The sequence below is a fragment of the Myiozetetes cayanensis genome, unplaced genomic scaffold (assembly GCF_022539395.1).
Source record: "Myiozetetes cayanensis isolate MyiCay16 unplaced genomic scaffold, myiCay2020 scf7, whole genome shotgun sequence".
Taxonomy (NCBI): Eukaryota; Metazoa; Chordata; class Aves; order Passeriformes; family Tyrannidae; genus Myiozetetes; species Myiozetetes cayanensis.
The window spans coordinates 47448153-47576546 of NW_026087964.1; the positions used below are offsets into that span (position 1 = coordinate 47448153).

General features: G+C 42.0%; 1 protein-coding gene across 2 annotated transcripts; it reads left to right on the forward strand.

Moving 5' to 3' along the window:
• Positions 1-39526: 39526 nt before the first annotated feature.
• EMCN (endomucin) lies at positions 39527-93831 on the forward strand. 2 transcript variants are annotated; one of them, XM_050338618.1, is made up of 12 exons: positions 39529-39714; positions 56412-56471; positions 59024-59131; positions 59543-59656; positions 66665-66787; positions 73858-73890; positions 76577-76645; positions 78005-78100; positions 79828-79852; positions 80583-80644; positions 90853-90915; positions 92170-93831. In XM_050338618.1, the coding sequence occupies exons 1-11, from the start codon at positions 39654-39656 to the stop codon at positions 90909-90911; spliced, it is 810 nt and encodes a 269-aa protein (XP_050194575.1). In that variant the 5' UTR covers positions 39529-39653; the 3' UTR covers positions 90912-90915; positions 92170-93831. The 2 variants fall into 2 exon arrangements, with proteins under 2 accessions (XP_050194576.1, XP_050194575.1); XM_050338619.1 differs by lacking the exons at positions 90853-90915; positions 92170-93831 and adding an exon at positions 81531-82008 and having other exon boundaries at positions 39527-39714.
• Positions 93832-128394: the final 34563 nt, after the last annotated feature.

Here is a 128394-nt window from a genome sequence, read left to right on the forward strand (position 1 = left end):
GCAAACGCCACCTCCTAATGATATTTTTCCTCTCCGTGGGCAGAAAGTGAATGAGTGGTTGCATAATTTTTTTCCTAGGAAATAGTGACCCAAACCAATTTACGGAGCTTGTGACACATGAAACTCCACTTACGACTCCTCCTGTTGAATCTGCCTGTGTTTTTGTTGCCAAGGTCAGTGTTTGGGTTGACTGAGCAAGCGTTGCTGTGCTGGTCAAGGTGCATTTGCCCTTTCCTGGCCAAGTTAAGCCGTGTTTCACTGCCCTCTCCTGGAGTGAGAGGCTACCTGCTCTGCTGTCTTTTAGGCCTTTTTGTTACCCCAGCACTAGCAAAAATGTGTTTAGTACTGGGGACACAGGGAGAGGGCTGCTGCTTTTTCAGACCTGAGGCTGTGACTCCTCTTGCTGTGAGGCTCTGCGTGAGACAGATGGAGAAGAGATGGGAAGTATTGCTGAAAAAGTAGATCCAGTGCTTCAACTTCTGAGATATTGTTTGCTTTAATTGGATGTGTGTTTCTCTCTCACCTACATTTTTGGGAGTTGCTTTCTTGTGAAGAGGCTGGTAAAAGTGTGACCCATCCCAGGTGACAAGCAGTTCCCATGGGGAGATTCAGGAATAACTGCTGAAGGTGTTTTGCTTGAGGATTAGGATACAGAAGTAGACAGGAGCTAAGAAAAACATCTGACTTGCTATGGTAAGAAGCAGCACATCTTTGGTCATTTTTAGAAAGTAAATTGGCAAACCCCTGAGCAGAGTCCTGTTCTGCTGCCTACTGCCAGCAGCCATGTCCTAACCTGTAGTCTTGCCTCCCTCCCTTTCATTTGCCTGGATGAATCTGTGGAAACTGTACCCCTAAGCTGTGGGGACACAGAATTCCAGCCCCCCCCCCCCAACCCTGCCGCCTGCTCCCAGTTTCAAAACCTCAGTCAAAACCTCAGGCTTTGTATCCAAGGTTTGTAAATGCTGCAAGAATTATTTCCTCGGTCCTGAAATGAATGCAGACCTTTCTGAACGAAACTTTAAACTCCCAGCCTTTCTCTTGTTCAGCTTCAGCTGGCTTGATGAGCGTATATCTGGTTTGGGTTTAGCTTTGTTATGGATATCCTGAAAAGCAAAATTCGTAGTAATCTCTTGCTTTTGACAGCTCCCCTGCCCTTTTATTCAATACATAGAGCTACAAAAATACTTAACCTTTTAAATGTCTGTAAAATACATAGCTGTTTATAAAAGGCTGTAGAGAACATCAAAAACAGAGCAGGAAACGACGACTGGGATATTTTGCATTTCTTCATCCTACCGTTCCAAAGTGACTGGATCTCAGTATGTTTCTGTACCAGGAGGTGGCACTGACAATTGCAGGGATCTGCAGCAGACCTAAGCAGAAAACTGGCTGGTAAAACATCTCAGTTGATATGAAGTATGACTACTGTTGTGTAAATCTTCAAAAGGGTCTGCATCTCTATTTTGGCTGTATTTAGCTGCCTCAAGAAGAATGGGAGACAGCCTTTCTCTAGCCAAAATTCTCAGTTCAGTCTCAAAACAGAAGTACAGGAGTTTTATGGGTTATCATAGGATGTGTAAAAATGAGCAGCTGCTACAAGGAGAGTATCAGTAGTGTGGTTCCCTAATGCATTTATAGTATTTCAGATCATCATCAAACTGTTATCTAGTCATACATAAGCCTCCCAAAATATTCCTGAGAATGTTCTGGTGCTCCTGAGGGAGGCAGAATTAATATTGGCATCGGGTTTGGACTAAAAACTCTTTTGTGATTGTTGAAGAACTAGAAGAGCCTAAATGCCTTCAGGCAGTGCAATGTGTGACTGCTAGATGCCTGGGACAGAGTAATGCATTGCATCTTGGGGGGAATGAAGAGATATCAGAGTAAGGAATCCTATTCAAGGTATTTCTCAGAGTTTGGTCTATGGATGGTGGTACTCTATAAGATATCAGGAGGTATCCTGCTTAAAAATTGCAAAATTACTTTGAAACTTTAATATGTGTGAGCAAGGAAAGGAGCAAAATTGCAGAATTAAAGTAAGAAGTGAACAATCATATCAGCCTGCCTGAGTTTTGGTTCTGATGGAAAATATTACAGTAACACTGCACAGGGTAGTCCTTGGGAAAAACAAATGTTTGCTCATTTGCTTGTTTGTTTGTTTTTAATATCTAGTATCACTCTTGCTTCCCGAGTGTCCTCTCAGGACTGTGAGGAAGGACAGCATTCCTGCCTCTCCTGAAGATGAGACTTTCAATCCCCAGGTCTTTCAGAGAGCAGAGAGGGATACAATCTTGTCTTGAAAAATTTGAAGGGGGTTTGTGGTATCTCTTGCTTGAAGGCATTTTGCATATACTAGAAGTGTGTCATTCAAATCTCCTGTCAGCCTAAGAAATTTTAAAGCCACGTTTGTGATCTCCAAATAGTTTTGTCACTGCAAAGCTGTAAGCATAAAAAAGGTATGTAAGCATAAAAAAGCTCATTCTAGAGCTTGCCTGTTTAGTCTCCTAAGCCCAACGGGGGCATAAACACAAGGTACTGAAGTACAACAGCTGTGCACATGCCCAGATGTGGACCCCTCCCTGCACAAAACCTGCTTCCAGTTCTTGGCTCAGCTCAGGCAGAGTTAGCTGGGCATCTCAAGCACAGTTCTCTTTTGGCTTACCCTTGAGGAGTAAGGTGTAGCAGGAAAACTAAATAAATTGGGGTCTGTTGGAGGCCTCAATACTTTTAGACAGTTGATGTGACTGGTTTGGTGAGGTATAAAGCCCAGTCCCTCTCATTAGAGACAGCCTATCCAAACTTCCTCAGGCAGGGAAGCAAGCAGACTCTGTTTTCCTATTTTAGTTCTATGTGTGAGTATGAAGGAGCCAATAAAACTAAAAGAAAAAAAGATTGATTTAATTTATCTAGTGGTGGTTGTCTCTGATTGTATCACCAGCTCCTCTCAAAACAGTTACCATAGTAATGGAAAATATCAGTAAGCATTTAGATTTTTAGGAACAACAAATGCACAATTTAGTCCAAGGAATATCCAAGAAAGAAGTGATTAGGAGGAGATCATACTGGATTACTTCTCTGGTTGGTATTTCCCTGTGCATATCAGGACACAACCACAGGCCCTATTCATTTGCAAACCTATTCTTTACTCTTATATCTACATCTCCCAAGATCAATACGGATTGTTTATTGAATAAATTTGCTTTCTTCTTTAACTAGGCTTTGACAAACTCAAAAGAAAATGTCTTGCCTAACAGTCAGCACAGTTCACTTTTTATGTTGTGGGAATCAACCTGCCATTTATTTAATGTCATCTTTTTTTTTCCTCACGTTTAATCAATATTAATTGATCTCTAGTGTTCTTAGTTCAACTTAATGAAGTATTGCATGTTTGAAACAACCATTTAGCTGATGAAGTAGATATGATAATTACTTTGTTGTGTTTTTTTTTCTGTTGTTACCTAATTAATGTGGGGGTTTTTTTCTAATTTCAGCTTTCCTTTGGAATACAAATTCAAGGGATTTGAGACAGGGAGAATGATTCCATTACTGTGATGTTGAACAAAATATTAAAAAACTGCTAAAATCTGTGCCAGAGCATTAGTAGCAGCATTTGAAGTGAGCTTATTTTATGTTCTCTCTGGTCTTTTATTTTTTTTTTTTTTTGGTGAGTATTAAAGAATTTAGGTCGAGCTACAGTAAAAGGCGAATAGAGCCTATGAGCAATTTTAAGACCCTGATTGCTTTGTGAGTTTCAGGTACTTGAATGAGCTTTGTGTGCAGTGTTGCCTGCAGTCATGGATAATTCACAGACTGGTCATTATCTTAAATATTTTGGGGTTTGGGTTTTTTTTTTTGGTTCAGCTTGGGTGGTTTGTGGTTTTTGTTTGGTTTTTTGTTTGTTTGTTTTTGTGGTGTTTTTTGGTTGGTTGGGTTTTGTTGTGGTTTATTTATTTATTTATTTGATTTGGTTTGGGTTTTTTGTTTGGTTTTTTGGTTTTTTTGGTTGTTATTTTTGTTGTTGGGGGGGCAGGTTGGTTTTGGGGGGTTTTTTGGTTTTGGTTTTGTTTTTTACTTTGAAACTCAGAAAAGCATTTATTCACCCTCTCAATTTTTCTTAGACACTTGATGTGTCATTAAGTCCCCGTTTAAGAATTCAAATAAATGTTTCAAGGGTTGTGTGCGCACAGGAAAGGGTCTGCAGCAAGGCCTGTGAGCAGCTCTGAAAACGCCTGCAAAGGTTTTCCTTGCTCCAAGCTGTGCAAAATACTTGAGCCAAGGAAAAGAGGAGAAGGCTGACATATGGATTAAGAATTGTTGAGTGCTGAGTGGTTTTGAGACTGAATATCTGGCAGCAAATAAGGTGAACCGAAGTGTAGCTTATCTGTTTGGCTGGATTTCCAGGGCTAACAGGTCCCTTGTCCAGGAAGTAGACAGATTCCTGAGGGAAGAGTGAGGCTGAAAAAATATTTTTCACTAAGGATACTTTCACAGGTGCTCTTCCCTTTTGATAATTATTCCTAAGCAGCTTTTTTCTTCGGCTGTGTGCAAGGCTCAGCTGTGCCTGACTGCCAGAAATTTGCACTTGAAGGGCCATGTTTTGGTGAAATATCAGGGCAGGGGGCTTCTCAAAAGCCTTGAGAATGGTCTGTAGCTGTCTGGATTTTTTTATCCAACACTACTCACCAGAAGTTAATTCTATTTCACCTACAGGATTTTGTTCAAGATTATTTTATCCAGAACATTTAAGTTATTGACAAATTGTAATGACTAAGAACAAAACACTGATGGAAAGCCTGGAAAAGAGAAAGCTCTGGGATGACCTTATTGTGGCCTTTCAGGAACTAAGTGGGGCCTACAGGAAAGCTGGAGATGGACTTTTTACAAAGGCATGTAGTGATAGGACAAGGAGAAATGGCTTCAAATTGAGAGGCTAGGCTTAGATTAGATATTAGGAAGAAATTCTTTACTGTAAGGGTGGTGAGGCACTGGAAGACGTTGCCCAGAGAACATGTGGATGCCCCATTCCTGGAAGTGTTCAAGACCAGGTTGGATGGGGCTTCAGCCTGGTCTAGTGGAAGGTGTCCATGCCCATGGTAGGGGGTTGGAACCAGATGGTCTTTAAGGTCCCTTCCAACCCAAACCATTCTATGGTTCTATGAAAGAGGAAATCTTTCCTCCAGCTGGTTTTATTTGAAACATCTGATGTTACTTCTGCATAAGTGGAACTCCTCAATGAAGAAACATTTCTTAAAGAAAAATAAGTGTCACATGGTGTGAGAAGGAACTTGCACTTGGCATCCATGTGAAAAGGAGGACATAGATGCAAAATACTGGTCTCTGTAAATTCTTTAGTTTCCTGGGGGTGGAATGAAAGACAAAGAGAAATTCAGTTAAAGAGGGCTTAAGAGACTCCAAAGTACTTGTAGGAATGTTTTCAACCATCTTATGGTGTTCAGTCGTGATGCTCTGATATGTAATTTCTGTATGTAAAAAATACCTCTCCTGGGAATGATAATTTGATTTCTATAGCTTATTTCACAAGGGTTGAGCAGGTTTGTTATATAACCAATCCAGCCACAGCAGGTCAGCTTGATATTTCAGCTTAAAAGGCCTCAAGACCAGTGAAGGTATGAGGAGAAACATCCCTGCCATCTTGCTCTTCATCCAAAACTCGATTTCATAAACATGAATGACTCTTTGGAGAATTAACACTTGCTGTTAAATATATATAGAGAAGGGAGACCTTTAAAATTCAATGTTCACATCTTTGTGCGCATTCTTTTCCCAGGATTAAGATCTTTTGGCCTTGGGTGCAGGAAGCTTCCCCTGTCACCTTATGAGCAAGGCTGAAGTCCACATAAATGCAAATTTGCCCCAGAAATTAAATAGAAAATAAAAATATGCAAGTGGCAAGATCTTGATTCAGGATAGGATCCAGATACCTGCAACCAGGACATGCCTGAAATTCCTTTGCTTTGCTCCAAGACACTCTCTGGGTTTTATGGACTGGACCCAGGGAAACTTGAAAGGCATTGTTCTGAAAGGCTGCTGGCTTTTCCTACAGTTCATTGCAGATCTTGTTAGGAAATGAAGGAGAGGAAACTGGGCAACCGCACTGCTCAGCCGCGAGGAAACACACAATGCGTGTGATGAAGCCAGCAGCTGCAGGACAATGGGAACAGGCTGGGGCTATTTTTGTTAGATGTGAACAATCAAGTGAACGTGTGAGACCTTATCATGTTCCCTCCTTGCCTTCTCCCCCCTTTCTTCAACACTGGAAATTTTCCCGAAGAGAAACAGCTTTCCTTTTCTCTTAGCAAAGTTGATTACCATAATAATTTTCTCTTTCATCTCAGAGCAGGTTTCTTTTTGGAAGTCTTTGATGGCTTCCTCTGGGCGCAGTTATTGTCTTGCTGTGGCTGAGTGAGTTGCAGCTGGGTCATACTCGGCACTGTGAAACATGGAACAGCATTTATCAGGATTTACAAGTGAGTAAGGGTCCCCTCACCTCTCGCTTGCTGAATGTGGAGGCTGGAAGCATTTGTTCCAGAGTCATCCTCAGGGCAGAAATCTGAATTTGAACAGGGCATAGATTTCACAGATGGAAAATAAACAGCAAGTGCTTCCATCCTATCAGATGTAATGAGAAGAAATACATAATTAAGATGGTAATCAGTGCTCCAATAGCTGAATTCCCTGTTATCTTTATGACTCTTTTCTCAGAACAGTCCTTTTAAATGTCACAGCAATATTAGCTCCAGCTTACAAATGGAAAAATGGGGGGGACATAAACACATGATTCATGGTGTTAAGTGAAGAAGGAAAGAAAAAACATATTTTGTGCTGTCTCTAAACAGAATTACATTCTTATTTTATGTTCAGATATAAGTATATAACCCTCCCAATATGGTTCTGTCTAATTGATATAATTTCAATGCTTTATGTACCAATATCAGACATAGTACCCTATATTCCCATAATTCATAAATAAGAAAGGAATATTAATTTGTAAATGAGCTTTTCCAACATCTTGTGATATTTCAAGTATGCAGTGAAGCAGCACTTCAGGTTTGCTATTAGTTTATTTTAATCTTCAGTTCTTCAATGTGTAAGTCTTTCTCCTGTTATTAAGCTGCCTATTGGTCACATAAGATCAATATTTTTTGAATTTCTATCCATTATCTTAGTGAGATCTGGCTAGAACTTTGTAAGACAGTTCTTGCTACTACTTTAATTTCATTATAATATTATGTTTACATTAGTAATAGTTCAATCAAAATTGGATGTGTTTATAACACCACAGTTTAGATTAACAGCTTCTGTCTACTTTACTATGAGGAAACCACTAAACTGACTGTAATTCCTAATTAATATAGGTGTAATTCTTAGAATTTAAATAGGTTTTAAAGTCTTGCCCATGCTGCTAAAGGTGATATGGCTGTCCTGTAATTTGTCATCCAGCTGCTGCAGAATCCACTTCCAAACAGTCAATTGTTTCTTTCTAATTCCAGTTACCAAACCCAGCAAGATTTAATTACAAGCTCTTTTTTTTTTTTTTTTCATTTCCTACTGCCTTTTCTTCACCTAGACTTGGTTTAATGAGCAGTGACGTTATGTCGTGAAAGCAAATCTCAAAACATCTAATGACTCAATCCATCATCATAACACATGCATGCCTCCTGCAGAGGAGATGATGCTGAGGGACAGAGCTGGTAGGGAGCTGTCTTCCTTTAATCTCTGAGGATCATAAACTTTCTCTTAACATCCCATTTGGGTGTTAACTTGGGGTGATAACAACTCCTTACTGCACTGTCCAAATATGCTTCTCTGTTGCAGATTTCAGTCTACCAGTTCACCATCATTTTTCTCAAAATCAAACTAGATTTTTTTGGGAAAAGCTGCATCTCAAACTCAGCTCAGCACTTAAAATGAAGATCACAGATTTCTCTGAGTGGTGAAGCTGACATAAATGGATAATCATTTTTTGTCAGTGCTTTGGCTGTGTTTCAGTTGAGGACCCAAGTGTGTTTTTGAGCATGCCTCAGGTACACACTGCTCCCATAGCAGAGGGCATCAATCCCTACTCAATACCTCCCTCTTTCCCCTCTTGTGGGAAGAAAACGCACCTGCACAGTCCCAGGAAATTTTTTGGGGATAGGTCACTCATCTAAAGTACCAGGCACTTTCCGGGCATGCCACAAGACTTGTCCACTGCTCAGCTCAAACGTGCCCCAAAGAGATTCGATTAACCTTTCTCCCTCTCATTAAGCCTCCCTGTTGTCTTCACAACCATCACATGAGAGCGAGTTTTGGAGTTGCACACTTGAGAGCAAAACTTCTGATCAGGCATAATATGGCATACTGATGTAGACCAGCACTTTGTAGGCTAGGCAAAAGCTCTCACTGAAAATAGATGCTGAAGTCCTATTAATTTAATTTCTGTAGCTGCTCAGCTCCGTAGTGATAGAAGCTTTAAAGAAGGTGTTATCTCAGACCCTACCAGAGATATTTTCTTTCTGGATGTAGCTTCCATTGGACCAAACTGCTACAGATTAAGGAATAAGACAAGTAACCCCTGTCTAAGTGTTATATCACTATGCTTATTTACTTGCCTTTTTATCCCCTGACTCTTTCTGAACAGAATACACTCAGATTCAGAGAAGCCTTTCAACAGTTTACATATTTCCATAACTTGGCTTCCCAGGTTTCCTAGCAAAAAAAAAGAGCTTCAAAACCTCTTCTCTGAAACAGCTGGAACTAAACTAGTTTCTTGCCCCTGTGACCCTTCCCTGGAAAGACCATTGCCCTCTGAGTTTGGCTCTGAATTGCACAGTGAAGTGCTCAGAAACTGGAGCCATGTTTTGTCAGTGCTTCTGAGTACTGAAGAGATCTATCATCGAGGAAAGATGACAGCTTTCTTTTCAAATCAACTCAGAGGGAAAAAAAATAAACAAGAGGAAAGGGAAAGAAAAACTCTCAGCTCACACAACACAAAGCTTATTTTTGATGTTGTTGGAGACAGACAGTATTTTTAATCTATTTCTCACAAGTGAGTGTGAGTTCAGTGAACCTGGGATCCCTTTCCACTGTCTCAGAGGTAGTGAATCAAAAACAGATTGCCAGCAAATCTTGAATATACTGGTCTCTCCATCTTATTGGAGTAGGCAAGGTTGATGGGCCCCCAGCTACCTGACTAACTGACCTTGAACCTGCTTTGGGAGCTCCAGTGTGAGCACATGGGGCCCTTGAAAAGCAACCACCTCTCTCTGCTGCTCACTGCTTTCTTAGGCACTGACTGCGTGGGTGTAAATGGTGCTTAAGCTGGGCTGAAAGGATCCTGTCCCATCTTCTAAGCAGCTTTTCTGTATCTAATGATGGAAAAAAATCTTTCCCACTTCCAGTCCCTGTGACTGAGACTATAAATGTGAGTCCTTTTCCCAGTGAAGAAGCTTGACAGGTTAGCAATGGCAGGTTGTTAATACTTATGATGACTTCAAGTACAATATCAGATTTGTTGCCTGGCTTGGAGTTTGTCTAGACAAGTTGTTCTATTAGATAACAGATGGTTTGGAAACTGTTTGTGGTGACAGGGCTGAGTAGAATCTGAATTCTCTGTTCCCAGATCAAAAAGGAGTGGGGTAGGGAAAGAAGAGAGCAAAACTCCCACGTTTCCCATTCAGATTGAAAAAATGCATATATATATATATATATATATATATATATATATGCGTGTGTATATTACTGAAGGAAGTGAGGTTCAGTGTGCAGATCATGGATCCTTAAGCAACTCTGATCAATCATAGGATGAATTTCCTTAGCACACTCTTACTGCCAATATTGGGAAAGTGAATTTATGATCTTTGAGTGTTCTTCACTTTGAGTTGTTCTTCACGCTTCTTCTTCACCCTTCTCTGCCCTTCTCTGTCCACCTTCCACCCCTCTCTGCCCCTCTGTCTCTGCCCATTTCTGCCCCTCTCCTTTGCCCTTCCTTCTCTGCCTGGCTCTTCCTGTCTCCACCCTTCTCCTCATTTGCCTTTTTTCTCCTTCCATCGTCTCTCCCATCCCCCCCTCTCTGCCCACCCATCTCTGTCTTTCTTCAGCCTTTTCTGACCTTCTACTTTGCTCTTCTACTTCACCCTTGTTTTTTGCCCTTCTTCTCCGCCCATATTCTCCATTGTTTTCTGCCCTTATCTACCCTTCTCTCTGCCCATTTCTCTCTGCCTATCCTTGTCCTTCTCCTGTCTTCTCTGACCTTCTCTTTTTCCCTGCTCCTTTACCCTTCTTCCTCTTTTACCTCTGCCTATCTTCTCTGCTGCTGTCCCCTGTCCTCTCTCTGACCTTCTCTGACCTCCTGTTCTTTTCTCTGCACATCTGCACTCCTCTGCCTTTCTTTTCTGCCATTCTTCTCTTACTTTCTTTTTCACCTTTCTTTGTCCGTTTCTTGCCCTTCTTTGGTCTTCTCTGCCATAGTGGATCTGTTCTGATCTGTTCTGCCTTTTTTTGACATCCTCTGACATTCCCTGCCCTTCATTGTTCCCTTTCTGACCCTTTTGGCCCCTTGGTCCCTGCCCAGCCATCTCTATACACCAATCTCAGCCTTTTTCTGCCCTTGTCTGTCCTTCTTCACCTTCTTCAACCCCTCTGCCCTGCTCTCACCTGTGTTACAAAACTGTAACTATAGGCCAGACACTCAACTCCCTTTCCCTTCTTTTCTGCACATCTTCTCTGCTGTTCTCTGCCTTTCTCTTCCCCTCTTCACCTCTTTTTTCCCCCTTTTCACCTGCCTGTGGTATCAGGATACCTGGAGTTAGCACTGTTAATTTATTTAGTGCTATTCCCCAGGATGAGTAAATGCATTTTTTTCTGTACGCTTGAAGCTAATGCTTGATGATAGCTGCACATCTCCATAGAAACCAGGACAGGTTCTTCTGTAAGTCAAAGGTTAATTTATAATTGTTTTTAAAATCATCTGACTCAGGTACATCAGCTTAGACAAGATTTGTTCACAACTTTATTCCTTACCGAATAATCTATCATTCTATTCTAGCTCTTCCAAAAATACATTAACACAGCCCCTGCTTGCTTAAGGCAGATTCTCCATAAGGTGTTATACAAGATAACTGTCTGTTTTGGAGTGTTTGTAGCTATGTTTGTAAATGACAGAGTTACTGACAGCACAAGCTCTCTGTGGGATGGCTGTGGACCAGAGCACAGATGACTCACTGTGTATGATGTTGTTTCACACCAAAGTGTTTGCTCTGTATACTGAACATGTGTGCCAGTCAATAGCAAAAAGTTCGAGAGCAAACACAGCTTAGATGGAAATAAATTCACAGTGACTGAAATCATTATGCCCAAGTCAAATGACCAAGTCAAATGCCTTTTCAAAGGAAAATTTTTACTTGGGTGGTCTTTGAGTCCTCCACCAATGTTTGAGAGTCAGGCAGTGTGAACAGAGGGTCTTGGCATTTCCTTGAAGCAAAAGCCTTTTCATTCCAGAGATGGGGTGACGTGACTTTGGGTCTCAGATTTCCCCCATGAAGCAGCAATACCCAATAATCAGGTTCTGTTTTTCCCTCGGAAGCACAGACTTTTGCCAAACCTGTTTTTCTCCCCCACCTGTCTCCGCAACTGTCTTTCCAGAGTTCAGCAGAGATACAAATAGCTGGTTTTGCATTGGGACCTATTTATTTGCCTGGTTGCCAATTAACCCTCCCCTACGCCCCTTGTGCATCTATAAGGCATAATTAAAAACCAAGTCCTTTTGATTTGATGGTGCTGTTAATATCCTCCTAGGACCAGTGGCTGGCTGGCTCAGTGGTGTGGAGGTGTCCCCTCAGCTGCCTCCTCTCTCCCCAGAATCTCTGAGAACCGCACAGCATTACCTCAATCCCTCAGGGATGCCCGACTGTACCTCTGGGCCACATCTTCTTTCGGTAAAAAACACCTCTACGATGTATGTTGGAAGATTTCCAGTCTGAGGGACATTATAAACATATAAAGGCAATTGCACTGTCTCTTCTGTGAATGTGTAGTAAAGGGACACAAATAATGCTCTTATCTGGCTGGCAAATAAATTACTTTTATGCTAGTGTGGGAGATTAAACTGTACAATTTACTTTCACAATCGGGTTTCTCATGGTGTATGGGTATGAGCCCACAAAGACCTCAGTAGCTTTTACTGGGCTTTGAATTTTGTCCGTAAGAACCTGTTGTAGGTGACAGACTGGTTCAGAGAGTGCTGTCCCATAGGGACCACTGAGGGGAATCACCCTTAATTAGTGGAATTTTCTGTGTGTGGTAATGTGCGCAGGGAGCTAAGGAGCAAAGGAAATCCTCTAACTCATTCCACCGAAGATCTCTGGCAATGTCCCTTCTGCAAAGCCTATTTCCATATGCTAGACCTGTTCTTGAAGCCTGTGTGTTTCTGGAGCCAAGTAGCCAATGAAGACAAGACATTCATATTCTTGAGGAGTATCCCAGGACATAGCTGACCTTTGTCAGCTGCATGGCTCCAAATGTGGCGAGGACAAGACAGACAGGGAGTTCCCATTTCCTTATGCCACAGACAAGCCACAAGGCTGCAGAACCATCCCTTTCTTTTCCGTGCTTGCAGGGGCTGAGCTGCAGCACTGGCAGTTTCACCCCAGGCGAGCCACCTCCTGGGAGCAGCCTGAGGAACAAATTCAACCTTGAAAAACAGCCAGCGGGATGTCATGCAGATCAAAGGGGTATTGCAGAGCTCAACTGCAAGAGATCCCTTAGAGACTTTTTAAAGCATTTTAGCCTACCCTTTACTTCCTTAAAATGGAACACAGGTTCCCTCTGGAAGAAAAATAAAAGCAGAGATTGCTACATGCCTTGAAAAACATGAGCACCTGAGCATTGCCATCTTCTGTACCCCTGTCTGCTCAGTGACCGTGTTGCTTACGACAGGCTTATTATTGCTGTTGTAGCTTTAGAAAAATTGCACTACAAATCTCTGAGGCTGGAAAAACTGTGTTCAGATGATATTTAAACATTTTAGGTGTCATCACAAAAATTTTAAATGTGGTGGACGTATCCAGTGTCCCACGAGGTGTGGGTAATGAGTGGGAAAGAATCTTCTCAAATGCAAGAGGTAGAGCAGTTATTTCAGTATTTCATGCACCTTGGTCAATTTATTTTTAATGAGATGAAGAGTGGTTTTTTGGTTTTTTTCTTTAGCTTTCTTCCCTTCCCCCACCTCCCTGTTTCCATTCTCTAGTATCAGTCCATCAGTGGACATAAACTCTGTAAGAGCATGAAAGTATCTGCATGTCAGTGCAGGTTTCCAAAAGCATACAAGCTACAGTGAGCCATCCTATTTTGCAGTTGAATTCCATGTCTCTGATGGATTTCCCCACACTGTTGCTAGGAGATGAAGGTAATGCCTAACAAAGGATATATTGACAAAAAATTTTCCAGAACAAATCTATCTTGTTATGGTAAATAGAGCCTCACATAAAATGGATATTACAGGATTTATTTCCCTAGTGGTGGCACTGGCAAAATTGCATATATCAAGTTAAGGTGAAATTTTCCTGTCACAAACGTGGTTTTGTTGTGTTTTGTTGACATAAGGACTTTTAGTGTGTTTAATGCTGAAAGCACTGTTGCCTTGCAGTGTGTTTTGTTGCTAGGCTAATAGGATGAACACATTCTACATCAGCGTTTTTTTCCCTCTCCCCTTCTCTGCTAATTCCTTTCAGGACGAAATGTGGCTTATTATAGTGGTTTCCCTTTTTCCAGGACTTTTCTGGGAAACACGGATTCCTTCTTTTAAAGCAGGGAAGAAGTGTGTATGACTTGGGACATGTTGAGATTTGGCATAGAGGCAGCCAAACTCTATGGAAAAGCAGATCAGCCTCTTGCTTTATAGCCCTAGGCACATCTACAGTAAAACAAAACAAAACACAAAGTTAAATGGAAATATAATAAAGAGAGGAACTTCAGGAATTCTCATGGAAAGATTAAAGTTCTAGAGAATGACACGTTTTCTCCCTTTTTTGTGGTGACATAATGAACACACAACAAACAGTTGTAACAGCAAAACCCAACATGGCTTAAGTCACACAAGATAAAAATCTTTGCTGGAGAATAAGTCTAGTTCTGGTGTGGCAATTATAGTCACTCATCCACTGCCATCCCAGCAGTTCCTATGCCACTGTAGAAGTCTCTGGCTCTAAACACATGTAAGAGTTTACATCCAGAAAGATGTGAAGGCTTAAAATGAGATTACCTCTTACCTTTCAGGGTAGGAAAGGAGTCACGGAGAAACACAGTCCCCTTTATTTTCCTACATACATCGTTGCACAGAGGGAACAGGCAATTTGAACTTCTTTGAGTTAAAGCTACTGTGTCCCTTACTCCATAACTGTGCAAATATTGGACTGGTTTCCTCTCACGTGTGAATCTGCTCACCCAGGCGGGCCATCTGCACAGACCAGTGGCAGATGTGGTCCCTTCTTTCTCTATTCACAAATGGATGGTGTGGAAGGGAATTAAAGCAGAAATTGTCACTTCTTATCATCTCACTCCTTGGCTGGTCCCCTCTTGGGATGTATGTTTACCTTCTGGCTTTCAGGGCACAGTGAAGGTGAGCCCACCAGTTGGGCAGAAAAATGCAGGTGGAGAAGGATGTGACGCATCAAGCCTGGAATCAATCGACTGCCATCACAGCCATTCCCTGTTTTGTGGGGAGGAAGGCAAGTGCTAGTTTTGTGGTGTCAGTGTGAATGCCTTTGAGAAGCACTCTTTCCACCACAGTTCTGAATGTCTGTGTCAACTTTTGCAGCACAAACAAAAGTTGCCAGAAGTCAGAAATCTGCATTTAATTTATCTACACACTTGCATGGAGTTTTAACTAGAATGAATGTATTGAGATGTTATCTCTACGTGTTTCGATGGGTGGGATAGAGGGGACAACTGGGAGGGACTTTGCTGCTTCTTACTGCTACTGCACTTATCCGGTTTTCTGCTGTAATATCCTGTTTTTAGATGCTTACAGTTTAGCCAAGCATTAACCATTTAGGATGAGACTGACCATACTGGGATGGCACAGAACTGCACCTGCAAAATATAAGTAAAAAAAAAAAAAAAAAAAATTTTTTTTTTTTTTTAAAGATCAAAGACAAGCTGTGGGCGGGATGGGGGGTGAGGGGGTGGAATATTTTATTCTATATTAAAAGATCACAGCAATTTCTTCACTTTGAGATTTGGCATGGTGGTAGCTGTTAGGTCATAAAGCTGTTTGCTGAACATATGGCAAACCAAGCACGTTTAGCCAAAATAAAAAAAAATAGCGACAATAAGCCCTTAAAGCACAAGCAGAGCACACTTGTATTCAGGAGGGACTTGGTTCTCATGACTGCACTGCTTAAGGATTTGCTCCTGCCAGATGTGTCCTGAGGGTTTCCCTCAGCTTGCAGCTCTGCAGGGTGTGGATCCCCTCCCCACAGACCTGTTCACTGAGCCTTGAGCGCAGGGTAGTAGGCACCTCTTGGTTATATGCAGAGGTACAGCTAGAGAGTGGGTAATAGAGCAGAGCTGGGAGCTCTGGCAACCTCCACTGGAGCTAAAATAAAACTCTGGGCTCTGCTAAGTAGGGATGTCTTCTCTGGGATGACATAATGCAAACAAAGCGTAGCACCACAGCCAGTACATTACACCGGGCAACCTGGAGTGGGAGGTTTGGGAAACAATCTGTCTGAAGGGGAAAGATGGAGAAAAGATACCAAAGGAGATTTTGCAAGAGAGGGAATTTACTGGGTACATCTGAAGGCAGAATGTGAAAAACAGGTCTGAGGAGGGCCAACAAGTTGTGTAGTAGAAGAGGCACAGGTGCAGTGAGTACCAGGACACAGTGAAGTAACAACATCAAGAAATTAAATGAACAAGAAAAGAAAGCTGGAGAAGAGAGAGTTTTTCCTCCTTCTTTTACATTTATGCCAAGTGCTCATATTCATTATCCAGCTCAGTGTAGTTCATATCCAAGGGTCATTTATGGGGGTGATTAAAAATCAGAGTAAAGTTTTCCTTAGCCCTTTCCATGGGCTCTGCAATCTTTGTGAAACTGGTGACTTCTTTTTGGAAACATCGATAAGGAAGTGGTTGTAAAGCTCCCATTTTCTACTGCCTGTCGTAGAACAGCAATTTGCAGCTGCTTCTGAAAGCCATATTCACACCGCTGCTCAGCTTCAGAGAGCTCCCAGTGTTGTGAAGGGCAGCGTTCTCCACAACTTTTGAGTGTCAGCCAAAAGTTGAACATGGACTTTCAAAGCACTCGAGTCTCTGTTAGTTTAAATGGAGCTTAGAGCATTGTGTGCAATGGCTACAAAAGTGTTGTGAAAATGTTGGTGGCCAGAGTGCATTCACAATGGAAAATTTTTGCTGACCAAAGAATTCGTCTGAAAGATGCTCGCATATAGCAGTGACTGCATCACTGTCATTTTTCAGGTATTTACTGAACTTCAACAAATTGTTTTCAGCAGGCTTGAATCAGCATTCAGTAAGCTAGATAAAATGTGACTGAACTCTGTGGACCCCTAACTGTGAGTTAAATATATTTTTTGTTCCATTGAGTGTTTTTCTGAACAAATGCTTCAGCATGCTCCCTGTAGAATAGGGACTGCCATTGCCTACATATTTAGTTAGCTAACACATTAGCAAATTAAATCTTTTCACAGAAGACGCAAATAGGAGAAAATCCTACCTATATGTAAAATTCTATTTCTTCTGTGATCCTGCCCTTACCAGGAGCAACCATAATTTCTTTCCTATCCATCTAAACTCTGTATCTTTCGATACTTGAATATAATATTCATCTGCCTTGAGTGGCTCCTGACTTTGTGAAGAACAGATGGCCTGTGATAGCAGTGGGCTGCTGCACTGAGTGTCTCAAAGCTCACTACAGTGTGATTTTAACTGCTTTAGTTTCTCCTACATTCCTAACACTGCTCTTCCAACATCTTAGTTTATTAAGAGTGCCTTGGACTTGTCTCTTCTTCTATTTCCCTCCCTCCTCAGCTCACCCATAAGTGTTATTAATTCAAATCTGTTTCAGATACCTGTGTTAACTGAAACCAGGTTATAGGGCTCTTTACAGAAATGGTTGGAGCTGACTTCAGGTCTCCACTTTGCTCTCAAAGAGTTGGTATTAAGAAGTTTTCTGTGATTTGTTCAGGTATGTAGACATAAAAGAAGATTCCTTACATTGTATAAGATGGGAAAGCTCTGCAAACATAAACCATAGTTTATGGTTATCTGTAAACAATGAAATAGCAGCTCATTTCCTGATTCAAGTATGAGCACATACACACTGTATGATAGTCTTCATACAAGAGATACTGAACACTTAAAAAGCATTACAATGTCCCACAAAGATTTTTTGGGAAAAAAATATCTCCTCTATTAAGGTAACTTTGTTTTCCCTAACCAGACAGTATGAGTTAGTTGCATTGAAAGAAAAATCCTTTCAAGTGTTCCCACTTCACTGTGATGTAGGGGTTCTTTCAAAGAAAAATTTATTTATGAGGAAGTAATTAGTTCTTAATTCTTCATCACAGAATTGCTTCAAACCAGCCTGTCCTGTTTTTCAAAGCACACACACTATAAAATTCTTTATGTTCCTTTCAAAAGAAATACTGGTTAAGTCACTAAAAAAGTTACTTTATTGTTTTCTCTTTTGCATTCTGAATTTCTTAGAAACTGCAATTGCATAATCTTTATTTAATGTAAGAAGTAATTTCTAATAGCAGGAACAAAATAAAGATCATCCAAGAGAAGGATGCAAAGTTAACCAGGTAGATGGAATGGGTGTCAAATATAGTTTCAGAATTTTTTTGATAAATAAGAAAAATATTCAAAACCTTAGCAAAGTGTCTTGAATTCTTAATGGGACATGACTGTGATAACAGTGTTGTGGTCTCATCCCAAAAGAGACATTGCAATTAATTACAAATTCACCCAGATTGCAATATTTATTATTATTATTATTAGACTGTATTAGTCTTCTTATCCTTCTTATTAATATGAAAGTATGATCTTTCTTTTAGTGTCATGATGACGTGGTTTTCCTTCCACACAACCGCTGTTTAACTCATGAAATATACAGGATAAATTCATGTCTGGGTACAAGTGTGGCATGCAGAGCTATCTAGCTGCAGTGCTTTTAATTAGACTACAGCTATTTTGCGTATCAGATATATCTGTTTGAATTTCAGCGGGAGGTGATGTAATTTAGATACAAAGACTGTAAAGACATATGGAGCCCTTTGTGTGTAAAGATACCGCTTCAAATGTAAACCACTGCTCTTTGATAGGAAGCATGCAAGGTTTGATCAACAAAGGGGTCTGGGGAACACCAGCAGCTTTCAGTGGAGATCAAGCCACTTGGATCCTCACTGAGGGGAAGCATCTCCTCTTCTTTCCTCCCCAGGACCCTCCTCAGGTGGCCATGTTCAGGTTCCTCAGATCTGTGAGCAGACAGGCAGAAGGACCTAAGGGAGGACTGAGTAATTTTAAATTAATTTTCTACCTTCGTTCCTCTCTTAACTTCACACACATTCATTGCTGTAATAGAAAGAAAACTGGCTTTCTAGCACACTTCCAAGTTCAGTCCTGGACAATGTCACATACTGGGCTCGTGCACAAAACTCCTGCTGCTGCAGCTGTGTGGCAATCACTTGCTGTTTACAAAAGCATTAACCATGAGAAGTTTTTATTTCTCATTTGCTATTTCCTTGCCAGGTTTTCAAGTGCAGAGGCAAAAGATAAGGAGAATACACTGGTTTTAATCCTGCAAAAAACTCAGAGGAGGAAGACACATCCATGATTCCAGGTGCAAACTTCAGTAGAGCAACACAAAAGGAGAACATTTTTTCTTTCATTTTCTGTAATTTTTCCAAATAGTTTAATTAGTTCAGGTGGTTTAATTAACAATTACACTGCTTGGGTCTGTTCTGAAAATATTTGGGTGAATCAAGCCTTCCCCTTCCTTTTGCATCAAACTGATAATATAAGGATACCTCGTTTAGCAAGAGGGGACTGATCAATCTAAGCAGTAGACTAACAGAAAATGAAGCCTGAAATCAGAGTTTGGTCCCCACAGCTAGCTGCTGCCTTTGGCTCCCCGCACATTGCAAGGGAGAAGGTCACGTGTACCGTAAAAACCATAGAGGTTTCTCAGGTATTGGCAAGGAATGTGGTTGGGGTTTTTTTGTTTGTTTGTTTGTTTTTTTATTTTTTTTTATGCTACTGTCACTTCAGCAAAAAGGCTGAAGTTGGGCTCAGGGCCCAGTGCCTGCTGCCCACCGGTGGCGAGCTGAGGCAGCCTGGCTGTAATGCTGGCTGAATGCTGGTGCCACCTGCTGAGGGCCGGGGAAGTGGCAGGGATCTTCCCTGAGAGCTGCTGTGAGGAACCAACAGCAGCACCCTCCTCTTTGACTGTCATTGTGTTTTACTGCCCAAGGCGGGGAGCACCCCCATCTTTCCTCCCCTTCCCTCCCCTGGCAGCGGGAGGAGCAGCCCCAGACTCGGGCTCCAGGGGTGGCTGGATGGACAGCGAGACCTGGGCACGCCTGGTTATTCCCAGCTCCCACCGCTGTCAAGGAACACTTCAGCCTCGTGGGTGTCTATTAACAAGAGTCACTTCCGATAATACGGTTTCGATAATACGGTTTTGTTTCACGAGGAGAGGCTGAAGGCACTGGCTGGTTGAATGCCAGCAAATCCCGGGGCTGTGAAACCTTGAGCTCCCCTCAGGGCAGCAGCCTTGTACCCTCCTGCCCCAGAGCCCTCTTCACTCAGCAGCTCCTGCCCCCTGGGTTAAAGTCACCCACTCCAGGCAGCAAGAACAGAGGCCTCAGAGATAGAAAGTCCTGAAGAATTAACTGAAAACTGGTGTCTGGGGAGAGGACGGAGCCCCCCAAGTTGTGTCCCTCATAAGGGAAATAGACACTGCTGCCCCGTGCTCTTTGCATTCTCCGTTGCCTGGTGAGCATGTGCGTGTTGAAGCTGGGCTGAGGAGGGGTGCCCAGGCAGAAGGCAGTGCTGGTAAGAGGGGTCAGGCATGCTGGGGGCACGTGGGGAGGGGTAGGAATAGGGAAAATGGAAGCGTTGCAAGAGTGGGAAAAGGGAAAGAGAGGAGTTACCCAAACCATTGGAAGACCAGGCTTTGCTAACACATCTGCTGAGACCTACAGGACCCTCCCCTCTTGCTTGCCTAAATGGAGCATGGCTAAATTCCTGCTGTTGCAAAGATGGGTTATTACTGAAGCTCCTTTCCTCTCGACCTCTGTTTGTCTCCTCATTGAAAGTTTACTGGTATATCCAGATATACTGATTTTTGTTTGTTCTTAGGAATTATTTTTATCATCCAGACAATCTGGGATGTATCAGGAAGGCAGGCAATGGCACTGCTTTTACTTTGACGACAGTTGTCATGATGGGTGGCGACAGCACAGTTTCCATCCACTGTGTAGATAGGTTAGTTATTTGAATGTGACATGACCTTCAGATTAGGTAATCATGGTCTGTTGTTTTTATCAGGTCTGACAAGAAAAAATATTACTTCCTTGAAAACCAAATTAGAATGCATGATTTTTCCCAAGGAAACAGCACACTTTTTGGGTGTATTAGAGAGATGTTTTAGTGAACAAAATCCCTCTTCTCTTATGTATAAAAATGAAGTAGAGTAAAATATGGCCTTGACATTTCTTAATGATGCTGTGCACATGTGATGCTGTACAAGACAATGGTTCCTGGGATCCTGGAGCTTTAGATAATGTAGACACAGGCTTGTACTTCATTTGCTTTTTAATCCACTGGGCAATATTATACAAGGAAAATATTTATTCCACAAAATAACCAAAGACCTGCCTTTATTCAGGGATTATTCTGATTCATTCATATGCAAAGAAAATATTCCAATAGTTGCTGTCAGTGTTTACAGGACAACAGTCTGCAGTTTACTTGAGTTGTGTGCCTAAACCTTCTCTCTTTTGTATTGAACATTTTGGTACAGAATTTGTTGAAAAATAAGAGCTTAGCCAGTTCATCTGAACACTGAAGACCCTTGCACACTGGGTTCAAGCTGTGGCAGGGTTTTCTTTGGGGAGTATATGTTAGCTGCTGCCAAATATTATATTTACATCAGGAAGCGAGCTTTCCGCCACTGGAAACATGTACTGCCAAGTACAGCATTCCTAAGTAAATATGGAAGCAGAGATCATTGTTTGTGGTCCACCTATTCACCCATCCAACAGCAAAAGGATCCGATATCTGAAAGCAAAAGGGAGTTTCAAAAGTAGACAAGACCACTTTTCTCCTCGTTTGACTTAGATCCTGATTAGAGTCCTCGTGAAGTCAATGGGCAGAGATGCTACCCCTGTGTGGCAGGGACCCATTCCAGAAACTTCATTCGTCATTTGGAAGTGCAAGGCAATTTAGGAACCATCTCTGGGTGATGGACCTGAATAAGAGGCAATTTTCAGCATCATCCTAACTCTGATTCCACCAATTTGAGGCAAGCCATGGCTGGCCACCTGAAAATTCCCACTGCTATATTTTTTGTGATAACTGGTCTGAATTTTTGTGAAAGGTGAACTGTGATAAAATGACTTGCAACTTTTGAATACATATATGTGTGTATGCAGTATACTACATGATTAACATAAAATTAATATACATTTGATATAACTCGTCTCTTAAAATGAACACTACCTGAAACAAACTAATGCTTAACTTATTTAGCGCTTGGCTTAGTTCTTGCTCCGGAAGAAACTCCCACTAGGTTTGCCTGAGTAAAGAATGAGAAAGGAAAAAAAAAAAGGTTGTGGAGGGTAACATACCTCTAGTTAAACAAATAACAGATTCTCTGGACATATGTCTTATCTGAGACTATGTGTTCTAGATTTATTCAGGCTTTGGTCTGCCCACCTCAGTTGCTTTCAACACTTCCATTTAAATATAGGAGGAGGTTAGGATAAAGAAATCTATTATTTGTATGCAGAATAGTTGTTACACCCATGTGGATGCTGTGGGAGGCATTCACTTTATTGGTTCAAATGGACCTGATCCTGGCTATAATAACCACAGAGCCTTAGCATCTGGTGAAGAGAAAGAGGCTTTTTTTAGATTCAGATGATTTCTTATTGCAGTTCTGGTCCATGAGGGCAGTAGGCATTAGGCATGGTGCAGGGTAATGTCAGAACCTCTCTGGCTACTACCACCCAGGTCTACAAGAAGGAAACTGGGTTACTGCCAGATTTGCTTGCTTTTCCTACTGTGATATGCACCCAGCACAGCCCAAGCAGTCTAAAAGATCTAGGACGTTATTTCAGTTTCTATCAGTCCACTACAATTGCTATCTAACGTCATTTGTTTATCTGAGGAGATAGAGCATTGTGGCTGCTATGTTGTTTATATCTTATTTGGGGATGTTGCAGACTGTCTTTAAACAAAAAGCTTTGAGGTTGTGGGGTTTTTTTAAAGTCTTTGTGCAAAATAATCTGATGTACATTTATACCTTGCGCTTACCCCTGTTGCTCTTGCAACCATGTATTCATTTACATTTCTGTAAAAAGTGTTTTTCATCCTATGCTTATTTAACGTTTTTAAATGGCAATGTTTCTATTATATATTTAATACACATGTATGCATGAATATATGAAGCTATTAAAGCCCTTCTCCTTCGGGGGCTGTTGCAGACTGCATTTCAATAGACATTTAATACATTTTAAAGGTCCAATTAACCAGCTTTAACAGTCCTGGAACTCCACAACGCACTTGTGCCATGCTTTCTATACAAAGATTTGTGAGGGTAGTTATTACTGCATTGTATGGCTTTTTAAGTGTAGCTGAATGCAGTGGGAGCCAGGGAGGCTGCGTTTTGATCATTACATTTTAGTAGTTCCTGGGTTTTTTTTTTTTTTTTTTTTTTTTTGGTGGAACTCACATATGTGCAGTCTCTTCTACTATACATCATGTACCACTGTAGTTTGAGCTTTGGCTTAACATGTTTAAATCTCCAATCTGTGCTTAATGACAGGATGAGGAATGATGTTTTTCTGTCTCTCCTAGGAGGAAAGCATATCAAAAGTATTACCACATACAAAGGTATGTGGTGGCAGCATGCTTACTATAGACACTATCTTAGAAATTACTTGAGATAATTATTAACTATGATTTATACTCATATGACCAGAAAGAAAGAAAATAAATTAGTGCTGGCCATTACACAGCCCTGAGCTAGTAATATATAGACAACAGATCCTATCAGTTCTTTGGGGATTGCCAATTATCCAGCTTGGACAATACTAATACTGTTAGTATTTGGAACACAGTTCTGTTAGGAAATTCCTTCAGGACAGCTTCGGCATCTCTAATTTTGGAATGGAATTGTTGCAAGAAGAAAAGAAAAGTGAATGAAAAAGAATGAAGCTTAACCACCATTTAAACTAAAAAACTGCTTTTGAAACTGAAAAAAAATTACAGTATTTTATACTTAAACATTCATTTAATTTAAAATGTATTAACATACCCATTAACACAATGATGATGCATGTCCTCTGTACGTGTGTTATAACATCCTGAACCACTTGCAGTGAGGGAAGTCATTTGGATTTGAAAATGAGTAAGAACTAAAGTGTGACTCAGGACTTGCTGTTGTAGTAATAGAAAGTGTAGCTACTGGTTCCTTAACAAGTTTTTGGAGGGTGGTATCAAGCAGCCAACTTATTTAAGTGAGGAACTTCTCACTATGTTTAGAAGAACAAGTAGATAACTTTTTCCTCTTTACTGAATGCCGATCTGATGGAATTGGAACAGACAGAAATTCTACTACGTAATTTTATTCATGTCAGTCTGAAATAAGAATAGAGCAATGCTTTCCTTCCCAGAAGAGAGGAGCTGCAAAATGCAAAGACATATGCAGTTATAGTGTCCCCTTCAACAATATAGCTACTCTTAACTTTCACAGTCAAAAAAAAAAAAAAAATCTTGTACATATCTCAGCTACTTATTTGGTGGAAAATATGGGAAAATAATGCTTGACAATTATGTGTGATCTGTAATCCACAGAATTACAGAGGACCAGAGACAACACTTGCCTATCCTGGCTTAGCAGGTTCTATCCTACTCACAACATCACTCCTGAGATCTCTGTTTACAGAACATTATACCAAATATTTTTTTTCATTCACCATCTGGTTGCTCTGTCTAAAGAACCTTGAAGAGCATTTTATCAGTTTTGTTTTAAAGCTTTGGAAGGAAAAGCAGAGTGAATTCCTGAGAGCCTGCAGAAATTCAAGGCTAAAGAGCAGAGGAGCCATGGAAGAAATCTCAGAGTTATGAACCTGTGTCTCATTCAGCTTTCAGAGATCTCACTGGAAATGATTTTACTGATTTTGCTGGGAGCTGAGCCAAGTCCTTTTACAAGATAGGGTGGCATTATGACACTGCAAACTGGGTGATAAGACTCTGAAATTGAATATACAGAACTTTGGATATAGGGAAAAGTCTGGACAAGAACAGATGATGAAATCCTGTTTAAGAGAGGGAAAACAGAACAGGGCAGTTGAATCATTCTGGCAATGCAAATAAAGGATGTAGGAATCTAAGGGCATATCTAGCTTCCATTAAACTCCATAGCTTTGTAGTCATGGCTCTTAATAAAGCATGTGTTGCAGCCATTAGAGGCCAGGTTTTGTCCTTTTCCACATTACTGATAAAAGTCCAATTGACTTTAGATAGTGGGGAGTTATGTCACTGATTTTGTAACACATAAAATATGTTTCATTTATTTGTTTTGTGTAAAAGCTGCTGTAAGAGAAGAGTCAAAATGTACAAGGAAGAACGAGTTGGAACAGCAATTCAGCGAAACTGTGGAGCTGCTTTTAGCATTAATATGTTAAAACTTCCTTTTGAAATTGTCTCACCGATCTTACATGGATTGTTTGAAGATAAAAATAAGACCAAGGGTGGCCTTTTCAACAGGAATTTCCTTCTCAGGTCAATTGGATTTCCACACTGGCAGGTCAGGGAAATGCTTTATAGAGAGAGCAAAATCTAAATCAAAGCCCACTTAAAATCCCTAGTCCAGTGGAAGTCCTTACCCCATGTCAGCTTCTTCAGAAAAAAAACTTAAAGAAGGTCACAGTTTCTATAAATTTTCTATGGCTGACTGCTGTGATACATCTAATTACTGATACTAGTCTGACCAGTAATAAAAGCACACTGCTAGTTAGACCTTAGTATACAAAAAGCTTGATAAAAATTATTCCAGCCCCCTTGTGAGGTTCTTGATCTTGTTTGTTAAAATCATCCTGTAAATAATCAAGGAATTCAGAAGACACAGGTCAAAACACAATTCAATTCCATGCACACAGCTAGATTATCAGGCAACCATTCAGCTGGGACATGAGGGTCCATGGTCATGAAATATGTGAGCACAACCTTGTCTGATGATGATTTGGTTTTGTTTCGTTTTTTTTTTTTTAAGCAAGCATTGGTGTTGGAGACTACAGATGGAGAAATCAGTTTATTGCAGGACCTTTGCATTCCAGTTTGGAGTGGGATTTTTTAAAAGAAGAGATCAAGACTCAAGCTGCTTGGAAGATGAACTTGTATGTAGTAACACTCTAAGAAGTGTGTCTGATCTCACTGAAATAGTCAGGTCTCAGTGGGAGGGTTTTACTCAGTTTGTCTAAACTAGTGCAGCTAAGAGATGCCTTGGAGAAATCCTGTATGTCAGCTCAGGGAAGAAACCACCTTCACATTTATTTGAAATTGCTCTCCCACGGAAGGAGGGTAAGGAGCTGGTGAGTCTTTCTTGCAGTGGACATTACTTATTGCAACACTACACATTACCGTGCAGACTTGTCCAGTAAAACAGTAGCTGGGGATGGAAGGAAGGAAATCAATGAATCACCAAGAATCTGTGCACAGCCCTTCCTGCTTTCTTTTGAGAGGTTTCGTTAAGCCTCTGACTAATGAAAGAGCTGAAAACACAGAAGGTCCTGGTAATTACTGTGGGGCTCTGCTTGAAGCAAATCATAGGTGGGGTGTTTTCATAATTGTAATAATGTTTGCTTTTATAGCTTCCTTTGCTGCAATATTGAACCACTCTTCAATCTCAACCAAATCACACACGTTAGTGAAAAACAAGCTCAATTCTTCATTTCAGTTACTACAGGTATCTTCCACTAAGTCAATCTTATCATTTTACTAACTTCATTTTACCAGCAAGGATGGTGAAAATAAAGCCAGGATTTAGCCATCCCTGAATTAGTGATCTGAGTCTTGCATACCTGGCAATGCTCCAAGGGGAAATTCCAAGGGGAAGCCCTTGAAAATTCATCTGCAAAGTTTCTTAATGTTGTACTTGGGCACAGGTGTGCACTAAAATCTGTGGAGCAACTCTATGAGTGAGCTCTTGAAAATACATTTTCAACAGTGCACTGCAATTGTTCACTTAATATTATCTTCCACTGTCATGTCATTTTAGAATGGTTTGGGTTGGAAGTGATCTCAAAGATCATCCAGCTCCAACACCCACCTCCCCCTAGGAAGGGACGTCTTCCACTAGACCGGGTAGCTCAAAGACCTATCCTTGAGTTCCTTCCACGGCTGTGGCATCCACAGGTTTTCTGGGCAACCTGTTCCAGTGTCTCACCACCTTCTCTGTAAAGAACTTCCTCCTAATATCAAATCTAAACCTATCCTCTTTCAGTTTAAACCATCTCCCCTTGTCCTATCAATCCTCATCTTGTTTTTCACCCTGCTGCAGTGAATTTCAGAGGATAAGCAGTTCTAGAAGATAAACCCAAAGCCATTCGACAAAGTTGTAGATCCACTCTCCTGTAAAAATGTTTTCTCCTTTTATTTAAGGAATATTTAAGGTTTTAAGCTCACATGAGTTGCCTTTTTGAGCTTTGTTTTCTCGATCTTGTCCAGTAGAAATATTTGCTACTTTGCTCTACTCACTGATTAAGGTGGCTACAGTCTTAAGAGAGCTTCTTCTTTATGCTGTTTTTAGTGCCCCTTTGGATTAATTCCCTACCTCTATATGACCAGTCAATGCTATTATCCTATAGTCTATGTTGCAGTCCTGCAGAGTATGACTTTCACAGATTCATTTAGACATACAAGTCTTACACTAAGTTCAATTAAGGAACTCAGAAAGATTTTTACTCTTTGTAAAATTATTCAAATGTAGTCACTAAAAAAAAAAACCAAAACAGACAGAAAATACATAGTATGTGCACTCTGAGGACTTCAGAGACAAAACCTGCCCTGGTCTGTAAGGAATGAATTAAGGCAAATCAGTGCAAGGTGTTCTGAAAATAACTGAAAAGGATGTAAAAGGGCTGTACTAATTAAAATTAAAGTCAGCTTCTAAAACGGGTTAGTGAAATGTTTACAGCTTTTGTGTATAGGGGAGTCTTGAGAAAATAAGAGAGTAATTACATTTTTATTTGAAAAGAGGATTTCTAGGAACAGAGTAACACATTTGGTTTTGATTTGTGCTTCTGGTTTGGCTTTGGCTTCTGCTTAAGATTTGGCCTAGATTTTGGTTTCAAGCATAGCTATACCCTGGAGTCATGCTTTTTGTGTTCTGGAGGGTCTTGACAAGGAAAACAGAACCCCTTTAAAGGTAGCCAATTAAAATAGCTTAATTTTATTTTTATCTTCTAATTCCTTGCAGGACATCCTGTTACCGCTTACAGAGCAGAGACAAATCCACTTCTTCAGCAGGAAAAGGCAGGTAGTTTCAGCTGCTGGAGTGTATGAGGTCCCTGGGACCTCAGGGGTCCCTTGACTTGCAAAAGGTGGGAATGATGCCACTGCATGGGCTGGAAGCTCCATGAGAGCCTGTGTAGCCCTGCTGGAGGCTTGGCAGACAGAGAGGCAATGAGTGGCTTTTGCACGGATAATGAAAGGAGAGGAAGGAAGGAACTGTGGCAAATGCAGCAAGACCCGAGACCACCTCACAAGAAGTCGGAAGGAGGAAAGGAAGCAAGGCTGGCACTGGAGTTGTTCTGGTGCTCAGTGCTCTTCCATGGGCCCTGCCATCCTTCCTCTCTTCCACGCACAGAATATTATGGCAATGGTGAAACGAGGTGGTATCTAAAGTGGAACTAGAAAATGAGAGCCCTTCTGATTTTGTGTTTGACCTGGAAGTAAAACTCTAATAGTAACTGAAAATCCTGGTGCTCTTATTTTAGAAGCCTAAATTAGGCTCCTAAACCTCACATTTAGGTGCCTAAAGAGGCTACTTTCCCACAACCTGCTGGACAATTACCAGTAGCAAAGATCAAGCTACTAATCTTGGTGGCTAAAAAGGATTTAGGAGCCTAACATTAGACACCCACTTTTGGAGCATGCTAACGTTGAGTTTTAGCCCATTCCTGAGTTATGTATTTTTATTTTTGTCAAGTTTTTTCTTCCTCTTAATGTCTTGTGTTAATAGATAGTGCTTGCAATATATTTGCCCTAACCCATCCAAAAGCCCATCATCAAACATTACGGGAGCTCAGACACACTGACCAAAGGCTGCCAGCAGTTCTCCCTGCTTTTGCAGACCAAGGAAATGTATTTGGCAAAAAGTGATAACTGCAGTAAACTGAAGGAGGATGTTAACAATAAGATAGCCACAGCTTTTCAACATCTGAAATAATTTTCTATAGAAACTTGAGGAGGAATATCAGCCAGCTACAGAAGTGTGAGCACTATCTTCATTTTTCTCTCCTGGCAAATTATTTTTATAATCTCCAGGAGAATAATTTGGCTAGTGAGACCTTAGTTTTATAGGCCTGCCAGGTAGTCATATGGTCAGAACCCACTCCAGCTGAGTGTGTACTGCATTGCCTGTTGTATAAGCAAGGAAAAACCTTACTTGTTTTCAGTGCAGGTACAAAGGGGAGAAGTGAAGTTAGACTGTATGAAGATTTGACATGGGGGGGCAAAAACCACACAGAAATAATGCTTGTTACATGTCAAAAGCAGGTCAAAATTGTTGAAAACTGGGAAACAAAATGCTAAAAGTCTCACAAAAGTGAAAGCAAGACAAAAAGAAGTGTTCAGCCAAGCTTTTAGCTCCATGTTGTCGTGGGAGGTGCAGAAACCAGGGAGAATTGGACACGTTAGATTGCTTTGCTTTCTCTGTTCATTACCATGACAAGTCGATATGCAAAGGGGTACTCTTTTGTCACTGTAGCAGTTGGACACTCAGGTACCCGCAGGTCACATCAGTAAGGTTGTGTCTGGTTGTAAGCAACTGCTGATTCCTGTATAAGGAAGAGATGAGCTGCACAAGGGCAGCATCCGTTGCTTTGTTGACGATATAGATCACATCTATCTTACCTTTCAAACTGAATGTGATGTGTGTTTTTTGTTCCATGCTCAGCTACTTAGTCTATACTCGCTTGTTTTCATGCACAGTGAATGTCACAGGCCAATGGTTCATCGAGTTCACAGCTAACTCAATCCTAGATCTGGTGTGGTAGACAATTCTTGTTGTTACAGACAATTCTTGTTGGTATAGACAATTCTTGTTGTTCTAGAAAATTCCTGTTGTTGTTGTTGTTGGTATTGTTTCTAACTTGGCAGATTCCATTCTGTCACGTAAACTGGGCTAATGCCCAATGGAAATAAAGAGTGCCCCTATTCCATTATCACACTCTGAATGAGGCCAGCATACTGATACATATGGGAAAGCAATATGAGACTGGGGTAGGAGGCAGGAGATTTGCAGGCTATAGAAATACAGGACTGCTATTCACATGCCACCATTCCTTCTCCAGAGCCTGTTTCTATGAACACTTGAATGTATAACTTTTTACCTTAAGATGTCCAGATGAATTTAATAGAAATAATGATTATGCACTCAAAGTATAGATTTGTTAACCTGTCATCAAAATAAATAGTGAATAGGTATGAACAGAATTTTCCAAAGTAATCAGACCTAGTTCTGCTCACTGAAACTGGTGAAAGGTTAGTTCTGGGTTTTTTCATTGACTTCACTGGGAGCACAGTTAGACCAGTCTGGAAGGATTTGAAGAATCTGCCCAGTAACTTTGTCTAGAGAGCAGATCTGGCCTGGTTCAAGTGAAGCTCTGGTCTGTCTGAACACCATAAAATATTATTTTCAGTTAAATTTCTTAAGAAATATAGCTATTCGCTCTCCCAAACCTGAGTTGGAAGGATATATAATGCCAACTCTGAAGATGATTAAATATTAAGAAAATTATTAAACAGATCTTTCAACAAAATGTAGGAAAACTCGCTAAATTGTAAGCTTGATAAAATAGTATTTCATCAGCTCTACTGTTTGAAATATTTTTTGAAAAAAAGCCATTTTAGAAGAGGGAATAAAATAAAAATATGGCCCGAATGAAGCATATTTCTAATGCAATTGCAAATGTTTTCAGCAATCTAGCCTGGATGAAGACACCTCCCAGTCATTGTTATTCCTGAAGGATTTTGTGACTCTTCCTGTTGTTTTGCGACGGGTGGCTCAGTGACTCACTCTGGGGCCTCCCAGCTAAACAACAGGATCCCAGGGCAATGAAAGTATTTCTAATGCCAATTGCTATGAAGAGATTGAAGTGCAGAAGCTCTCCTTCCCCTCCCCACTCAAAAAAAAAAAAAAAAAAAAAAAAGGAAAGAGAAAGAGAAAAAAAAGGCGAGGAGTGATTTCTGTAGAGAAGTATTCAATCAAAGTTGAGAGACCACAGAGGAGGGGCTGGCTGGTCAGGCATTGCTCCTCTTGCTCATTGGTGTTCTGCTGGAGCAGCACTAATGTCTAGATATTAATTCCTGAAACACGTGTGCTTTCCAATGCTTTTTACTTTCAAGTACTGAGCTGATCCAGTCTTAGTAGTAAGGAGATCCAAGTATCAGGTGAGGTAGTGATTTCCAGCAGGTATAAGCGATGCTGAAACAGTCTCTTCTTGTAAGAATCTGTCACAATGAAAATAGTCATACCAATTAAACAAAATAAAAATATTAGGCTTCCTTAGGGACTACTGAACAAAGGGCAAAGCTTTACATTCCTCCTAATGTGGATGAAGCCATTCTGCAAAACTGAGCTTTCTGCAAGTACAGTAATACCCCTGCAAAGGAGGAGTTTTGTGCTGTCATTACATGTACTTCAGTAAATGTGATGAAACAGCATGTCATGTCACAGGTTTTGGCTATTTCTACCCGTCTTTTGTTAACACATGGGTCTGATAGGTCATGCATGAGGAACTGACACCTAAGGTAGCCCTGGGTAGACTTTACATTCTATCTTGTTACTCTGACGGACTAACCCCCAGACTCCCCAGCTGTGTTCTGCACACACAGGCTGAAAATGGGTCTCCGTATCTGTGGGTGATGACAGAAGTTAGATAAGTGGTGGATTAATAAATTATAAATTGTACATTTTCCAGACAGGAATTCTACCTCAAGACTCTGAGGGTAGCAAGGGCTCTATAAAACTAAGGGTCAGATCTCTGCCTCAAACCATGGTGCATTGTCTCTGAAAGATATTTAACCTGTTTTCACATGCTCCCAGTGATGGCAGTACTCACTGTCTTCAGCCAAACCATTCAGGCAGTAGAAAGTCAGATGAAAACAATATGCCGTAGTTTTATTGAGTGCTTACTTCCTTCATTAGCACGATTAGAGTACTCAGCCTGAAATGGTAGTTGTGTGCATACCATTGTCCCAGCCTTGACGTTGTTCCTTCTTCATCGGCCCATCCCTCAAGAAACAAAAATAACTCATCTGTAGAAGCAATTGATGTCCACCTGCTATTCCCTGCACTGAACAAAAATGAAAGCTAAGTATTACCTTCAGTGGCTGAAGTGCTGAACTTCTGGGTGTAACTTCTGTTGGTTTACCAGAGCTCACTGGGGTTTTGCTTTTCAGATGAGCCATGGGGGTTAACAGTCTCCTAACCTGATCCAACTGTAAAGAAAACTAAGTTATCTTAACTTGTTGGAGCATAATATGTAGGATCTATGTAATTCTGTTGTTCATGGAGAGATGTAGGAGAGAAGCAATTTTTTAAAACTATTCTTTGCTTAGCCGTTTTCTCATGGTACCCCAAACTTGTTTGCCTAGGTCTTCACTACAGATCAGCACATTTTAATGTTAAATTGAGATAAAGTGGTGTTCCTGCTAACATCCCAGAGCATAGTTTTATAACTGCAAATATGTGACAGCGATTATCAGAAAGTTAATTTTTAAAAGTGATTGGCATAGTATGTAGTGGTTTGTTAGCAGCTACCAGCAGTTTTCAGTGCTACTGAACAGTACTAAGTGCAGTATGTGGCAGCACAGAATGCTGGTAGTCTGTTTCTATCTGTTGTTTGGTGCGAGCATTTTCCCTTAAAAAAGTTTTAGTCTTATCCTGGCTGTCTGGAACAAAAGTTTAGGTGAGTGTAAGCAGAGATGAATGTGAATCAGTGTGTTCCTGATGACAAACTGCCCAGCAATATAACAGATTACCAAAAGCACGTATGTGGGATTTTTTTGTGCGTTTTCCAGCTATCTGTGGACGATCTGTAATACCTGCTTTTAGCAGGTGCCCAAAATGCTTTTAATTTCAGCTGGCTACTTACTGCCTAACTATTACATGCTGTGGAAAGCACTTATTCCCATCTGGATTGCTGAATAAATAGGAAAGTAGAGAAACGGAGAGAACAGGAAAATGTTTATGGTATCTGTGAAGGGGCAGATATGCAGGCTTCTAGGACGCTGGAATGCTGGGGGTATATTTTGGCACAGGGGTTTTACCTACTTTTCTTGGCGACGTTGTTTCCTTATCAGACCAGACATGCATTGTATTTTGCATGTGTCAAAAAGTGCTTGCCAGCAGGACTCATTCTGATAACGACAACAGGAAGTCTGAAATACACCAAAGGAATGAAGGTTTGGGAAGCCAGACACCAAGGAGCAGCTCTAACAGCTAATCTGGATAAGGAGGTTAAGCCACAAAGAGTTCAAGCCTATCGATGCTGGAAGTTGGATTGGAGGACATAGCTACAAACAAACAAAAAAAGCTACAAGGAAAAATGCCAAGCAGAGAAGAGCTGTCTTAAGTTTGAGGCGGCTCTGTTCAACAAAATGTCTCCTAGATGTTGTCTTGGAACATAACTTCAGATGCATAATATCTGGATTTTGACTTCTTCTTATGAGTTCCAGAAGCTGTTCATTATGAATCGTCTCCTTACCTCACTTTCTTGATGGAATAAGAGATGCAGGAAATGAGTGTGCTGGCCCAGCAGTTCCTGCATACTCTCTATCTGCCCAACATTAAATTCTGCACAGCTGCCAAATCTCCTGTAACTCTCCCTTTTTCCAGCCCCATGTCCTGCCGCTCAGAAGCTCCCAGGGTCTTCTGAGAAGTAGCCCAAGCCCTCCAAATCTCACAACAGTGACAAACAGAAACAAAACTGAGCAAACTTTTTTTTGTGACTCCTGCAATGAGTGGGTGAAAACAGGTTTATAACAGATGTTGGGATACTAGCATAGCCATAGTGTTGGCTGCTGGGAAAGCTGCAATACTTGTATTTAAGTACAATAGGCTCCTTATAATCAGATATTCTATAATGTTCTAAGATGTTTCTGGCACTAGTGGTCTGAAAACAAAGCTGACATTGTTAAAAACTATAGCTTAGACAGACCAATGCACAGACTATCCCCTCATAAGACTGACGAGAAATCTGATACATTTTTACATTGCTTGTGCAGAGAAAACCAAATGGAAAAGAGAAACCACAGAAACTCAGCTCAGCAGCTTAATGTCCAATAACATCTTGCACAGGAAAAATGACAAGTACAATTGGAACAGAAAGCATATCTTCCTTTTCGGTTCTGAGGTCCACTGCAGTCTCACATTGCTGCCTATTTTTTAACCAGGCCCAAGCAGAATGAGCTCATTGCAGTTTACCACAATAAAGACAAGATATATGTCTGGATAGATAGCAGTTGGATTTATTCAGCCTTTTGGAAAATTAAGGCATGGTTCAAACACATACTTCTGTTTTGTTTCTTCTGAGACAGCCAACCGTATAATCTTTCCATGCACTTCAAATAACATGAGAAACTGAGACTGACTCACTGTTTCCTATTTCATTAGTTCAGGGCAGGATGCAGATCCTATAAACATATTCCGTGTGAGTCTTTACATGACATGAAGTTCCTTTCTCTAGGTTTGCAAACCCACTTTTTTTTTTTTTTTTTTTTAGTATCCCTGGAATAACTGTTTATGGTCTCTCTCTTCCAGCTCTTCTGACTGCCCATACATAAGCACGAAATATGGCTTGGGACAGCAGTACTTGTGCTTCCATAACTTTCTTCTCTCAGTTACTGTAGTTAACCTTCTCTCAGACTAACAGGATCAAAATATCTATACATCAGTAGCTCACCAAAACAGAAGGAATGAACCTAGAGCGGTGCTCTTAGAAGGACCTTGGCTGTTAAGTAGCACATTGCCACTCCAAGCGAGGAGCTCACAAAGTCAAGGGAGAACTACATGGTGACCATCAACAAAAACAGCTTTTCAAGTACGTGAGTAACTGAGTAACTCCTGAATCCAGTGAACCAAGTCACAAGGTATAGGGGAAATTGGTCCCTTCCATTAAAACATGTTGTCTACTAGATTAGGATATAATGACCGAGCACAGAAATGAGACTGTCTTTATTGATACCCAAGACTCATGAAATGGTGAAATAAACTGGGGCTCGGGATGGAAGTACAGTTTTTGTAACAGGAACATGAAGCACGTAAGTGCAGAGCCCTCCTTCCCTCTCGTGTTTTGATTGCAGCAGCAATGGGAGTGTACAGTGGGAAAGAGATGGACAGAGGTAGCTAAGGAGTGTAAGGCTGCTGCACCCTTTCAGCACTGATGTGTGCCTTCTGAATACCTCAAACATACAACAATCCTTTGAAATCTGGCACTCTAGTTGAGTGGCAACTACATTACTATGAATATGGTCCACTTGTATCAATTGCAAGTGAATAAACAATTGAGCCAGATCCTTCAAACATGTTTTCAGTCCCTGTAGTATATCAGTAAAATTCCAGGTATGTAAGAATAGGGAAAACATGCTCTGCAGTAATGGACATTGCTACAGTCTGTTAATAATGCAAACAAACAATCCTCTGATAGCCAGAGATGCAGTAATTCTATTGGCCTTGAAAATATCTTTTGGAAGAAAAAAAAAACCCAAACAAAAACCCCAGACTAAATGTGTTTCAGTCTTTAGTGCCTACATAAAGGCATCTAGGCACTTAGAGATTCAGTGGAATTTTTCACATTAGTAGCTGGCTCTGAATCAAATCAATGAGATTTAAGCAGTTCCATCCTTCAAAGTAAGGGTCCCTGTCTTGGGTTTTTTAAGCAATTAAATACATTTATGGGCCCGATCTTTCATATTTTTAATATTATTTCATGCAGAGGAATTTGGACGCTGACATTTCTAGTCCATGAGATGTTCCAATGCTTCCATAAAAAATTCAGAACAAAATATCTATATTTTTATATGTCCCACAGCATGAATTTTTAGAGTAACTTCTACACATACCTATCAAGTAGTTTCCTACTGCTAAATTCAAGTTCTTTGGAGTTCTACTTTATATTAAAATTTTAACATATGTAATGGAGTAAAACCCAAGTACTTTAAAAAACAATTTTAAAAAGAATATAAAGCATAATTAAACAATGTATTTCTGCACTGTTAGAACTGCATTTTTCAATGCAAATTTACCCTGTTTATGGAAGTATAGCTAAATGTACAGGTAAGTCACATTTATTTCTGATAAAATACTGCCTTAAAGGTCCTTGCTGAAGTACAGATGGAGAAAAACAATAGTTTGAGACAGCTTGCTCTTTTTCTATCATTCTGCAGTAAGAGTTAAAATCAATGGAAAGGATAGCAAGCATCAGTAGGAAAGGCTGGAAAATTTAGTCAATGTGTTTGTTTCTTCACTTTAGTAAAAAACCAAAGACTCGTTACTTTTTCAATATTTTTATTTTTGCTTTTGTAAAGACTTTGACAAATTGAACTCTTCACACCCATATTGGAAATTGTCAGCAGCCCACAGCAAGGGTAGCATAGCTGTCCATGTTATTACCTGTTTTATGCAGTGTGCTTCAAGAATATTGAACAATATGTAGAATTTTTACATTTTCTAAATCTGATGGGGATTATTTGAACCTCCTAGGAAAACTGTGCATAAAAAGGCAATGTTTTGCTCCAAGCAACGTGAACCAAGAAAGAACATACAAATATAAATACAGCCTGAGACCAATAAAGCTGTAGCTGCAAATCCACCATGGCAGCAAATGGTTTCCCTTTAATAATGAAATACCACACTGCCAAAAACAGATATATAACTCAAGCTATCCCAACCCTACAAAATAGTGGTGTTTTAAAACAGAGAGTCCTTTCATTCTCTGGTGTGCTCTTTTCTTCTGCAACTAGGAGAGCTAAATTCGTACTTGAAAAAAATATGAAAACTCAGACTGCCACACAGTCACTTGTTCAGGGGCTTGAAGTGAAACTCCAGATATTCCAACACTGCTAGCAATACCATAGCTGGCAGCAGTACCGATGACCAAATTTCTCTTTATAAAACAAAGCACACGTTGGCACTGAAGCTGAGTTTCTTGGTTTGAGGAAAGAAAGAAAAACATTTATTCAATAAGGGAAAACTTATTTGCCAGTAGGGAGGAAAAGAGAAGGTTTCTGTTCAGTGAGCAGATAGAGAAATAATCTTTTGCTGCAAAGACCTCTGCAAGTTTAAATGATTTCTTTGTAAAGCAAAAAACCTGTTTTCATTGACAAGAGTTCTGAAAATGTCTTCTATAGCTCAGCTAATCCAAGTCAGAAGCTACAACTACAACTCAGCTTTAGCCAGAGCTTTTCTTTTAGTGAGTTATTTGAGCTGTTCCTCTGCTATTCCTATTATTTCTTACCGTGCATGCTGCTGCTGCTATCCAAGTTTGATCCAGCCAAAGTTAGTTTCCTTTGGAGCTAATGTTATTGAGTATCTCAGAGGGATGTACTTCTTCTAATGCTTCAGGGAGGCAGTAAACTGCCTTAGAACTCTCTGTCCCTTTCTCTTTCTTTCCCTCTCAACCCCTTGCATGAGGTTGGGGAGCCTTTTCCACACTTGTACCTACAATATGGGTAGCTGCTGCAGGGCTGCAACGCTCTGTGCCCTTTCTGCCTTCAATGAGTTGCAGGTAACCACCACAGTCACCATCTTCAGCAGCTGCAACAGTAGGCTGAGGACTCCTTGGGATGCTGCTACTCAGATGAGCGGCACTGAACCAAGTCAGTACTCTCTTAAGCATTCAGATAGTTTATCTGGGTCTCAGAACCCAAAGTAGGGATCCTGTCCTCATGCCTTCATGAGTTGTCAGAGCCTTCATTTCAGACAAGATAATATTCCTTCTTCAGAATTAACATTTCAGGTTATGGTTTGGCAATGAAAAGTTACCCTCTTATCACATCAGGAATCTGGGATGAATTCAGTCTCTGTGTTCAAATTTGTGTTTTTTTATTGAAGGCTTTCTGCTACAGTAGTTATTGCTTTTCTAGCCCATTCTAGCTTCAGGTCCTATGGCAGCACAAAACTAGCATAAAAACAGAGCACTGGCACTAACTCCCTGCCATATGCTCCAATCAACTTGACAAAGGTGTCACTGTGTGGCCCACCACTTTCTCAGTGAAGTTTGTATTACCGTGTGTTCTTTTTCAATAATGGTGAAAATACAGCCTTCCTAAGGAGAACTTACATGTTTGCATCTCTCATGGATGTAAATACATAAGCTTGTCCAAATGAAGTGCCAGCAATTCATTGTCTACCATCAGATTTCTGCTGAGCACCAACCTCTATCACCTGCAACAGGCAAAGGATGTGTCATAGTCTTAAGACATAGCAACGTGATTTCTTTAAACAAAAGTTGTGTGGGTCTATTTTCCCAATTAACAAGGGAGAGGACAAGAGAAAGTGGTCTCAAGCTGCTCCAGGGGAGGTTCAGGTTGGATATGAGGAAAAATTTCCTCACAGAGAGGGTTGTAAAGCACTGGAATGGACTTCCCAAGGAAGTGGTTGATTCTCCATCCCTGGAGGTATTTAGATGTGTAGATGTGGCATTTAGGGACATGGTTTAGTGGTGGACTAGGCAGTGTTAAGTTAGTGGTTGGACTTAGTGATCTTCTTAAAGGTATTTTCCAATCTAAACAATTATGATTCCACACATGGTGCTGAGCTGCTACCATTTTCCTCATCTCACAAATAAAACTGCACTGTGGTTGGAAGCACTGTGGCTTAGCTCATGGGAGTTCCTGCATGTGAAGCCATTCCAAAACTTCCCCCTGTAGTGAGAAACAGTCATGAGGGAAAAAAAAATAAATCTTTATTACTGAAATAAGTAGAGTTGACTATTTAATGAGTCAGGCTGTTTGTCAATTTTTCCACCAGTTTTTCCTGTGAGATGACAAAGAGGGAGAAGAGCGAATATACTGCACTGCACTCTCATTGTGGTTGAAGTTTTGTGATTAAATGCCATTAGCTGCCTCGAATTGTTAAGGCACAGAGCACAAGAGCAGTACAAGAACATGCTTTGATAGCCTTTATCTCTAGAACTCTGCTCAGATTTCTTCCACAGAAATCGGAGAAAGGCTGTGAGAAGGAGGGATACCAAAGTTTCCCAGGTCAGTGGGTCCTGAGCAGGAGAGAACAATTCTGTGGTGGCTGATTAGACAGCCCAGGGAAGAGGCTTGCTCTGGGGACTGTATTCCCATCCCATGGCCCAACAAGTACCTATACAGAAGAATAAAAAAACCTTTCCATAGTTTCAGCTTTTCACATTTTTTAAAAAATAGAAAAATTAAAAGGACCATTAAAAGGACCCATTTCCATTTAAAGAAAAAAACCCACACCCCAGCTCTAACTCCGAGAAGCCCAGAGCCTCTCCCTGCTGGGGCACCTTGCTGGAGTCATTTCCTTGCCCTATTCTGGTGGCCCCTTGCATCCTGCTGGTTTCAGGATGGCAGCTCTCTCAGGGAGACATTCTCTCTCTACCTTTAGCAGCTATGATTTTCACCAAGGCCACTTTACACAACCCAAAAACAAGCCAGATGAGGGTTCTTGTTGCTCGTTTTGCTCCTCTGTTCCTCTCTGTTATTCCTCACTACCTGGGCTCCCTCACTTCTCATAAATGTCCTCTTTAAAAGTTTAACAAACTACAGTGTGAAGGCTGGTGATGTATAGCATATTTGAAGAAAAGATTTGCCTCTGTTCAGAAACCTTCCTGACCTCGTGACCGAAGAAGAACAAAATAACGTATTAACAAAAACACAGTTCACTGCCAAAGAAAAGGAGTTCCTGTAAGAACTGAAACAATAAATCTCCTCTGCACTGAACTCCCAGAGGGAGTATGTTGTGTTTCCTCCTGTTCTTTATCAAAGTCCCCAAAATAAGCAGGAATGGGCAGTGACTAGGCACGGTCTCTACACACCTTTTTCCATGGAGTAATTAAGGCCTGCCCCAGAGTGAGAGAGCACTCCCTGCCCAGCTGTGTAAGGGAGAGCTGACAGCATTACCACCACTACCACCACTACCACTAAGCATGAAGCTCCTGGGGATTGCCTTCTTCTTCTTAGCTGTACTCTGTGTTTGCACTGTGGGAGGTAAGTTCTTTGGCTTTCTTGGATAGACATCTGTGGGGTGCTTTGTGAGCAAAAGCTTAGCTGTCAGTAGCTGGATGCTTTTTTTTCCCACCACAGTGATTGAAATACTGTGAGTTGGAGGAGAAGAAGGTACTAACTGGTAGCTGAGTTGTATGTGTTCTATCCAAAAACTTTCCTGCTGCTGTATTTTTGTGACAGCTTTCTTTTTAGGTATCATGAAGCTCCTAAATCTAAGAGGAGCTAAAAGCAGAGATATATTTACAAAAGTTTTCAGTTGTGTTTTTCTTCTAAGAAGTAAAGCATCTTTTGTAGAGATGGCTTTGGGGGGGTTGGTGTGAAATTGGAATGTCTGAAAGATCTTGCAAATACTGCTCTTACAAATCAGATATATCTTGATGCATTTCCCTGGCACTATGCCAGCAATAAGTTTGGCCAAGAGTATCTCTCAGTGATTATTTTAGTTTTGCCCCCAAAGATATAGGGGCTTACAACATTTATCAAGTGTCAAACAGTGAGGGATGGAAGCCTAGGGGTTATATTAGTTACTAGGTGCAGTAATCTTTAAACATGATTCTCAAATGCACAGATTTAATCAAATTTTTTGATGTTCACGTGGTCGCTAATCTGATGTTTTCATTATTCTTCCCCTTGAAAGATCATGCTTTTAAAGTGAAATTTACTAGTAGCCCTGAAAAGATGAGAGAAACTGCAACAAAGGCCAGAATCTATCATCACCTTTGTCAAAAGATACATTTGAAGTAAAATCTGCCTTTTGTCTGTACTTTCCTTTGCTGGCCCTCTGGGCCAAAGCTTCCACAAATGCCTACAGATTGTCTTCAAGGGATCTATGAATCAGAACTTTAAAAATAGGTAATAAATAGACATCTATCTATTAGATAGGTATCTAATAGAAAATAGATAATAGATTAACTGACCTATACAAAGTTAATCAGTTTTTGCTCAGATTATGTGTTAAAATCTAGTCTTTTGTCATGTATCTTATGCTGTTGCTTGGGCTCATTGCTGTTAGGAAAGCAAATCAATAAAAGAGATTAAAATAAGCTTGTGTCATAGAAAGAGCTGTTTTTAAAACTATGTTAAGTAGGTACAAGCCCTGAAAGTCTATGTTGAAGTACTATTTATTCTCTGTCTGCTACTCCTAGTAAAAATAGCCTTCCTGTCATTGTTGAAGCTTTAATTTCACAATTTCTGAAAAGCGAAGTGGAGTTGCATCAAAAGAGCATATTTAACACAACAGTCCATAAAGCTTACCAGAAAGCAACATGCAAAGGTGGGAGGAATTCTGTCAGTTTTATACAATCCTTTCTTTAAAAAGGATTTTCCCTCCTCTGCATGATATGAATGTGGCAGAACTGATGACAGTGAATAAGCAAATTTTATATATTATACACTCGTTCTGAACAATTTTGTTTCTGTAAAGTATTTTTTAAATGCTTTATTACAAGGTAGATATGGTAGTGAAATTCTGTTGGTAAATTCACAATAGAAAATTAAGAACATTTGTGGAAAAATTTGGAATATGTCTCTATCTACCTTGGGAAAGTAAAGGTGCATAATCTGGTCAAGCTTCCTTCAGGCTACCCCATGCATCAACCTGTTAAGACAGAAGTGATTTTATTGTCTGTAGTATGAGGCTGGACCAAGTCTTTGGATTTCCACTTTTTGTGATCCCCAAAGTGTCCTGGGCTGTAATGGCAGGATCTTATAAACTGAAGAGGTGAACTGATGGTAAGGAGGCTAACACCAATCTCCCTTGTGCTCAGTCTCCCTTTTTTGAACACTGGAGACAGTAGCAAGACTTTTCTCCAGTTGCTTAGAAACACCTTTAGTGTCTTAAAATTATGCTCAGTAAAATTTAGAGAAGGTCAAATCACACCCTGGTGTTTTAATATTCACTCCTCCAGGTTTTGGGGTATTTTGCCTTCAAAGCTTACAAAGACAAGTACTCTTTTTTCATGTAATACACACAAGTTGCCTGTCTTTGTATCTTTTGTGTATCATACACAAGTGGACAAGGATGTTTCCACTGTGGTTAGTAAAGAACGCACCAAGTCTCCTGTGGGGCTTTCAAATTTCATGCTTTGTCTTCAGCCTGTGTGCTGGCAGGGCCTTTCTTTGCAATTTTCTAATTTGTCTTGGGATCTTGCATCCTCAAAAGCCCCTAATGCTTTGGTGAGATCGTGTCAGCACATTACTAGGGGCTCGGTTATGTTCAAATGTGGAGGTTGGTAGCCTCTTGACGACTTATCCCTCCTCTCAAGGCTTTTCTCAACCCTTTGCAAGTTGAATGGCATGCTTAAAACAGGAGTTCCTTCGTGCTCATCTCAAGGTGTTCAGTCCTCCTGCATATTGCTCTTTATTCTTATCTGTTCCAGAACAACTCAAATAGAAATGCTTTCTGCATTGATTCATAGCATTTCCAGCTTTAAACAGACTGCACTGGAATGTGTCAAAAAATACATTGTCAAATCACAGTAATCAAACATAAATGCTCAAGTCTGCATTGAGATGTAATTACTCTTGAAGTGTGTAAAGGTGCAGTTTGTTCTTCTAAAAGATGAGGGCAGAGGACTTGGCATGTGCTTATAATGTAAGTGTGCTTAGAGGTAACATCTTCCCATGCCTTGGTCTTGTAATATAGCATGACTGTGGCAACACAGCACAGCAGATACCCTCCACAAAGTGCTTGTAGCACATCACAGCATCCTTCTCACTCAGGCACCCAGACTGGTTTCTTGCAGAACTGATAGCAGAAAAGAGTGGGTTGTGCTCCCCTTATCATCAGTCTGGATGCCTTCAGGTTATGTACTCAAATGTAGGAGCTGGAATGGACTGTCTCGTGTTGAAGACATGCAGTAGGTGGGTTTATTAGTGTCTGATTAGTGACCCCTGTTGACAGCTAGCAGTAACTTTATCCAACTGCTCTGTCAAAATTGATGGCACTACAGAAAAACAGGGATGTTTTTCATTTTGGAAAGGTATGAGCAAGTCTTGGCATTGAGACCCTGGTCCAAATGCCCCTGGAAGTAATTTGGACCTATTCCATTACACTGTGGATCAGCCCTAAGTTATATGTTTTCCAGTCCCCTTCCCCATTAAGGGGATGCTGTGGAGCATCCTAACCCTACAATGCAGCTGATTAATCCTGACTCCCAGGCTGACAGCTTGAGAAAAGTTCCACTAAACCAGGGCTCCTGTAGTGCAGCTGCCTGAACTCTGCTCTTATTGGTGTAAACTAGAGGAGATGGATAGTCTTTTCCTTTCCCATCTTCTGTGCTCACAAGCCTTCAAGTTAATTTTAAAAATTAAATACTAGCTAAACTATTTTGAGCAGTTAGAGGTTTTGAGCATAGTCTTCCCTCAGTCTGGGTTATTATTGATGTCGGTTCTCTGGAAGACCAGCAAGGCACAGACTGTCAGAGCTGAATCATTGTCTCATCTCTGAAAATCTGAGATATGTGAATAGGGTTTGCATAAGGCTTTCTTACACCTTTAATTTGCTTGAGCCCAAACTTTGAATGTCTTGAGAATTTTCCTGTTGTGGGGAAAAAAAAAGGGTGTTGGTGTTTTCACTGTTCCTAGCATTTTGCAAAACTAGCTTTGTCAAAGATCAAATTATACTGCTGGAGAATATCATAACCTTTAATAGAATATTGAATTTTTATCCCTGTACACATTTGTTTTGTTCTTTTTTTGTTTCCCCTGCTCCCACATTCCTTTCATTCATTAGATCTTTTGCATATGGGGCCAATTTTTGCCTAATGGATTTTAGAGGTGTATTTATTACTGGACAGAACAAAATTGCTTGTTCTAGCCCCTAACCTGAAGACAAGTTTAATGCATTTACTGAGGATAGAAGCAGATGGCTTGATACCTGCTTGATTGTGATTTACAGCCAAAATAAATGGAAACCAAAAATGAAGGGCAAGTTGCCTGCAGCATTCAGCTCCAAATCTGAGAATACATAATGCCATGCCCAACAAATCATTGTCTCCTCTGAAAATTTACCAGAATGTTTTCTTTTTTATTTAGCTGTGTCTTTTTATCTGTATTTAAATCTAGATTTCTTATTAATATTTATTCCATTACAATTTATGTAAAAAAAGATTGTCTGAGGCTTGGTTTTGTTTGGTTTTGTGGGGTGTTTTTTCTAAATAGGTAAAGTACTTTGAATTGGGCTCAAATTATTTATACATCTGAGTCCTACGTAAAAAAACTGAAAAAGTACAAGTTAAAAGGAATCTCCAAGAAACTCTTAACCTAGGGAAGGGGACACTTTGAACTGGTACTATTCTGATAGTCAGACTAACTTAGAAGTCTAAAGACCGTAAAATTGCATGGAAGGCTATCCTTATTACTTGTGGCCCTCGTGAAGTGGGGGCAGAGGGGGTGTTTTTTGTTTGTGTTTTTTTGCCACAATAACTCAAGAAAGACCCTTTAATGTTTTGAGGTTTTTTTTTCAAAAAACAGAAAGACTATGCTGGATTTGTGTGTAGTAGCTATTATTTCCAAATACAAGGCAAGAATTACAGACTTGGCTCCCTGGGAAGACAAACATCTACTTTTGTGTTCAGCTAGTCCTCTAAAAATAGGTTTCCCAGATGTAAATGGAAGGGTCAAACCCCTGACTTGCACTGTGGCCTTACCTTGGAAGTCACCATCACTGTTCCAGCAGCTGACATACAGGCAGTGATGCACTGGCATTCCTCTTGTGAAAACTGGCCCTGGGATGCCATAACAGCAGCATGCTGTACCAGCCAGACCTACCTGCACTAAGAAAAGTGGTTTGGCACAATTTGATATGATGCTGTCTCTACTCTGTGCCTTCTGAGCCTACCTCCCCATGTGAGAAAACTGTGCTGATTATCACTTGGTGATAATTATTTTGGAACAAAATTCAGCAACCGTGATCTGCTGGGGTATTGCAGAAGGAGGGTAGGAAGCCCTCTGCTGCCATCCTTGCACGTCCTAGAGGCTGGTCTGGAGGGGTCCATATTAATTCAGAAAGATTTTTTTTTCTCAGCAGTCAGGGAAGACAACATCTCCTTTCAAACCAGACTACCTGGCTAATGCTCCAAAGGTTATCTTTCAAACTAGTAACAGGGCAAGGATTTTCTGACTGCTGTTGTGTGGAAAGCGGATGCTTGACTGACTTTGGTACAGGTGCAAATTCTGCCCTATTTGTCAATATACTGTTTTTACAGCAAGTTTTAATCTTTTTTTTTTTTTTTTTTTAAATGGCACTAACATGCTCCTGAGTGTGTGTTAGCTACATGTTGTAGATAGCAATGCATCTCAGGTTTCTGAAACCACAAAGCAAGTGGCACGTAGTTTTGCATCATATTTATCTGCTGGAAGCTTTCTGCCTTGCCTTATCACTCTAAAGAAATGGTGTGTTTTGCTGGGATGGGAGCACTATACCAACCTTGCTGTCTGAAGATTTCTACAAGATAAGTAATTGTTCTAAAAAGCACATTCAGTTTGTCTTAATGGTGTGATTTCTCAGTGTGGTACTTGCTTTGAGGAGCATCAGTGCAATCAAAACTTTAGGGTTATATTATTTAAATCCATGATTATATTAATGAGATGTTTATGCTTCCTGCAGATTTCTTCTTTCATAACCTTTAGGAGGAGATTAATGTCATTTTGGGACTTGACAGATTTGGCTGTTGAGGCAACTAGTGATATGAATGGCAAAAGCTTTGGTCTGAGGAAAGCTGCACCAGGAGATTTACAAACCTCCCTGGTCAATGATTTTTATTCTTTTTCTCTATAAAATACTTATTTGTCGAGATGTGTTTTCATTGCACATTAATTACTTGAAGTGATCAGAACCCCATATATTGCTTTGGGGTTTATTAGTTTCCCTACTTTTTCTCATGCTCAACATTAAGTCTAGGCTTTTATTTGAAATACAGTGTTGATAACCTTCTAAATGTTAGTGCATGGGGTGTTATCTGTTCCTGTGTGAGGAATAGATATCCAGACAGATGAATTACTCCTCCTAATCTCAGCATGGGTTATATATCACAGCAATATAGATGATGTAAATATCAGTGTTTGCAAACTCATTCAAAGGTTGTGGAAGCAAAAATATCACCAAATATTGTAAGGTGAAATGGCAAAAATAGGTGAGGATTACTCTCAAGAAATGTGAAATTCAGATATTCCCCCCTCAAATTCCCAAACTCTTGTCCAATAGAGAAAGGCAACTTTGGACATGATACATGGCTGATGCTTCCGAGGCCATTCAAAGTCTCCAAAAGCCAACATCTGGGCTTTTTCTTTTCCTGGGAATTATAGACTCTCTGAAACTCCTGCAGTGTTGTCAAACCTCATTTGCCCTTGACTCCTAGAGATGGTCATAAAGGCAGAAATCTGTGGCAAGATGAAATGTTTGGGGCCAGTGTGCAATTTCATTGTAGTTGCTCATTTCTGCGCAGGACTGTTAAACTCTCTTTTTGGAAACTACTGAATTCTTTGAATTATGGAGCTTTCTGGACATCCTATGGAATCTTACTCTGTTTTGATGCAAAACACATAGTTCTTAGAAATTGTAGCTACACCAAAATCTGGCTGATCACAAAAGCTCTTTCAGCAGAGCAACTTTTGGTTCTCTTTAGGAAAGTTTCTTATAAGAGTAGTGCATTAATACATTTGCAGTGATTCAGAAGACAGCAAATGTATTTAACAAACTATTGGATTTGCAGCAACTCACTAGTTTCCAACATGTAACAAAAGGAAGAACTTACTAGAGATCTATGCCAAATAACCCAATACCCGGGATATGCTAACGACGGAAAGGGAAGGACACAACACACATATTAGAGGAAAAAACCTTCCCAGTGCAGAACTGGTTTTTGGTTCTCTGCACATTTTATCCTGTCTAGTTCAAATGGCTTCAGACGATTCCATTATTTTTCCCTTTTACATGTCATGTCCCTGTGCTAATGGAGTCATGGGGCTGGTATGTCTTAATGCTCTTGAATTTAGGTGAACTGGTACACAATTCATCTTACTGGCTTAGACACACTGTCTTGTACTGCACTGTCTGCTTCCTCCCTAATTGCTTTCACCTTCCATTTCCAAGAGCTGGCAGAAAATGCTGTTTTCCAGATGCAAAATGGGAAATGGGAATTGATCATTTCTGGGAGAAGAGGCTGAAGAAGAGTGGAAGAGTTTGTGCAGGAATGGAACAGCTTATTCACAAAAGTTGTAATTTTCGTGGGGAATAAAATTACTCTAAATGCCAATAGAAGTACACGGGATGTCTGTAACTGCTCGCCCACAGGAGATTAATAGCTCCCAGCTCACCATGACTTCCCAGTGCATTGACTGGGGCCCGGGATATTGACAAGCCCAAGCATCCTGAATGTGGGCCGCTCTCTGCTCCACTAGGAAGCTGGTTATCAGCGTGGGAGCTGACAGGGCTACTGCAGCGGTTCCCACTGCTCTTTGACAGGTCCTCAGTGCTGACAGTCTGTTTCAAGTGTTTTCCTAGCAAAAACTTTGGATTTTTAATAGGAATAAAGCATGTGGGAAAAGAGTTTCAGTTTTGCATCTGATCTTAGCAGTTGTGAATTGGTAGAAATTCAAAATAACAGGAGTTCCAATCAGCTGGACAAGATGCTCACAGACAAGGAGGTCTTCATCAGCTACGTGTGCCAATTAGAGGGACGAGATATTTTCAAAGTATACCCTTCATCCTTGCATATAAAGTAACTCCAGTGAGATTGTACTCTACTCAAAGCTTGCAAAGCCCATTTGGGGCCTTCCCTTTGGGATAGTCTGTACCATTTAACCTTTGCTCTCGGCAGTGTGGAAAAGATGAAGAGAGTCTCAATGGACCATTGAGCATGGAATTACATTAATTATAGAAGCAATTTGCAGTGTTTCCACAGAGTTTTCTGACAGGAACTGGGTTTTGATGCTCCAGAGGCTTTCAGAGCTTTGTCAGGAACAGAGTGGCATGGGCGGGTGTGGCTCAAACGGGTGTCTAGGCTGATCCCGGATGTTCTAAAAATAAATACATCATAGCAGGCACTGCAGTGACCCTTTCCTGAATTGTACAATTAGTCATGTTGCTGGGGATGCATTTGGATCACAAACATAAAGCAGAAGAACTAGGACTTTACTAACTGCTGCAGCACATTGCAAAGGAGAGCTGCTGATTGACCTGGACTCAGCTTCCTCTCTGGCTGTTTCATATCTGCCCTACCCAAACACACTCTTTCCTGGGAAACAAAAATAGGCTTCCAAATAGCATGGTAAGGAAAAAGCATTGTAAGCATTACCCAGAGAAGGACATAGTTTTCTTTCCACCTTCTGGGTGGAGGTGACTTACACCAACACTCTCATTCCTTCCTGTTTCAGCGGAAGGGGTTCTCCTTTATTTCTTTTTCTTGTTCTATTTAGCAGTGCACAATATTTAAAAAGCTTTCTGTATAACATTGCACCCATTAAAGACATTTTCCAAATTTATTTAGCATGACTAACACAAGGAGGGGGTGGCAGTTCGTTTTTCATACTATAAAATAGCCCTTATAAACTCCTACCTTTTATCTTACACATGGGCAAACAAATATATCAGCATCAAAAGGTGACAATCTGGTGGCTTGAATAGCTTTAAAGGGTTTAATTAAAAGCTATTAAATAGGTTTTAACAGGTTTAAATAAAGAGAAATGCAGAGCTTGGAGCCTTCATTCAAGGCAAGCTGGAGTGCTGATGAGCATGCTGAGCACATTTATTGTTTTATGGAGTGCATGCAATGTACTCATCCCTCTGTAGTACACAGTAATAAAGATATCCACCAGGCTTCACGTAGGAGCAGAAGGCGCAGTGAGAAAGCTTGTGATTAAAAGCTTTTGAGAGGGAGTTTGCATTTCTTCTGAGGCAATAAAAAACCCCATCAAGCTGGCTAGTTTAGTGCCCAGATTTCTATGTCCACACATGCAGAGAGGCAAAGTTGCTTGGGGTGTTTCAAATACTCAATAACATGGGGGCACTCATCCAACCTTTCCCATTAATGTTTTGATGAGGGGAGCCCTCAACAACCCACGTTAGCTGAGGTTGGTCCTTGGCAGCTGCTCTGTCAGTGTTTCTCTGTGCAGTGGGTCCCAAGGCGGGAGCTGTTTGCTGGGTGCTTTGAGCAGGCTTTTTGGAAACAGAGCCATTTGCCTGGGGAATCAGTAATTCCCAGCAGCTCCCTGCTAATGCCTGGTGTTGTGTCATGCCACACACTTGGGTGGGCACCGAGACAGTGCTGGCACCAAAGCTGCATTCCCTGCCTTCTCCCTGTTCCCTGCTGGAGAAATTGTGACAGCTACCTCTTTTTCTTCCTGTTCTTGCTGCTGGCTGCCTCCAGCCCACCCACTTTATGTTTCCTCTGCAGAACCTGAGTCCCACATTGCCCCAGTCACTGCTGCCTGTTCCCATGCCATGCAGGAGGAGCCTGCCCCTCCTTTTCCAGCTATGGGGCTTTGCATTTATGCTCTCACTTCCCTAATGCCTGTCTCTGTCACCTGTTTTCAGGTGCTTTTGCCTTCTGCAGGGAGAATGTTGTGCCTTTCTGACTCAGGAGCTTCTCCTTACTGCCTTTGTGTTTTCCCCCTGTGCTCCTGCCTATAAGTTTTTCCACTCTTTTATAGCACTGTCTCTGTCATGTGACACCAATCTGCAAACCAGAACCAGCAGCTACAGGGAAGAAGTATAAAGCTGAACTTAAATGTAAGACCTCCATATGTAGGATTTGTATAGTGTGGTTTTGGTTTGTTGCTGAAGAGAGACATGACTGAAAGGAAGGTAACAGCTTGGCAAACGGGAGGTGGTTTCCCACCTCCCTAGGCAGCGGGAACCACAGGCTTCCAGCTGGCTGGCATAGGCAGCAAAGAATGCGGCCTTTCTCCCTGCCTTATCGTTTTGTGCCTGTAGTATCTGACTGCATCTCACAGGGGTTCACCTTAAACGCGATCGGTGTAACTTTGCCCTTCCAGTTGCCACTGTAAGACATTCAATCCTGAGGTGGAAAATGGCTTACGTCAAGGGAGGCTGCCTTAAGAGCATTTGCAGCAGTGCAAAACCATTGTGAGGCCAGGCTGGAAAAACACTTTGCAATTCTGACTTTTGGTGATAGTGAAGTGGCAGTGATCCAGCAGGGGACTGTTACTAGGGACACAGCTTTCCTTTCACCGAGTGCTGTCACAGCGTGAATAGCTGTGTGCAGGCCCTGTTACAAACACATCTGAATGTATGTGTGAGGCATGCCATGCTTTGTGTATTGCTTTAGCATACTAAAGAAACATGAAGACATCAAGGTTGTATTTTTCTCTGAGTTTACTTCAAATTCATGAAGTTTGCAAGTGGCTCTGTTTAATTTAACATCCTTTATGACACAGTTACCAGCTTCAACCATGCACGGGATTACATCAGGACCTTGATTCCCATTTAAAATCTAGTTGATACGACAATAGAGGAAAGATTTAAAGTTAGAGTCCTCAAGGATGAAATACTAGAAACAGTATTACTTCCAGAAAAATTAATTCTTTCAGAACAAAATATCTGCTGGTCTGGAGATTTGTTTGGTTTTTTTATTTCTGGAGTGTTTCATTTATAGATTTTGTATTTGTGATCTTAGAGGTTTTGAATAGGAAGAAAGGAATTGATGGTTTCAACCAATACTGTTAAAATTGCACTTAAACCTCTTCTAACAGTACATGTTGAATGACAGGTTTTGTGACTGAAAGCATCTATGCTTCCTGTGAGACTTTTTTTTGCACTGCCTGCTGGTTTTCTAAATAATTCGCATAGTATTGGTTTATCATTTTTGGTTTGTCAACCAGTGACTAACCTGTCACCCTGGGGAGGCTGATCCAGATGACCCGGTGTGGTCCCTTCCAACCTTTCCCATTCTATGATTCTGTGAGTAACCTCTACTCTGCACTTACAGCCATGTATCTTAAGTGTGACGATGTATCCAGGAGAGCTGTGAACCGACAAGCCAACACACTGTTTATGGTAGCACAACACTGCAGTGTGGATGCCACAGACGTGCAGGGAATCTGGTAGATCCTTGGAGAACTGTCCAGCACCATGTTGTTACAAACCAGCAATAACCATTGGTGGCAGCTACTTTAAACCATCTTTACATGTGTCTTGGCAGCATATTAAATCCCTGAAGCTGTGCAGGAAGCTGAGCCTGGGTTTCCCGAAGACTGTAGCACTTTGCCTTCTCTCCTTAGGCTGGAAGTGCAACCTGGGCCTCCACAAAACATCACTCAAGAGAAAAGGCCAAGGGCACCTGAATGCTAAACCTCACCAGGGAGAAGGCCCATGCAGAGGTCCTAGTTCTACATCAGGATTTAAACCTTAAGTTTGATCCCTAAATTAATGTATCCAGGTGCACTTGAGTTCTGCTTGAAGGGCCTGTGTAGTATTTGAGCAGTGCCTAAGATTTGGTTTTTCTGTCAACACAGGGGAACAGTGTTCAGTGACTGGCAGATGGGAGATCATCTAGGCAATTTTTTTTTTTTCCTTTGGAGAATGTAGTAACTTTTACACAAAAATGCATTACAAAAGAAAAAGGAAATTTATCTCAAGGTTTTGGGTAAAAGGTCATGCACTGGGAAAGAAAGAATGAGTACTGAAAACAGAAATAAGAGAAGTGTAAGAACTACACTGGGCCTGGGGGAAGATCAGATAGGAGAATGAAGAGATGAAGCAGCAATAAATGAAAATGAAAGAGAAAACCTGGTAGACAACAGAGCTCCAAGGTAAGAGTAAACAGGTTGTGCACATTGTCAGGCAGCAGCTGTTTCTTGGGAACTCTGAGCGCATTAGTACCAGATTTTCTTACAAGGGCAGCTATAACTTCTTCCACAAAGGGTAAAATATTCTGTGAACTGTACAGTCTTTACACAGGTACTGCTGGAGCAGCTGTTACAGGAGGCTCTATCATGGGCATGGGGGCTGACAGAATTATCATTTGCTGGAAAGAGATAACTATTTATTTCTGATGGCATGGTAAGACAGAAAGCAAAAACACAACTTTGACCTCTCCATGACTTGTATGTCGTTGCAAAGGCCCAGGGTCACACAACCAACCATAACATAACATCCTGGAAGGGAGTAGGTTTAAATTAGATATAAGGAAGAAAATCTTTACAGTGAGGCTGGTGAGGCACTGGAACAGGTTGCCCAGAGAAGATGTGGATGCCCCATCCCTGGAAATGTTCAAGGCCTGGATGGATGGAGCTCTGAGCAAACTATTGTAGTGGAAGGTGTCTATGCAAACAGCAGGGAAGTTGGAACTGGGTGGTCTTTAAGGTCCCTTCCAACACAAACCATTCTATGACTCTCTGATAATATGCAGTAAACAAACATGATATAACAACACTAATTATAAATTCTGCTTTATAGCCTTGAGGGAGTGAATTAACATGTACAGGTTCCTTCAGGACGCCCCTTTGGTGATTGTTCCTAGCTACAACCTATTGGGCAGTGGTCTGATTTTGAGTGGGAATATATTGCATCCTCATCAGGAAAATGGTTAAAATACCAGTTTTCAGCTGTTACACCAACAGCTTGACACATGCACCAGAAAACCTACAGAGTTTACAGTTCAAATTTTCTTTTTTCATTGCCTCTCATTTCATAACTTTATTCATTTGTCTTTGCTGCAGCCCCTCACCTGCTGACTGCTGCTGTTGTGCCTTCCATTAATCTTTCTGTCTCTAAGCTAAACAAATGCAATTTTTGCAATCCTTCCTGAGCAATTATTTTTCTTGGGGCTCCTGATGCTTTTTATGGTTCTCCAATAACTCTCCACCTCCAGGAATCCACACCCTTCTCAACACCCTTCTAAAGCTGGACCAAGTACTTCATCTGAACGGAGGGATTTTAATGATATGGTTTTGTCTACCTAGTGCGAGGTCAAGTGCAAAAATGACAAACAGGACATTTCACTTGCTAATTCTGTAATGATAGTGAGTTTTCCATAAAAATAATTTCTTTTCAAAATCAGATATTGATGCCAAACCAGACGGCACTTAATTTCAGTAATTCATGTAGTGAATATAGTCAATATCTACTTTGAACAATCTATTAATCTTTAAAAATGTTTTTGCTTTGGCGTTCAATTTTGTGTTATCTGTTTCATGTGGTGTTTTAAACTCTGTGGTTTGTGCCCTGTAGTATCCTGTAAGACATAAACAGAACTGCTGATGTAATATCATGCAGTCATTTCTTCTTTTTTTTTTTCTGCCTTGATTATAGCAATAACAGGCACCTAATTAACACAAGGTCAGAACCCACTTATCTTAGTCTTCCCAGTGTAAAGGCAAAAATAATGAGAGAGAGAGAGGTAAGGAATTATGAGAACTCCAAGCTCAGACCTTGGAGGCTGAAGCCTGCATCAAAAGCTGCAGTTTGAGGACAACTGTGGCTGTTGGTCGGCCCTGTCCAAATTCAAAGACGCCTTCTGAATTTAAAAGAAGATAGTAAGTTCAGTGTCTCAGTTTGTCCATTTAGAAATCTTAAGACCAGATACAAATGATTGTACTGTTGCTTTCATTTTAGAACAAATATACCATTTAAATCCAAGCCAGAAAAGACAATAAAGAGAAATTCTGTGAACCTGGGGTAGGGGGGAACCAATAACAAAAAACAACAAAACCTCAACAATTACTCTCTTTTCAGTTTTGTCTTGTGTCCATGTGTCAAATGTTCTTTGATCTCTTCTTAGTTCCTTCTCGCTTTTCTCTGCCACCCTGACTGTCTTACTGTCTCTAGACCTTTCAGCCCTTCACCTCTCATCTTCCTGTCCTGTTGACTTTCTCCCAGTTCTGATTTCTTCCTGCCTTGGTATCTGCTCTAAGACATGTTTTTTTCCTTTGTCAGTCTTAGCACTACCACCATCATCCCTTTATTCAGCCCAGTGTGGTATGTGAGCACCTTTTAGCTCCTTGCATGTTCTCCAGACATCACAGGTCACCTATGCTCTTTCAGCTGGGTTTATTACCAGAGAGCACAGCAAATGGCAGCAGTTTCTGTGTGGGAGAAATTGCTGCATAGATTTTGGCTGCTCCCACATCAGAGTATACGAAAGGACTCTCGTCTGCAAAGGGATCACTGCATCTAAATTTACTGAAAAACATGCAATTGTAGCTTTACTTAGTTGTCCATCACCTGAGGCTGCAGGCAACCTGACATGAGCAGAAAAGTGAAGTTTTCTATCTCCCTCTTTGTCTAACAACAGTCTCTAATGGGTGAAAATTATTTTCTCAATCATTTTTGATCTCTCACTTTTATCCCCCACAGGATTCTCCTTAGTCACAACTTAACATTGCAAATAAGAGCATAATAAGCCATCAGTTCTATCATTTCTTTTAATCAACCAGTTCCCCCCCCACCCCAATCCTGTCTTTTGCATGTTGCTTTCAACTTCTTTTTAAAGTATATTTAATTATTCACCTTTTTAAGAAAACAATTAATTCATAAAACTCTACTTTATTATACTCTGTTAATTGAATTTACCTTATTTTATATCTAACCTGTGATAAAATCAGCAAATAGTGAGTCATAACAAAACTGTACCTCAAATTCCCTTTTTTTTTTTTTGAGTTTTGAGGAAAGCTTGGCCTATCAACATGGTTATTAAATGGAACATCTTTAAAGGATGAATAATCTAAGTATTTCAATGGGCTTCCCAGAAAGTCATGCTGAGTTAGGGGAAGAGTTTTGAGAAAATGAGTTCAGGAATGAGCTAATTGGCCAGCTAGCGCGTTTAGCTGGTGTTACAGACATGATAGCTACTGAGAGATGTTAAAACAAAACCATATGAAATGTAGGCACTGTTGAAAAAACATTCTGTTCTAGTGCTGTGGCCTTGTGGTGTGGGGGATTAGAGGAGCTCTGTCAGCAGCACATAATGAGAACGAAGAGATGGAAAAATGCTCGCTGCTTAGGGAAACAAGATTGCCTTTAGGTCTCTTTGGATAAAATTTGTTTTCCAAGTATTTCAAGTGTGGGTTATGAAGCATTATTCTGACTGAGGAACTAAATGGCAGGAAGATTTATATTTTAAATGGAGTGTGCACGAGACTGTGCATAGTCAGTGTATCCATGTGTTCTGGGGAGTAGAGCTGGGACAGCAGCAGGCCCATAGGAGACTCATTTAATTTTCTGTAGGATATGTCCACAACAAGCTGGCCCAGCATGTGCTATGATGAGGCATTATGAAGGCAGCAGCATCCCTAGAAAAGATACTCAGGGAATTGGGGCTCCCTGGGAAGGGACTGAGACCACTTAGAAACACGCAGGTGCCAAGAGGGCTGATAATACACTGCTGGAAGAGGCACTGTAAGGGCCCATCTGATTAGACCTTAATATATTCCTGCAAAGCCCCTGAGACTGTATTATGTTGGGGTTTTTTTCCAGGTTAGATCTGTGACTCTGGCAGGCCTCAGGTGGTGCTCGTGAAATGTTAATCGGAGCGCAGCACACTGAGCAAAGGGAACAAAACTGACTGTTCTGCCCTGTAGACCAAAAAAAGAGAGAATGCCAGCAGATATTACCATGAATGGAGTCACACAAGAATAGTGACATGCTGTCCTGACTCAGTTTTGCGATGTCTGTATTACAGGATGCTAATGCAGCATGACAGGATGTCACGCTTCAAACGTGAAAGCACTAGGGGATTAGCCTGTGCCATTTCCCTCTCCCATTCAGTTACAGAGTTGATCTAGGCCTCCCCAAACGTACCCAACTTGTCTCACAGCAGTGTAAAATGGTTGAGAAATGCCACTCTTTCTGAGTCAATGTAGGTTTTTTCTACCCCCTTCATCACCCCCTAACTTCTTGTACCAGAAAAATATGGACAAACCAGGAATAAGACTGAAAATCTTGTTTGAAGCCAACAACCTTTCAATAGAGTCAGAAAATACAGAAATTACTTCACTTTTTGTTTATTGGGGTTTCTTTTTTGGGTGGTTTGTTTGTTTTGTAATATTGAAGACCCACCTACTAACTTGACCTAGAATTTTTAAGACTGGTGTAATTTACTGCAGTAAAATCCCTATAGCTGCAGCCACTGCCTTCAGGGCAGTGGGGAAAGGCAGTCATTACTCAACCTGGTACTTCTCAAGCTGTATTTTATGAATTCTCCTTTTCCTCTCACATATAGGGACCAAGGTGATGTTGGAAACGCTTCCTGAACTGCTTATACTAGCCAGGGAGCTAGTACAGTTTTATTATTTCAAGGCAGGAGAATGGATGCTTACTCCTTTGGACAGTTATTTTAGTTAATCCTCCACCCTGAAAACTCAGAGCAGATGTGATTGTACTCAAGGAGAGGAGGAGATAGTGAAAAACCTTTAATAGCTCCATTTTTCCCCTCAAACTAGTCTTGGAGACACCTGTTGGAAAACAATGTGCAGTCCAAGGTGGGAGGAAGTAGAAGATGCTCCACATTACAGAAGTGAGGGCAAAATGAAGAGATTTAGGATATAGATTGAAAAGATTTTTGGCAGAGTTATATGATACGGTTGCTTCTGCTAATGGGGCTTCTGAACTTGATTTTTTCCAGGAAGGTTCTTGCTGCTCTCTGCTAATATGACTATGTAGTGCTAAATAGAACTGGAAGGTGACAGAAGTAATATGATTCTTTCTGTGCTTATTTCAGAGGATGGCATTACAACCCCTACTGTCAGTACAACCGTTTCTGCATCAGGATCAAAATCCGGTAAGAGTTCCAATTCCCTCTTATCTGGTGTTCTGAAGCCCCTGTTGTCTTTTTAGCTTTCAACTTTTCCAACTTTGGGGAAAAATCAGGTGAATTATTTCATGTAGGGTGATTATGAAACTCTGCTGCAAAGAAAGGATTGAACTATCTTAGTATGGAGACAGTTGGTTTGAGCAGGTTTCATTTTTTGTTTCGGGTGAAAAAGGTGAAATTCTGTGAGTTTCTATATGCTCAAGAGTGGTTCAAGTGAGATTGGATATTAACAAATTACCGAAGACTGACAGTTCAAGAAATTGTCAGATTGAGAATAATTTGGGAAACAGCATCAGTTCAGATATTTGGCAGTAGGGTAGCTGATTTGATGGGTGTAGAATGACGAAAGAGGAAGATGGACTTTGATAGTAAAGAAATAACCAATAAATGCCAATGTTGGGCCTCAACTGATAGAAGTGATTACATGTGCATGAACCTGTTATCTGCAGAAATGCTGCTGATAACATCTTTTAACTATTGATGTCAAGATTCACGTTTCAAAAGCTCTATTCTCTCTCTCCTTTTTTTGTGATTGATTTAACTAGATCAAACTTCAAGTCCTAAAACTATGCAGACCTAACAGAGAAAATACCTGCTTCAGATGGTAAAAATCTGGGATTCTGGTTTACATCTTTAACTGACACATTCAGTTCTCTTTATTGTGCAGCTTTGTTATGGAAAGTTATGAAAAATCAATATTGGTCATGTTTCATTCATGTGAGCTAAATATCAACTCCTCTGCTAGTCTGAATATTGAAGACTGTTGCTTTTAATGAGTGATGCATGTGAGAGAAGAAAACATGAATGTAGTATTCTAATTTTTGATAGCTAGAGACACTAATGAGTCTACTGTGGAGCTGAAAGCACTGAGGTTATGAAGGATACACTTTATGTGCAAGTAATGCAGGTGAATAAGATACAGCCAGGTGAATAAAGTTATGTTTATTACATAAAGTTATGTTTATTACAGCAGAATAATTAATCCTTTTCAAATTGTGTTGCAGTTCTTTGATGTTTCAGATACTGTGATGCTTATGTCTGTTTAAAAGACATTTCATAAAGGCCAAACACCTCACAGTGAATGAACCCTTTGAATGTTTCACTGAAATTTCTCTTGCAGCTTTTTGTCACAGAAAGGGAAGCAGCATTGTTACTTATGTCCATGAGAAAAGCATCAGAAACCCACTATAAGATTAAAGCAGTTAGTGAGTGTGGAGCAAGGAGGTCCATTCTGCTTATTCTAGGTGAAAAGCCGGAAAACTGAGGGGAGAGAAAGAGAGTATAAGATTGTAATTTAAAAGTTTGGGTGTGAACATTGCATTTAGACATATTTAAGTCCTGTGAGAGAAAATTACATGACATGTCATGATTTATTCCTATTCTTTCGTGTATCCCATCCATTAAAAGTGCTAAAGGACATAGTAGGTAGGTAGCAGTAGTAGTTGTAGGTATTTAAATGAGCCCCTGTAGCTGACAGTAGCACTTTCTGTTTGCATTAGATTACAGAATTGAAAACTGGGCTCTCAAAATTATTACTTATGGAGTTTTTTTTAGTCCAGAAACCCTGGCAGTAATTTAGCCAGTCCATTCCCTTGAGCAAGTGCCTGGGGCACATGGGACCTGCAGTATCCACGTACAGCAAGACACACTTATTTAAACCTTGCTATTGCCTTAGTGATGTTTGGGCAACTCTGTCCCCATATTTCCATGGCAGCAGCTGCTGGGAAGGGATCCCTGCTGCCTGCAGGATCCCTTTCCCCACCCCTTAGCCTCCAGGTCTCACTCCTCTGGAGGAGGGAACTAGGAGTCATCGTACAAGGGCACCAAGTTCACCCCAGGGAGTATCACTTACTAGTGAATACTATTCATATACCATGCACAATCTTCTAAGCTTTGCTGCACTCCAAAGAAGAGGGCCTGCTGGGTGCCCTTTTTTTCCCCAGAAATCTGGGTGCAGAGGAAGAGGGTCTGGGAAAGCAGGCCAATGAAGAAGATTCAAATGTGGCTCAAGGTGGACAAGCAAGGGGAAATTGCACAAAAACTAGTAGAGTCTCTTCCCCTTTGGCTCTTTACCTGGGATCTATAAACTGTGTTCACTTGTGTCACTCACAATTTTTTATGGAGATTTTACATCCCTCGTCCTATTAAACAGGTATGCACCAAAGTGCTGGTCATAGGTGTAGTCCAGCACAGTGAAATCATCCATCTACACCAGGCTCCTTACCCCTCACCTCTTCCCTTGGAAGTCATGCCAAGCACCTCTCCTTCAGGAGCTAGCTGAAAGATACAGCTGCTAACTTTCAGTAGGCAACTTGCAGATTGTTCACAGGCCAAATCTCCCCTCTGAAACCAGCCATATGCCCTTTGAATCCTCTTCAAAAATGGGTAAGAAAGTTCTGTAAGGGCAAGACTTAAAACAGAAATTCACTGCCTTGGTGAGAGAATGCAGCAGGAGATATGTGATGTTTATTTATGCATGATAAAATAGATCAATAAAGATGTGAATGCCTTTCTTGCAGTAACAGAATCTATGAAGGCATCAACTTCACAAGTAACACCTTCGCAAACATCAGCGCCAACAACAACAACTGCAATTGGAGCTGCAATTGAATCCATCACAAACAGTAGTAAGTGAAAATTGCTCTCAGTTAATTGTTCATGCTGTTCTGGTGGGCATTCAGGAAATTAGGCAGCAGTGCCTCTTGGTTTGGGAATTCATTTTACAGGTAGTGAACCCTTTGCTGAAACCTTACAGGAGTGTGCAGGAGCTTCCACCCCAGCAGGCTCGAGGCAGCTCCAGTCTAGGCCTTCTAATTTTACTATCGCTTGTCTTCAGTGGGATGACCCACCAATAGGACAGGTAGTGGCTTCCTCTGCAGTGAAGGGAGTCCTATCCCTGTTGATCTTCAATTTAAATTAAATATTCTTTTGCTAATTTAAAATTAGACTTCGAGCAGGGAAATAGGCGTGTTTCGTGTGTGTGCATATGTGTGTATATAAAACTAAAGGAAATAAATTGAATGTCTTTCCTCTGTTAGCATCCATGTCTTCTTTGCCTAATGCTACACAAGGTATAACACAAGGTACAACAACGCAAGCAGTGGTAAAAGTGACAACTACAGCAACAGATGAAAGTTTCAGCACAACAAATGGTAAGTGATAATTTCACTGAGCCATTTCTGATTTGTTCTATGCTGCATTTCTATAAAACAGTGTGGAGAACTAAAGGAGGTAAAAAAGATTGTAGTTTGGGGTTTGAATTTGGTGGTTTAGGGAAGCAGAGTTATTAATCCTACCATATTACATATCTTTAATGAATCTTCTCCTAGAATCTTACACAAAGAATATGGTACCTTAAATTTACAGTGTAGATGATCTGAAGCCATTGCACAGGATTTTAATCTCCCTGTAACCGGGACAGATGTATTTGAAAAGGTCTTATTTTTCTTTCTTCTTGGTTTGTTTTTCTATGAGTATTTAACAAAAAATAAATTCTTCTGTACGATCAGAATGGTATCAGAATAGCCACCCCTTTTTTGTATGTGTTTATATATGTTACAATACTACAGTTAATTATGTTCCATATTATTATGAGTCACCGTACTGAAAGCAGAGAGGTGGTACTAATTACTCTGCATCAATCGTAGGAAACAGTTTTGTTTGCAATAGATCTTCAGAATAATGTGTGTGTTGGCTGGAACATCAGATTGGATTTTAGAAAAATAAAATAAAATTAAATAAAAACTGAAACCCATTATCCAGCAAGTAGTTGGATTCATTTAAACAAGTATAGTAACATCCAAAATGAGCTTGATACACTTAAGATGAAATTAAGTCTCCCTTTTTTATCCATGAACTGCACTCTAAATGTTTGCGTCAGTCTTTTGATGCACCATAGCTTTGAAATACTCGGGTTTTATATTTAATTTACTAAAAAAATTAAAAAAAAATACTCCAAATATTTACCTCGGTACACCAGTGCTCTCAGAACTGACGTTTACAGCATACTGAACTGTGACTAATGATTACAATGTGACTTCTCTTCCCTTGGCTTACTTGCCTAGAAAGGGACTCCTGTGTAGCAACCTGCATGCTTTCTTTGTGCAAATTTTCCTTTAAAGCCACCCCTCGTAGACCCAAGCCTGCTAAGCTACCTGGAGAGCTATTCCCCTTCCACTTAGTGGTTTCATCTTCTACTAATGCAGGTTTCCTGCTGTGCTTTGTGTAAGGAGCAGTCTGATCATCAGCCCAAAATCTTTTGGTTTTTGTCTTGGCTTTTAAATGCCAGTGTCAGTGAGTCACAGAATACATACAGCCTGGCCAACGCACAAGGTGCTGAAAGTGATACCAAAAGGCCACAAAGAATCTTTTAAGACTTGCATTTGTGACACTGCAGGCCTGTCAGAAGCCCGAGGCGTGGCGCATTGCATTATGGATAGGATTCCTGGTCTTTTCAGTTTGGCAGAAATTCCTGGCTTGTGGGTACCGGAGCAGCACAACCACCTGGAACTAAACCTTGGTGACAGGTAGAGCTCCCGGCAGGGGAAGGGAAGCTAATGAGGAAAGGCATGCCTGCCAGTGCAGCTTAGCTCCAGCCGCTGCTCTGCACTGAAAAACTGGTGCTGGGTGTACAATGGTGCTGGAGGTATGATGGGCTCCAAGCAAGAGGCTTTCACCAATGTGCTTCCTTTCCATTCTTCTTGTATTCTTTTCCCACCCACTAGAGTTCAGTCCCTAGTTGCTTGCACTGTGATTTGTTTTTAAAACTCCTCATTTAAGCTAAAACAAAACAAAACAAAACAAAACAAAAACAAAACTTGTGATAAAAAAATGGTTGATAAATTAACCTAAAAGTAGGGCTTACCTGCCTCTCAGTTGCCTTTGTGTAAAGGAAAACTGGGACAGTGTGTCCAGGACATTGGGAACTGCCCTGCATTAAAGAACTTTGTATTTTCTTTTAATGCTAAAGTAGTGTTTGGAAATATGTGTATGTGAAAACCAATTTTAGTGGTTTTTTAAGATAAAATTCTGGTCTACTCTTCAAGAAGGTCATAACCTTGGCTTCAGCACAAAGGAGTGGATGGGGTACTGGTATTGGTTTTGGGACAGGGCATAGCACAGGGGCTGTGCAGATGTGTGGCCAGCCTTGCAGAAAACCTATAGAGCCCCCAGCCACTGTGTGGCTGCTGGCTACAGGCATCTCTCTGTTTCCTGCCCACACATTGGCACAGCGAGGTGCCCCTGGCTTCACTGTGTCCTCCCAGCCCCTGCCAGCACCCCCAGCAGCAGCACAGGGAGGAGGGAGTTGAGCTCCCTCAAACAAGCACAGGCACAGCAAGATTTCTGCTCTCAAAATGGACAGGAGATGAAAGTTGGCTACTCTGTCTTCTTTTTTTCCACTGTCACTCACTTCTCCCCCTTTATTGCACTGGCTGTATGAGACTGAGCCAGAAATTGGTGGTGCCTTTATGGCACTTCAGAATTTACTTTACTACACCTGATTTTTAATAAAAAGCAGGCACCTCTGTTGTTTTGTAATAAAAGTCATCACTTTCTCTGCTTCAATCCCTGCTAAAAGCTTCAACAAATGATTGCATTCACACAGCAAAGATGTGACAGGGCTTCCTGTCTCTGCTGCAATTTCTGTGGCTGCTGTCACCTTTTATTATAGATTCAGGAAAAGTCCCCAGTGCTCCATACACTGTGAAATCATGCAAAAGTCTTTCTCTTTTTTTTTTCAGTGTTCTTTTCCTCTGCAGGCTGTAAGTACAGTCTCTCCTTCTTAGCCCTCCTGTCAGGTTTATTATAATGGAAACCATCATTAGATTGGTCTCCTTAGCCTTTTTATTTATCAGTATAAGGTGTCAAATCCAAGATTTCACATTTCGTCAGAGTGACCTCACTTGTGCAGTTCAGGCCCAAAACCAAGAATTTATGTGGTGTCATGCCACAGAAAATTGCATCTGCAATCAGGATTTCATATCCTGGGACACTTGAAGTTATCAAAGGGAATACAAAATGAAATACAACAGAAGTTTCTCTTCTTCCCCTCTTGGATATGGAGCAAGCATCTTATGCAAGGTCAGTGCTCAAGTTATTAAGTTGCAAGTTAAGAGTGGATTTTTGACTGTTGTGTTTCCGAGTTATGTCATGCCACTCTCTTGGATGATGATACGTCATGGTGCAATTAGATAACAAATATTTAGAAGTGAGGAAAGGAAAGAGCGGAGGAGATCCTTTTTCTCTCCTCATCAAACTACCGGTAATTTAAATGGAGGCTTTACTTCAGTAACACTACCAGAAGAAGTTTATACTAGCATGTATTGCTCAATTTTCCTCAGGTTGTTACCACATGCTAAAGGTAAACACTGAGTATAGTTGGCTGCTGAGATATGTTAGGCAGAAAGAAGTTTTAAAATGTGTGTTTTTAAATACTTGTGGTTTTTGCTTACCAGAAAATGTAAAGCTGCAGACAGCAGATGCAATCAACTATGGGTGTAAACATTAAAACTGAGATCTGCTTCGTTACCTCCCTAGCCAATTTTCATTCTTCTGAATGGGCAAAAATGTAATTGGGTTTGCTACAATTAGATTTTTCAAAACTTCATGAATGTATTCATTACTTCAAATGGCTTTTCAGTCTACTGATTGCAGGACAAGGCCTGTGTGTGTTAATGCTAAAAATATGAGCTCGAGGCAGAAGCTTTAGTCTTCCATCTAACAAAGCCCTCGTGATGACATTTTAACATGGTTTGGGTGGTGTTCCTTTTACCCTGTAAGTGTTTCCTTGATTCATTTATTGGTCATGTAACATTTTAACACACCTACAGATGTCTATATTCTTTGCAGTGCACAGAGTATTTGTAGCTTACTTCAAGCATATTACAATGTCAAAGCTGGTTAGGTAACAGCTTACTGTAAAGAAAATTTAAAGTACAAAGTAAAATGCCAAAATATGTGTGGATTTTATGTAGATTAAGTGGAAAATCATGCTAAGATCAAGCAAGGGTATGTGTTGAATTTCAGCTGGTTAAAGAAAATGAAGGGTTTTCAGAGCACAAAGAGTAAGGAAGTATCTGAATCTCAAACAGCAGCTTTGTAGAGTGGCTTCAGGTTCCCTGTTGTTGATTATCCCTTTGCCAAATACATGTTAACACACTGTCATTTATTTTATCAAAATATCAGCAGGGAGAGCTGCATCACCACCAGAGAGATCTGCTGCTGCAGCAATCATCCTCATTTGGACAGCTATTTTACAGTCTTTACCGCTTTACCATTTTTATTCATAATCAGCTGTTGACAACAAACCCATTAACCCATGAGGCGGGCGCTTTCGCAGCAGCAGCTGCAGCAGCAGCAGCAGCCGCCCTTCTGCGCTGTGCTGCTTCTCCGCGAGCCCAGGCCTCCCCCTGGCAGCAGGCAGGAATCTTTGCTGCAGCTGGCTGAGCTGAAGCGTGATGAATTACTGCAGCGATGTGTCAGTGGGGATGACAGAACTGAGTCACCGCGCGCCCGCACAGAGTCCCCCGCCTGTTCCCGCACGGAGCACGGCCACCGCAGTGAGGGCCTGCGCCGTCTCCCGCAGCTGAGATCAAATTAAACCTTGCATAGATATGAGTTCCAGGATTTACCAAAAAGGCAGATTTCTAGCAGGCGTACTGTGCTGTCAGTGCTGTTGCTGCGTGCATGAGCGGTGGCTGGATATGGATGCTTCTGTTCCCACAGGCTTTTGGTGCAGAAGCTGTCTGATCTGCTAAATGTGTTGGTGGCAGAGCCTAGGCTGTGTATTAGGCGTAGGGCTTGGATGCTGCTTAAAAGCTACTTCAAAGCCACAAGTCAGCAGAGAATTGGGTTGCTAGGATTTCATCTTACACTGGTGCAGTGGAATTAAGGGAACATTACCCACCAGATTGCATTTTTCATCTTGGGAAAGTGAAAACTGGCACACGGATTTTTGCACTGTAGCACGCATACTTCACCCCTTGACACCACAAGCACTGAACCTGTCCTGCACTCTGATGAAATAGATGCAACAAGCTTCATGCCAAGCCCTAGGTAAAGGTGTGAGTCATACTTGGTGCTACCTGAGTCACTGGAAGAATCTCATCCAGGATGGATTAAAATAAAATAAAATAAAAAATAAAATCCCTCCCCTCCCGATCCCCTGCCAAGGCTTAAACCACGACATCAACGCACAGCCCATGTTCCTGAGAACAATCTGTTCTTGCAGCTCCCAAACATAAGAGGAGCACCCCGGGGCTGGGCTGCTGCCAGGACTGATAGGATGTGATCCCCATGGGAAAACAGCCCTCTATGGGGTTACAGGGCAAATGGGTGCCTCCCTCCTCATCTCTCCCACACCCCTGATTGTTTTGCTTTGTTGTTCACAAAACATATTTATGTTTGAATGTTTCTGCACATGAAGGCTTACTGTTGTTCTCACTTACTTTTCATTCTCCCATGCAAGCTTTTACTAACTTATGACAAGGGAGCCACAAGATGGTTGCTCTTACTGTTACAAGCCTGTGCATCTTAAAGGGAGAGGGAGGTACTTCAGGTTTTTTTGCTTTTCTATGAAATTGATCTCAGATTAAAATTCAACATATAAAATTTGAGTTTGAAACAGCCGCAGAAGAATTTTAAGTGAAAAAATATGCTCTTAAAGATTCATTCAAGGCTTCTATGACAAGAATGCAGGAATTATTAAACTTTTCAAATCCTTGCATTTTACTACAGTAAAAAATGATTTAGAGGGTCTTTTTACACTCATCTCTACTGCAGGTCAGGCTTGCATATTGTGGGGCTACAATTCTGAGGTTTCTGAAAGGAGCTGACATGAAGTTATGCTTCTTGTTACAAGCATCCCAATGAAAGTTTTAGGCTTAAGCTTGTTTTACCTAATTTCCAGGCTTCAACCTTGAAAGATACCACCCCTGGCTGCCTATCTGCTCTCAGTTTCCAAAGTTATATGAATCCCCTGACTCCAGCACCTTCAGCTCACTCATTCTTAGCCCATTGATTTTTGAAGCTTGCCTTTCCAAAGTATTGCACTTAATAAGCAAGAGGGGAAGGGAAGGGCCAAGTGGAAGATGTGTAGTGGTCAAACAGGGAGCTTGTTAGAGGTTTTTTTCCCCAAACAAAGGGTTCTTTGATGGCCCAAACTGATAATCAGAGTTTCTGAATAAAGTGTGTGATGAAGCATTCCTCAAGATTTACACATTGCGTGTGTGTGATGTTACTCTCTGACTAAAATACATCTAAAAGTCATTTTAATTCCAGTGTTTGAAATTCATGTGAAGGGGCACTGAAAACAGCTTACAGCTCAGTCGCATCTCTGATTTATATCAGAAAGGAAGTATAAGGTTACTCTTGGGCACCTCTATGTTTTATTCAGTAGGCACTGTCTTGCTTGTTGTTATGCTGAGGTTGGAGCGTAGACGTAGGAATTATCAGCAGTGCAGGAACAGCTTAAATTATTTCTGGTAGTCATTTGGCGACCTTCAGTTCTGTGGGATCAGGCAGTGCCCTGCACCACTGTCTTGGACTCACTTTAGGCTGCAAATCTTCTGGTACAGATGGTCTTGTTCTTCTATTGATTGAGTGAGAGCAGAAATAACACACTTGAATTTTTCGTACATTAATTTTCAGGGGTATATTATTTCCTAGACCTTAACAGCACAGAATTAAATAAGTAACTCTGTACTTAATTACAATCCCTAAAACTTTATACAGTATCTCATTATGTGACAGTTGTGGCTGAAGCTTGAGTTATTTATTTATTTATTTATTTATTTATCTATTTTCAAATTAAGAACAAACAGATAAGAACAAAAGGGCAATAAGTTGAGCTTCTGTCTTCTGCTCACGTTGCTCTTGGTGCAAGACTGTCTAGCTATTCTGGGCTTCCAAGTCAGAACTCTGAGATGTCTTCTGGCACAGATGTGAGGCTGTTTCTGTTGCTAGGATGTGCTTTAAAGATGCCTCAACTATGCCAGTAGTAGTGATTCCATAGGGACGGTTCATTGCTTGACAAGCAGTTACCAGAAGCTGTAGTGCTTTCTGACCTAAAGTATTTTCTATGATGGTAGGAGCATTTGTCTGAGGGATGATCCAGGGTCTAAGACAAATGTATCTTACCTGAACATCTGTGTTATTTCTAGCGACACAAGCAAGTGCAACAGAGTTGCCACAAAATGGGAGTTCGGATGCTTCATCTACCAAGGGAACATCTTTTTCTTCTACAGTCTCTCCAGAAACAAACACTTCTGCTTCTGGAACCTCAGGTAATTCTTGAAAAGGTACACTCTCTTCTCCTATACAAATGATGCAAATAATTCTGAATCTTCATTTGATGTTCATTGTTCTGGAACGAGGACCACATCTCCTTATTCATGCAGGGTACACTGTGTCCATTCCATCTAACCATGAAGTTGTGTTGAGTGATGGGTGAACTTCAAAACATTCAGTTGAGATACTCAGTGTCATTACAGGAGGATATAAATTACAAGTGATGGTATCTTTAGTAATAGTAACATAAGTAAGATAGTATATATGCTATATGTGGTCATTGTGTAACACTGACTGTCAGAGGAGGTCATCAGGATAAATTCTCTGCAAAACAGAGAAGGCAAAAGAGAAAACATAATTTTTTACAATTGTTAATAAATCTGGAGAGCAAGTTAATGCATATTACCAATTAAGTGATGTTTTTCAATGTAAAACATGGTCACAAGCAAAGTCAATAATATATTAATTCCCAAATCCAGTCTAGTTTTATCGTGGTTTTGGGTGTGTTTTGGTACATGCACCCACTAAGAAACACTGTGGTGAATGCAGATGCCAGGTCATATGAGTGATCATTTATTATGCTTCTAGCTGGCTTAACTTTCCTATGTTTTGAAAAACCACTTATTCAGGTTTTCTTAAGGTTTCTTGAGCCTTCATTCAGTACTTACTCTCAGCTACTTGTATGTAAATCCAAGAAGGACACTGTCATTGTTTGCATATCATTATTATTATTAATGTTTAACGTCCCCCAAGGGATACAAAACCCCTTTTACAGCCTCTGGATTGTGTTTGTGGGAGATAAGCATGCATGTGTACTGTGATTTTTCCTCATAAAGGATAGGTTTGGATATAAAAGTGGAGCAATATCATATGCTCAGTGTACACTGAAATCTTCAGAAGTATGCAAAAAGATATTATAATAAGTATTTTAAGGAAGTTGGGAATTTTTCATTTTTAACCCAAGGCCACTGATTTAGAGAGGATCCTTTGCAATTATTTCAATAAGCCCATTGCCCATAATGCAGATACTGTGACTTGTAGTTACTTTCCTATCCTGTTAGGTTTTGTGTCTTTTAGCAGATATTTGCATGTTATAGAAACCTCACTGTTGTTATACTGCAACAAAACAGTAAATTATAACTGTTTTAGTTCAACTGTCTCTCACACAGGTAAATTCTCCAGGTTAAAATTAAATGTTAATACATATGTGGCTATGAATCATGTGTATTGAATTATCTAATACATTGTTTGTGCAATTACATTTTACATGTAAAATTTGTCAAGAAAGTTTTACAAACTTCCTTGGGTCTGTTTGTTAAAGTCATCATCTTACGCAGCTCACTTTGCTGTAAAACCAATAAACCTTCTTGAGCTCAGGGACTACCCAAGATGCCAGAACTATAATTGCCTGGCTGAGACAGAAGGTACCTATCTATCCAAGGGGAGTCAGCCTAAGTGCTCGGCATAGCCAGTATTCTGAGTGCCCATAAAACTGCCATTTGGAAATCACTTCCTCCCACACCAGGATTTACACACACTGTCACCTTTCCTGTCTCCTCACAGCACCAGCTCCTTGCTTCTTTCTTGCAGCTTATATATCCAAGAAATCCCCTTACTCACCCTGAAGTGTTACGTAGCTTATCCCTAATGGTTACACCTTAGAACCATCCTTGCTGCCTTATTCTCTGTATACATTAAAGACTTTAAGAAGAAATGTTTTCATCCCTCTTAAACAGATTTCTTCTCCTATGTGCAATTGCTCAGGGCCAAGGGAAGCCACGTGCTGCACCCTAGTGACTTTAAAGCAATGCAAGTGTGAAGCCAGTTGTTTTGTTCTCTGCTGAGACTAGAAGAAATGTTGACTCTCTCACTGCCATCAGATTACTTATTCCTAGGTCTTTGAAATTTTGCATTCAGGGACTTATATAGGGGCTGGATGCCTTCTGCTCACCAGAGCAGAGGCTGGTATGTGCAAAGGTGCTGGGGCTGCAGCCCATAGGGGTTAGCACAGCTTGCAAGCCGAAGGTACCCGAGCCATAGCTTCTGCGAGGGAGCTCAGGGGAAGACAAATTAATGTGAAATTTTTCCACAACAGAATGTTTCTATTTGGTATGATCAGCCAAAATAATTCAGCTGACTAAATATATTTAGTTTTGAGACCATTTTCCATTTTTAAAAGAAATGCCATTTTGGTGAAAATTTCCTTTCTTGATGCAGAAAAAGAAGAAAGCTCATTTTGCAGAGAAATTTCCAATCAGCCATATCAAAAGATCAGGGTGTGGGAGGAGTGCTACAGAGAGCTGGAGAGCGCCTGAAATGAGTGGGGGAGCCTAGGGAAGAACTTGGAGAAACATCAGAGAACAGTATTGCTGTACTAAAGAATCTTGAAACCAGCAGCCACAGAAAAGGGGTTGTGTAGTGTTCACCCAGGCTAGAGAAGGCAATAAGGACTGTTTTTAGCAAAGAGAGCAACCTGCATGTGTGCCATTGACACATAGACTTCTCCAAATTTGGCAGTCATATATAATATACCTCCTACTCATTCTCCACTTCCACGGAGGATTGCTTGCTAATATTTAATTTTCTCCTTTTGTTTAATTAATGAAAAATTGGAGATTTAATGGATCAGTCAGAGTCTAAATACACCTGAGAAACTGCAAGTATTGTGGCTTTTCATTCTGTGATCTAAACAACAAAAAAAATCCATAAAGCAGTATGATCTTAAGTTCACCCAGCAGGGTGGCAAAATTAAATGATCTATTATAATAAACTGTCAGATGAATCAACCTGCTACATCTACTGATATCTTTATTGCACTCCTCCAATTATAAATCCTACTCACTTGATTCACAGGAGGCATCTCCCTAAGAAAAATTTTTATGAGTAAGACTAGGAGGGTTGACTCTTTCTGTACACAAACTGTGTAGGAACTCAGGATAGTGATATTAGGTAAAAATTACCCACCATATCTTCAGCTCTCTCTCTCAAAGAGAGAGCCACAAAAATAGAAGTTCCTGGGAGATGGAAAACATAGAAAATCCTCAGTTAACACTATTACAAATCCATAGTATGGTCAGGGTAAAAAGGGTTTTGTCAAGTTTTTAATTTTGCTTTGATTTATATTGTGGTATCCCCTCTGAGTAATCAACCAAATTTATTCATTTGTTTTGCCAGTGAACACTGTTGCATGTGGCTGCACTCCAAAAAACAGAACTAGCACACTGCAGGGTATCCAGGCTGCTTAGGTAGCAGTTGTTAGAGAGCAGAGTGGGGAGAATCTAGTTATTGGTCTCTTTCTCCATCTGTCAAGCTTCTCACCAGCACTCAACTGACTCAGGCAGGTAATTTCAAATCAAACCATGGTCATGCGCCAAATTTTTTATTCTTATCCTCCTTACTGCACAACGAGGAACCCAGCACAGCCAGTGTTGCACACCTCACTTTTCATGATGAATCTGGAAATCTTCCCAGATTATTTATGCAGAGCATCTAACTTGGAGTCCCAAAGGACAGGGTAAGCCCTGGACAGGGAGCTAGAGCAACTACAGTAACTATGTTAGCAAGTGAAATGCTGCTTTTCCTCCTGTCCTTCTCTTTCTGTAGAACAGCAGCATGTGAGCCCTCACCTAAAAGGGCACTGGGCAGTTATTTAAAAAATGCAAACTGGAAGCACTTGTTTAATCACTCCGATAAGCACAACTTTGTTTGTGTGGCAGGACTGAGCAATCTCTGAACAGAGGGTGAACTGGCACCTTGCTTGCATAGTGGAGACTGGGAGACAGAAAGGCATGAGATTTTTGCTATTTAATATTTCATGATCTAGTGGAACTGGGTGAGATACCTTCAGGAAGGATGCTTGTAGTTGTACTGTGTGTAGATGTGTGGAGTTGTTAAAAAATAACAGAAGCTCAGGAAAGGAGGGCAGGGGGCTGCTGTCATGTTTCCTGCCTGCGGTAATTTCTGCCATCTGGTTTTATTGAAGTGGCAAGGTCTGGCCAGGACAGCAAAGTGGTTTTCGCTTGTGGCAGTGGGTATATTGTCTCTCAACCCTTCCTAAATGCAGAGTCTAATGTCACCTGCATTCACCTTTGACAAACAGTTAAGTCTTTGAGGTGAACTTGGATATCAGTCTTGGGCTTGACATGCTGTTTCTATGTATTTATTTTTTTTAATTTGAGCCAAGACATTTCCCCTTGTTTCTAAGAGTGAAGTTAAGGGGAAATGATGTTCTAGTCTTGGGGGTCTTTCATAGGAAAGCTCCACAGACTTGGGAAAGGTTTGAAGTTTCGTAGAGAAGTGACCTACTTGTAAGACTTTACAAGGTCTTCTGCCCTCCTCTAAGAATATGCACACACAAAGCCTTACAATTTGCTTGTTTGACCACTGCTATGTGATCACATGGTATTTTTTTTCCATGGAATCCTGACTCCTTATAGGCTGGAGGAAAGGCAGTATTCTGGTAACAAGCAATCATATCATATCTAGGATATTTCCTTAATGCCAGGTATGCGTCCTGCTGCGTTCTGTACTGGGTGTTTTTCCAAACCTCCTTTGACATATGATTTATTAACTTCCTGAAAGCTTTTCCTTGGTCTTGTTGGTAATGTATAAACACTGCCTAATGAATCAGCACAGAGATCCTCTCTGAGCAAGGTGACATTGCTTTTGGCAGATGGATTGTCGAGATAACGAAAAGCTTAGGAAAAAATGTATCCTCTGCATTCTAGGAAGCCAGGGTGAGGTAACTGTATATCTTCAGGATACTTAGCATTACAAATATTTAGTAAGTTCAAGAAGAGCTCTTACTGCTGACTTTTAGGTACTTGGCTTTTCCACCAAAACATGCTTTTCATGAATGTTTGTGATTAAAATGCAGTTAAAGTTCTGTCACATAAATCATTAGCAAAAGAGTTATTTTCACCTCAGTAGCTGAAGTGATCCATGTTTTTAATTGGGCGTAGAGAGGAGGAAAAACAAGAGCAGCATTCTGGTTTTCAAAGAGTACGTTCACAGCAGTAGAATAATGCGTGTCACAGCTCTGGTGGTAGGAGGTGTCTTTGTGCAAATCATCAGTCCATGAACAGAAAGCGCAGCAAGGGCGTAAGAGTAGATTTGTACTTCCTAGAGACCCTGGTTTGGAGAAGGAGCACTGCAACCCAGGGCACTCAGGGGAGAGGCTTAATGCCTGTCCAGAGTCACAGCTGCCTTCATGATGCTCCCTCCCTCTGTGGTCCCCCAGCCTGGCACAGCTGGGACATGGAGGACATGCTGGTGGGTCACGTCCTTCCATGGAGCTCTCAGGAGAGGATCAGATGCACCCTATTCCCCACAGATGCACTGGCAGCAGTGAACTCTGAACAGATCCAACAAGGGGACCTTTAAAGTGTTCTCTAGCCTAGGGAAAGGTGACCAAATGCTATGATTTGGTGCTGGTCCACAGTGGCTAAACATGAGCCAGCAGTGTGCCCAGGTGGCCAAACAGACCAGTGGCATCCTGGCTTGTGTCAAAAACAGTGTGGCCAGTAGGACCAGGGAAGTGACTGTTGCTCTGCACTCGTCAGTGGTGAGGCCACTCCTTGAATTCTGTGTGCAGTTTTGTGCCTCTCGCCACAGAAAAGACATTGACGTGCTGGAGCGTGTCCAGAGAAAGGCAACTAAGCTGGTGAAGGATCTGTAGAGTAAGGCATACGAGGAGGGGCTGAGGGACCTGGTGTTGTTAAGCCTGGAGAAAAGGAGGATCAGGAGAGACCTTTTTGCTCTCTACAACTACCTGAAAGGAGGTTGCAGCCAGGTGGGGATCAGTCTCTTCTCCCAGGCAACCGGAGACAGGACAAGAGGGCATAGCCTGAGGCTGTGCCAGGGGAGGTTCAGGTTGGACATCAGGAAGAATTTCTTCATAGAAAGGTTTGTCAAGCGTTGGAATGGGCTGCCCAGGGAGGTGGTGCAGTCACCATCCCTGAAGGTGTCCGAGAAACGACTAGGCATGGCACTTAGTGCTGTGGTCTAGATGACCACAGTGGAGGTCGGTCAAAGGTTGGACTCAATGACCTTGGAGGTCTTTTCCAGCCTAAATGATTCTGTCATTTATAGCTCAAAATAAATAATGAGTGGCTGCTGAGGATGTATAGTGCCTGAGATATTTTTTCCCCTGATAGCCCCAGTTATCCAGTGTGAAATGTCTCACCAGGTGGGCAGAGTGCAGTCGCTTCTCGCTGGTAAAACACAGTCTGTCTTGTAGAAGCAGATAAAAGTTTTGCTGCTAGTTTACACAGGTGAACATTCTCAAAGACACAGATGAGTCAGGTGCTCACCTCCCTTTGACTTGAAGAGATTTAATGCGATGTAATAAAAATCACTAATGGGAGTGATGGTTGTTTGTGGCTGGCCTACAAATGTGAGGCATTCACAGCCACCCTTAATTTCCAAGCTTGCTACAGTCTAGACACACAAAAGCAGCAGCATGCTAACAAAAAGCTAACAGAAAATGAGCATTGTGCACCAAAAACTTGTGAAGTGGCTGGAGTGGGCCAGTGAGCATTGTGCCCAGTGCTCTGCAAGGTCAATTTCTTCCTCGTTACCAATGCCTCTTACTCCTGCTGCTCGGCAGTCTGCTAGCCAAAAGCACCAAGATAATAAATGAAAATTTGTTTTTAAAGGGTTTTGTGACACTTGAAGACGTGTCTCAATTAGGCATTTGAATTTCTTTTATTAAAACACTCTTTTGTCAGTTAAATGCCAGCTATTCACTCACAGGCACTTATTTGGCTTTGGCAGGAGGATTTTTTTTAGGAATGTATCAATTAATTCAGGATTTTCTTCTCTTGAGCAGAAAAACAACCTAGCATAGGCTGGGCTTTTGATTCTGCTCCCATCTATGAGAGATGTTTGCAGATCTAACAGCTCTGATTTTCTGGGCTTAGGAAAAGTGTTAGAATGTCCATTCTGGGGCAGCATTTGTTGTGGGGTTATTGAGCATGTTGCTATAGAGTCTGCTAGTTTGCATGATGTGAAGACTTGGGACATCTAAAACAGATACTAACAACCTATTCCTTCTGTTTTATTGCAGGCCTTCCCGTGAGCTCTCCAACAGAATCAACAAGTAAGAGCGAAAGAAGAGTTTGCTCAATGCACACTGATGAAAATGCCGGTGTGGATTGGGAGAGGAACAGCCTGAGGAAAGGAAATGTTCAGGGAACAAGTAGGCTCTAGGGGAAGAATGAACCTGAAGCATAGTACAGAGAAGCAGAAGATTGGTCTTCAACCTGTAGCACTGAGTAACTTTGCTGTGATTTCAGCAATGTATTGTGTTGGATTAGCAGATGCTGGAAAGAAAACAGGGTGGGAGCACAAAAAAAAAAAATCAGAGCTGGTGTATTGTGTGATGCAAGGGGAAGCTGATATAAATAGAGTGTTTACCAAGGGGCTTGTTCTTGTCAGTGGCTCTTGTTCCTCGTCCTGTAGTTAGAAGCGGCTGGTCCCAGAGTAAGGCAAGTTTCCTGTGCTAATGAACCTGTATTGTCTTATTTTCCTTTCTCCATGCTTATCAGGAAACAGTCTCTTCTGTACTGATCCCTGCAGTTCTTGCTGCTGCTGCTGCTGCCAGCAAAATCTTGTCCCTCCTGTAACCATGATGGATGTACTTCTCCAATTACTTGTTATTCTGATCCCAGATCATTCCATAACTGGAAAATACCTTCCAGATCAGGGAAAGTAGACAGGATGGGCTAGCTTGTGAGAATCTAATAAAAGACGTGGAGAAATGAGATAAAGGTTTTAGTTCATTAATCTATTTCATTCAGTAATGTTTCTTTTTAGCTGTTGTATTACTTATTGATGACCGCAAGTAGTTAAAATGCCAAGCTATGGATTTTTCCTTCCTGCATTACTCGCACCTTGGTCAATTGACAGATAACCAGGAAAATAGCCAGTGGCTTTCAATCCTCAGTTGTTCTCCTGAGGAGATGCACAAATCTCCTGCACAAATGCAGGGATAAACATTCACGTTTTTCAGTGTAATTTATTGCTGTTGACATTTTCAGTCAGTATCCAGGGTAACTCATTGCTGTGATAATTGCCTGCTTGCCCTGTATATCATGTAGTATACCAGATAAGATAGCAAAAAGGACAGTAGGATTTCCACGGGAAATCTAAAGCAGTCACATGGAATTAAGAATTCATAGGAATTATTTTAGTCACTTGATGGTGGCTCAGTTTCCATCCTTACATTATCACCCCTCAGCAGACAGGCACCATGGGAAAGAGAACTTCTGCTTTAAAGAAACAGAGATAAAGGTCTTGGACAGTGATTGTTTCCTACACTATAGCATCAAAATGTCTCAGCTATGGCTGTATTATTTAGGCACTACACAAACAATTAGTAAGTGATGGTGGTTTCTGTCTATGGGCAGACAAATGAAGGGGAGAGAATGGGGGGGAAGGGAATCCACAAAAAACATTTTTTAATAGTGGGCTTGAATTTAAAATCAGTGCAGCAAGGAAAAGAGAGTCCTACATGGCTGGGACAAACAAACCTTGTTTGTTATTGTAATTCTGCAGACTAGAGTTACAATTACTGCCTGTACAAAAGCTTCTGTAAAAATGGGGACATATCTTTTAAAGAAAGTAAAACAAAATTGTATTCTAGACCTTAAAATGGCTGTGGGAAATTGGTTTTAATGACTCAATTAATTTCATAGCTTCCACCCAACAATTTGAGCCCTCTTCTGTTCTTTGGGAGAGGAACTGTGCATCCCTACAGGTGCAGATTGTGAGTAGGTACCTGAGCAATGGATCAGAGCCTCCAACAAAACCTCAGTGGCTGATACAATGTTCTCACTGCTTAGGTATGGAGCTATAGTCTCTGCTAGGAACACTTCTTAACAGACCACCTTCCCCAGATGCCTTTGTCTGAGAGCCATTTCTGATATTTAAACAGGCAATGGAAATGTTCAGCTGGTCATTTTCTTCAGTGGCAGGGAGCATGTCTACTCAAGCCTCTGTCCAATATGGAATACAATCCCATGTGCTATACAAGTAACTATGGAAACACAAATGTTTGCATATTCTATTTTCTCTCTGGAAGTTCAATGATTGTTTTTTCATAGACTTTATGCAACGGGGTAATGAATATTTTGGGTTGTTGATACCTGACTCAAATTCAGATTAACTCCTGAAGGTAGAAATGCATTCCTTTAAACCCAGACCTAAAAAATGTCCCAGAGGCTCACAGCAGTCATTGCTCTGTCCAGATGTGGCAGAGAGAACATGCACATCCGTCTATAATAATTCTCAAGAAACTTGCTATCTACTGATATTGCACCTCTTTAGACTTCTTCATCTACTATTAGCAATTTTTTTTTTTTTAATTTTTTAATTAGCAGTGAGTGAAATATTTTGGTCTTTCTTCTTTTGGAGACAGGTTTAATTTTCACTCTTTCTTGTTTCTTCCTTGTCAAGAGTTCTCTTCTAATATTGAACAGTACCATAAGCTCGTAAAAGTGAAAAAGCTTGTAGCTCATAACCTGTAAGTGGACCAGCAGATGATCCTAGTAAAGACTGCAACCATGTGAAGTGTGTGTTTCTTCTAGGCCACACTAGGTTAACTTTTCCACCCCACTTGCCAAGTTATCCGAGAAGAGAGTTATTGAGAAGAAATATAGATGTGAAGCAGCAAGTGGCTCCAGAACTGGGGACACAAAAGTTCTTTTGGGAGGATAATTTTTCAGAGCGAGTTGTTTGGGACTTCTGGCAATACATGAAAGGCAATATTTCTTTTGCACATCTAGCTTCTGGCAGTCGTGGAAGCAGTCCTGGAGAAGAAAACAAAGGGACGGGGAGTGATATCCACTATTCTAGTAAGTATTCCTACTTTATTGTTCAGCTTTTGAGTTTTCAGTTGATCAGTTTTGCTTTCAGTGAGTGATTTAAGTAGCAGACAAATGTAACTGGCATTTTTATTTCCAGCCTTACCTGATTTAGGGCCTATTACAAACCATTGGTATGAATGTATTATATTAATACACTTTTCATATTGTCATGGTAGAGAAGGTCTACAAGGCAGTCTTCTGCAGACTCTTTAGGCACTTGATATTTTCATGATGCATGTTACTTAATATTTTATTTTAATATTACGCATTTCTGGGGCAAGGGTGTGGCTGCAGACCTGCTATTTCCTACCCTGAGGTACTGGCTTAGGAGAACACGTTTGATATTTGCCCACTGTAAACTTTTCTCTGCGTTCTTTCTCTAGTTCCACAGATTCACACACACAACCCCCCCTATATTAATATTAAATACTAATTGCATCTGGAGACATGGAAGATGCCATTTTTAAACCTCAGGCAGCATGACGGCTGATGCTGTGGAAGGCTGTGGATTGCAGCCTCCCCCCAGCAGAGGGCTTAGGCCAGCAGGTGGGAGAGCACCTGCTAAATTTGAATGTGCCTGGTCTCTGCCAGAAAAAAAAGATAAATGGGGAGAAGCTGGGCTTATATATTTCCCCGGGAAAGCTTCTCTTCATTACATAATTCTTCTGTTTTTGCTTCTTGGCTGGGAAACACCTGTCAGGAAATGGCAGATGGTGGGAAATAATAAAAGGAAAGAAATGTCCTCATTTTAAAAGGAGATCTTGCGTTTTCTATCCCTGGTTGTAAGTGCTGTGGGGAATGTTACTGGATTACGTAACTCCTTGGTGTCTTTCTGGGTGTACAGTGTTGAAAGCAAAATAATTGCTTCTGTTGCTGAATTTCAGACAATTCTTGTTTTCAAAAAAAACAAAAAATAAATTGCTCATATGAAAAATTTATTTCTGACACACGACTGTCTCACAAAACGTTTGGGGGCCATCAGCAGTGAGGGTGAATCATGAATATTTTGATCAAGATTATGGTAGTCCCAGTGGAGCAGGTACTGGAACTTCACTCTCCTACTGGAAAATGGGTGAAACCAGTTCCACAGGGCAACACAAGTGTCAGGGAAGAAGTAAGGATAGGAGAAGGTGCCTAAATCCTTCCTCCACAAAGCTGCCGAGCCTGAGGCTCGACGGTTGCTGGAAAGATAACAGGAGCAGCAGGCTACCTTGCTCCTGAGAAATTGGTAAAGTTTGGTGAAGTGGAGATGGAGATGCCTCTCACCTTTGTGTGTGCAAGTGCCTGTACACAGAGGCAATGCAAGCCAGCGGCAGCAGCCAAAAATATGTTCTCCCTCCTTTGCAGGTATTATCTTGCCAATTGTCATCACCCTGATAGTCATTACCCTCTCTGTCTTCTCACTGGTGGCTTTGTACAAAATGTGCCAGAAGAAAACTCCAGGTATTTGTTTTGCTTTCTCTGGATGGGGGTGGGGGGAGGAGAGGAGGGGAGCAATCAATGTGGTTTTTATTGTTAAAAGATCTCTTTTAGATTACCTTAACCATATCTGTTGAGGTACTCTGGTGGGAAAGCTTCTTATATTTTGAAGTGTTTTGCCTAAAGTGGAAAACTAACACTTCATTTTCAAAATCAGTAGAAGGAACAGAGTGAACAAAAATATCTCTGATTTTTAGAGAATATTTATAATGCTGCAAAGCTTTTTGTTCACATTTTTGCAGCTACCAAGAACTAGCAAACACCTGTGCTAAGACAATCAGTCAATCAGGTAGAAATAGGCAGTGAAAACCAAGTCTGAAGATATTGTGTAATAAAATCGTTATATTTATTTTATCTCTGTTCTAGATACAGGCAAAGAAATATCAGTGGTTTCTTTAGAGATATACCTGATACACACAGAGACACAGATAGGCACACACATTATGCATGACTAAAATTTTCCAGTTACAGCATAATGTACATGGGAACAAAATCCCTGAGCAAGCAGTATGTTCAGAAGCAGTCATTTTGACAGAGCAGCTAAAGTCAGTATCTGCTTCACTTCTATTCATTAAATACTTTAGATAATAGGGTATAGTTCCACCAAGTTCCATTTGCCAAATATTTCAGAGTTGCCCAAGTGGGCTACAGGCAAGTGTGATTCTTCATTAAGTGAAAATGCAGAATCCAGGCTGTGGTTTTTCTGTCCCTGTGAGCTGGCATGACTTAGGAGACCTGTGCAGAGCTTCAGCTGTGAAATCACCGGGCCTTGGAAATACAAAATCACAACAGGGTGCTGAAGCTGTAAACCAAGGCAAACAGTGTGTCACAACCAATTTAGCCAATGACATGGAAGAACAGACCTAGATAAACAGAGGAAAGTATGATCCTTGCTTAGGAAACTATTAAATATTCTGAGTCAAGAGATAAAGATATGAGATGAAGAACATTTCCTCACCAGCCTGCCCTATGCACAAATGCCATCAGGCACTGTAATAGCAAATTCACTCAAAAGATAGAGTAGATAACTGTGGTGCTTCCTGTAGGATTTGCCCAGACTTATCCAGTGTGCTTCCCCTCTGGATGGAAACCCCTGTGCTTAGTGCTATGTAGCTAGAGTTGGCTCCACGTCCCTGATGTAACCCGCTGGCCCCATCCATCTGCCCACACTTGCACATAAGCATAAAATACATCCAGTATATGATTCATTTTGGGGAGAAACCTGTTCCCCATCGATGGGGATGACAGGCTCTGCTCTCAGATGTCATGACAGGTTAAACCCCCAGGGTGTACAGCCTGGCAGCCTGTTCCCTCACTCCCCTCATCCTGTATCTTTTAGCTCAGTTGTTATGTACTCAAGAACCATTGCATGCTCACCTCTCCTCTGTGCCAGCTACCCAGGGATTTGGGAGCTGCAGGGAAAAATGTGCTTCTGTTGTGCTCTTGGACAAGTCACATATCGCTCTCCCTGGTTTCCAGAAGCATCAGTATTAGCAGCATCAGTTCACTTTCACAGACGACTAGAAAAATAACAATTACCATTCAAGCTGGTTGATTGTGTTAATGTACTTAATGCAACACTGCAAAATTACAACTGAGCTGTCTGCCAGAAACCGCAATAGCTATGTCTAAGTGTTTATTTAAGTCAGTTCCAGCAGTCAGAATGATATTGCCTTTGTTTCTTCTTCCAGAGAGACAAGAGAATGGCGCTGAACAGTAGGTTGAATCCTTTTCATTGCTTTAAGATCTATCACAGGGCACTTGTAAATGCAGCAGACTCTGCATAGGATTTTCTTTGATCTTTCTCTGTTTAAGCATAATAAGCAGTTACCACCCCAAAGAGAAATACCCTGCTGGAAGTGTTGTGCTTGCAGTTATTGTACACACCTGTATTCATGATAAGCAGCTGTTCCAGCATGGATAGAAATGTGATGATTCTCAGCTGCTTTGCAGGGAATCCTTTTGGAATGGATAAACAGCTTATTCTGTGTCACAGGACTCACTGGCCCACTATTTTTTTTCAAATTTTTGTCCCATTGATTTTTCCGTCCTCCCATCCTTTCCCATCCCCCTTCTTTTGTTAATGTTTTATCTCTTGTCAACGTTTTGTTTGCAATTCAGCATGGCTAAAAGCTTTTTATTGACAGAAAAAAAGATTCCTCCCTCTTTTCTCCCAGATGTACTTCTTCTGTGAAGCACCAGATTAGGCCTGGAATCATGAAACTTAATTTATTACATATTTTAAGAGAAAGATACTATCAGAGATATTGGTACGTGGTGTTTTCCACCACCAAGACTTGCTCATGATCCCATTCAAAGCCCATTTCAAGCCTGCCAGTGTAGACTGGCATAGCTGTTGCCTTCACTGGATCATAATCTTAGAGTTTTGTTTGGCTGACCAACATGCATGCTGTCTGTCTGATTAAATATTTTCTGACTTCAACAGGGCCCAATCAGACAAAGATGGAGTCAAACTTCTTTCCGTGAAGACAACTTCTCCTGAGACTGGTGAGCATTTCCTCTCTGTGTATATCTGTCTCCCTCTCTGAGTTCAGAGAAGAGCAGTTTTCTGGGATGTCATTTCTAACAGCAAAACCATCTTCAGTTCCTGTCAGGTCAAAGTCACTTCAAACAATTCTGCTACAGTGCAAACCCCAGACTGAGATCCTGTAGAGCTGCAGTTTAGCTGCACAGTCTGTGCTGTTGGTATTTGGGAGTGAGAAGTATAACTGGTTTAGGGAAAATATTTTTTTTAAATCATTGATAGTACATGATCTACAACTAGGCTTGTTCAGGATGAACAATGGTAACAATGATCAAGGTTGTAATCAGCTAGATCTGGCTGTACAAGGAAGTCTGAAGACTGGTAATATCCCAGGGGTCAAAAGGTTTGGGAGTCAGTGCTGTATGTAAACAAGGCTCTGTTGGAGCTGGGTTAAGCAACCTCTACTTAGTCAGCCCTGTACTCAACCACCCCTTGTATTAAAGATCCTACACTCATTGCAAATTCCTCTGTCCTTTTCTTCAGGTTTTTTACAAAATATGTGGTAATAAAGCCTAAAGGAAGTAGACGTTATTGATAACATGCACAAAAGAAAGCAAAATCTCAAAGCAAAGACGTGGATGCAGTTATAGGTTCTGCAAGGAATGGAGTAGCACAAAATAAGACTGAGGCAGAACAAAATTCTAACTAATCTGATTCACAGATATTCAACAAATAAATAAAATCAAAACTCTTAAAACTGAGCTAGTAGAGCTAGTGATGGTGAAACTGCCCGGCTTTACCCAATGCTTCCTCGGCCATGTAGGTCCCACCTCATCTGCAGAAGTCCTTCCAGAAAAACAGTCTCATACTTTCTACTTTTTAAGTATAAAACTCTTTTTTGTTTTTAAGGGTTTTGGCCATGTGTTTCTCCTACTGACATTTCCGAGGTTGACCAATAGCTGCTCTCTCCTTTGAATCCTGTGTAAGCTGAGCAACTGCAAAATACACTTTGGCACTTACATGACTGCATTTCAGAGCTTTGTGATTTGGGAAATTTTTAATCTTGGTTTAGGTTTTTCTTTTTAATATTTGTCTTTGGAAACGGACTTCTAGCTTTATTTTGAGTATGGACTTGTGTATATGCTTGCCTATTTTTTTTTTTTTTAAATCTGAATGAAGTCAGAAACTAATTCATAGACATTTTTGATTGATTCTGCCCTCATGCCATTTCAACAATAAAATAATTCCATTGTCAGCTGCAGAATTGTTTGTGTTTTACAGCAGAGTAAATAAGAAAAGTTGCAGGTTCTTTTTCTTTTTTTGTTTTTTTCCCCACAAGATGAACTCTGGTGCCTGTTAATCAGCCACTGACTCAAGTCTCTGAACATCTTTCATCCAAAGTATGCTTGATATTCTCTTTTACTGAAGTAGGATGTGTACATGCTATAATTAGAAAGTATGAGTCATAACCACTTAGAAGACAAGATTCTTGCCCTCTCCTCATTAATACAATTCATATTTAAACTAGCTGCCATTTTCTCTTGAATTCTTACATCGTTATATGTTTCAAAATTAAACATGCTTTCACAGAAAGTGAAATCCTGGTTTTGCCCAGGTTTTTAGAGTCACTTTGCATCTTAAATTAAAAGCACTTTGACAGAAGGGCCTATTTCTTGCGGACATATTTGTCACTCATGCAAGGTATTTTCAAAGCTGTTAGGGTGCCTGCCCATTTGAATCAGATTTACTTGCTTCCTTAAAAGCTTGGGCATAAAGGCAAGTGTTTCTTATGGTACAGACAAACAAGAGACCTGTCTGACCTGTGGTCCTTCTTACAACTGCTGACAACAACTGCACTGCATAAAACTTCTTTGTGTGGGTTCTTCTTTTTCCTTCCTCCAGCTGTTTACAAAGCGAGTGTTGTGGCCACCTCTGATTGTACGTACCAACAAAACTACAAAAAGTTGGGACTCAAAAGACTAAGGCTAGGAAGTTCTTTAGAGCAGCCTTAACTTTACAGGTATATCTACATAATCCTCTCACTATCAATAGGCTGCTCAGGTGCCTAAGCTCAAGCATATATACAGTGAAGTTCTGCTTTGACACGTATTCAAATTAAGCTCTATTATAATTATGCATTATGGTTTTTTCAGTTTTTACTTTTCATTCCAATCAGAAGATTTTGAGATTATAATTGTGTTTAAAAAGTGCAAAGAAACCCCATATATACAGAACAAATAAGGATATGACCTACAAGTTGTTCAAGCAGGCAACCTAGAAAAATTTGTTTTCAGTGCTGTGCATGACATTCCTTGATCAAGGGTTATGATGAGTTTAATCTTGCCTTATTTTATCTATCTAAAAACTACACTGGCTGCACATAGTTGAAAGAAATATATGTGTCCAGAGGGCTATTTATCCTGTCTGTCTTGGACATGTATCTTGAGCTGGAATGAGCTGACCTATGGCAGTCCATTGACTACTGAAGGATCCTATTTTAGGACTTCTAAAATTAAGTTCTGAATATAAAATGAAAGAAATAGGAAAGAGTCCTTTTTCATAAGCATAGCCTAATTAAATTTAATCAAGAATATTATTTCAAATACCTATAACTAATGTGAAAGGATACAGGAAAACAATAGTTGTCAATTAAGCCTGGACTAAAAAGTAATGGTTTTTAATGGAGCAGTATCATTGGGAACACTAGGTAAAATGAAGCTTTAATATTCTTACTTTTTAAAACTCTTCTCAGAAAGATTGAATTACTGATGCTTTGAACTCTAAGGCACAACTGGTTGAGAATTTATGTAAAGTAAAAATAAAAATAAAAAAAATAGAGAAAACTAAACATCTTGAATTTTTCATGTACATTTGTCAGTGAACTGCAACACCTGATGCAAGATAAGTGCCTGTAGTTGCATCTTACTTGAAAACTCTGCTTGGTTAAAAAGGCTCAGGATACTGAATCATCTCAAAAGTTTTACACTGATGTACAAATGCAGGACTTATGGCAGCCATTTCATGTTGACTGTACAGGTAAATTTAGGGTGATCCTCCCTAGGGAGAATAAATGGTATTCTACAGTACAGAAATAGAAAATCTACCTGCAAAAATACTTCTTATTTGAGGTTCAACATAGCCCACAGAACTGCACATTTGGCTTTTCAGTGATAGATACATTTCCTGAGAATATAAGATGAAGGGTTTTAATTGATGACTAAGAGATCAATACCATCATCCACGGTGTTAGAGTATTGGCTGTCTTGAAAACAGACCTAACTTTTTCTGTCAGGGTTCTTGTGTGTTACACTGAAAAACCAGTAAAGGTATTGATCACCTTTTTTGTACTCACAAAGAATGTTGAGGGATGGAAATTCCTCAGGTACAGAAAAGCTGATGAATAGAGATTGGAGTAAGGCTACTCCATACAGATGAACAATGTGTGACAGAAATACTGATACTTGAGTAACGACTTGACAATTTTCTTTTATGGCCCTTGCCTGGAGAACCCATTCTAGAGAAGGTAAAAGGTACATAATAGCAGCACACCAGTTCAATATTCAATATAAAGTCCATAGCAATGTGCAGGTGACATAACATTTCAGCGTTGTTAGTTATAAACCCGTCACCTAAGCATAAGCTGATTCATTAGGGCATGATTTCTAACCAGAGTGAGCTCTTTTAAGATGATAGGGTAGGATATGACTTATTCGACCTGTGGGGGCCTTTCTACACTGAATTTCCTGAAAGGATATTCAAGGTGTCAAAGCTGATGTGGCTCAGATTTTGGTGAGGCACCTGGAATGGAAGATGGCTGGAAAATGGTCCATGGTATATGTCTGCATTATGGCTTCCCAAGATACTCACTGTGGACAAAATTGAAAATTCAAGTGTTGCTACTAAACACAGCTGGGAAAATGTACCAGGCAAACATGGATATTTGAGGAGACACCTAACCTGTCACATGAAAAACACATCTAACTTGTTGTAATCACATTGGAGAAAGGGATCAGTTAATACCTAGAGGTGTTCTCAGATGGCAGAGCAGTACAAAATTGCACACACTGAAGATGAAGAACTTGCATTCCATGTATGCTCCACATCTCTTCCAAGAGCTGCTGTTGTTCAACCGTAATAATGACCTTACAGCTGTTATCTGCTACTTCAGTTGGCTCTACCTCCTCCCTGATTTTCATAACATACCTTGGGTGCATCCCTTGCACAAGATGAGCTGAAGATACGTTGAAGATACGTTGGATTTCATGGTATGGATTCGTCACACCCTACAACTTCAGCCTATTTGAGATGACCATAGTTTTTGCCCTTATCATTCCTCCGGACTTCCCGCTCTTCCAAAGCCTTCTTTGTAAAGGCTTCGAGAATTCCTAACCTTCCACATCAGATGCTGGTGACTCTGTTATACACAGTGACCAATCACCATAGTCATCCCAGAACAATGAAGAAACCCTTGCTCTCAGTCAGCAAAAAAACTTACCTTGGTCACTGGAATGAAAACAACGTTCAGCATCCCTCAAGACAACCCACTGCGGTGCAAGGCTCTGGACACGGAAAATCCTGTGGTCTTCTGAAACGATGTGTTTGAATGACAGTATCTGCGTCCCCGCTTTCAACGAACCTCCAAACGCTGAGACTGTTTAACTGTTCTGCCTCACACATCAAACCACAGATGTGGTTTTGGTATAACGGGACAAATCAGGAGCTGGTTCCTGCTATGCTGAGTACATCGGAGCATGGACCATGGCATTCAAGAAGGTAAGAAATCTTTGGATTTTATCTCATTAAGGGCCCAACCCAGGGAAATTTACCCCTGCCAGGGGGCATGGTTCTGTAGTGGGCCATAAGGTTTCTCAACATGCATTGGGACTTTCATCTCTTTCTCATTGTGTCTAGGATCCAGGTGGATGCCTGTAGGAGTAGTTGAAGCAGCTGAGTTCCCAGGTGAGGCACTCTGTCATTGAAAATTCCCTTCCCTCTTCCTCTCACTTGCAAGATGAGCAACGTAGGTCAGCAAAGAGCAGTGTCCTGGCATGTGGTGTGCTTAGGAACGGTAAGAGCAGGTGTTTCTACTAATATGAGGATATGATATTGATTATTTGTTTTTCCTATTATGAGATGTAGCTTCAGTGCCTTTTTTTTCTCTGCAGGTAGGAAACCTAGAAGTTGCTTCATAGAAAAGGGTCCCCTTGCAACAGGGAGAGAGATCAAGCACCTCCTTCTCTTTCCTTCTCTTTCTCATTTCCTGACACTCCATTTTTTTAATCTTCTATTGTATAATACCCTGAAGTTGTGTTTTCTGTCTTCACAGAAACTGAAGAATAAAATTTCTCAGCTTTTGCAGCTTGTGGTTGGACTCTGTGTTTACTCGTGCCACAAAGATCTGACTGCACTCACTTCCAGCTGAAACTTTTGGGCAAAACTGTTGTCAAAGGCATTAAATAGCACATGCTTCCTTCTCTATTTCTAATTTGGTTCATAAACGGTGCATATTTTCAAGGGGTTTTAAAGAAGATCCTCCTGTCCTGCTGACAGTGGTGAGGAGCAGTTTGCAGGTCTATGGGGGAAGTGTGGTGCAGGGCAGTGCTGCAGCACGCTGCAGGGGCTGGACCCACTGGCCCACGACAAACCCAGCCACTGCACCCAGGTGCTGGTTCCCACCTAAGGATGTTCTGCAGCATCTGTAATGCACCTCTCTTTCTTTTAGTTCAGCATGGTAAAAATAGACATTTTGATTCCTCTGTCTGCAGAGGTAGTTTTATAATTTGATAAGAAGATGGGCTTCTGCAATCAGATTTTATGAAAAGTTCACTTTAATTCTTTGCTCTGAGCCTGATTGCCACTTATGAGCAATTTCTCAGCAGCGGATATTACAATGAAATAGCAGCACAACTAATTTTTTCTTACAATGTAATCTGAGATGGAGTACAACCTATTTTTTATGTCAAAGGCTGGGTTTGTGTCCTTTTTCTTCCAGCTTTCCCAATAATGTCAGAGGGCTTTGCCCAGGTCAAAGACTTCCTGTACTCATAGCACTCATATTGTACTCTCTTTTTTGTCATGATGTTCTGCTGTGTACATGTATTCTGAATAATATATTCAGATTCTGAATCAAATGAGGGAGGGGGACAGCGAGCAAATTACAGTGAGATTAATACAATAGCCTTCCACAACAGTGAGGCAAAGAAATGTTTGTTTCAGAGCTTCAAAATTGACTTTATACAATGTGTAATTCCAGCTCATTGTGCCCATTACTTATTCACATACACTGGCATCATAATAGTTGGAAATGAGTATATTTGTGAGTGGAAAATCGAAACAAATACTACACAAGTGAAATTTTAATTAGGAAGAAAACCCTGCATTTTCACTGCAGTACTATTTCTTTCCTGGTTATCATTCAACTTTGCAGAGCTCTCAGGACCTGTGCACTCAGTCTACTTTCCATGCACTTGAAACAAATGCACTGAAGGATGAGGAGTTATGAATACAAATTTTTCCTATTACACCTTTCTTATCTTTATCCTTCTACAGCATGACTGCATTTTAGAGGAGGATGTATGCAGTGTGTATTGGATTGGGCCCAGTGCCTGGGCTGCTGATCCACTGGGGTGAATTGTGGGCAAGGCTGCAGCTCACGTGTTTGAGGGGTGACGTGGAAGGCTGTGTGTACGAAAGGCCAGTGCTTTATTGTTGCTAGAGCACCATCTCCTTTAATATTGAAGCTGAGACACAGTGATCTGATCCAGCTGTACCTGCTCAGATCCTGGGTCTGTGTAGCCCCAAATCCTGTCGCTGAGGGTGGCTATCATGAGATGTGAAGGGAAGGATGACAAATAGGAAAGGAGTACAATAATGGGTCCTCCACCATAGCCTTCCAGCAGCCGGTGGCTTGGAGACGTCCTGAATCAGACGTTGTGTCTTTGGTGTTTCATAGTTTTCAGTAGCTTTTAATTCCACAGATTTGTCTTGTCCACTGGCATATCTGCAGCCTCCCACAGCAATAAGCTGGACAGTGTAACTGCAAATCTGTCAGCATTTTATGGCAGTAGTGCTTAGAGACTTCATGGTGCCTATGTCTTTGTGTTTGCCATTCAATTTCAGACAAAAATCAACAAACAGGTGCAACTCTGGAGAATGAGAGGGAAAATAAAGGGTCTAATGGAAGAGTTCATTTGACAGCTAAACCTTCCATGTCAGTATCAATCTGATTTCATGTTCCAAATATTCTGCCTAAGGCCTCTTTCTCAAACTGTGAATCATTTCTTTCAGTTTTTGTAGAAGCACGTGATATACATGAGGTTGGCTTCTCGCTGCCCTCTGCCAATCTATCTGAGTCCACAACTCCTCCTCCATCAGGAGAGGTACCACAAGGCAGGACCACAGGCAAAGGGAGTCACACTGCACCTGTAGCTGTGCAGTTCACAGCACTTCAGCTGCACCAAATACTGTCTTACAGTTTCCTGTGTCTCCCATTTTTCGGAGTTCACTCACTTATCAAAGTAGACAAATTCACAATAAATTTTCAACTTGTTATTAAAAAGTTATTGCCATAGAACCTTTCCAATTGGATCAACCAACACCTTCATTCAAGATGTTGAGTAATTGTATAGTGAGAAGCTGATGCTTCAAGTCTCTCTTGATATTTTCCGTCTCCTAGTGTGCAACACTAGAGTTTGTGTGTCATCCTTCCCTAAATGCACAAGCCAGAATAAATAAAAGACAATTTTCACTGATAATGTTGTGCAGCAACTTTGCTCTTGTTGGTATATTTTGCATATCTATACCCTTTCTCTTTCAATGATGGCCTCAAGTTCTGCCAGGGGAGGTTTAAATTGGAAATTATGAACATTTCTTCACAGAAAGGGTGGCAAAGCTTTGGAAGAGCAAGCTGGCTGTCCAGGGCAGTGGTGGAGTCACAATTCTTGGAACTGTTCAAAAAATGTGTGGATGTGACATTTGAGACATGGTTTAAAAGTGAACATGGTGGGGTTGCTGGGTTGATGGTTGGACTTGATGATCTTAAAGGTCTTTTTCAACCTTAACAATTCTATGATTCTCTGGCAGCCTTCAAGGGATTCAGGTAATCTGCCTAGACTGGTTGAGCACCTCCACTGCACCATGTATTTTCTTAATCAGCAAACAATTCACTATGAAATAATTTCTTCATTCTATTGAAAATATCGTCTGTTTTAACAAAATACTAAACACAAGGATTTGGTTTTCATTTCCCTTATGGGAAGCAAAGTTTGATTTTGGTGAGTGATGGTTTGGGGGCAAGTTTGGTTTTTTTTTTATTCTTAAAATTTATTTCTGTCAGTTATAAGGTTGTTTTGAGACCAATAAATGTGTCTTCCCACTTGCAGCCAACCTGAACGTTCTTCTTGGTTTTCCCTTTGAATTGCAACTGGATGTTTAGTGTCTAATCAAACTACTGACCCACTGAAGTCCAAAATAGTTCTGGACACTTCTCTGTGCAGTCTCAAGGCACACTGCAGAGCTGTATCTAAACCTGTGCACTACCTTTTTACTCTTGAACAGAGAGCATCTGTGTGACCACTTCCTCTCCAGCATATAATCGTTGTCTCTCCATCACTTAATTGTTAGCTGGCACTGATGATTACAGACCTCATGATGCAAATATCTTCAGACACCTTTGCAACCACGGAGTGGCAACAGCTCAGTTTTGTTTCAGAAGTCTTGCAGGCTCCTGCCCTTCTGGAAGTGCAGTGGCAAAGAAATGTAGAGCATCCCTGCCTGCTTCAAACCCTCATCAGACAGACACTGTTATTAAAGGGGAACATCGACCCTGGCAATAGTTTGTGGTGATTTGCTGTTTCAGGGATAATGTGTATAGCACCAGGAAATCCAGACAGGGAGTGTGAGTGCCTGTGTTCTGCAGCCTCAGGGTCTGCAGGATGGCAGATTCACCCCTCCTGGCCTGACCACTGCTGTCAGCAGCTACCACTCATGCAGTCTGACTTCTGCAGCCAGCACTGCCTCACCCATTCCATCCTCTGATCCAAAGTCTATTGGCATAAATGGGATATTATCCAGGGAGCTATATTGAATCTGGAGCCTCCCCTTAGACATGCTGTTTTCCTGTAGTGCAAAGTATCAACCTTCCATGTAAGTCTGGCTGTAGAACAACCACCTGAGAGTGGAACTGATCACAAAGTACTAATATTTATTACCACTATTGAATACTATCTTCTCCATGGTAGTATATTTCTCAATGAATTTCTGCTACACTTTCTTTTTTAAACAGTCTCGTCAATTTGTCCCTTTTGTGCCCTATTAAGTCTTCTATTTCTGTATATTGAACAAAGAAGGTAAAAAATTGCAGAAGGAAAAATAAATAAACTTAAAATTAGAAAAAAATGAGATGTCTTGAAAATCTCATTCTTTTGTTGGTATAAATTTACAGTATTTGAACTTGTTCACTTTTCCTTTTCAAAGTAAGATTTTTATCGAACAAAAACATTTCACCTACCAAAAATATGTCTTGTTAAAATGTTTCTTTTTCTTTTCCAGCAGAAACTTGTGCTTTTCTTTTCTCTTCCTGAAATTTAATATCATCAGAACTTGTGAACCTCTAACTTCGCAACAATTTAAAAAGATTTTAAAGTAATTTTGTCCAAAATTGAACACTTAGGAAGCGAACATCATTCCAGCACATTATTGTTGAACAGTTTTCCACAGATGATACCAAGTTCTACTCATCTCCAAAAAGCTGCACTAAATTAAAGAACCTATTCTTTTTGCTGTGAAGAAAAGTTGTCCAAAAACTATTTATGAGTCTTCTCCAGGGAAGGAGGAGTGAGAACTGTGTGTAATCCCTGACTGAAGTTCATAAAGGTTCATTTTCCTGCTTTGGAAGAACTGAGCTGATGTCAGCATTGTCGGCAAAAATTAATTTTATCGTTGTATCTTCTTTCTTTTATAATTTAATGTTCTAATCATGGTTAGAAATTAATTAAAGTATTATTCCCCTTCAAACCCCTTGAGAACTGTCTTGGAAATACTTTGTAGTAGTAGGGGAAATAAACTATAAAACAGAAAGAGTGATAAAAATCTATTGCGTGGACATTTTTTGCTGATTAAGTAAATCTGACAAGGAGACTGTCTAGTGGTCAGTGATGTGTTCTTGCCGGACTCATTGGACCTTTTATCTTTACATGTTTAAGTAATACAAATATATTTTCTGTTTCTCTAGGAGAGCACTCATCTCAGGGGAAGAATAAAACTCGACAACTCTTCACATCTCAGCAATAAATACGTAAGTTTGTAGCCTTAGTCTTACATCCTGTAACATTAGTGTTTGTTAGTCTCTCTAATAGTTTTCAGTCTCGGTGTGTGCCATGTAACTAAACAAAAGGGTTAAAAATGAAACATAAAATGAGCAATGAGTTCAGTTGGCAGCAGCCTCAAGGAAAAACAGCTTAAACAAAGCTCAGCTTGAGCATACCATCATGACCAGAGACCCAGGTCAGTAGAGGGGGAAACTGCCACCTCACAGAGATAGACCTTTATAGGCACAGCACATGATTTGAACTGTTCAGCATTTCCTGAGTGTAATTCCCTGGGTGAAATTTCTTTCCGTTTGTGTGAGATTTTTAAAGCCAGTTACCTGTAAAAAAAAAAAAAAAAAAAAAAGGAAAAAAAAGGATTTTGGTACCCAGAAGTTTTTCACTCCTTTTTTTCTCATGAAAAATCTGTATCCTTTTCACTTCATGCAAATACTGGCACTTTTATTGAGGTGGTTTATTATGGCTTGAAATTCCTGTTGGTTAACATGCATGGCAGGTGTTGGATGGTATTTTTATGTGTGAGAGGGCAGAGACCATCAGAGCACCCCTGAAATCCACTGTTTGTGATGTGGATGCTGCATTTTCCTTCATGCACGAAGCTTTCTCTGGCACCCCAATATTCACCTCCCATGGAGTTGTTTCCATCACCTGTGGTGAAATGGGGTCCTTTGCTGAGGGTGGGAGAAGGAAGCAGGTGTGGGAAGGGCCCTTTAGCCAGGGCAATGTAGGGAGGTAGAGGAGGAGAATGGCCTGAGGATCTGAGTGTCACAGCATTTGTGGGATGGACCAGACAGAGGCAGCAGGGTTCAGACAAAGCCCAGCCTGCCACCATCACTGTAGAATGAAGCCCCTCCAAAATGGATCCATGACTCTCCACTGAAAAATATCTGGTTGACCAGAAATGTGAAGAACATCTTTGATGTTTTTGACCTATTCTCATTCCCCCCAGGATGAAGAAACAGAGCTTTCCCAGTGCTAGCAGTAAGGACAAAATAACCTCCTTTTTTCTTCAGTTAGAGCAACTGAATGAAATTTTACCTACATTACTGAAAACACAGAGGTGGTTCTGTTTGTGTGGGGGAAGGACAATGGCCTGGACAGTGGATTTAATCCTTATTGCTTACCCAGATTAGATTTATTCTATGCCTTCCGTTTTAGCTTACTCTTATGTTCCTGAATGTGTTACTTGGAATAATAATGCATAGATACTGTTGTCATTTCAGATGTGAAACAGCCTATTTTATCACAGTGTGCAGGAACATACCACCAAAATTGCAGTTCTGTGGGAAACGTGGACCAGTTGAAGCTTTTTACTGGACAGGACACTTGTGTTAATGACCAACTCTTGACTTCTCAAGTCCCTTCTGGAATATGTAATTTTTTTGAAGGCTTAATAACTGGTATATCATATGTATTTATTATTTTCACATATAGTAAAAGCAGCAAAACAAGGCTGATGAGAATGTAAAAATCAGGTGGTTTACATAGTACTTACTAAAAATGTTTTCTGCACATACAGGGAGGAATATGTCAGCATACTTTGTTGAAATTACAGTAGCAAGGTTTTTTTAACTGTATGTAGCAAAATACAAGCAGGGCCTGACCCTTGAAACAGTACTGGGCAAACAGCCACTATGAAAATTAGTTCAGTGATTTCCATGAGACTCCTCACTGTAGCACATGCTTTGCTTGTCATAAATGTTTACAGGGTGGGATGCCCGGGTGGAATGCTCAAGTGTGTGCTTTTTTCTGGTAAGAGGGGAACATACCTTGCACTGAGGCTCTTTGAAGTTCTGTAAATTACTGAATATGATCCTTGTAATGTAACAGGCAACATAGTTTATTTTCACCTGTTCCTTGGCTAATTGCATTACGTGTGCTACAAATATGACTTCTGTATAGCCTGGGGCACACAGTGGGAATCAGCAAGATAAGCAATTTTACAGATGAACCTTCTTCCCTGTGTTCTGAGTAATGCGTGGGATTCCTGTAGGTTATTGAATAACTCTGGAAATTTAAGGAGTGTTTCAAGTGCTAATTACAGACACTCTTAATTTGTACAGAGCTGACAATTCCAAAATATCAAGTAGTGCTTGTACCTGCATGTATCCTACTTTTCTAGAACTATAAATGTTTGAAAATTATATTACTGTGAGCATCTGCTCAGTCTGAATCCCCCGATTCTTGTTAGTGTTCCAAGAACTTCCATTGTTTTATTGGGGAATGGAAAGAAGACAACTGGTGGCCTAAGGGCAGGACCAAGATTCAGGATGGTGATCTAAGTTTTGATACCTACAATGCTTTTGAGAAACTTCTCTCTCCAATTCCATTCTCTGAAATTTTAAAATTTGCCTACCAGTATGGTAAGAGATTGAGCAGATTTATTAATTCATTTCTCTGTGCTTGACCATTACTCTTACACTTTGATGGGTCTAATAATCCTGTGTCTTAGCAGCACCATGAGAAACATTTGATGAACCTCTGTAAAAGATGGGGAACAAACAAGTGTCCTCCATGCTGCAGCTGAACTTACGTGGTTCATTCAGGTATTCCCAGATCACTTTAGTTCCTCAGAAACAGAGAAGTCTTGGATACCTACTTTGGAAAGGTCAGGCCATCTAAAATATGCTAGTTGGCATCTGCAGCTATTCAGATTCCTGATTGCTGAAGTTTTCTTCGATAAAAGCAATGATTGTGGGTTGATTTTCATGTTGATTAAAAATGAATATTTTGGAGCATGTTGCATCATAGTGAAAGGAAAGTAGAAAAAAGCAGAGAAAGATTGTGAAATATATATTTGTGTGTGTGTGCAAAATTTGTTCAGAAACTACCATGGTGTGTCAAGAAAAAAAAAATTAACTACCTATTAAAAGTTATTATCTTTACTAAGTGGCTATTCTTTTTGTCTTTGCAGAAACACAATCCATTACCATACCTAGTGCAACTGTTGTCCATTAAGCTGCACTCCTAAAGCACAGAGTGAGCTGAACTCTTTACAATGAGCCTAAAGAGCAAACATTAGATAATCTGGGCATAGTGGTGGCAGGGGCACCGTGAAACCTTGCAGAAGACATGCTGAAGGTGGCAAGTGGAAACTCATCCTCGTTACAATCAGTGATGGGGAGAGAGCAAGGCCCTCTGCAAATTTTGGTACTGGAAAAGTGAAAACCACCAAAACTGGGGAAGGTGTTCAGGCTTTTCATGATAAGGGGCATGGTAGAGCACCAAGTTCTCATCAGAAGGCTGGGAAACGTCTCTCAAAGGAACTGGCTTGTGTGAGTGCATATGAAGTAAAAGAGGTGGGTTTGGTGGAGAGCAGAAATTAAGCAGACCTGAGATCCTCTTAACCCCTGAAATGACAAAACTTGTCATAAATGGAAACGTATGAACTTCCATTCCTGTTAAGAATCAGGAGAAAGGGAAAGCAGCAGCACCATCAGAATACTTCCCCTTCCAAAACCCCCAAAGGTTTTTGTGGTTTTGGAATTACTCCAACCCACTGAAGAAGGGTGAACCATTTAACCTCACACTGGTGCATAGTAGAGAAAGGCATAAAGCACATCAGTCTCACTGGCTCAGAGCAGGGAGGCCATCCCAGAGCATCTCCAGGACTCCTCAGCTGCCAGCAGCCCACTGCTGACCCCAGGATCTGACTTTCCTGCTGTGCCCTGTGGTGACAACACTGCCATTCACAGCCTTCCCTTCAATTTTTTGGGCAAGGGATTGGTACAGAGTGCTGCCTATTGAATTGCTGTTGGATTTCTGCAGCATCAGAGCACTCCTAGGAACTTGCTCATCAGAGCATCCCTGGCTTCAGTGCTACGCCCTGATTGTGCTGCGCACCTCCAGCACACTGCCTACACGCTCCTCAGGAAGCTTTAAACTTACATCTCAGGACCTCTCTGGCACCATTAATTATGACTCCTCCATATATTCAAATTAGGACTCTATATCTAATAAAATAAAATAACTTAAAGATTACTATATTGATTTCCAGTTGAGGCAGCTTTTCCGTTTATGGCCAAGGGCAATCTATAAAACACAGGCTTTAATTAACCCTGGTGAATGCAGCTGACATGAAATGTCAATACCCTCAAAATATTCAGCACAGACAGTTGAAGAATCTTCTCAGCTCCCTCATGTCCACCCTGCACACTCCTCTGGGTCAAGAGCCACAGCAGAGGCACTTCCCTACTGGGCTGCACTGGGATAGGGACAGAAACCTCTCTGCTACCACAAGCATTTTTATTGCTGGCAGTGTTGGCTCTGCCTGCTGACATGCCTGTTTGCTTGGCTTCATCTCAAGGGCTGGACTAGACTTTTAAAGATCCCTTCCAGCCCAAGTCATTCTATGATCCTGTTCTCCCCTGGCTTTACAGGTAGGCAGAACAAAGACCCACAAGTAGGGTCTTTGCTGGTGGCCTGCAAGGGCTGGGTCATGGGGACCCTGTGCCATGGTGAGCGGCTCTTGGGCCGTTCTTCAGGTGTCTGCAATTGACCTTTCATTCTGTGGCTGTCACGTTGTGGCTGCTGCTTTGCGCTGGACCTGTTCCCTGGAACAATCTCCTGTAACTTAAGGCTGTGCTGCATAGAGTTTAGTCAGTTACTTGAGGTCAGAGCTTCAGTAGCCGTGACCCAAGCAGGTGCCTAAGCAGGGCAGCCCCATCACAAGCTCTGACGCACTTCAGCACTCTCACAGGTGGTAGCATTAGCTTTTTCGTCAATAGCACGTGATCCAGACATTTTATCCTCTCCTTTTTGTCCCCACAGGAAGACCTTCCAGAGGAGAAAAAAAACTCAAATGCACTTCTGCACAACTCGTGCAAACTTAGGGGGGTGGGTCACACCCATCCCACTCCCTTGGCTTCTGCCTTTACCCCAACACTGCTGTTGTTCCCTGTGCTGTGGGACAGACTGCAAATAGCCCTATCCTTCAGAACCTGCCGTAGGGATTTGAACCTGCAGCATCTTTTGGGGAAAAGAAAGAATCAGCAATCAGGACCTCTGGCTGGCCAAAGGTGAAATACAAACTTGCCTGTGAGAAACTGTGTCTCACTGCCTTACATGGTAGGGCTTCTGTAGCAGAGATGCCAGCTTCTGGGGCATGTCTTGGTTTTAGCTAGGGTAGAGTTAGTTTCTTCTCAGTAGCTGTTACAGTGCTGTGTTTTGGATTCAGAATGAGAATGGTGTGGAGAACACTCTTGGTTTTTGCAAGTCGTGCTTATCCAAAGTCAAGGACAGTTTTCTTCCCCTTGTCTCATGCTCTGCCCGTGAGAGGGAGCATAGCTGGGACAGGCCACACGAACTGATCAAAGGGATATTCCACACCGTAGAACATTATGCCTGGCATATAAACCAGGGGCAGTTACCCAGAAGGGGGACTGAGCTGTGCTCAGAAAAGGGAGTCTGGCATCAGTCAGCAGGTGATGAGCAATTGCATTGTGCATCACTTGTTTGTTTCTTTTTATTATCATTATTATTATTTACCATTATTTTTCTATTTTCAATTATTAAGCTGTTCTTATCTCAACATACAAGTTTTACTTCAGTTCTCCTCCCCATTCCACCAGGGGTGTGGGGTAGAGGGGAGGGAGAGGGGATAGATTGAGCAAGTGGCTGCATGGTGCTTAATTTCCATCTGGGCTTAAACCATGACAGAGCCACATCACAGCACGCAAGGGAACAGCACTAAACAGTGCAACTACAGAACTCACCCCCACCAGAAAAAAAACCAAAACCAAAACCAAACAAAACAAAAACCAATCAAACAAACAAATATTAAAAAAAACCACAAAAACAAACAAACAAAAACAAAAACCACCAAAAACCAACTAAATAAAACTGGTAGGGAAGAAAGGGCTATGTGGGCAAAGAGCATTTTGCTGGTTTTCATCTCTGCTTTCCACAGTGCCTTTATTTTCTGTAGATTTGTTGCTTTCTGATAGAAAGGCAACTGTGTTGTTGTGTTCTTTTTTATTATTAACAACTTTCACCTTTCTCATTACACCAGTAGGACGCTTCCTCGGTCAGGGCTGCTGTTTCTCTAATGAACATGGCTCATTTGTCTGTCTCCCTCCCTCTCCACTCTGCTTTTTGTCTGCTTGCTCTTTGGGTAGTAATTTGGTGTGTTGAGCTCTCACCACCTCCGCTGCCCCCGGGGCTGGAGTTCTGACGATGCTAAACAGTTAAAATGCAATGCAATTACAGGCAGTAGAGAACAGCAGAGAATAAGTAGGCAAAAATTCAGCCATGCATAACGCTGCAGAGACTGTGTGCCTGTCAGTCTCCGACTCCAGGAGATAATTTGGGCTTTTTAAGAAGCAATAATTGAGCCTTTTGCATATGCCATAGTTATGAACTAGTCAAAAGTGTGTTTGCTCTGCACTCAGGAGCACCAGATGGATTGGATAGTCCCTGCAGTTCTTCGAGGGGCTGCCAGCTTTACACTTCAAGACTTTTCTAGCTCCTGTACTTGTAAGTTATTCCTTTGACAGCTTTTATGCATACAAGTGCCTTGTCTGAATTTAGCTGGTGAAGTGAGGGAGGAAGGGTGAGGAAGAGTTTGCCAAATGAAGCCTGGGTAGTTGTGGGGAGTTCAGAGCCAGAGCTGAATTCTGTTGCTCGCATCATCCCAAGAAAAACCCATGTGAGAGAGAATACCATCTCCGACCCTCAGCCCTCAGATTACGGCAAGGGCAGGATGTGGCTGCAGGTGCCCCATACCAGCCAGATATTTTTCCCAAAATCTTCATAGGAAAGTGCAGGTAAATAGTCTATTAGATAAATACATATTAAGACTGTTTAGAGTAAGTAAACACATTTTTGAAGCCCCCTGATGGTAGGCAGTAGTAGGTGTCTTGTTCTGCAAACAAAAACCCAGTCATGTTTCTTGCTGCTGGGGCTGCTTTGCTTTGGCTGATTTGGAAGTGTAGGTCCTGCTTAGCCCTGCAGTTAGAGAAAAGACCACCTTTCAGCACGATGCTTTGTCCCGAAAACAAGGACAGGTACGTGCTGTCAGCACTCACTGGCCAAGTCCCATATATCTCCCTGTGACTGATGGGGACATTTGCTGACACCCAGCACTCTGGGTCCACCTCAGCACTCTGGATCTAAGCACCGCTTCTGGCTCCTCGTTCACTCTGGAGACAATTTGCTTTTGCAGTAGGAAAGGTGAACGATGATGATGGTGGTGATGATGATGATAGTGATGGATTTAATGGCCATGGTGGTGGTGCACTCCCTGGCGGTTGCTTTATGTCTTTGCCTCACTGCTTTTGCTCACTGCTCTCTTCTGTTCTGCAGGATAAATGCTGGACACAGCAGTTCACAGTGCTACATTCTTGAGATTTCCCTTAAGCTTACAGGCTTTTCAGGAGGGGAAGAGCTTCACATAAGCTGGCAGTGCTCCTGTCATCAGCTGACAGTCATCACTGGAACATTATAACAATTGTAACCATATATGAACTGAGCAAGGAGCAGCTTGGACCATAAACAAGCTCTCTAGATACCTACCAGTTATTCTCAAAGAAAACAGTTTTCTTTGGATGTGTGCACAACCTGCTGCTCTTCCAATCTTCAGAGCACAGAAGTCATGACATTTTCAGCACCTGAGTGCATCCTGAGAAATAGAAGGCCCCTCACCCCAAGCAGGGCCTGTTTCTTTTCCCCCATACAACATACACTGGCCACAAGAACTACAAAGCTTATGCCTTTAGCACCTTTCCCCCAAAATCAATGACTAAACTGTGATGAAGAGAATGAGTGCTTTTGATTAGTCAAACCAGGAGTGCCATTTCCACCTACTGAAAGATGTCTCTGTCCACCAGCAAAGTCCAACATAGACAAGCAGACAAGAAGACTTGACTATATTTAAGTTAATCAATACTTTATTTATAATTAAATTCAGGAAAAATGGAACTATATACAAGAATAACTATATACATGAAGGAAAAAGTCTTTACATGGCCTGTCCCCCAAGATCCATCTGAGTCTCTCCTGAGAAATAGAAGTGCTCATATAAAAATGGGGTGATATTGTTCATGAGTGACTTCTGTCCTGCAGATTGGACAGGTGCTGGCATTCTCAATGGCAGCAGGGAGGCACTGACTGCAGAAGACATGGCCACAGAGGGTTGACAAAAACAGTCGCTCACTTTGCAGAATCTGAAGGAAAGAAAACCACAACATGTATTGGGAGGAAAGAATTCCAACTTGCTGCTCTGTTGGCAGCAGAGAAATGAGACTTGGAATATCTGGAATTGGTCCATTACCGCTAGAATGATGAGGGACCCAGAGAGCTGCCAGTGCTATCTTGGCAGGGGTTTCTCTCTCTATGTTCAGTACCAAGAAAGTGACTTGTGGAGCTTCACAGCAAGGCCTGTGCTTCAGGCCAGCTGCCCGTAGCATCCCACGTAAGACAACTGAGTTGCACAACTCCCCCTCTGTCCCCTCCCCTCTCCCACAAAGCAGAAAGGATGACAACATGTGGATCCTTACCTCTGAGTAAAAATCCATGCAAATTGGGCAGCTAATATCATCTTCTGACCTAGAGAGAACAGAACCACAGAGAACATGCAGCCATTAATATCACTGTGCACTGAGGGTCACCAGTTTATAAAATATCTCGTAATCATCTGACTGCACTAACTGGCCATTGTACATTTGATTTGAAGAACCCCGCAAATCTTTAATTCTCTCAGTTTGCTGCACTTAATCAGGAGTTTGGATCTCCCTGAGCTAAAGGAAACAGGATCTTGGTTTTCAGTAGGAGAAAGGTGCAGTCAGTCACCCTGCTGTAGGATTTGAAGTAACAGCAACCTCTAGCACTAGGCAGTCTGTGTGTGGCAGCATTAATCTGCAACAGGTCATCAATAACAGCTTTGTAACTAAAGCATCGAGCTGTCCTCTGGGAACTATTCATTCCAGAAGGAAACAGAGTCTGAGGCTACAGAGTAACACTGCAGACAGCTTTGACAGGCTGCAGCCCCAGGAAAGACCCTTTGGTCAGTGTTAAATGTGGCAGCTAAACAGAGCAGGAAAGTGCACTCAATAACAAAGAAGCTTGAGACTCAAGGAACAAAATATTCCTTTTTTTATGTTAACCAAGTGGTGGGATTTGCTCACTGACATACTTAACCAACCAACACTTAAAGATCTACAAATCCATTGGCAAAATGCACTATGGTTTAGAATAGTAGAAGCCCTTTAGGTGCTGTATTTAAGGCCTGACACCCAAAAGTACCATGCTCAAGTTCTCTCCTACATTACCTTTTATCAATCCAAAAGATTCAAAGTGCTCCATCTTTTAAAACCTGCATGGAATTTGCCCAGCTGCTGCCTGCTTGGTCTCATGATGCCAAGCCTCATCAATACCAATGAAAATATTTCCATATCTGACATGACTACTAGAGTTTGGCGGGAAAAGCAAATGCAAAACATCTTGAGCTATGGCCTGTCATTAATCCCCCTTCCTTGCCATACCCCTATACTCATCTTTAAGGTTCTATGCAAAGTTGTGCATCTACCTTGGGCTGCCTTTTTCTCCTGAAGTGCAAATGGTATCATTTGATCATCATGCAACACAGGAGAAAGAGGGAAATAAGTAGAGTAAGTGAAGGCTTCAAAGATAAGCCAGGCCATAGCAGTATAACTTCGTCCTGCCTCTATTGAAAAAAAAAAAAGAAAAAGAAAGAAAAAGGCAAAAAACTCAGTCACATACTCATCATCATCTATTGCTTCATCTTCTTCATTGTCACTCAGTACAGAGCTGTCTGAGTGTCTCTGGCTTCTCAGTGTAACGTTTCTCCTTTGTTGTTCATATTCTGTAATTTAATTTTGATAAGTTAGATCTATTATTCTCTCACTCCCTGAAACTACGCGTGAAATGCATTACTATAAATAGTCTATAATGGTTCCTATTCAGCTGGGTTAAAAGCAATCTTAAACAAACTAGTTTCCTAAATATTAAGGCTGAACCCTTACAGACATTGTGACTCTTTTGCTTCAGATTAACACAAAACATTTGCTCTATTCGCCCTACACACAGCTAAAAATATGATCTGAGAGACTCTCAGTGTCGTAAGTTCCATAGAGTTGCACTACCTGTGAATAAAACTGCCCTATAAAGGGGAGCTCCCTCCCCAGTTTTTATTAACAGGGTCTGCTGCGATCCTATGGTGAGGAAGGGCAACAATTGCTGTGTGGCGGGGGAGAGAGAGGTCTGCAGTCAAGTTTCCAAGGAGCACGAAAACTTAGCACATATACAACAAAAAGCCCTGGAAAAACAGAGTGCTTTGTTCAGAAAGTTTAATAAGGGACGGAAGAGATGCTTAAATCTAAAACTCTTCATTCCAGAGCTGCTGTGGTTCCTCATTGCTGTATGATGCTAAACTGTTGCACCCTTTTCATCTGTGTTAAACCAGACCTCATTACTCAACGGAAGTTTCTATCCAGTGAGTCTTGTTAAGGACAATCCTTGGAAATTATAAAAAGACTTGAAGCAGTGTTTCCTTAGAAATTGTCATCATTTTCCTCCTAAGTTAAGATAACTTGAAAACGGAGTTATATTTCCCAGTTTCAAGGGAGATCAGTTTTTAATGGCCTGGTCTGTAAAATCCAGAGGGTCAAGAACTCCTGTTTTCTTTTTAACTCTCAGAAACAGCAGGCAAAAATGATCTCTGCTACTCCAGTGTCCATGTAACAATAATCAAGTACTAACTAACTACAATTACAGAAAGTGTCAACAAATTAAAATTCCTTCCTGCCTAGGTATTCAGCTACAGTGTTTATTGCAGGGATTTTCCACTGCGTCTGATAGTGGCTATCAGACACAGATTGGATCCTTTCTCTAAGACACTGGCCATAGGCTTTAGCACTGTCCTTTGCCTTTTGCTAAGCACAGTTTCAATCCCTGCTGCTACAGTTTCTTGGAAAAGACAAACAAAAAATAATTATTAAATTGTAGGACAATTCCATTATCAATGTAAAACATCAACTCACCTTCAAGAAGCTTCACCAACGCATATGGGAAGGGAGAGAAAAGAAAATACAATTAGACTTTGATGTGAACCCCTGATGTTGCATGCAAATAGCAGTTCGGCAGTGCAGTTACAGTGAGGAATGGGTGGTTATTGCCCTCTTGTTTTGGGTAAGAACCTTCAAAGCAGGAGTCAATTAGCTGCTCTGCTAAAACAAATAAATAAGTGGGTCCTGTTGGTTCTCCTCCCACTGCTGCAATGGGGTAGAAACAAAGGCAACATAGGAAGAGCTCAAATACCCTCCTCCCTGCACCCCTCTTTCAGTTCCCTGGTTGGATATAGGCTGGAGGTTTTTGTTTCCCTCTTTCTTGCCCAAATGGGCAAATTCAGCTGTGATAGCCACAAACACTTTGTATAAGATGAACAGCTGCTGAAGAAAGGAAACCACAAGAGGGACAGGGAGGAAAGAATTCCTGTTGGTTGCTCTGTTAGCACCAGGCAAACAAGATCTGCAATCCAGAGTATCTTCAATCTGTCAGTCACTGATAAAACTATAAGGAACCCACAGATCGGCCACTGCACGGTAGAAAGGGTTTCCCCCTCTGCACACTACTAAGAAGTGACTTGGAGGGTCATGCAAGTCTGACCATCAAAGCAAGGTCTGTGCTTCCAGTCAGCTGCCCAAAGCATCCCACATAAGACAATTGTGTTGCACAGCTCCCTCTCTGCCCCATTCCCCCTCCCACAAAGCAGGAAGGATGACAACATGTGGATCCTTACCTCTGAGTCCTCATTCACCCGAAACAGAGAACTAGCAGGGCCTGCTGGCCATATACTAGACAGAACAGAACCAGAAAGAACAGGTAGACATTAATTTCACCATGCATCCAGGGTTACCGATACATGAAATCTCAAAAAATTAAACATCCCCTGTTCTGACTTAGCAGCATCCCAGCCCAGCAACGCAATCGTTCCAAGAATTTTTACGTATTGTAGTGTAACTCAAGCCATTCTGTAAGAAACATTCAATAATGACATCATGAATAGAGGAGAAAAAGTTTTCTGCTGTATTTTGCTGGTTTTTTTTTTTTTAGTTCATTCTTTTCCAGACAGACCACTATATTTCAAGTCAAATTTTTTCACACAGGATCAAGCAGACCCCAAAAACTTGGTAAAACACAGGTTTCTACAGTAGAGCAGAAACTGGACTTTAGAGAGAGACTCTCTCTCTCACGTACTCATCATAATCTCCTTGTTCCTCTTCACTGTCACTCATCAGTAGCACTGCTGAATTATCTGCTGCTGTGAAAAACCGTGGGTATTGCCGGCGCTGCTGCCACTGCTGCAATGGGGTAGAAATGGAGGCAACTTAGCAACCACCTGAACACCCTTCTCCCTGCTCCCATTTCAGTTTCCTGATTGGTTTTGTGATAGAGGTCTTTATTTCCCTCTTTCTCCCCTAAACAGGAAAAGTCTGCTGTGGTAGCCCTAAACACGTGGTGCTAAATGAACAGCTGCTGAAGAAATGAAACCACAACAGGAACTGGGAGGAAAGAACTCCACTTTGCTGTTCAGTTGGCACCAGGAAGGCAGGACTTGGAGTATCTGCAATCTGTCAGTCACTGCTAGAACTATAAGGAACACAGATTTTCCAGTGCCATAGTGCAAAGGGCGTCTCTCTCTACTTTCACCTTCAAGAAGTGACTTGGGGAGACATGGTAGTATGAGCTCCAAAGCAAGGTCTGTGCTTCCAGCCAGCTGCCCATAGCAGCCCACATAAGACAACTGAGTTGCACAGCTGCCCCATTCCACACTCCCACAAAGCAGGAAGGATGACAACATGTGGATCCTTACCTCTGAGTCCTCATCTACCCAAGACAGAAAACGAAGTAGACTTGCTGGCCATATGCTAGAGAGAATAGAACAAGAAAGGACAGGCAGACATTAATTTCACTGTCCATCAAGGGTTACAGATACATAAAAGGTCAGAAATTAAAACAACCCCAATTGCAATTTAGCAACATCCCAGCCCAGCAACACACTAATTCCCAGGGCCTTTATGTACTGCAAGCATTTCAGCATATAGCAAGCCATTCTGTAAGAAACAATGATGTCACGAACAGGGAAGAAACCTTTCTGCAGGATTTTTTTTAATTACATCTCTTCCAGACACGCCATTATATTCCAGGTCTGAGGGTTTTGCACAGAATCAAGCAGAACACAAAAGCTTGGCAAAAACATCTCTGTGCTGTATGTCGGAAATTAGACTGTAGACAGTCACTTTATCTGTCCCATACCCATCACTGTCTCTTAGCTCCTCTTCGTCATCACTGGTCAGTAGCTCTGCTGAATTATCCGCTGCTCTGAGAAAACGTGGGTCTTGCTGGCTCTGCTCCTGCTGCTGCAATAGGGTACCAATGGAGGCATCTTAAGAACTACCTGAACACCCTCCTCCCTTCTCCCCTCTTTCAGTTCCCTAATTGGATTTAGGGTGGAGATGTGTCTTTTCAAGTTTCTTCCCCAAAATTGCACATTCAGCTGTGATATCCATAAACACTTTCTGATAAATCAACAGCTGCTGAAGAAAGGAAACCCCAAACCCAAACTTGCTTTTGGTGGAACTAGAGTTGAGTCATGCAGATTCTGTCATAAAGTTTGAGGCCTTTTCTTCGTAAAGCCTCATGAATAGCCCTATCAGGAGATACCTTCATGCTGTGCCTGCTGTATGTTCTTTGCATGGCAGCAGTGCATCCCAAAACTGAGGGAATAAACTACACTGTGGATTGGATCAAAGACTATTCTTTCAAATTGCAAGGAAAAAAAAAAAAGAAAAAGAAGTGACTTTTTTAAAGACTTCATGGAGTAATAAACTGAACTAGTCAGCTGCAGGTGCACTTGACACCTCAGTGACAGAAGTACCTTAAACTGATGTTGCAACTAGAACTTCTTATTTGGGTAGTCAAAGACTTCCTGTCCTCTCCTTTGCTTTTTCTTTAAATCACTGGAGCAACAAGCTCTTTTAGATTACTCTTCTACTCAATTCGAAGTGATGCTCAGAGAAATGCCCAGTTAGGTGCCAGAAGACAGGCCCAGGAGCACAATGAAAAACTAATTTCAGTGCAAGATGGAGAGAAGTGTGCCATTCACTACTTACCACGACTGAATCATCATCAGTTAGGTCACTGACTTCAGTCTCAGAAGATCTGACTTCAGTCTCAGAAGATCTGGCTTCAGTCTCAGAAGATCTGTCTCTGAGATCTATGACTTCTTCAACAGCTGAAAAACAGAACGTTAAAATCAAGATCAGAGATTGCAGCAGAATGAAATGAGCTGCCACTGTGGAACAGGCTGAGACTGGATTCAATTGTTCCCTGGGTCTTTTCGGGAATGTGTCCAACATTTCACTCAAGCTTTGCCCTCAACAGTCCACAGAGAGCATCATCAGCTCTGTTTCCTGCAAGGGGTAGTGCAAGAGGAACATCAGCTGAGCTCCTCACAGTTCTGTTGGATTACAACAGTTCACGGGAGCTACACACCGAAAGATGATTCATCTAACATAGGGTAATGTTTAGAACACAGAAAAAAAGACCCACACCAAAATCATAATCATGGAGGGTGCCCTAATTTTACAGGGCCATGCTGTACATGTTCCCTTCAGGGATGGGGCACAGCTAATGACACTTTCTCTTGTCATCTTCCAACCTGGAAGATCCCACATTTAATTTGTCACCCTCTGTAGTGGCAGCTGCAGTACCTCAGGGTAGACTTCCAGATTTTGAGCAGCACTTGAGAACCTTTGCTACACAGCTCCTCTCCCACTTGGGGCGAATATATTACAGCTCAGTATCAAACCAAAACAGCTGTCAGAAGGCTTGTTTAGAGATATCATACTGGGCACTTCCTAAAATCTAGGTTTCCCTTCTTTCCCAGTAAAGGGCCTAGAAATGGGCAAAAGCACACGTTCAACTGGACCCTAACCCTTCAGAAAAAGTTTTTGTTCTTACAAAGTTCAAAAGAAAGCATACCACTTTCTCTGGGGTCTACTGGCTCTGCTTCTGAAGTTCCACCTGCACTAGAAGCCACCAGCCTTCTTCGTTTCCGAGTTTGTCCAGAATCAACTGGTTCCCCACGGCGCTTCTGCCGCTTCTGAGAGAGAACAAAGCCTTAGCATCTTCCGTGGGAGTAATATTAACATGGCCCTCGTTTTTGCAACACCAGTGAAAGCACACGAGGATACAGAAAACAATCCCACAAGGCATAGAATATATGCATTAAGTGGTTCTATGGGGCATTCCTATCAGAGCACACGGTGCCAAGGAAAAGACAACCCCCTGATCTCTTAACAGTTCCCTCACCAAGAAAAAGCCTGTCCTGATGTCTTGCAAATGAGGAGAATAGTTCACAATTATATCAGGTTGTTGCTCACTGTAAGCATTTCTGAACTATTGCAAGCACCCAGAGAGATTCAAAATCTTCTGTATCCCAGAACATGAAGTTACATGAAGTTTTAATAGGCTTCTGTTCCCATGCATTTGCTATAAACTCTTAAAATCCCTTCTTAAAGTACCCTGGAAAACATGTTTCAAGAACCAGATTTGCACTGAGTAGTGAAGTACTTACTATGCTCATGGTGTTTCGTGATCTAAAACCACTGGAAAAGCAAGTGGATAAATACTGAAAAAGGAATTTCAGGGAAGGACCCTTGGGTTCCTTTAGGTAGCACACTGCTACAAAGCTCTGATTTCTCAGGGTCTGAGAATGATGTTCTTCCAAACCTATCAGAAAAGTAGAGAGAAGATTATCTATCTAGAATGCCTGTTCTCTTAAACACTCTCCTGCTCCAAGATCCCCATTCCCAAGTCACCAGGTTCTGCCCAAAGCTAGAGGGGAAGTCCATGAGTTTGGTACTTGAGCCCACCTGCAGCTGGACCTGAAGACCAGAACAGTCCCTCAGAAACCTCTTCAAAAATCATCTACACTCACTTGTACACTCAGTCCAGAGTTTTTCTCACAAATGTCAGGAAATCGCCTTCTGATCCCACCTGGGATGGAGAAGACAGATGCTCTGCGTCTGATGCGCAGCAGAGAATCCGTCAACTGACTTAACAGGCTGCCGGTCACCAGAACCCTCGGAGCGGGACTCTCCATGGCAACAGTTCTGCAACGTTCCATGCCCAGGTAGCAGGAGTCCACGTTGCAACGTCATAGAGTTGCAGAATGCCTTGCCTCGGAAGGCACCGTGAAGATCACCTAGTTCCAACTCCCTGCCACGGGCAGGGATGCCACTGGCTGGGTCAGGGTGCTCAGGGCCCTGTCCAGCCTGGCCTGGGGGATGGGGCACTCACAGCTTCTCTGGGCAGCCCGTTCCAGTGTCTCACCACCCTCACAGTTCTTCCTAACATCCGATCCAAATCTCCCCTCTTCCAGTCGAAACCCGTTCCCCTTTCTCCTGTGACTCTCTGCCTCCTTTAGGCACTGGGAGGCTGCAATGAGGCCTCCCCAGAGCCTGCTCCTCTCCAGGCTGGACAGCCCCAGCTCTCCCAGCCTGGCTGCAGAGGAGAGGTGCTCCAGCCCTCCGAGCATCTCCATGGCCTCCTCCAGGCCGCTCTAACAGGCACATCCTGCCTGTGCTGGGCCCAGAGCTGGATGCAGCACTCCAGATGGGGCCTCCCGAGGGCATAGCAGAGGGAGACATTCACCTCTCTCCACCTTCAGCCTGAGGAACAATGTAGCCTTTCCATGGCTAAAGAAACCCCACCAAATGGTCCCCCAAAAAAAGAAATTTAAACCCTTCCTTAGCCTTCCTCCTCCATGTTTTTTAGTCTGTTGCTGAAAACTCTTATAAGACTATTTTAACTTTAACCCTAGGAAATGGCAATTAAAATTAAATCAAAAGATTTTTTTTTTCAAACTGCTGAAAATCTAACAACTTAGATCCTTCTTTAAAGCCTTTGAAGTCTTGACATTTTCAGGTATTCAACTATTCCTCTGCCAGCACTTCACAACAGGGTTGGGAGTAGGTTTGCTCTGCTCCTGGGGACAGCACCTTCCTCCCAAGACCCTGCTCTGCTATGAAAGGTGACACAGCAAAAAAAAGTCAAATTAAAATTTCGTTTGCCTTCTGGCCCAGTCTGCCACTGGGCCTGCATTCAGAGGGATCAGCTGGGGCTCCTGAGAGAGGCAGCAACCCTGCCTCAGCCCTGCCGGATGCAGGGATGCTTCTCAGCCCCTGGTCCCAGGGGTGTTCTCAGGTGTGGGAAGGATGGTGGAAAGTCATCCAATGCCGTGGATAGCATACGGATATTTTTAGCTCATGCTCTACATAAGGAGGATCATTTCTTACAAAAATTTCTCTGTTATTACAACTGTTGCTTTTAGGTAATTGGCGAAGTGTTGATTGTTTAAGGACGAGTGGGGACAATTCTTTCAGTTTTCTCAGTCCTGTGTCTGGAAACTGAAGCATAGGCTTGTTTCTGTCACCATATTCGCATTCTTCATTTATCATATTCAGTGCCTGGAAACTGGCATAATGTACTTAATTATTCATCTATGAAATATACATTTGGAATTGCTCTAGAACCCTAGTATTTTTTAATCAAACGTTAAACCTCCTTTACGATTTTTCTAATCTAAACCTCTGCCCTCTGGACCCAACAGTTTTGGAAAGCAAAAGTGTTTAGGCTGAGATGAAGCACAAGTGGATTTACCAGACTATGAAACATCCCACATGTTTAAACAGGGAGCCTGTCCACTCATACTCCACGTACAGCTGAGATTGGCTGAGTGGACTCAGCACCACTTGTGCTTCAGGGCAGGACTGAATGGCTTTTAGCAGGAATGTGTCCTCCGGGGTAAAGGAGGAGGGAACACTAAGGAAAAGGAGGGGCACCTTTTAGTAAGCCAAACATTTGAAGGCTTTTGGGCTTGACCTCCTTCGTCTCTGCTAGACAATCGCAGCAGGGGGCTGGTAGGTCTTTCCTGTAAGGCCCAACATTTTTTAATTAAACCTGCTACTGAAAATATTCATCACTCAGTGGTGGGACAGAGAGAAACTTTTGCCCCTTCTCTGCACATCCTAGGGAAGCTGTGAAGGTCACATACCTATTTTATCTCATCCCATGTGGGCCAGCTCTGAAGCAAGGTGTAAGACCCCTGAAACAACCCTTGCCTTTCCATTTTGGGAAGGAAGAAGTTTGCATCTATCAACTTTAAAAAACAAAAGGTTAATTATGGCAAACATCCTAAACTAAGCCCACATTGAGCTGGCTTGGTGTATTAATCACGTGGAGGTACAGCATCAGCATTTTCACGATTGGCTATGGTTTGCCAGAAATGTTTAGAAGGAAAAGACACCTCAGGAAGTGAGAAATCCACAGTTTCCTGGCCAGGGCTTGTCAGCTCTGTACTCTCCCAAATCAGGGCTAGCCTGGGCATCAGAGCAAGGACTATAAAGTAATTTAAGAAGGGTGACTGCAGTATAGGATGTCATATACCAAAGTAACCTGCTGCAGGACCATCACAAGAAAATGTACAATGACATGAGAAAACCAACTTGTCACCCCAGTTGGGTTGGTGCTGCCTCTCTCTCTGACTCACTATCTTTAATAATCAGAATGTTTTGAGCTGTGGGTAGACAAACAACTGGACTCCACGAGGTGGCAGAAGTCCAGTGACCAGCCCAGCCTTTCAGCCCCATCACCATGGCCGTGGTTTCCCACAGGGCTCCTGCCCACGGGCAGGTTGGTTTCTCTACCATAGGGACCCACCCAAGCAAAAGAGGTTCTGCACTGTCCTCACGGGCTGCCAGGGACATGTGGCTGGTTATCAGTGGGGGGTGAGAGATACTCAGCTCTCCACACAGCTTAACACAGGAACAGGGTTCCACTCCCCAATGCAACCCTGCAGACCAGTCCCTCTAAATCCACCACAGGGATGCAGGGAAATAGGCAAGAATTAACAAAAGAAGCCCCCAAAAGATGTTATTATTGACAAAGAATAATTTTTCTTAGTCTCACTGAGGATTGCATTTCACTTCATGTGTCAAAATGTGCCTTTGCTTGACTCTAGCAATGGCTAAGACTTCAGAATGTGTTTCCCAAAATCTTCTCAGTGAAGTGCAGGTCTATTAGAGAAATACATATCAAGACCATTCAAAGTAAGTAAATACATTTTTTAACCCCTCTGATGGTAGGCATCAGTGGGTGGCTTGTTCTGCAGGACAAACATGTCTCTGATTTCCTTCTCTCAGTTATTTCTAATTCTCCACAGAGGTTTGAAATTCTTCAGCAGAGTCTACCTGGGTTTGAAAGCTGAGCAAGATTTGTACCTTGCTCTGAATCTGAGACAACGTCTGTCGTGGTTTTGTCTATGAGTGTGCTTGTAGGGAAATGAGCATATAAGGCTCTTCAGGCAGTAACTGAAATGGTAATGTTTTTCCATATAGCCTCTGTTGCTTTTTCATACTCAAAACATAACACTTGGAAAACTCACCTTTGTAAACCGCCTTCTGTGAAGGCAGGTATCATACAGCGTTTTATATAGTGTTAGGCAAAAATTAGCTTTAAGGATTGGGTCACTATGGTAACCATTCTTATCCCAGAATCAAATAGCCGTTATAGTTGTAATTAAACAATATATAATTTCTATGAAGAATAATTCTGAATTATAATTCATTTTCTGTCACATGCTGGAGTTATTTTTAATGCCCCCAAAGGCATCAGGATTTGTTATAATTCAGCAATGCAAAATTTTATAGAGATAGACTTTAACCTACGTTGAATCTACTGTCAGAAATTGCAGTCAATGACTTTTGACTTCAGCCTCTTAAATAGTTTAAAAGACTCTGGCAAAACACCACCAACATTTTTTTGTGGAAAGCAGAAGATAAACAAGGTCTTCTGAAACTTGCATTTCATCACAGCTAGACATGTATCCTGAGCCCAGCGGTGCACAGAGAGGGGCCCAGGTTTGCTGCTGTATGCAGATGGGTGGGGCCACAAATTCGTATTTTCCTTTGGCTTAAGCAGAAGCCTTAGCTTTTCTTCCTTGGGTGCTTTTGCCCATCACTTCTGTTACCAGGACCAAGGTCACGCATGGGAACTTTGGCAGACTGCTGAAACATGGTGGACATTCACAGGTAAATCACTGCGACTACCTTTAAAACCTATAACAAAAGTAACAGGAGTATAATGCTCCACGTGGCCTCAATCAAGCCACTGGCAAAGCTGATTTTCAAATCAAGGGGAACAAACTCATCCTTGTGATTAGGTGAGCTGCAGTAGCTGGTTCTGATGGGAATTGTCCACAGGGAAGATAGAAGCCCCAGTGCTAATAGGAACCATTTCCAAGGGGGTAGCAGCAGGGTGGTCCCATTTCCTTCTCATTGTCCAGGGTCTGCACCAGGTCAGGAGACTTTTTGTAGGATTTTTTTGGCACTCACCACGATAATTCTTTTTTTTTGGGGGGGACTGGAGTTTGTTTGTTCTTTTTGGAGCAAATATTCACCTATGCTCTATGTAAACATTAAGAGAACTGTTTGCCTGAAAATTTCTTGGTTTTTCTCTCTTTTCAAGAGGAAGGTAGAGCCAACATTTATTTTCCTGAAAACCTGTAAATTTTTGAGGCACTTGTTTCTCCATAGTACAGTTGTGAATCCCTGTGGACTCTTGAGGGTTTTCTCCTGGAAACAGATTTACTGCTCAGTGACTGCAGTTATTACAGCAGGACAAAATGGAAAGCCTTTTTGGTGACTAAAATGAGAAGTCTGGTCTTCCTGGTCTGGAGGAGCAGACTCCTGCGCTCCAAATGAGCAGTAATGTTAGCTTACTGAGCCATGAACTAACAATTTTTACACTTTCAGAGCTGTTCCGTCCACCTGTCCACCCCAGAGCTTTCAGTGGAGGAGTTGCCTGAAGACTTTTGGGAAAGGACCCCATAAAAACCCCAATCCACAGTCCCCTAGAAGTGCCCAAATACACCTTTGGACCCAGGACATGGGCAGTCCTGCCTGCAGTGGTACAGCTGCTGCCCTCATTGTGGTTCTGGCACAGGGATGCTCTCAGCATCTCAGCCTTCCCACCACACAGGCTCACAGTGTGGGCTTTCCAGCTGAACCTATTGCCACCTTTATAAGCTAAATACTTGATAATGGCTATTAATAAAGCCGAGCGGTGAATTACTTCATTAAGCCTGGGCTAACAAATACCTTAATCAGCTGAAGCACAGTTCAACAAAGTGCAGTTCAGAGGTGAGTCAGCTCCAGGGTGCCATGCTGAGGGCAATGGAGGGTGCTGGGAGTGGGAGGGCTCCGTGCTGTGGTGCTTCCAAGGCATGGAGGGACATAGTGCTGGGGGGGGGCAGCATCAGAGAGATGCCCTTGATGGAGGATAGCATCAGAGGAATGCCCTAAGAGAGTGGGGGATTCCTGACCCTCCAGCTTGCCCTGGCACAGCTCAGGGACAGGACTAAGTGAAAGGCAGCTCCTGTAGCAGGGGAACTAAACATTCTGGCCTTGAGATGTGTCTGTGGCTTTGGCCTGGGCATCCATCCCTTAGCTCCACTAGGCAGCAGCAGTAATTTGGCCTTTCCTCTGTGGGCTTTTCCCAGAGCATCCTTTCTGATTTCTCTGTATCTTCCTTGGCAGCTTAAACTAATGGCTTTGTCTCCAAAACCCAGGCTGGTGGATGCTTTTTTTTTTTTAATCTCTTCAGTTTTTAAAGTATCCAGCAATTCTCCCTTTCTTTTGAGCTGCTCTGAAAGAGTCACAGCTGAGCTGTGGTTCAAGCTATGGGAAAATATTCTATTCCCACCACCTCATCCCATCCCCCAGTGCAAGCAGAGTTTGCATTCATGATGGTTTTAATGTCAAACAGTGTCTAAAAGTGGGATATCACTTGCAGAGACTGGATCTCCTGCACTGCTGTGAATTGTTAGCCTCCTCTACCACCCTTATCTTTCTAGTTTCATGAAGGCAGTTTCTTGATGGCATAGCCCTACCCTTAGATTCAAGAAATGAGCTTGTCTGTGTTGAGACTCGGGACTACATTTTTGGTTTTCAAAGCTGGTGTTTGCAGTGTGAAATCCTGCTTACCACCAAGGATGTGCTTCATAGTCCCAGCCAGGGAGGACCACAACTCCTCCCTTAACGAGCTCCTCCATGGACAGCTGAGTTCAGATAAGCTGTGATGAGCAGGACAAAATGGTGTGTTAGTGCTGCAGCCTCAAAACAGAAAAAAAGAAGGCCAAGCTCTTTACCCTTCCAACTTACTGCGAGTCAACCTTCTCTTCCCCACTCTCCCAGCAGCACATTGGGATCAGAAACACAAGAGCCTGTCAGAAGGAGTTTCGGGGAAGGAGGACTGCTCTGGAGCACTGCAGCTTTGGTGGTCCTCATGCTGAACTCTGAGGAGCTCTTGGCAATCATAATTACTCAAGATTACAGAGGCTATGCAATCAGAGCCATGCTAAGCTTGGAGGAGCCTACTTCAGTCTGAAGTGCATTAGCATGCCCAGTACAGGAGAGCAGAAACCAGCATGACACACGCTCATGTCGTGAAGTGAGAAACAAATCCTGCCGTTCAAGCTGGTTACCAGGATGAGGTGGCCCTCCATCTACTTCCTCAGCCTGAATTCATTTCCTCATCATCTGCAGAGAGTAGGACATGATGGCCCTTGCTGATGGGGCATCAGAAAGAAGGAAAACAGAGACATTTGCTCACAAGACAGAAATAGCACATTGCCAAGGTAGGGTCAGCCCATTGTTTCTCTTCCAGCAAACAAAACATCAGGCAGACAAAAACCCTTCTGAAAGTCTAACATTCACTGCAGTCATCCTCTACCCATCACTGTAATACTGAGATAATGTTTTTAAAGGACTTCCCTGTGCAGGAGCTCCTATTCTGCAACTTGCTGGTGAAGGAGCTCAAGGGACTGTGCCTTCACACTGCTTTTTCTTCTCAAAGCAGCATCCTGCCATGGTGTGACTCTTTGGAGACTTACCCTGGACGTGCCAGTGGGCTGGTTAAGGGGGTTGAGGGAGGAGAAAACCAGGCTGAAAGATGTGACCAGGAGATCCAAGTAATGAAGTGCAATATCAGTAAGGTCACTGCCTCCTAGTAGGGGTCCTTCAACCAGATGTACTCATGGGTGAGAAAGGAGGTATGGATATGTCAGTTCCTGATGCCCCCGATAGCTGTTGTGTGTAAACAGATTCCTTGGACTGAAAGTTGCACTTCTGAATGACCAGAACAACCATGTATGGTTCCCTTTGCGAGTTTATGTTTCAGGTGTGAAATCCAGCAGCAGTCTGTTCTTTGGTTTGAATTTTATTCAAACTTATGGACCACCAGACTGCACACCTGACAGGCTGTAACCAGTTTGTTTACAAAACTTGCTCCCCTCGTACAGCCAGGTGTAAAGGTGGTCAGGAACAGACCAACTGGGCTGACTCTGCTGGCACTGGAAATGCTGTGCTGGTCCTCAGTGGCAGTGGAGCCTGTCTTCTGCCCTCTGCACTTTCCCTAAGCCAAGCACTCATCCTTTGGATCATGGGAATACATTTTAGTTGTCTTTTTTCTGAAAGTTGGAGCACCAACAAGAGGCTTTTCATTCTACAGTTTTTCAGCCATTATATAGGGAAAAAAAAAATCCTAAACCATATCTTGCCAGTGGCTACAGGAAACTGCTTAGCAGTCTGGTTCCCACCTCATGTAAGAAGGAAGATATGTGCAACTGGGTTTTTCCCCATCTCTGAAAAGATGAGTTCTACTACGGTTGTTACTGCTGTTTTGTGAACAAGCTTTGGGCAAACAGCCTGGGAAGCGCTGAGCATGCCAGAGACCCAAGGCTCTGACTCAGTTGTTCATCCCAATTTATAAAATAATTTAATAGAAAATAATTTAAGAGTGGACTTAATTGTGTTGCTGAACTGAGACTCTGGGGTAAAGTCCCTGCTGGATTCAGTTCATCTTGAGCGGATACTTATCAGAGTTTGGACAAAGCCACTGACATTTTGTTAAAAGTATTTCATTAAAATGCTGTTGGTGATAACTTGGGCGCAATCACAGAGGCATTTTGGTAAATAGATGAGTATCAACCAGTGCTGATACTCATGTAAGAGACGTACAGGAAAAGGGGGAAATTGCCTGATTTTGCTATTTTTAAGGCAGTCAGCCATATTGATGTGAGTGGCACACAGAGGACAGCCAGGCAAAAGTCAGCCATGGTGGAGTCCATGATGGCCTGCTATTCATTTCAGCAGAAAACTGGCAGTAAAAGGGATCTGGTCATCATTAAGCTCCAGCAGCATTTATTCTAATTCTGTCAAGCTGACTCCTTAATTAAACGGTTACTTTGCAGAGAGTTGGAGAAGTATTGGATGTGCTGTAGTGACAGGTGGTGGCTGCCATCTGAATTCACTTATTTTTTCTGAATGCTGAGAAAATATTTTCCACCTCTGAGAGGCTCTTCTCCCAAAATCTACCAACCCCTCCCTGAGCAGACAAAACAAAAGGTGTATGTGGAGGGATCTCCCCTTCTTTTAGCTGTAGCCATGTGCTGCTGTACTCCAGCTATAGAGGATAATTATAATTTTAGTTTCCAAACAGCACCCAAACATTTGTCTTTTCCTAAGGGACAACTTAATTGCTTTTGTGAACTCATTTGGGGTTATAATGTGACTATATTTCAATGCCTCTTATTAACCCCATATTAAAGGCAAGCACAGTAAAGACAGGGACAAAGAACTACAGTTTGGTTTTGTACTTGCTGAAAGTCTTGTTTCCCTCTCCCATGCCCAGGGCTTTCTCTGGGTCTCAACCCAGCATCCCTTCCATCTCACAGTTCTCTTCTAAAAGGATTGATATAAATCTCAGACATTCAAGAAATATGGTTGTTTGTGTCTTTGCATCACTTAGATGCAGTGTTGGGTCTACATAATTTAGAGGCAAAGTTTTGTAAGGTCATCTCTACGGTTGGCAGTGAAAATATGATTGACCTGGCAGGAGTAGGATTTCCTGTATGGATGGGGTTTCCAGCCAGAATGGTGAACTGGAAAACCTTGAAGCTGACCTCCTTAACAGCATACAGCAAGCACAGAGTTGCTGGCAGCAGAGGTGGTTTATTGCACATTTTAGGTTTTTCAGATTCCCAGTGAGTGGTTTTGATTGGCTCATGCAGGGCACCGATGGGAACCTGAGGCTCCTCATGTGTGTCACCCCTCACCAGGGAAAAGCATCCGTGTCCAGGTGAAACTTCAAACAATGTTAAGTGTGTGCATCCACCTGCATGTGTGTGCTGGACATGCAGGCAGTGAATTCAGCAGTTTGCCCTGTCATCATGGCTGATGTGATCACTGATGTGAATAACTAGTGTCCCTCATTGATGTCTGGATAATGGACACTGATTTTTGGGGAAGAAAAACCAGATTTTCAAGGTCTGTGGCACATCCAGCCGGTGCTGGAGCCACGAGGGTACCTGTGATATTGGTGGGCTGGCAGCAACATGTGAATACACAGAAAGCACTCAGAGCTATTTGGCATATCACATTTGGCTTCTGTCTTAAAATAAATTAAATATCTCTTCATCATGGCTGGCACTTGGCCAAGGACGGCTCATCCACAATGTTCCTCAGGATGACCTGTGTTCCTTGCACACGGCTTGTTTTGTTCAGCAAACCCTAGACAGGGAAGGAAAAATTGCCTGAGCCTAGACGATCTGGATTTGTTATTTCCAAGGCCTCTGAGGTAAAGTGTCATCTGCCCTCAGCCAAGTTTTCCAGGGTCAGTAGAGGAGATTTGTGGGTTTTTTAAATGGGATCTCCTCAGCCCTAGCTCCACGGTGCACATCACTGTGGACCAGAAAACCTGAGGTAATATGTGGCAGATACAGCATGCAGCAAGATTAATAAAGTATTGTCTCTTTGTTTGTTATTGATCCCTGCACCGCTGGCTCTTTTTTTTTTTTTTTTCCCACTTGATTTGGAGAGACTTCCGTCCAACCAGTGCTGATGGCTGATCTGCAACAGGGTGATTGGCTTCAAGCACCTAAAATACCACCAAGTCCTTCCCTGCTAGTCTTCCTGCTTAAGACTAGCACTGATGGCCCCTCACCCCATACATAGCATTGTCTGGCTTATCAGTGTTGTCTGGGGGGTTTATAAAGCACTGCAGACTCTGATCTTGAGCTGTTGGAGCAGCTCAAATAAAACAAAAGTTCTTTGCAGAGAGGAGCCCAGTGCTGCCAGCGGGGAAATGCTTCTGCCCCAGGCTGGCCGCAGTGCTGCTGCATTAGCAACGCCGTATTTCATTCTGCTTTGAGGTGGCGCTGGCAGTAATGGCTGCTGTAGCGACTTTGTGTCTGGGAATGACTTTACTGAGATGCTTAATCCTCAGCAGGTGCCACGCAACATGGCACATGCTTATGTCTAGGAGGTAATAACAGTGCGCTGATGTTTCACTGCGCTGTTAACCCCTGGTGCAATGAGATATTGCAAATATCATTCACCTTCTGCGCTGTTACTGATAATAACAGGTGCTCTTGCTCGGAGACATCCTGCCAAAGCAGTGATTGATATGGTGCAGGAAGCAGCTCACTCCTCATGGCTGTTGTGTGCTTTATATCACTCTTATTTTCCATGCTTGTTGTTTCACTGCTGTTCCAACTCCCTGGAGTCTCACACGACAGAACAGAGGCTCCAGCTGCAGGATGTAGCATGGCCTTGCTTTTATGGTCATGCCTTGCTGCTACATGGATCTCATAGGGTCTCATTTTCATAGCTGTTCCTGCCTCTTTTCTTAGGTAGGTTTAAGAAAATTTATATGGAATGGTGCTTTCTGTAAGGATTTACATTTTTATTCAATGAAATACATAGTTTCCTGAAAAGCAGGTTTGAGATATGTTTGGATCAATCTATGATGCTATTATGGTTTTGGATAATTGGGGAAATTTTCACAAGAATTAGAAGCCAGTAGAGGGGCGTTATCCTGTTTTACATTTTAAGTTCAAATGGACTGAAGTATGGAAAATTAACACTGATTAAAACAGCCAAAAATTTAAGGTTCTAGCTTTATTCTGATTGTGTCATTACAACACTCAGATCTTTGAAGATTATAAAACTATGGATTGTCTTAGAGAAAAACTTGATGGCATGTCACTCTCGAGAAGCCACTGCTATGACTGCAACCCATCACTTTTCTCAGCATCTGATTTTTGCCTTGCTCCCACATCTACTAATTTACTTGCATCCCACCTTTGTGGCCTGACAAAGCTTTCCCTTGGGTCCTTGTGCCTGAGTCATACCGAGCTCTTCCACAAAGATAGACAGGTAAAGGGCTGTGGTGCCACACAGAGGCTGGGGCTGCAGTTCTGCCTCTACTGTATGAATTCTGCCAGGGTTCCCTCCAGCTCCTCCTATTTTCTCCTGCCTATCCCACCTTCTTGGCAGCCTTGAGGCTGGATCACCACTTCTGGGCAAGGATGTATAGGGTTTGAAAGGGTGGTGGTGCCTGGTTCAAAACATCCATCTTGATGATGTTGTATTTTCAGGTTTTCAGTAAGTCCCAGTTAAGATGTGTAGCACTGAAAGACGCTTATTCTGCCTGCACTTAAATCTTTTCCCAAACAGGTTTTGGCTCAGGAGTATGGTATTGACATACCCAATAGGGGTAAAGTTCACCGAGGTGGAGAATCACAGATGCTTTACTGCCTTTGGGAATACCCTAAGGATAACTGCATTTAGCATTAATATTCATCATATATTTTACTGTCCAGTGACAAACTCTGCTCCCTTAGGTGTGGGTCCACATCTTTCTTCTGGTGAGGCATGACTACAGCCTAATTCAACATAAAGACAGTTTGGCTTTTGGAGCGAGCAGGCCCCACACTATGTGTGAGGCTGTATGTGAAATCAGCCATCCTGAGGAATAGCAGGTAACCTGCTGTTACAGGGGGTAGAAGAAAACTTCCCTCAACTGAACAGCATCGTGCAGCAGTGAGATCTCCTTGGGCTTGGCAATGTGCTGGCCTGGAATGCTCATTGGCGTGATAAGGAAAGAGGGGGCACTATCCACAATACCACCGGTGCCGAGCTGGGCTTGGAAAAGCCTTGCTTCTCCCATCTGGATCACAAGCACCAATGTTTGGCCCCTCCTTCTGCCCATACCTCCTTCATGAGGAAGTTGAGCTGTGCTCTCGTTGAAGTGACAGTGAGAGACCCGTGGTGTTTCACAAGGTGGGAGAGTGTGATGGGGAGATAGCTGGTAAGCTGGGGTGTCCTATATCCTTAAGACACTTGATGGATGCAACAAGTGCAAATGATCTGCCTAATCCCACTGCCAGCTCCTCTCCCATGGGAAGAACCCAGCTCCTTACCAGCTGGAGGAGGTTTGGTGTAATGTGGCGGTGACATGGCAGAGCTTCCCCCACACCTGCCCACGAACAGTAAGTCTCCATTACAGGACACTGAATTAAATCCGCAAATGAAAGATAATGTCTCCTGAGGAAAATAAACTGAAAGGGGGGAGGGGGATTGACAAAACAAAAACAACCCTTCCCACTGCAATAGCACTTGCAATTAAGAACAAAATGGAGCAGAAAGCTCTGAAGCTTGACTTCGGACGGAAGGAGAAGGCCCTCTCCGAGAGCCCCGGGTTTCTGTAGGCACAGTGCAGCAGCCGCTGTCTTCGTTTTACGTCAGAGCATTAATGCTGTGGTTTCGCCCCTGGTATCAACAGAGCTTGCCTGGTAGGTGGGTGGGGTATTGGGATTTATATTGTAGACAAATCCAGGAACACTTCAGTCTTTTTTTTTTTTTTTTTTTTTCCCCTCCTCCCCTTACAAAGCTTTTGAAAGTCCACTGGGGACCCCTAATGTTCAGCTGCTGCTGAAGCACGCACTTCAAAGCCAGAGCTGCACAGCTTCTTTAGCCACCTATGGGTTTGATCATTCTGGTGAGTTTTCATTGCAGGCAGTAATGCTCCCTTCTCCCTGTTAAAACTCATCTTTCTGGAAAGTTCTGAGAGCTCCTCAAAACGTTTGGTAAAACAACATTTCTACTGTGAGAAAATATGCCAGCCACATTAAACAGGGAAATGCTTTGGGAGGCAGAAACCTTTGTGCCACCTGCATAGCAGGTAGGATCCTTTCCTGCCCTGAGCCGTGGCAGCAGGCACATATAATAACACGAGGAACAGAAAAGTGTTTAGAATTCATGGTTATTGCAAAAGGCATTGGGAGGAATAACTCTGTGGGGATTTTTAAGGATGTCGGTGACAGACTGGCACATGCTCAGCTCTCCATAAACTCCCACTGCCTAGTCCCTATTCCCACACATCTCCCCATGGCTGCCTCACTTCTCTCCATAGAAAATCTCCTCTTCCCACCTTCTAAGGCCTGCACCAAGCTGCTCAGCCTCCATGACCAAAACCTAGAGTCCTCCCATTGCCCTCAGTCAGGACAGATAGGAATTGCTGTAACCATAGCCTTTTGTCCTGGTTTCCTAGTGCCTCTGCTGGTGGGACCAAGCAGGACAGACAAATAACTCCACTGCAGCCTGGTTGAGGGTTCTTTATTAGATTTCCTGGGATCAGCTTTTCTCTCTCTTATGGCAGAAATCTGTTATGTTTCCCTAACCGGCATTAATATCATTATAACTTCCCTCCACCAGCCAAAGGCAACAGAGTGGTCAGTTACTGGGATTGGTAGCCACACCAAATCCACCTGAAAGTTTGTGCAGAAAACGTTGGAAATGCAGCTGGAGTAAGTTCCCTGCTCTCTTTCATGCCTCCAATCCCAAGAAAATCAGAAAAATTCGTGCTTTCTAAGTGGCTCCTAACATAATGAAAGTCAATTAGAGTGATGCAAACGGAGCTGATAACTGCAGGTTTTCATCACTGATTCCATGCTAAATGTCTGTACTGTGTGGTTTGCAAGGAAGTAAGGGTGCATGGAGAGGAAAGGATGGGGTTTTTAAAAGCAGTTAAATTGCCTCTAATTAGGAACACAACTGTAGTCAAAACATAATGTGAGGATAATAAATTGATATTTGCATAATGGAAATACTACCAAACTGTACTTCAAATAAGCTGAATTAGATTATAATTAGAGCTGTGTTTTGGGAAAGAAAATCCTTCTAATTGCCTGAGTACAGACAGTGCCAAGGAGAAGAGGGCTGGCAGCTGCCAGGGAGGTCCTGTGCAGAAAAAGCACCCCACGACCAGGGACCATTCCATGCAGGGGGAACAGGGTGCCCACAACTACCAGCAGCCAGCTCAGCCACAGCGAGGTAGACCTGTGGAAAAAAAAGAAAAAGCAGGAGGAATGTGAATGTATGCACTCTCAGCCATTGACTGCAGAACCATGCACTGAGAGAAAATCCAGGGTAAAACTGTATGGGCAGCAATTAGGGTGGGAAACACCCTCGTCTCAGGGGAGATGGTATGAAGGTGAAACCGCAAGTGTTAATCCTGCAATTGCAGGAAACCAGTGAAAGCCTTTTTCTGGTGAAATCTCAGCACTATATTGAGTCGCAATGGCCTCTTCCTGCTGCTGTTTGATAACTGGCTTTATTAAACCAACAGTAATTTTTTTTTTTCTGCTGGAACATGTTTCTTGTGATTTATTGTCCAGCTCTTACTACTCCTTATTAAAAAAGAGACCACCTGGACAGAACTGGATGACAGGTCACTCACCCACTGTACAAGACTATGTATACCAGGAAGCAAGCTACAGCTGAGATAAAGGAAAAATTATATTTTCCAAAACAGCCCTTTTTGAGATGATGAACAGAATAATTACACCTTGTCACTGAAGTGAGGGTAGCATGAACCTTGAGACTGACTTGTTGCCTGATAGCTGCAGAATCTCATGGTCAGTGTTAATGCCCATTTTGGTGCTGGGCAGTGATGCGATCCAGGTGGGAAAATTGATCAGCGTACAAAAACCTGCTCACTCATTTTGACTGGGGGACAGAAAAAGGTGATTTCTTAAGTCCCGTGTGTATTGGGTTTGCATGGCCAGGTTTTGGTAGTGGGGGGGCTATGGGGTTGGCTTCTTGAGAAACTGCTAGAATCTTCCTCAAGTCTGATAGAGCCAATTCCAGCCAGCTCCAGGACAGACCTGCTGCCAGCCAAGGCTCAGCCAAACAGAGGTGGTGCTAATGCCTCTGTGACGACATATTTAAGAAGGAAAAAAAAGTTATTGTGCAGATCTAATTGCAGCCAGAGAAGAGAGGAGTGAGAAAATGTGATAGGAAAAACTACACAGAACCAAAGTCAGTAGAGAAGGAGGGGGAGGAGGTGCTCCGGACACTGGAGTGGAGATCACCGTGGTCTTCACCATGGGCTGCAGGGGAAAGTAGGCTGTGCCTCTGCAGCCCATGGAGGTCAACAGGGATGCAGAGATCTACCTCCAGCCTGTGGAATAGACCCATGCTGGAGCAGGTAGATGCCTGAAAGAGACAGTGAACCCAAGGGAAATTCATGCTGAAGCAGGGTCCTGACAGGGACCTGCAGGCCCATGGAGAGAGGAGCTAACAGTAGAGCAGGTTTTCTGGTGGGACTTGTCCTTGTGGGAGACCTGCTCTGGAGCAGCCTGTGCCTGAAAGACTGCATCCTGTGAAAAGTGACCCATGTTGGAGCAGTTTGTGAAGAACTGTAGCCTGTGAGAAGGACTCATGTTGGAGAAGTTTGTGGAGAACTGTCTCCCGTGGGATGGACCCCACACTGGAGCAGGAGAAGGATTCCTTTCCCTGAGGAGTAAGCAGCATCAGAAACAACCCGTGATGAACTGACCTCAACACCCATCCCTGTCTCCCTGCACTGCTGGGATGCTTTTTAAGATTTATTTTATTTCTCATTATCCTGCTCTGATTTTGTTAGTAATAAATTCAGTGAATATCCCCAGGTTCGGTCTGTTTTGCCTGTAATCAGTGAGTGATCTCTCCCACTCGTTATCTCAGCTCATGAGGCTTTAGTTGTATTTTCTCTCCCCAGTCCAATTGCAGAGGGGAGTAAGAGAGCAGCTTTGATAGGTACTTGGCACGCAGCCAGGGCCAACCCACACTGCAAAATACAATGACCCTGCCCACCAGGCTCTCAACATACTTGCTCCTCAAATACCCAGGTCAGTACACCTTAGCTCACCGAGGCAGTGCCGTATGTCATATCTGGGCCACTGACAGCATCATCCTGAATCCAGTGGCAATTAGAAAGGGATGTGAATTTGGCCATCACTGGTTGGTGGAGGTGTACAATGGGATACGGCTCTACCCAGCCATGCTTGAGTATTCCTCTGACACTGGCTGCTGTGGTTAGGGAGGATGAAGAAAATTAGGATGATTTTGGGGGTAGAGGAGTGGCAGAAGACACTATGGTTCTGGGTTTCAGTGGGGATTTTGAGACAGCTCTTCATGTTATTTGCCTGGTGGATGCTCTATTGTGGGGACAAAAACGGCATTTTCCTGCTCACAGGCACAAAAAGAAGGGTGGCACAGACCTGGAAAGGATGCCCAGTGCACTTAATTGGTGTGTCTCTCTATTTATGAGATTTATAGCATAAGTCTAGTTTCCAAATCAGGAGCTACAGCTCATGCTTGTTTATGAGGGAAAAAAAAAAAAAAAGCAGGTCTGAGACATGATGCAGCACAAGCCTCATGTCAAGGGAAATATTCCCCTGCCCATAAAAGGTCCTGGCTCAGGGCACCAGTTCACAACCACTACAGAGGCCACTGAAATGAGTTCCTTTTTGATTTGGAAAATGGTGTCTTGCTTTTCTGCTTGAGGAAGAGAGAAACTCTCCTGGTGCTCTGCTCTGCTGTGCAGTTTGTGGTACCAGATTTAATAAAGGGATGCGTGGGAGGGAGCACAGAAGGGAAAGAGAAAGGAGACAAGCAGGGGGAGCAGGCAGCTGCACTGCATCAGAGAGCACTGGTCTGCAGTGCACGGTGCCAGAGCTGGGGGAGGCAAAAGGATAGCCAGGTCCCAGGTCTCCTCCTCTCTGTCCTCTCCTCCTGGGAGCAAGATGCAGAACTGGCCCTGAGGAGCCCAGACAGGGGACTGAAGCCAGCTGAAGAAGACGCAGAGCCTGGCCATCCCTCGCTTAATGTGTGGCCATCAGCCTCTGTCACTCTCCACTGCACTGGGTGCTGGCACATTGTGCCTGTGGTATGCACCCCACTTGTTGCCAGCATCATCCTCGAAAGATACTGAAGCTGACACCCAAGAGGGGACGGAAAATAGGAGCCTGCCCAAAATACTTCACGTCTTTGCCTGTAAGTCACAGCACAAACACAATTCTCAGAAACCAAAGCCTGGCCCCCCCACCATGGGCTTGCTGTCCCATTTGCTCCCTCAGTGGCAACCCCTGGGTCTCAGGCTCACCAGCGAGGCCTCAGGCACCCAGGGGGAGCGCAGGACCTCATGTATGCAACAAGTGAGCTGGATAATCACGGTAGGAGGAAGGGAAAGATTGCACACCAACAAAGGCAGCCCTGGGAAACAATTTTATTGCCAGCAAAATGCTGCGGGTCTTTGTTTAGTGAGTGCACTTCCCATGAAATGCAATTGCTCACTGTGGTTTTAAACCAAGAACACCCTGAAAAGGAAGGCAGCTTCCATTAAACTGATTTACTTCTCCCCAAAAACTGGCATGACAACGGTAATGCTGACAAGGAATGACAGCATTAAGTGAGAGCATAATTTATATTTTCTATTAAATCACTGTCATTTCTATTACAAATGGCATCGTGCATGCATGCCATGCTGATTTAAAGTGATAAAGGCTTAGTCATGATTAGTTATCACAATGCCTAAGCAGAGCATGAAATACAGGTAGCACAAATGTGCAGGCAACACCACACCAAGCCCAGGTCAATATTGGGATCTAAACTGAACCTAGTATTAGCAGACAAGTTGGTGCAACGGCAGTGGTTATTTTTCAAAACCATTCATATGCTCATCGCCAGTGTGACCCTGAAGGCTGTTTGTCACCTCCACTCCACCCTTTCAGCGCTCTTCAGAAGTGGTGAGCCAGGAAGTGAAAAGAGGAGCACCAACACATGACTGCCATAGATCTGACCATGGAGATCCAGTAGGAAGCAAGTGCAGTGTTCAATGAATGACTCAAATGCCTACAGACAATCAGCAAGGAGAAAGTGGGGTTGCTAAGCTGGCAAAGTTGGACGAGCAATGGTGTTGCAGGAGTCATTCAGGGAAGGTTTCTGCTCTTGAGGATGTTTTCCAAAAGCTGCTGAGCTTCTTGGAGCCCATGGGCTGCGGCCACACTGAGAAGTTTCTCCACTTCCCTGAAGGACATGAAACCTTCATCAAGAAAATTTAGGAGGATGTTTGATTCATTCCTAGCTACATTTCAATTACCTAGGCTTTTATAAGAGGAGCACAGCTACTGAAAATGTCTGTAAAGTTAACTCTCCACTGTTCAGAAAATTATCTGATTTTCCTTCTGCTTTTCCCTGTGGTCTGAGCACATGTGTTTTGGGTTTGGTGATTTTCTCATCTTAGTTGAAGTAGAGAGGGGTTTAGAGTTCTTGAAATCCCATTCAAAACATGAGTCTGCCTCATCATGAGACATGCAGAGGAAATTGAAACAAAATGTGCTGGCTTCAAACCACAAGGTTTGCCCAAACAATGCTATTTTAGCTTCGTTTAGTTTAAAACTGCTCTCTCCAACCTCAACTTTAATTTTCAGACTTGGAGTAAATGTAAAAAAATCAAAACTAAACAATACACAAAATTGATCAGTCACTGTGTTGGGAACTCATCAGTTGTTTTAGCTTCACTTAGCTCCAGGACTAGTCACCACAGCAAATGTGCAAAACACAAGGCAAGTTTTCTTTGGCTGTGGGCCTTGCTGGGAACACTGGTGTGAAGAGTGCACAGGCACATTAGGGAGAGAAATGTGTCCTGGGTGGTTTCAACTCAACACCCAGGCAGGCAACAGGAAACTTCTCATTGACCCCACTGGATGGCAAGAAGAGAGAAAAGGGAGTTCCCCTAAAAAAGATATACAGGTCTTTATTGCAGAAAATTCACATGTCACTTCAATAGCTCTTTCTATACCAGTATGGGTCTTGTCCCCTGCCTTGAGTGGGAAATCACAATGGAAATACATATGCACTCAGACCACAGGAATTTTGGGTACTGTGACACCTAATTTTTAAAATCTCATTGGACTAACTGGAGTTTTTTGTTTTCTTGCTGCAGGTGGGGCTGCATTACTGACATTACAAGAAGAGGGCATTAGAAATGCCAGAGTAGCTTCATGCGTGGAGTACTTACAGCACCAGGTTCCCCCTCCCACCTCCCCAGGAGGAGCTGGGAATGCAGCTTTAATGGGAAGGAAGAGGATTAACTCAGGTTACCCTTCTTCAAGTGCCACAGTCATGTTTCTGAGTGCCCCCACTGCCAGGTTGAAGGAGGAGTGGGGATGGCCCTGCCCCGCAGCCTGCCTACAGGGGGGAAGAGATAAGCAAAGAAAATGGTAAGAGACGTACAAAAGAAGAAAACCTGAGTTCGAATGTTTAAAAGTGAGGTAAGAGCTGCCCTGGTTTTGGCTGAGGTAGAGTTACTTTTCTTCCTAGTAGCTGGTACAGTGCTGTGCTTTGGATTCAGTACGAGAATAATGTAGATAACACATGGACGTTTCGGTTGTTGCTGAGCAGAGCTTACCCTAAATCCATGATTTTTCAGTTTCCCATGTTCTGGCAGTGGTGAGGTGCACGAGAAGCTGAGAGGGAGCATGGTCAGGACAGCTGACCCAAACTGGCCAAAGGGATATTCCACATGATAGAGCGTCATGCTCAATATATAAACTGGCAGGGGGAGTTGGGTAGGAGCTGCCCATCACTTTTTGGGGACAGGCTGGGCACTGGTCAGTGAGTGGTGAGCAACTGTATTGGGCATCACTTGTGTTTCTTGGGTTTTGTTGCTCTCTTTTATCGTTATTATTGTTATATTTCACTTTATTTCAATTATTAAACTGCTCTTATCTCAACCCACAAGTTCTACCTTTTCCCAATTCTCCTTCCCATCCCACAGGGCTGTGAGGGGAGAGGCGAAATCAGTGAGCGGCCGTGTGGTAGTTACTTGCTAGATGAGGTTAAACCACAACAGAGCAAATAAGGAAGAAGGCATGTATAATTCACTGTTCTGAAATGTGACTCTTTTGAAATGTTCAGGCCCTGACTTGGAAAACATCCTTATTCAGAAAAGCACGAAGGCTTCAGCATTTCTCTAGGTAGGGATGTCCTTAATGATGCCTTCTTTGATTACAGCTCCTGCTGTTACAGGCATAGTTATTTCAGCCCTTCCTGCAGCTTGATGCTGTTCTGTGCCCTGAGCAGACACAGAGGAAACATCCAAAGTGTCCCCTCCTCTCCCCTCACTTTTTGGGTAGCACAGTAACTTTCCCTGTCTCTCATCCTTCCCGTTTCTCACCAAGAGTGTTAGAGTTTTGGCGATGCAGCCCAGGCTCCCACCACAGGTGTGACCACTGTGGGTACCACAGCAAATGCACACAGAGGCATGGCTACCTCGCTTATGTGGCATGAACCTCTTGGGAGGGTGTGCTGAGAGCAGGAAATTAATACGCTGCTGTAACTTGATTTTCCATTGCCTCAGCAGTTCCTGGCTCACTCCCCTCCCGCGCCTGTGCATTTTCCTTGCTGCCCACCTGCAGCTCAAACCTCCCCAAAAGGCTACTCAGCAACACCAGCATTTTCTGCACTCTTGCTGCCGAGACACTTCCTTTCTTCCACTGATTTAAAAAAATAGCAGTAGTAGGTGGGGAAAGTGGAGCAAAGCATATGACCCACAGTGAGAAGTTGGGAGCTCCACATCTCCCTGCTGCCACCTGTGAACCTCCCTCCCGCTGCCACAGGACCGCTCAGTGCAGCTGTCCCCCAAAGCACTGCCAGCTCTTTTTCCTCCTCCCATGCCACGGTGGCCTTTCCCCAGAAGAAGCCAGTTTCCCACAGCAGGAATTGTACCTCACCTGAACCAGTGCATGGCCATGTCCTCATTTTTTTCCACTCCAGTTCCTGGGTGTGAGACAAGGTAGCAAAGTCACAGACAGGTTATACAATACAGCATCCAAAATCTACAGTGTGGTGGTATGACATACCACAGAGCCATGTCTATAGTTCTGGCTTATTAGCACGCCTACTCTGGCATCAAGTTACCCACAGATTGGAGAAACATTACCTTGCAAATACCTCTGTCCCAGAATGTGCTGGGCATTGGGGTACCCGAGGCGAGCATACAAATGAGCCACATGGAAATGGAAATTCTCATAGCACAGTGGGATGTAGAGCAGAAGGAGGCCAGCAATGATTACAGCTGCCAACTGTAAAAGAGGAACAGCCATGAGGCAAGGAAGAAAATAAACTGAGGACCAGCTACAGCAAATATTTCATCTGAGCTCTGAAGCCTCCCAAAGCTATTCCCCACAGATAAATGGGAGG

Excerpts from the sequence above, each read along its gene's own strand:
- EMCN (XM_050338618.1), top strand. The coding sequence starts at position 39,654 with ATGAAGCTCCTGGGGATTGCCTTCTTCTTCTTAGCTGTACTCTGTGTT. Across the intron at positions 39,715-56,411 it reads CTGTGTTTGCACTGTGGGAG|AGGATGGCATTACAACCCCT; the intron begins GTAAGTTCTTTG and ends TGCTTATTTCAG. Across the intron at positions 76,646-78,004 it reads GAGTGATATCCACTATTCTA|GTATTATCTTGCCAATTGTC; the intron begins GTAAGTATTCCT and ends CCTCCTTTGCAG.